The sequence below is a fragment of the Metopolophium dirhodum genome, chromosome 1, assembly GCF_019925205.1.
Source record: "Metopolophium dirhodum isolate CAU chromosome 1, ASM1992520v1, whole genome shotgun sequence".
NCBI classification, from domain to species: Eukaryota; Metazoa; Arthropoda; class Insecta; order Hemiptera; family Aphididae; genus Metopolophium; species Metopolophium dirhodum.
Window position 1 is genome coordinate 21830517 of NC_083560.1, and position 123958 is coordinate 21954474.

The window sequence follows — 123958 nt, forward strand, 5'->3', positions numbered from 1 at the left end:
AAAATAAAAATATTTACAAGCAAATTAAATATTTATGAGTGTTTGAAGTTCATATTTTTACAACACTTTAATTTCATTTCTCATGTGGCGGCTTACTATGGCTCACAATAATATCATCAAATATTCTTCGTAATATGTTATGTATATAGTATATACATAATAAAAACCCTTATTATAAATATAATAATATCATACTGCCCACAAATTAAATTACCTCATTAGAAGCAGACATAGTATTTACTTTCTCGGTATTGGGTACAGGCAGACAGACAGATACCGTAACGTTAAATGCCTAAATGTTTATGATAATATTATATAGATCATTAAACACCGTTCGATTAAATATTGTGTGAACAATATCATATCTATAAACATTTACTATCTTAACGTATGACACGATAACGTCTATACTCCAATTTTAACTAAAAATGTCTAACATTCACCAAAACTCAATTGTAAATGTCAACACTCACCGATAATCGTTGCGAATGTTGACATTCACCAGTGACCGTTGGCAAATTTTTAATATTCATTCAAAATTTTGACATTCACCAAAAACAGCAGTAAATGTCAACATTCACCAAATGTCGTCATTCACCTTAACATATATAGTATATACATAATAAAAACCCTTATTATAAATATAATAATATCATACTGCCCACAAATTAAATGACCTCATTCGAAGCAGACGTAATACTTAATTTCTCGCCAAGTACTCCTTATCGTGGTCAGTGTTGAAAGAGTAAGACTTTGTCTGGGTTAGGTAGGGATCTCACCCTTAAACATCCAGTGCTCGTTATCGTGGTCACCAAAAGGAGAATTTAAACAAGCTCATACAGCAGGTGTCGATAACTACTAACTCGTTTGACAGTTTGGGAATCAGAAACCGAAATATACCTGTTGTATACGTTAAGCCTTTGCCTGGCGAATACGACACATATCATATGCTGACGCTCTTTTTCTTATACAATAATAATATTGTATCATTGAATTCGAATTAAATATTATCCATTACAGTGACCAACTTTTAACCTACTGTACACCAGAGTGACACCCACTTAACCACCTTTTTTATATTACAACCTATATCATATGTATTTATAATATTTGTTTAGTACCTACCTACATACTAATTATTAAAATAAATTAGTAGGTATACATAAGATAGCTCTACAAATATTTACTATACATATATGTATATATTTATGTATTATATTTAAATCGTATAACTAAGTATCATAATTTATAATTATGCATAGCCTTAAACTGATGACATTTACGTGCACATTTGTACATAATATACCTACTCCAAGCTTGGTCCTACGACCTACATACAAAATGGTCGTAAATAACACGTTTCGTGTTTACATTACTAGCGAGATGTATTTTGTATTTATTGACTAAAAAAATTACAAAAAATTAAAAATTATTTAATCGGACATAATATTATTATCAATAGTCATTAAAACTATTTAAAACAAATGGTGATCGCACGCAAGTATTTTCAAATTTTCATAATAATTGTAATATTCTTACAAGGTAGGTACATTGTAAATATTAATATTAAAACTTTTTTAAATCATTTATATTGGTGCTTATATTATAAATATAAAAAAAATATATTTAGTGTGTGTATTGTGTATGTGGTGAGAGAAGATATTGTTCACCAGACCAAACCAAACCGTCACGTCTATCCATGGGACTATAAATATGGAATAAAAACTTTCAAGTTATTTGTAATTTGTACGACGATGTAACGCACAATACTCACTATTAAGTATCAGTTTTTATAATATAACATAGTATAACATAATACAAATTAACATTATTTATTAATTTGCAAATATATGGGTCGTTAATATTATGCAGACAACACTTGCTTATTATTCTCTGATACATTATGGTAATTTGTATATACTGGTATCCGGATATTTCACCGCAATTATTTCACCGCGCGACTATTCACCACCAACATTTCACCGCATTTACAACTCACCGCGTGTACAATTCACAGCGCATACAATTCATCGCAGTTATTTTTTTGATAATGTAAAAATGTAATAAACCAATTTATCAGTCGATGTCTATATATTAAATTACGAAATGGCATTTTTGATATGATGAGCCATTAAGTTTATCTTACTGATACAAATTGATTAAACAAATTGAAACCTTATCCAAAATTCTAAATTTAAAAATAACCAGATACGTTTAACTGTACGATTACACACGTTACTGATTATTGAATTATTGTATCGGCATCGTCCACTACGTATATCGACGTTTACAAGAGTGTTTCATTTTATAATCATGAATAATATATCGTATATTAAAAGTGAACGGGGTAAAGATAAATTAATATTAAAAGGGTATATTTATATACTTGAAAAACAAGGTTTAAATAAATTAATATGGAAGTGTGAAAATTATCAGAAGATAAAATGTAAAGGACGTTTTATGTTTGTAATGACGAAATTATAAAAGAATTTAAACATAATCATGTGCCGGACTGTGCAAAAGTTGAAGTATGCAAAGCAATCAACGAATTAAAAGAAAAATCTATCGAACGACCCGATTTAAGAACACGTGCAGTACTAGGTTCAATTTCGACATCTGTAAGTACACTTATTTAAAATACTTCTTTTATTCAGAATGATGACTGCCCTTAGTTTTGTACCTGTAGCTAATGTTGAACAGGCTTTCAATGATTTGATGGATACTAGTTACTACACAACAAATGAAGAACTTTTAACTCCAATGGTTAATTATTTCGAAGACACGTGGATTGGTCGTATGGACCGTAGGAACAGAAGAAAGCCAGCCTTATTCCCGATCAATTTGTGGAACTGTTATGCTTATTTAGCAGAAAACATTCCAAGAACAAACAATTCTGTCGAAGGTTGGCATAATAGTTTTTCATCCACATTAAATGTAATTCATCCTAGTATTTGGAAGTGTATTGAGGCGTTTAAAAAAGAAGAATCATTAAATAAAATCCATGTTGAACAGTTTATAGCCGGGCATTCAATGGGTGTTAAAATAAAATACAAAGACTTTGCTGAAAGGTTAAAAAATGTGTGTGATGACTATCATAATAGAATAACAGAAGATTATTTAAGAGGCATAGCCCATAATTTTCAGTTAAATGTTTGATTATTTATGTAGATAGTAATTTATTGTAATATTATTTTATTTTTTTTTGACAGTATGTAAATGTATTTGCATAAACTAATTTATAAATTTTAATTAAATGAACAATAATTATACTATTATATTATTATTTACTCATTAATAAATTTTACTATATCCACGACGAATTGTAACCGCGGTGAATTATACATGCGGTGAATTGTAAATACGGTGAAATGTTGACGGTGAATAGTCGCAAGGTGAATTATCACGCGGTGAATTATCCGCGATCCGTATATACTAAAGCATCTACTGGGGTAAGCCAAATTATTTCAAATTCATACATTTTTATGTATTACTTAAGTCTTGTGTCGATACAATTATCTGTTTTTCAAATAAGAACCTTCGCTCTTTTACTGTAAATTATTTAGGGAAAAAATACTGTTGTCAATTCTATAGTATTATACTATTAGATACTCTGTATATAAATAAACCGTATTTTCAATAGAATATTTAAAGAAAATATGTAGATCGTTTAGTTAGAAGTTTATTTAGAGATAATAAAATAGAAAAATTAAATAATTTAAAACCATTTTATTCAAACATTCTGTCGTATACACCGATCACAGGCGTATACAAATAAACGAACAAATTAATTATAATAAGCTAAAACTTATATTAAAACATTGACGTCCAGTGGCGATCAAAGTGGCTTAATACAAAATTCACAAAATCAAAAATGTATAAAATACTTAACACGTGTTCATGAATTATAAATTAATATGAATATAATATATTATACAACAACCAACAAGGAGACCATGTATAAGCTAATATGTTCTCAAATGTGATGGCATATCAAATATTACTGCCCCATAAACATTCACTAAACTTTTCGGCCATGGTTCCAAGATCCAGGTATTGGTTTTAGTGTCATAGATTTCTACGGAATCCAAAAATTCATCAAATCCGCCAATAACATACAACAAACCTTTAAATGTCACAACACCTATATTGAAAATTCAATTTAAATTCAATAAATTCATTAGAAAGATTTTCTTAAAAAATTAATATTTATAGTTACTTGAATTGAATCAAGTAACTCATCTGGACAAGTGCATATCTTCGATAGGAGACAAAACTTTAGTAATTGGTGAATAGGTCTCAACACTTTTAAGATACACTGAACTTCCGAGTTCCTGACAGGCACCACCAATAGCATACATTACACCGTCTAAGACTCCTATAACAGGGGCTCGGCGTTTTATAGACATTTGTGTGACTGGTGTCCACGTGTCAAGGCTGGGATTATAGCATTCAAACCAGGGTCCCCTCTCTCAGTAGACATATTAGATATTAATCACCATTCTTGAATACTCCTGTTAAAAACCTCTGCACCATTTGAATAATCAAAACCAAGTGCACCGTCAATCTATCATTTAATATTATTATAAATATATATACAACAAAAAATTAGTTATAGGTTAAGTAACCTATTGGTATAACTTACAGCATATACACGATCATCTACGACAAACAAATCTAAAATAAGTTTGAAGGACACCATGTCAGTTGATTTCCATTTGAGTGGTTGTGAAGATAAATCAAGCATTTCAATAATTGGTCTTGGATTAAAATATTTATAACCGAGGGCAAAAACTAAATGTTCTTTCAATAAGGCTAGACGACCTCCTTCTCCAAACCTTTCACCCATTTCCATTGCTTTATACAATAGTTTAGTTGATGGTATACTACCTTGTATACCTCTTCCCCTTATCTGATAAATCACAGATGGCAAGAAGAGACTGCAAAAAAAATATAAGAAGATAAAATTATATTAATTATATAATATGAAATCTGAATTCAATAATACAAATACAAATATTCAAATAGCATAATAATAAGAATACTTGACTTGAGTCGTTATGACAAACAATATTGACATATTTTATGTATTTAATGGTTATAAAAAACTATACCTAAATAGTAGATACCAACCTATTCGATAACGGTTTAACCTACAGTCTTATGCAATGTAGCATACTATACACGAGCACCTTATTAAAATATGATAAAATATTCGATTGACTAGTTTAGTTTATGATAGACCACTTCCCCTTATCTGATAAATCACACATGACAAGAGGAAACTGCAAAAAAAAATATAAGAAGATAAAATGATATTAATAAGATAATTTGAAATCTGAATTCAATAATACAAATACAAATATTCCAATAGCATAATAATAAGAATATTTCTGTTATTCTTCTTGATCTAATAATTTGGTATTTAGATATATTTTAGTCGATTAGATAAGCATATTATTATTATATAAAACCTTAAATTTTCTATTTTATATAAAAAAAATTAATATTTGGTAAATTATTAATTGAGATGTATACAAGTAGTTTAAATATTTAATAATCATGTGATTATGTGAAGTAAAATAGACTTATACACTGTACATTACGATAAAATTTCATCAAAATTGTAGATTATAATTTACGAAATTAGAAATAACGTAGTCATTAGATATGTGATCTAGATACTAATTAAAAAAAGTATATGAACTTTTATTAAGCTGAGTTATGTTAGTATTTTTTTTCGTAATAACTCTAAGCTTGTTGATTCAAATTTAATATTTTTTGACCGTGAACTTCTAATTTATCATATAAAGTGGACGTTACACAGATATTTATGGTAACATTTTAAAAATTTACTCTTAGTAAATAACGTTTAGCTAGGTTAGTGTTGGGTGGTGTGGTCATGCCGTAGGTATCGGTAGGAGGTGAGGCGGGGGCTATCAAGCTCGGCCAACATTGCATAGGTGTCGGTGGGGGTGAGGAGGGGGGTTATCAAGCTCAATCAAGCGCGATCAAGCGCGATAAAGTGCAGTATAGGTGGTGAGGGTGGTGAAGCGGGGGGTATCCAGGAGCGGCAATTTCACCCTACTTCTGTACCTATTTGAACTCCTCCTAAACGGCTTGACCGATTTTGATTACATTTGCTTGAAACGGGGTTTCATCGTTTCCGCCAGACCTTTTAATACTCGGGGATAAGGTTTATCGATTCCGCCAGTGCAGGTAGTCTAAAATCAACCTATCGATTCCGCCAGGGAAAAATTAATCTTCCCGAACAAAAATATTAGTTTTATTTTACTTACATTGCTACATTATAGATATTATATGAAATACTTGTATACAAAATATGTATTATCGCTAATCGATGATAATCTAAAATTTTATTTGCTCACTGAAATTATAAGAATCGTTAATCGTCTCCGACAAATGTCAATGATTGGCAGTGTTGGGGAAATTACTTATTTTTGGTAATTAAATTACATTACTAATTCCTTATCAAAATTGTAACTAAATTATTTTTAAGTTACTTCTTTTTTATTTGGTTAAGTTACATTACTTTTGTGTTTAAAAAGTAACTCAATTACAATAGAAGTTACTTTTTTCAAAAATATCACTGGAGCTTAATAATCATGTTGTCAATACAACAATACATAAAGTCAATAGGTAATGGCAATTAACAATATGAAATTATTAACAAATACTCATTTTGCTACACTATTATTATTATAATTTTTTTTTATTGAACTTTAGCCTGGTAAAACTATGGCCATTAGCTGTTGTAGGGGTTTATGAACTGTGGTTGTTAAGAGTAATAGGTGTTGTAACGGTTGTTACGATAGGTATGCAAACACGTGTATGTGTAGCTAGGTTTTTAGTACTACGGATCTGGGTGTTCACCCATCTGGTAACTAGTAGGAGCGAACGTAACTTACTCTCAGTCGTATTGCACAACTGGTAGCAGCCAAACCACACTTTTATTATAATTATCGATACTTCCAACAACGCTGTATGTGCAGACGCCGAAACCGAGGTGAGACGTCCACGACAACAAGACAGAATAAATATAATAATTCCATCATAAAGTAACACTTTATAGTCAAATTGACAGCTATAAAAAAAAATATTATAGTTCAGACAACTTAACCTATAAATTATAATACTTAAAAGTTATATGATATATTTTAATATTTACATACAATATTATCAATACGTTCTAAAAATGTATTAAACCAAAAAAATAACGAGTAATTTAGTCATAGTTACTACAAAAAAGTAATTTAAATTACATATAAATTACTTACAATAAAATGTAATTAAATTACCATCAAATTACTTAAAAAGTAATTTTGTTACAGTAACTTGTAACTTAAGTTAAGTTACTACCCAACACTGATTGGCGATTGCCATAGATAAAAATGCGCTGGATATAAAATAATGAAATGTGAAAATTTTAAGAAAATTTCCTATATAAAACCCTAAAAAAAAACGTTCTCTTAAACCCAAAATATTTAACTTTATTTAATTGGACTTACAATTATTTCATCGGTGTCTGCTATATAGGTACCTACTAACAAAATATAATTTTAAATAACATTAATCATATTCTGTACTTTATTATGTCTACCTACCTACCTACCTACTTATATGGGTATCACCAGATCACCTAATCATTGATTTAAAATTTCAAAAATTATTCTCCTTCAATAATATTGTATAAAATATATTATATTAACTGTCTCATTGGTCTCAGTAGGTATAGTAGTATAATTAAAAATAAAAATAAAAAACACACATCATTGTAAAACCAATAAATTCTTTGCTCCGCTCAAAAATTATAATTACGTATCTATAGTAAAATAAATGTTTAAGCTACACTAACATAATAACATAATGTTACTCACTTACATTTTTTTTATCAATAATTTATCGTTACAATATTATGACGCTTAAACCAGAATTTCAAAAGAATGAATAAACATACACCTGACTTATACCGCTGTTTGTATAAAATATAAACATTATTTGATTGATATTTACAAAGTTTTATACATTTTTATATTATTTAATTTTCACACTTCAACGATATAAATAGAATTTTTTTACACAGTTATTACATTGTAACCTACACGTCACAACGACATATTATTATTTTTATTTTAATTAATTTTTTTTTTCGTAATAGCTATATTATGTTGACATTTTAAGTGTTTTAGAGGTTTTTGAACTTTTGAAGAGTGATACTTAAATTTACGCAGTTTCGCGAAATATTCATTATATACAATATATTTTAAAGGAAATTGATAGCTGTTTGAAAATATAAACATTTTTTGCTTTCAGTTTCAACAGTAATTTACAAAAATAGTTTTCTTTATAAATATGACGTATGACTGTAAAGACCACGATTTTTATATTATTTAGTTTTCTCACTTGAAATGAATACATTTTATTTTTTATTTATACAATTGTTATATAATAATTGGCTTAAATGTAATAATGAAATATTCATAATTTTTTTTATTTATTTATTTTTTGTATTTGTTAATTAAATATTAAGTGTTTTAATGATTTTATAGAACTTTGGAGAAATGATACTGATATTTACACAATTTTACCAACTATTCAATACATACAAATTGTAATTAAACATTTGTTGCATTCAATTTCAACAGTAATTTACAAAAATGATTTTCTTTAAATAAATATATCGTGGATATTATCGTAAAAACAGCTATCAATTTCCTTTAAAATATGTATGTAATGAATAGTTGGTAAAACTGCGTAAATTTAAGTATCACTCATCAAAAGTTCAAAACTCACTAAAACACTTAAAACGTCAACATAATATAGCAATTACGAAAAAAAAAATTAATTAAATAAAAAAATAATATGTCGTTGTTACGTGTAGGTAGGTATACAATGTAATAACTGTGTAAAAAATTCTATTTTTATCGTTGAAGTGTGAAAATTAAATAATATAAAAATGTATAACAGTTTGAAAATATCAATCAAATAATGTTTATATTTTATACAAACAGCTGTAAGTCAGGTGTATGTTAATTAATTCTTTTGAAATTCTGGTTTAAGTGTCAGAATATATAACGATAAATTACTGATAAAAAAAACCAATAATTTTTTAGTTTAAAAAATGATACTTTTGGCACACTAAATTCGTGTTTCATCCCACTGTGCGCCCTTAAGGTATTTTCCATAGTATCACAATAATTTTGTACACCTATAAAACAACGGGATTTATTGAAAATTACTCTGCGTTTGCAGGCGGCTACCGGCTGGCCCACCAATAAATATATTATTTATTTTAGGTCTATCGCGTCAAAAGAGTAGGAGGAAAAAACTTACGTAAATCCAGTGGCGTAGATACAACTTTTTTTTCTGGGGGGGCTTAAAGTATATTTATGATACGAATTAATGGTTAAACTAAACGTCATTTTTATTTTGAATTAGTATTAGTAATTAGTGTATTAGTGTATTACATTAACCGATTTTATAATTGGTTTTCATAAAATAAAAGTGTAACTACTCGGATAATTTCTAAATAAACAATTTATAACCCCCCCCCGCGCAACAAGGCCACTGCGTAAATCATCAATTTTATTCTTCCAGCGAAACAAAACGCAGCACGCGCGTCTTCATCACCGACCCAAATGTTCAATCCGGAAGTAGGTATTCAGATTAATTAATGTCAATTACAAATTAATTTTTGAAAATAGCTCAACAACCAAAATGGAACGAAATAATATGTTAGTAATGGAATCGTTGTTCGTGGCTGTTCGTCTCTGACGATTGTCATTTGCCATAGATCATATTTTGTAACCTAGGTAATCGATGGATAATTTCGCAGTGTTTTCAAAAACTAGAACCATTTTTAAAATATATTTTACATTTTAAAAATTACTAAACAATGAAAGTGTAATACTAGGTAATTATGTAAATAAATATAATAATAATAATTTAAATGTTGAATAAAAATATACATAATAATGTAATTATATACAATTAGAAAATATATAAGATTTATTAATTGTGCTACAAGGAGGCCAAGCCCAGATTAAGCGGGGGCAGGAGGGCCATGGCCCCGGGCCCACAACAGATATCAAACAATAGTAGGCCCCTGGCAGATTGTACAATACCTATTGCGAATTGTTCGGCTGAAAGAGCTTTTTCCAAATTAGCTCGTGAAAAAACAAATATTGAACGAGCAGTTCTCAAGAAAATTTAAATAGTTGTATGGTTTTGTGTTCAGAGAGTGATGTTTTGGACGTAATTAATACAGATGATATAATTAAAAAGTTAGCTTCCCAAAAAGCAAGAAAAAATTATTTATACAAATAACATTTTTATTTTTGTAAAAAAGTAATAGATAAATTTATAATTATATTTTTTTTAGATTTTGAGCGAAGCCATGAATGTATTGATTTTACAATGATGTGTTTTTTTTTAAAAATTTTTTTTGTGTCTGTCATCACCTTTTAGGATTAAAAAATAAACAAGTGGATAATATTTTTATCAAAAGTCAAGACAGTTATATTTTATCAATAAATATTTGTGTGCATAAAAATGTGCATAAAAAAACGCACTTCAACTATTGACTAAATTATATTATTATTTCAATTCTATGCAAGTACGTGTGTGAGATAAAACAATACAAACTATAAAATGTATTTCCGTGAACCATAATAGTCGAATCAACAAAATATTCGAAGTGTCTAGAAAATATTCGATTCTACTCGTTTATTTTCGAATAAATATCGCTGATAAAATACACAGGCACAAATAAAACCAAACAATTGTGTATTGTTTGGTTTTATTCATTGTAAAATAAATACATTCATAGTACCGCTCAGAATCTAATGAAAAATGATGAAGCTAGAAATCAATTTTATTTTTGTCCCGTGTATTTAAAGAAGATTATACTAATTTTTATTAATCTTTAGTCCACAAATAAAAGTTTTTCAGTCTCTATACTTACTTTGAACAGCTCTGGATGATTGAATAACGAGTGGGGGGGGGGGGGCATAGTGATAGAAAACATTACACAACAGCTGATTTATGTTGTATAATAGTTAATGAAGAATGAACTTTTACCTACTTTTTTCAGGGACTAATACATTACTGAACTAGATAGTTTTTTTTAAATTTATATAAAGATTGTCAGTTCAATATTTGTTTTTAAAAAATGCTTATTATTTTTAATAATATAATAGTTTAAATTAAAAATATAAAAACCAAACAAATTTAATTAAAACCCATATTATTAATAAAAAAATAATTTAAAATTTTTTTTTTATAAACTTCAGCAATGTTTATTTTATAAACAATATAATTAGTATTCAATTATTTGTTGTTCAGTATAAGTTTTTACAAGTCCAAATAATATTAGCGTTGATCATATCCTGTCGTATTTTACCTAATTCATTTAAAAGTGTTCTTAGTTTTTGTTCGTCTTGTTGCCGTTCTTCTAATTGGTTAGTTAATATGTTTTGAATACTGAAAAATATTGAAAAATACAATATAATATGGGAAAAATTTTTATTTTTTTATATAGCCTAACCTAACCTACGAGAAGCTCTGTAGAAACCTGCTGGCGTCATAGTGCTTCAAAATGTATGTGATTGCCTATTCAGCCCCTTTATCCTTATCACTTTTATGTACTCGTTAACTAATACAAATAAATTGGCGCAATATTTTACCCATATTGTATTATATTATACACCTAATAATAATTTTAACATATTGTATCATAAATGTAAAAATATTGTTCATACATATTTTATAATATTCTCATACCTAAGTTCTATTTCTTTTGTTATTTTGTATTTGTACATTGTACATAATATTATGACTTGTAATGATGGTGTACACTATTGTAAATATTTAGTAGGTACCTACATTTTTTTTATATTGTTTTAATAATATTTTGTATTAATCTTTATGTCACACATTTCTCACTGTACATATTTTTTAGTTAGTATAATCAATATTTGGTGAGAATTATATAATTATTTTTTCACAACTATCGATATCATTAAAATGTCTACAACTTAAGACCCGTATAACCGTGTAGAACTGTATCAAATTATTGTAAAAACAATAAGCTAACCATCAAGTAATACTCTATGAAATAAACCTTGTTTTAGTAATCCAGTGTCCATAATCCATATAGGCATACACTTGATACAGGTAAATGCTAATGACGTATTACACGTTTTATTATAAACTATGTATATATTTATATATTTTAAATCTAATAACACTATAATATTAAGTACCTTAAGGCTAATTGACTATTGGACATATTTTAAAAATTAGAAAAAAGCTAAGTATTTGTTCTTTTCTACTAATAACTTATCAGTTAATAGTTATCAATGTCTAAAAAAGAAAAATTAAGGGGCTTATACAGGCAACTTACTATAATATGGAGCGTTACAGTGTCCCCTAGCAAATCTAAGAGCTTCCCGTATTCTAATCTTTGGTATTTGTTAGAGGTATCGAGTTATATTTGTTCAAATTTTTTTTTCAGAACACAGACAACTTTTGATCGATAAAATATTAACATAATAAAGACTTAATATAGACCACAAAATGTAATGACTTGATAATAATAACAATCCACAAGACAGTTAATTATTATTCACGTACATTTAGTTATTTAGATTGACATAAACTACAGAAGCAATAAGTAATAACTTAATTATTAAACTAGTCTTATATAATAAATGACAAATTCTACTAATAATTTTAGTAGGTACCCATGTTATAAATGTTTAATTATATAAATGTGCATTGTATAATAACAGTCACTAGTCAGGGTTGGATTTGATTTATATTGTACATTTTGGAAGTATCTTCGATACAAACATCTAAGATACGTATATCTTAGATACAGCTGTATCTTGTATCTTGTTTCTCGATACAATTATAATATGAAGTATCGAGTATCTTGTATCGCAATACACAGTGTCAGCCTGGTACTTACCTAAAGGGCCCCGGATGCATTTATACAGAAGATCCATTAAAAATGTTATTTAAAAAAATTATAAAAAAGTGCTGATAAACAAGTAGTTACAAAATCGGGAATGTTATTACTTCGACGTCTCCTCGACCGAATATTCGTGTTATCAATATGAAAAATGAAACGTTCACTAAACTGCAGAATACACATTAGTACGAAATTCGATTAACTCTAAACGCTCCGTTTATTTCTACAGCAACACGGCTAAACATAGAAAAACAACAACTAAAAATTTATCGGTTCTTGCTATCATGTAAATATTTTAAAAATAGTCATTTTTATTGTTATAATCTGTTTTAAATATAGTTAGTGTAGAGTTTTGGAAAGATTTGTAGCAATTAGTTATAGAACGAAAGAACACTACGAGATTTGTATGTCATACTGACGAATTTTATACTTTATTAACAAAAATAAAAAGACAACGGTTTTTACTGATGATCGGGGTACGAAGTAAAAGTGCGCACGACGGGGGATTTGGAATCTACCGAACGGTATGACAGTCGGTGCAATGTCAGAATACTCCGACTATTGCCCCCATGAACTGCGGCAGATATATGATCAGTGCAATGCCGGATGTAATTGACAGATATAAATACCGTCCGATAGATTCGGGTGTGGAGGTTTCTACCTGAAATGCGCAAGTCTGCCCGGGTGGGTCTTACTACTTAGTCTCTTTGCTACAGATCATATAAAAGACTGGTGCATTGGCGTTGGTCGTGCGGCCTTTTATATGCTGTCTTTCAATGATTATTTCAGCCGGTCTCGTGTTCTGTGACGGACTAGCGAGGTACCGGTGCCGTGTTCTGTGACAGGAACCCGAAACTGCAAAAGTGCAATCGCCGATAGACGCATAAATAATAACTATACAATTAGAAAAGGGCGTACTAATACTAATGATATATAATAAGGTACGATAAGCGTGAGGTGGACGGGAGGGCAGTGGTGTGCGTTATCTTCGCCGCGACTCTGTGTGTGAACAGTTAGGTTTTATAAATCATAGGTATTATTTAAAAAAAATTAATTAATCATTTAAATATATTGGTTCTATTACTTATAATGACTTTTGCCATTTTCGGGGTGAAAGTCTTGATGGCTCGTATATATGTATTACATTGACCAAATTGAAAAAAAAAAATCCATTTTTGTTGGCACTTTTTTAGGATAAAAAAAAGAGCACAGAACATAAAGGAATAGTATGTAGTTTTCAAGAAGTAAGAAACATTGCTGAAAATGTACTTCCATTTTTGCTTCATTGTTTTTTGAACTGAAATATTTATGTTAAAAATGTAGAAAAAAAAGTTTTTAATTGAAAATGTTGTTCTCTTCATTTTTAAAAATCTCAATAATTGTTTCTATCTACTCTTCAGTTGGTAATATAGAAATGTAATAGTACGAATATTCAATATATATTATACCTATACAAAATCAAACTATGACAAATTATTTAATTTATACTAGACATGGTAAGATATATCCTAACTTGTGACGGCAATATACATGCGTTTTACATTATTTATATAGTAAATAGAATAGTGTATAAAATAATTATGTATCTAGTCTAAAAACATAAAAATTAATTCCTAGTAATTTTTTTATTAACATAAATTGGCTATTATTTACATAATTAAAACATTACACGATTTTTGCGTTTATCGTTATTTAGAACAAAAAACGTTATACAAGTTATGCACTTATCGTTTTTTTTTTAAAAAATTGTGTCAATACCCATTAAATTTAAAAATAATAACTAATGTGGGTAGGCAATGGACCAGGTACGGAATATAATATTATAATCAATTCTCAGATTGTTTGCATGAAATAATTAATGTTCTAAGAAACATTTTTAATATGATTAATGAATGTACAATTTGATAGATTTTTGGTCAACATTTGAAGTAAGAAGGTACATAAGTCTACGTGATTATTTATTTTTGATAAAATGATTACATCAAAATCGTTTTTGTCAAATACTAGTATTCCCGTTTTCCGAAAGTTGTATTATTATTATTATTGTTTGTGTATTGACATCGCAACGAGGCGTTATCATCCGGATGACAAGTGCGTATATTCGTCTACGTGTTCCTGCAATATTATTATTATTATTATTTCAATCGTCGCAAGTTCGGAACGAGGTCGATATGTATATAATAATTATTATCGGGATGACACATGCGTATTTCGGCTACGTGTTCCAGCTATAATAATATTATTAGTATTATTATTATTATAATCAACGTACATGGAAAGTTTAAACGTCTCGAACTACGTCCATAGGCGTGCGCACGGGTAGGGTTGATTGGGCTTTAGCCCCAACTGAGATTTTTTTTTTACGTGAATGGATTGGTACCTTATGAAAATATGACTAAAAGGAGGTATAGCCCTTTTAGTTTTTAAACGTTTGTGTTTACCCGAGAGACTATACAGGGTGATTCATTTAAAATTGAACACTCATTATTTCAAAAAGTGTAATTGTTTTTGAAAATATTTTTTTACATAGTTTCAAGTCGTTTACAAAACAACTTTGTTATTAAAAAATTATATTCTTAAATATTTTTTATCCTTCTAATTTTTGATTTTTTAATTTTTTTTAATGACAACATAGTTTTAATTTCGTATTCCAAAGCAGAATATTTTTCTAAGTATTTCGATACATACAAATTTAATTTAATGGGAGTAGCTTATGCGTTATAAGTATTTTTAATTGAAATGAGAGGAGTTGAGTGGTTAGCCCGCGAAATTTATGTCCACTTCTCCGCTCATCTAAACTTTAAATATTTTCATCTCATAAACTAATAGCCGTAAAATCGATTTACCACGAATAATTTTATTACAATAAATAAATATTAATGTTAATTGACAACTTTTAATATTATATATTATATTTTAAACGTTTTTGAATAAATTGTTTTATTAGATTATATTTGGTTAAAATTTTAAATCAATATTGATGAATTGTGTGTGTGTGAAATAATGAAAAGTGATTGTTTACATTTTCCAGTCACCAAAAAAGGGTCACTTAAAAGTTTATAGTGAAAATGTCTAGATATTTTTTTTTCTTGTGTGACCATGACCAGAGGGTGGTTGATCAGATTGAATTTAGTTATACCAGACTCAGAGGTCTGCGTACGCCGATGACTTTATTCGAATGTCAAATAAACAAACTCTAATAACAATAATATAAATCGTGTGAAATGTGCTGAATAGTAGCATTATTCTTTACATAATAGTATGAATATTGTATATCGTATAAGTCATAGGCGCAACTATGGTTAAAATTCTGGGGATGCTCCAGCCCGCCTGACAAAACTATTAAATTAAAATAACCCATAGACGGCGTATTTAAATCAATAAGGAAAATTGTTGGGGAGGCAAAATCATAATCAGGGGGACTATAGGTAATCATTCCATCGAACTGTTGCCTAATCATTATATTATTATAATAATATAGTAAACGGATAGACGGAAAGTTGAAAAATTTCAATAATAATTAAATATAAATATAAGAATAATATAAGTCACTAGGTTAAAATAGTTTTTTTTTGCTAATTCGTTTGAAATTCGTTAATTTATAAATGCATCTCGGCGAGGCGTGGGAGGCCTGAGCTAAGACGGTCAGACAGCGTATGATATTACCAAGTATGTTTGATGATATTATTGTGAATAAAGTAATTTATATATAACCTATTTACGTGGAGCCTTGTTTTAAATTTTCAATCCTTAGCCATAAAAGTTAAACATTTTATACAGTTTTAACTACAAAAGTAGGTAATTAATAAATTATAAATTTGATAAATGTTGTCGAAATTTGAACTTTAAATGCTTATAAAAAAATTGTGCCTATGTATTTTTAATATTTTTCAACTGCTATTAGAACGATATATTATCAGGAGCCTTATATTCAATGTTCACGCTTTTTTACCCAACAAAAAAATTTTTTTTGATATTTATAGAAAAACAAACTAAAAAATTTAAAACCGACAATGTCCGTAAACAGCTCAAAAAAATCAAATTATTTTAAAATTTTATGGTGTATAGAAAATGCTAACATAAACAATCAGTCAAAATTTTATGTCCCTACGGTCATTTATTTTAGAGTTACACCAAAAACCAAAATCGATTTTCTCAAAAACAGATTTTGCGTAAAAATTCCCGTTTTTCCTTAATTTTTCTTTTGTTTTTCTCGTCGCTTTTGAAAACTACTGGGAAATTTTTACTTTTTACTTTAAAGAATTATAAATAATATTCACAATTTAAATTTTATTTAATGACCTAATATTAAATAGAAAAGTACACAAGTGAGTAGTGGACTTTGACATTTTTCTTCATGTTTAACAACTAATTGATCAATATTATTGTCAAGATTATCAATTCTGGACAACTAAAATGGAAATAAATTTACATAAGTATTCAATAGATATTATATAAACTATATCAAAAAAAAATCTTACCATAGTAACAAATTCGCAAATTAAAAATGCTCCAATCGTTATTCCTTCATGATTGTCTTGAATGTTTATGTTGATGACATGAACTAGCTTATTGCCAAAACTTAGAATAGTTTCAAAATCTAAACATATAAATATGATTTTAATTTTTATAATAATGATACAATTGCCAATTTAAAGATACACTCAAGTACTTGATCATATACTCTATCTTCACACGTAATGACTACAGTGAATTGTTCATTGCATTGTTGAAATCTTTCTGGGTGCTGTTTTATTCGGTATATTTCTATCCAGAATATTTAACAAACCATTTAAGGTATAACTAAATACAAAATTGTGTTAAGAAAATAATGACAAGAACGATTAAGAATATAACCTAACCTATCATAGGCTGACCGACCGATTTCGCTCAGAATCGTTTTTATTATACAATGATATATATTTATATCATTGAATTCAAATTTAACACCATCCATAACAGTGACCCACTTGTAACCTACTGTACAGCAGAGCGTCATCCACTTGCCCACCTTTTAGATTCTGAGCGGAGCGATAAATGTATTGATTTTACAATGATTTATTTAATTTTTTTATTTTTGTGTCTGAGGACACCTTTTAGCAAGGCTGGGCAATTTAATAATTTTTTTTAACTCAGTTAAGTTAAGTTAATATGCACCAATAACAAAAAGTTTAAAGTTTAAAGTTAATACACACTTTTTGTTAACTTTTTGTTAAGTTAAAAAAAAGTTAATTTGTTTATACAACGCTTGCGAACTTAATTTTTTTCCAGCCCAAAACTAAATTATAGCATATAGTGTTAATACGTCATACAGTATTTCCATATAAGTTAGAATCAAATGATATACATTTTTAACAATTTACGATACATATTTTTTGACATGAAAACAAAATAGACTGAAATAGTGAAATATTATAAAATTAAAAACAAAATAAATTAACTTAACTTACTTCTAAAAATGAAAAATTAACTCGTTAATTTCACGTTAATTAAGAAAGAAATTTAGTAAGTTAACAGTTAAGTTAATGAAAAGCCAAAAGTAACTTGTTAAGTTAAAAAGTTAAAATTAAATTAACTTTTTAACTTAACTTTAACTTTTTCTAAGTTCTTATATTATTATAATAATATAGTAAACGGATAGACGGAAAGTTGAAAAATTTCAATAATAATTAAATATAAAATATAAGAATAATATAAGTCACTAGGTTAAAATAGTTTTTTTTTGCTAATTCGTTTGAAATTCATTAGTTTTATAATGCATCTCGGCGAGGCGTGGGAGGCCTGAGCTAAGACGGTCAGACAGCGTATGATATTACCAAGTATATTTGATGATATTATTGTGAATAAAGTAATTTATATATAACCTATTTACGTGGAGCCTTGTTTTATATATTCAATCCTTAGCCACAAAATAATTAATAAATTATAAATTTGATAAATGTCAAAATTTGAACTTTAAATGCTTATAAAAAAAAATTGACTGAAGTTCGCGAAGTAAAACACATTTTATTAAATTCAATCAATCCAAATATTCCTTGCCAAGATAGAAATAGAAAACCTTATACGGCATTTCAAAAAGTCGACCGAAATCTATCTCACGACAGTAAAGATTAATACAAGAAAAAATACATTTTCGGATAGATATGAGCTAGGGTCCCCACACAATATTAAATGTAATTAAAAATATTAAAATATAAAGACAATTTGCAAGTGATCTCACAATATGTTATTTATCACGTTGCAAATAATATTACCATAATATATTTCACAACTTCTTAATTTCCTAATATTGTTAAGCAATATTCACAAAGCTAAGTTGTTTGTAAAAAAAAAAAAATGTGTGTGTTCATCACTTTATTTCCTAACGATAGATTTTAATATAATATTTTAGTGTAGGTATATAACGTAATTTTTAACAGTTTGGCATTTTAGCTAAATAAATATAGGTCAATTAGTGAACAACATATTAAATATTAATTCAGCACAATTTCATTCATGGGCATATATTATAATATTATAGTAAGGATATATATATAGCGTATACATTAGCGAATGATATTATAACACACCTAGAGCGTGACTACGACAGTAAATGAACAATGTGTCATAACTATCGTTTTTAAAATTGTAATTTAATATTTAACATTAAAAACATTTAATATTTAATCGGCAATCTTTATACTATATTATAATTAATCATTTCGTTTTAATTTTTATAATTTAATAAATTGTAAAATGTTCGCAATAGTTACAATTGTACTAGCATTAAGCGTGATTATACCAGATACGTTGCAAACAGAAGAGACGATTATCGACAACTACCAAGGACATGGATCGGGTATTTATTATGAACCAAAATATAATAAATAATAAATTGAAATATTGTATGAGATTATATTAGGCTTAAATCATAGCTTATATATACATACATTGATTATAGGTATATACGAGAAAAAATAAATCTTTTTAACTGTTATTATTGTTATTATTATTCGTCAAGTGTAGTGAGAATTATAATATATATAATATATATACATATATATAACAATAAGTAAAAAAAAAAATAATACTAAAAACTATTATCCACCCATCACTTAGTTCTATAGTTACCTACATGAGTACGCGATACCTAGTATGATATTATGAAAGCCCACATTAAATCATATATACATATTCCGTATTACAAACACCTAAACATATTTTATAGTTAACATAACTACATATACATATAAACAATCATATATATATATATAGATACACATCAATAAGTCATCTACATAATACACATATATTACTTACATACCTAGTACCTTACATATTTGATATTCTTATATATTTAAACAGTATTTATGCATGCATACATACATACATACATGCATACATACATACATACATACATATAGACTCGATTATTTCAAATAATAATTCACATAAAATATTTTCGGTGTATAATTTATTCAATACCTGGATTCTTTAACATATATTAATTATTATATATTTACAGTAGATAGGTACATGAAATATATCACAACGTCGCCATGCATACTGATACAACGATATCCAATATACAACAAATAAATGCAAAAACATAGCTGTCTGTGTGTAAATACAGAAATCTTGCTAAAATAAATAAAAATATCAAAATTGCAATAAAATATTTTAGTAAAAAAATGGGGAAAAATACCATAATTTCATTAAATATATGTAACATTATAAAAAATATCATACCCATGTCTAATTACCATCAAAGGCATATATATATATATATATATAGTTTAGTTATTAAATGTATCTAAATGCATGACCATCGCTATAACAAATCATTATTACAAGTCTCAACATCCGAAACATATCGTTGCACTATAATATAATAGTTAATACATACATACATACATACATACATATGCATACATTTGCATACATATTTACTTAAACAACATTCATGCATACATATAGACTCGATTGATTATTTCAAATAATAATTTATATAAAATACTTTCGATATATACATATTTTATTTGATACCTGAATTCTTAAACATAAATTAATTATTATATATTTACAGTAGATACATGAAATATATCACAACGTCGCTGTGCATACTAATACAACAATTAAATGCAATATAATACCTACAAAATCATATTTAAATTCCATGGTTTCGATAATAAAAAACATAATATTATATAGTTATTTTCATCACATATTAACAAAAACAAAATAAAATGTGCTTACGTCGAGCTGTGATAATCTTTCACTTATGATATCATATAGAAAACCATATATAACCTATACTACATGGATGCTTATCACTGATACTTTTCATGTATTATTATTCTATTTGCATACTTTGTAAAATAATCATGAAATCGCTTGTATATTACCATCACAAGCTTGGAAATATCGGTAAATGTAAATTGCGTCCCAAAAAAAAGGTTAGGTTATGTATACGTTAATTGCATCCGACGGAAAATCCGTAAAACTAACCTTTATAATGTTTTTATCGATGATATTTATGATGATATTATCAAGAGTATATTCTCTAGTAGTTCTCTATCTGCAAAATTTTACTGTAGTAATATTTCATACGATGAACACATATTAGTTCACCGATAATCGTTATATATACGAGTGCACGTGGAGATTTTAGAAAATGAATGTGATCAATTTTAATACAATGCTAAGTGAAAAAAATAAAACATTCAAAGTGATTGCTGGTCAAAAGTTTCGTTTTCACAAGTTTTTAATAAATTATGTTGAACGTTGGTGTTGCACCGTCAAAACGTGTAAGTGCTTTGCAAAAGTAAATAGTCTTATTGATACTGAAATTGAGATTTTTAATGAACATAAACATAAGCCATTACCATAAAATATTTTAACTAGACCAAAAATTAGTAACAATTTAAAACGGAAAGCAGTTGATGAAATGTTTATTAGAACATCAAAAATTTTACATTCTGAACTGAAAAATGGTGATATTGAAAATATAACTTCTGGAGATGTTTTATTAATAAAAAGAAATATACATAATGCTCGATATTCAAAGCTACCCAAATTACCAACTAATTCATGAGATTTTCAAAAATATTGAATTTAAGACAATTAAAGGTGAAGACTTTTTGTTAGTGAATAATAATGAAACATATATATTAGGTTTCTCGACAGTTCGTAATTTACAAGCTTTGTGCAGTTTGAACACGATATTTGTAGACGGTACTTTCAAAAGTTGCCCGAAATTATTTTATCAACTCTTCACGATTCATGGTGTGTTAAATAATAATTATATCCCACTTGTTTATTTTTACTGCAATCAAAGTCAACTAATTGTTATACCGATGCATTTCCGCATTTAGTTGAAGAATGTAGAAACAATGACATGCAATTCAATCCATTTCGAATGTATGTCGATTTTGAAAAGGCTATACATACTGCTGCAAATGTTGTCTGGCCTTCTATTCAAGTAAAGTGGTGTAGATTGCACCTAGGACAAAGTTGGCACAGAAAGATTCAACAGTTGGGGCTTAGTACCGATTATAAAAAAAAAAAGAACAGAAATAAGTAATTTTTTAAAACTCTTTTTTGGACTTCCTTTCTTAAATCCACAAGATGTTGAAAACTGTTTTACTGAAGACATTATGCCAATACAACCACAAGATGCTCGAGTATTAGAATTCACAGACTATATATTAGATTCATATATAAAAAATTACGCTGACTTTCCACCAGAAATATGGTCAGAATATTTATCATCGACATTACGCACGACTAACAATTGCGAATCTTTCCATAGAAAATTAAATAGTTCGTTTAATTCTTCTCATCCTAATATTTTTAATTTTATAGATATTTTAAAAAATATACAAATTGATACTTATATAGCGTTACGAAGTTAGGGCTCAAAAAATAGAGTAACAATTGAAAAAGAAGGATATATTAAAAAAAAAATGGAAGAATTAGAAACTAAAAAAATAAATTACTCAAATTGAATTTGTGAGGCAATTGTCATTCAAATTTTTACCTACTTCTATATAGACTTAAATAAGTTATACTAAATAAGTTAATAATTATTAACTGATAAAGGACAAAGTTGGCACAGAAAAATTCAACAGCTTAGTATCGATACAAATATACAATTTTAAATAATAATAAATAAATATAATAATTAATATTAATAAATAATTAATTACCAATATTTTTGACCATACCAACATTTTACACAATTTACAATTTACACATACACAAAAAATACCCGGGACGCAATTTACATATACCCAAAAAATACTCGGGACGCAATTTACATCAATAAGGTACATTGGGACGCAACTTACAGTCACCCGGAAATATATATTTTTTTTTTTTTTTAGTGAAAATTGATAAAAATATCTTAATTTTTGCCAAATCATTATATTAGGTATATTAATGTCGATAAAATCTTAAACAAATATAATTTCTATGTCAAGGACATGTCTAAAATATCGAGTATCTTAATAATTACATATAACTATAGTCTGCAGATCATTCCATCAATCATATCGCATTAGATATATATAAAGTTGTATGACTCATACATTATATTGTGTTAAAACATGTAAACATTTCATAAGTTCGATAAAAATGTGTTCAATTATCATAATCTCACTGAAAAAATAGGTATATATAACTAATACATTAGGTACCTTTAAAAACCGGTATTTTCATAGATACGTTTGCTAAAAGTTATTATTATTTTTAATTAATCATCATAAAAACTGTATTCATAGAGCCTCACTCGTCAGCTATATAATATAGTATACCTATACTCTCATTACAATCTTCACTGATTTTCATCAGTATACCTGTCTCGAAATACACAAATCTATAACACGTCGGTCAAGACCACTATATTTTTATGATTTTCCATCAATGTAACATAGAAATCATATTTATGTCTCCAATTATCGCTAAATACACGAGGGTATTCATGCTGAGACCATACCCGTTCATCTATTTACTTCACAAATAATGTAAAACACATGTATACTACCATCACAAGTTAGGATATATCTTGCCATCTCTAGTAGATATTAAATAATTAGTCATATATATATTCATAATATTTTATTTCTATATTCGATCGTAAATATCAACATACTGATCATAAATATAAGCATATTTATACTCCAACACATATAGGCACTATTCAGATCTGAATAAGACGATACATAAATATTAAAAATCTCGCAAAAATGTATAATTTCAACAGTCGACAATGCTGATATAAATATAGCTTTTATTGTATTCGACTTTACTCTAAATAATTGTGAGGTACACATATTTGTATAATAATATATATTTTCAATGAAAATATATACAAACTTCATATCCGTATTAAAAAATCATATTAGATGGATCCACACGAGAAATACATTATATTTCTGTAGTCTCATAAACATCAGAATATTGATCGTAAATATATACTATTTTCATACTAAATCCATATACAAATATCGTAATTTTAATAAAAACACATATAATTATTATTATTATCATTATAAACCGTTATACATAATTTATTCACTATTTACATTTTTCTATGTTAAATTTTAAACGACGAATCTGAATGCCGAAATAAATGTATCTGTATACATTAGACTTATTTTGTTGGTGAAATGTTTCTTTTTGTTAATATTTTGAATTTTATAAGCTATGTATTAAAATTTAACAATCTAGTAAAAGTAAGTATCTAAATGAACTATCGGTATATGAGTGTATGTGTGTTGGGCTAGAGAAAAATATTGAAAAAATATAGTCACAATTTTTTTTTATAAGCATTTAAAGTTCAAATTTTAACAAAATTTATCAAATTTAAAATGTAATAATTATTTTGTAGTTAGAAATTTATATAATGTTCACCTTTTGTAGCTAAGGATTAAAATTTTAAAACATGGTTCCACGTAAATAGGTTATATATAAATGACTTTATTCACAATAATAACATCAAATATACTTGGTAATATCATAGGCTGACATACTGTACAGCAGAGCGACATCCACTTTCCCACCTTTTTAAATATAAATCTATTCAAAAAATATAAAATTATACTGTTCAATAGGATCGGAGTAATTGTTTTTTCGATAAAAAAAAGTATAGTATACATTATAATTTATGATATAAATCGTATTTGCACAATATGGCATAATATACTATATTGCCATACGGTACGTAAGTTTTTATGAATCTCTTTGTGACAAAACCGTATTAAAACTATAATTGATATCTAGATACTAGATTGTACGAAGAAATGAAAATCAGTAGATACGTTTATCACGGTGTTCGCATATCACGTTATTCGTTATTACTTATTTATTAACCTAGTATTGTATGCCAGTATTTGTAAAAATTAAGTTGTTTTATTTCACAACAGTTTAAAAATGTCCAAAACATGCAACAAGTGTCCTCTGTCCATCATATTAATCAATATATGTACCCATATATAACCTGTATTCAAATTAGTAAACCCGTGTATAAACTATTTTCATCATGTTTATATACCTACTTATTTTTTAGTTTTTTATTACTACTATAAGACCGAAGATTAAAAATGATTTGAAAAAAGGTACCTACCTACAATATAATATAAACATTCAGTGAAATTATCAAGTACCTACAGTCATACGTTTTTTAAATTACAACAAAATAAGAAAATCGGTACACGAGAAATCGAGTGAATATCAAATGTTGTAAGAATATGAATTTCAAACGCTCATAAAAATTAATTTTACTGTCTTGTAGACATTTTTTTTTGATAAAGGTAGACAAACTTATGAATAATCTTGTATTATATTTTCAAATCTTAGATTGAAAAAGAAAAATTTTTATGAATTTTCAACTCAAAATAGTTTGCTAATTTTCGTGATTTTTCCGTATTTTGTCAAGATTTGAACTTTAAATGCTTATAAATAAAAACTGTGACTAAGAATTTTTAATATTTTTCAAATGTCATTGTAACAATATAGTAGGAGTCTTGTATGAAATTTTCAAGCTTTTTTACCCAACAAATAAAATTTTATTGATATTTATAGAAAAAAAAACTAAAAAAAATGGAAACTGAAAATGTCCGTAAACAGCTATAAATAAGTCAAAATATTTGGAAAATATTATGGTGTATAGAAAATTCTAATAGAAACATTCAGTCAAAATTTCATGTATGTATCTACAGTCATTTGTTTCAGAGTTACACCAAAAACCAAAATCGATTTTCTCGAAAACAGATGTTGCGTAAGAATTCCCGTTTTTCATTAATTTTTCTTTTGTTTTACATGTCACATTTTTTAACTATTTTTACTTTTGACCCCCCAAAGTACCAACAAGATTCACTTTCCTACCACAAAAGTTACTGTTGAAGAACATCCGAACATTTTTACTGTCCTAAAAGGTGATGACAGACACTAAAAAAAAACACACATCATTGTAAAACAATACGTTCATCGCTTCGCTCAGAATCTAAAAAAATTATAATTATAAATTTATCTATTACTTATATTAAATATATTTTAAAAATGGTTCTAGTTTTTGAAAACACTGCGAAATTATCCATCGGTTACCTAGGTTACAAAATATGATCTATGGCAAATGACAATCGTCAGAGACGAACAACGATTCCATTACTAACTTATTATTTCGTTCCATTTTGGTCGTTGAGCTATTTTCACAAATGTAATATTAATTAATCTCAATACTTCCGGATTGAACATTTGGGTCGGAGATGAAGACGCGCACGCTGCATTTCCCCAGGTGTCGCTCCGACAAATTGCACAATAATATTATACGCTCTTAAAGGGTACGTTTTTTTCGCCGGAAGAATAAAATTGATGATGGACGCAGTGGCGTAGTTGCGCGGGGGGGGGGGGGGGGTTATAAATTGTTTATAAAGAAATTATCCGAGTATTTACACTTTTATTGTATGAAAACCAATTATAAAATCGGTACATGTAATACACGAATACACTAATTACTAATACTAATTCAAAATAAAAATGACGTTTAGTTTAACCAATAACTCGTATCATAAATATACTTTGAACCCCCCCAGAAAAAAACTATATCTACGCCACTGGATTTACGTAAGTTTTTTCCTCCTACTCTTTTGACGCGATAGACCTAAAATAAATAACATATTTAATGGCGGGCCAGCCGGTAGCCGCCTGCAAACGCAGAGTAATTTTCAATAAATCCCGTTGTTTTATAGGTGTACAAAATTATTGTGATACTATGGAAAATACCTTAAGGGCGCACAGTGGGATGAAACACGAATTTAGTGTGCCAAAAGTACCATTTTTTAAACTAAAAAATTATTGGTTTTTTTTATATACCAACACTCACTACCTAATGCTATTAAATAATACAACAACTTACATATCACTACCGATATATATATATATTCTAATTCATAAATGTGTATGGGAAATACACATGCCTTACCAGTCACCGTCACTACCAACAAAACCCATCCGACTCGAGTAAAATGTTTTGTTTCACGCTTACGTATGAGAACACGCATACGCGTATGCACATTCATATCACTAAATTGACCCACACATATTATATTTTATCACCTCATACCTACTTATAACAGTCATATTTATCACTTGTATAATATTTTTATTTTATTGTGTGTATACACACAGGCATATCACCTCCGCCATATATCATTGCAAGTATAAGTTATAATATCGGAAAAGATCTCGATATACACAATAATTGACGTTACATTTGTAGTACTATGGTAACATCTTTATCAACTAAACATTTATAAATTGTCATATTATTAGCCATTTTCCATACAGGTTCATGCTACAATGAGCATAAATAGGTGGGAACATACATACATTCTTATTCTTGTATCTTTATATACACAATACTATTAGGCTAACCTATCCTGAAAAATATTATAAATACATACTTATATTTTTAATCAATCATACATACGTTGGAATAATATAACAATATTAGAAACTATTATTGACCCATCACTTGGTTCTACAGTTACATAATGAACATGTGAACCATAGTATGATATGCAAACCCACATTAAATCATATACATATTCAACATTACAAACACCTAAACATATTATATAGATTACATACAACCTAACCTTTACAATAGGTATATAAAACATTCATATATATTATATACACATCAATAAGTCACCTACCTATAGGCATATACATATATTACTTACATCCACACATACATATATAATATATTTACATATATATTTACTTAAACAACATTCATGGAACATCGTCGTGCATACTGATTCAATGATAACCAATAAACAGCAATTAAATGCAATATAGTACCTATTCATATATAATTTACTCATTTTTTCGTTAAATACGTAGGTAAAATTTATTTATAAAATATATAATTATGAAATCACATGTTTATTAGTGTATTACCATTACAAGCTTGGAAATATATTTGAAAAAATCATGATTTTTTAGTGAAAATCGGTAAAAATATCATTTCCATATCAAGTTCATTTCTAAGATATTAATAATAACATATAACTAGTTTGCAAATCAATCCATCAATCATATCGAATTAGATATTAAATACAACTCTACACTATAACAGAACATTTCAGTTCTAAATGGTTAACTTACATCTCTCCAATCTACATTCTAATATGATAGTATATCAAGTTTTATGGCTCATACATTATATTATGTTAAAACATGTAAACTTTTCATAAATTCAATTATAATTATCATAATCTCACTGAAAAAATATATATATAACTAATATTTTGTCTTATAAAACCGGTACATGCATAGTTACCTATGCTAAAAGTTATTATTTTTGTTTAAATAGGTATCTTAAAAACTGTATTCTTAGAGCCACAATAAGTCCGGGCGTTATGGGATAAAAACCGTATTGTCATTTCAGAAGTGTATATTGCATAGACAGGTTGCCAACCGCCGGACCTAATCACACGGAAAGCGCGGTCGTTAACCTCGACTTTGAAAAAAATAAAGGCACGCATTGGGTGTGTTATAAAAAAATCAGGAAATCAGTTTTTTATTACGACAGCTACGGAGACCTTCGCCCGCCGCCACAATTAGTGAAGTATTTCAAAGGCTGTGTTATTGAATATAATTATGAACGTCATCAAGCTACAATACTTTCAAATGCTTGAAATTTTTAACCGATAAACAATAATTATATTATTATTAAAAATATATACATATATATCGCATTGTTCAATATAATCCATTTACGGGCGAAGTGAGAAAAATATAATTCATGTACACCTAGGTGCTTAATAATAGCTTTTCTCATGAATGTACCTGGTACCGTGGCAGACGGTTATAACGTCGATTACGATGCGTGCTTGCTGACAAACGTCAAAGCATATTATATTAACTCAGTCGAATACCCGTATGAAGATTTCAACGAAAGTTTCGATAAAAATCTGTTCACCATGTTCTACCGGAATTACGTCGATTTTCAGAAACATTATTAGAGCAATTTAACGCCCAACAGTGCCTTACGAGGGAACAGTATAAAGTGTTGGGCCCATTTATCTGCATAGATTGTTCGCGTCAAAACGATGACGCCAAGACTTCGAGTATCGATTTACGTATTGAGATATAGGTAAATATTGCCATCACTCGCATTAGAATCGGTCACACCTTTCTCACACACTCCTTCCTCATCAGAAAAGATCAACCCCCTATATGCAACACATGCCAAACCCGTATCACCATAAGACACATTTTTGAAGAATGCCCACGAACCAACCCGCACTCTTCTCAACCTACCACCCAACATCAAAGAAGCTCTAAATGAAGAACACACTTTAAAAACTATCGAATTCATCACCAAAGACAACCTTATCAACAAAATATAGTTTTAATATAAATCAAATTGTAAATCTATTTAAACAAATATTGTAATTTTTTAATACTGTAATCTACTTCTCTTTTTTCCTTTTTTTTTTTTGCTTTGTTAAACTAAAACATAAATGTTGGCTAATAACCTTTGTAGTTGAAGCCTGTAAACTTTAAATAAAAAAAAAAAAAAAAAAAAAAAAAAAAATAATATTCACAATTTAAATTTTATTTAATGACCTAATACGTGTAGGTGGGTATACAATGTAATAACTGTGTAAAAAAATCCTATTTATATCGTTGAAGTGTGAAAATTAAATAATATAAAAATGTATAAAAGTTTGTAAATATCAATCAAATAATGTTTATATTTTATACAAACAGCGGTATAAATCAGGTGTATGTTTATTCATTCTTTTGAAATTCTGGTTTAAGCGTCATAATTTTGTAACGATAAATTATTGATAAAAAAAATGTAAGTGAGTAACATTATGTTATTATGTTAGTGTAGCTTAAACATTTATTTTACCATTGGTACGTAATTATAATTTTTGAGCGGAGCAAAGAATTTATTGGTTTTACAATGATGTGTGTTTTTTTGTTTTTATTTTTAATTATACTACTATACCCACTGATTCCACTAAGATAGTTAATATATAATTTATACAATATTATTGTAGGAGAATAATTTTTGAAATTTTAAACCAATGATTAGGTGATCTGGCGATACCCATATAAGAAAGTAGGTAGGTTCCCAGACAGCATTTTGAAATGATAATATTATAATAACATTATAATAAAATTATAATCACGAATAATATTATTACAATGTTAAAATAATATTTTTAGTAAAACATTTGCTGTCTGGGTAGGTTGATATAATAAAGTACAGAATATGATTAATGTAATTTAAAATGATGTTTTGTTAGTAGGTACCTACATAGCAGATACTGATGAAATAATTGTAAGTCCAATTAAATAAAGTTAAATATTTTACCGTGCTAAACACCCCGCCGACGTTGGCCACGCTTGATAACCCTCCCACATCACCTCCTCCCTATACCTACTTCATGACCATCCCACCCCACCCATTCATCGGCGACGTTGGCCACGCTTGATAACCCTCCCACCTCACCTCCTCCCTATACCTACTTCATGACCATCCCACCAATACATCGGCAACGTTGGCCGCGCTTGATAACCCCTCACCTCACCGCCTATCAATACCTACGTCATGACCATCCCACCCAACCCATACCTCGGCTACGTTGGTCGCGCTTGATAACCCCCCGCCTCCTCTCCTACCATTACCTACGGCATGGCCATCCCACCCCATCCATACCTCGATAACGTTGGCCACGCTTGATAACCCCCCCCGACTCACCTCCTCCCTATACCTACGTCATGACCATCCCAGCCCACCCATACCTCGGCAACGTTTGCCACGCTTGATAACCCCACGCCTCACCTCCTACCTATATCTACGTCATTACCAACCCACTCCACCCATACATCGGTAACGTGGGGCATACCGTGCTATCCACCCCACGTCACCTCCTATCTATACCTACGTCATGACCACCTCAATACAATGACCACCATAATGTTTAACTCGGGATTTCAGGTCGGAAACACTTTTATTGTATTAAAACAAACAAAAATAAAACACTTAGCAAAATCAGATCGCCTAGCCCGTACTACGATCGGCGTTTCACACGCACGTCGTAGCTACGTCCTCACTGAATCACTCAGCAACAACGGGGGGCCGTGCCTGCGAGTACGGCGGTGTTATATAGAAAATATTATCGTCGCCTTAGCACATTATTGCTTCGCTGGCCTGACCTATGTAAATAATTTACAATTTGAAATATTCCCATCTATATTACATATATATTAAATAATATTATTTTGACGTCTGTCAACAATATACGACACTAAATATGGTACATATATGCAGTATTCATACATAAATAAGGTACTTTCATATTTTATAGACCACTACACACATCTTACCTTATTTTACAGCTTACATATCAATATAAGACACTTAGTTAAAGAATATACATTATTACATATAGGCACACTCACACATAAAAGGCATACATACATAATACTAAGTCGAATTTACATAGATGCATTAAACACTCTAATAAATCGACCTTGATAAGTATTTTCAAAAGTACGACATCGCTCATCAATTGGTTATACCTACTACTACAAAATTGTTATGTCTAATAATCATCTCGATTGTTAAATTTCTTTGGACGAGACCATAGTACCTAAGCTTAAACACGCATATAGAAAAATATCTCAATTTAAATTTGTAGATCTACATATATTTTATTCAGCCCAGAGGATACCCGACAACATACTAAAAATTATATATTTATGTCACACAATATTATAAATGTATGTAACTAGTAGGTAAACTGACTAAGGAGAATAAAGGATATCGACCCTGAGTGTATTAAACGTCGTCTTCGAGTATAGTTAGACCACTAAATGCAAAAATAAAATCATAGTTCGACTTGACCGTTGATACAGTACATTTCATGTTAGGAATAATACAACAGTTATTTTATTATTTTTGAATTAAACACGTAGTAACGACTACTCTTCACCTGGGCTCTTACCCATTCAGATGTCGTTCTGTTTATATTAACGAGGTCTCGAAGACTCGACCTCGGTGTGTGATATTATAACTAGGGATCAGGGTTACCTTATGTGAAGCAAAGTACTCAATGTAATATATGTATATCTGTTATTAAATATTAATGTATTATTATTATCTACTACAAGTTACAACATCGAAAGTATACTTATAAATTACAGCTCCGGGTTACCGATCAGGCCATGGTGTGTCGTGGGTGTCGATGTCCAAATGTGGGTTGGGCTGGTCGTTCGCAGGTCCTCTTCAGGTCGTTGTCATCCCTCGAGTTCCACTATCGACCGCCGACTATGACTCTTCATTCTTGACCATCCAACTATCAACCGCCAATTATAGACTCTATCGACTACCTCACTGTAGACTTTATCATAACAATCTACCGCCAGGCGTCCTGGTCGGTTATTTACACGATGTGAGCTAAACATCGCGTCAGCATAATATATATATTTCATAAATATATACACATTTGCCATTACTAACACTCAGCATATTAGCCGTGCTCAACGTATGGAGTAATGTACAATGTCGATGACGATAATCGTTACATGTACCCCTTGTCCATTTAAATCTGGACCCCAGATTTGGGAAGTCAAGCAACGGTAGCTGTGTTAGTGGTAGTGTTGTATTTTCTAATTTCACGTTCATTGTTCATCCAGTAGCAAAGAATAACGGTACTCCAACCTCCTCCGACTGTATTTTCTTGCTGGACTGAAACATGAATTTTGTAGGTATACAAACACCAAGGCACCAAGGCATTGGTCATGCGTATATAATAATATTAATAATATATGTTCATTGCATATTATTGCTTGATAACTTCTGGATAGTGAAGTGGATTGTCGTTGGCTCTTCCGTCCTTGAATACCGACACCCGCGGCTGTCTTCACTTACCCCTTTCAGTTTCCTCGAGTTAGTTAGAATTTAAGTATGCAGTATTAAGACATTTTTTTTTTTTATATATATGTATATAAGAAATAGTGTTTAATTTCATACAAATTACATTGAAGATGGTACATGAAATATATTATAAGGTTACAAAAACATTGCAAGTACTATAGTTAGTAAATTTTTTTTTTTATCACTATTATAATAAATGTTCATTTATGTTTTTTTTTTTTGATATAATAATATACATTTAAATATTATACTCAAGTTATAATATACATTTAAATATTATACTCAAGTTATGTCTAGTGTTTTAACTAGTACAAAACCTAATTACATTATTAATTTTATCAAATTTCTCGACAAAAACGGGAATATTTACATGTGTTAGTAAGTTAAATTCACTCCAATATACTCTCATTTTATAAATTAGTTCATAATAAATACCCGATCCATGTCCTTGGTAGTTGTCGATAATCGTCTCTTCTGTTTGCAACGTATCTGGTATTATCACGCTTAATGCTAGAACAATTGTAACTTTTGCGAACATTTTACAATTTATTAAATTATAAAAATTAAAACGAAATGATTAATTATAATATAGTATAAAGATTGCCGATTAAATATTATTAATGTTAAATATTAAATTACAATTTTAAAAACGATAGTTATGACACATTGTTCATTGACTGTCGTAGTCACGCTCTAGGTGTGTTATAATATCATTCGCTAATGTATACGCTATATATATATCCTTACTATAATATTATAATATATGCCCATGAATGAAATTGTGCTGAATTAATATTTATGTTGTTCACTCATTGACCTATATTTATTTAGCTAAAATGCCAAACTGTTAAAAATTACGTTATATACCTACACTAAAATAATAGTATATTAACACACACATTTTTTTTTTTTTCCAAACAACTTAGGTTTGTTAATATTGCTTAACAATATTAGGAAATTAAGTAGTTGTGAAATATGTTATGGTGGTCTCTCGACAGTAATATTATTTGCAACGTGATAAATAACATATTGTGAGATCACTTGCAAATTGTCTTTATATTTTAATATTTTTAATTACATTTAATATTGTGTGGGGACCCTAGCTCATATCTATTTGAAAATGTATTTTTTCTTGTATTAATCTTTACTGTCGTGAGGTAGATTTTGGTCGACTTTTTGAAATGCCGTATAAGGTTTTATATTTCTATCTTGGCAAGGAATATTTGGATTGTTTGAATTTAATAAAATGTGTTTTACTTCGCGAACTTCGGTCAATGGACAATTAGCAGTTTTTTTTAGAATTTTCGTAATTTGGGCATATGATTATTAAATTAAAATTATAAAAATCATCTACTGCTGATACGTCTTCACCGTCAAACCAAATTGGTTTTTCATGTAAATTTAAATCAAGTAAATGGGAAATGGTTTCTGCTGTTACATAAATATTTTCGTGCGCCAGCATTAATGTCAACGCATATATTGCACAAAATCCGTCTCCCGGGACCTCAATCAACTTACTACTACATCTAAAAATTTCATGTAACGTTGGCTGAATTAATATTAAATTTCTCATTTTTTCAATTTTGTTGTCATTATCCGTATCCTTATTTAATGTAGTTTCATCAACCATTTTTTCAATTTTCAATTTAATATTATCTGACGTTCTACGTTTTTGATCGAATTCCAAAACAACTAAACCTTTATCACCTGTTAAAACTATCTGTCTATTAACAAAATTTATTTTGGCTTGATATAATTCTAAAAAGTCTGTACCTATTAAACTAGGTCCAGCTAAGTTCTTAACTACCATGCATTTAATAGGGAATTTAATATTTTCGAACACAACAACTGTATTAATAATACCAAGTAGTTCCAAATCGGAACCGTTTGCCGTAATTAGCTTTACGCAATCGATTGCCTTTGGAGTGATTCCGACTGGTAAATTGTCAGCATTAATTATAGACGCTGTGGCCCCTGTGTCTATTACAAAATTATGTTCTATGTTTTCAATTTTGCCTACTACTTCAAGTCTTTGACCTGGTTCGAATGTTGCCGGAAGCGAGGTCGGATTACACGTCGTTATACATTTTTGTATCGTATTGTCATTATTTTTTTGCTATTCAACAGTTACTGAATTTTTACTTGCGAATTTGTGATGAATGTTATGGTCACTCATGACTGCTACTTTTTTTTCATTGAATAAACTATCTATATTATAATCGTCTATGTCAGTGTTTTTATTAATATCAATTTCATTATGCTTATCGTTAATTTTTAAGTTTTTTAATTGTTTTGGAATTGGAAATAAGGTTTCATCATTTTTATATTTTTTCACAATTATTATTTCCAACAATGTTGTACTAGAAATGTTATTGTTAGAATTTTTTGGTGGCACAGAGGGAGTCTAACCACTCTCTCTTGCCTTAATAGTTTTTTTTGATTATTATGAAAATATGTTTTATTCAAATTACGTGTATCATTATCAGGCACCTGACCGATAGCGTGCTGATTCATCACGTTATTTACGTCTACATTATTTTGAATGATACCATTTGTAGCATGCGATGGATTTTGATAATTTTGGCCTACGTTTTGTTCGTTAAAATTTGCACCTTGATTACTATTATACACATTATTTTTATTTGGAGGGTTATATGTATTTTTTCGATGGAAGTGTTTATTAGGATCTATATATTGATTCGGTCTGATTTCATTATTTGTGTTGTAATTATTATTTGGATAAAAAGTATTGTTTGGGTGATAATTTTGATTATTAACATAATTGTTTGGAATAAATGAACCATTTGCATTATACATTTGATTACTAAAATTGTTGTTTGGATTAAATGAATTATTTGAATTCTGTTTTTGATTACCATAACCATTATTGTTATTATTGCATGGGTCGTAATTGCACATATTATTATTGAATGCATTGTTTGGATTATTTTGAAGATTGTGATATGGGCTAGGACTATTCACATGCATATTATTATTATTAAATTTCTTTTTCTGGTTAAAATTTCTATTACCATTGTTAATATTATTTAATTTAGATTTTAAAAACTCATTTTCTTTCCTAAGAGTGTCAATATCTACAGAACTTATGTTTTGAAAATCTGTGTGCATATTTAAAAACAAGTTGTAACAATTATAAATATAATAATATAACATATTTATATGTTTCATAACACTTAGGTATGTATATAATACGAACTCTACCTTATGTACGATTAACTGCTGATCGATACATTAATATTAAAACCATTTATATTACCAGTCACAGTCACCACCAACGAAACCCTCCCGACTCGTGCAAAACATATTTTTTCACGCTTACATATGAGAAAACGCATGTGTGCTTGCACATCAACAACTTACATATCACTCAAGTAACTGATGCGTAGGTATATTTTATCAGCACATACGTACAGCAGTCATATCACTTGTATAATATTTTTATTTTACCGTGTGCATACACACAGGCATATAACACCACCGCCATATATTATTGTATAAGTTATAATATCGGAAAATTAAGAACTATTAACAATATCTCTCATTTCAGCAGATACTTTATGCGGTTTATTACCTAAATTTAGAAATATACAATAATTAACGTCACATCTGTAGTACCTATTATACCAACATCTTTATCAATTTAACAATTAAAAATGTTCATATTATTAGTCATTTTCCATACAGGCTCATGCTACAATGCGCATATATGTGGGAACATACATACATTCTTGTTATTGTATGTTTATATACACAATACTATCAGGCTAACCTATCCTGAATAATATTACAGATACTTATATTTTTAAACAATCATACATACATTGAAATATTGTATGAGATTACATTAGGCTAAAATCATAGCTTATATATACATACATTGATTATAGGTATATACGAGAAAAAATAAATCTCTTTAACTGTTATTATTGTTAATATTATTCGTTCTAGTGTAGTGAGAGTTATTACATATATATATATATAACAATAAGTAAAAAAAAAATAATACTAAGAACTATTATCGACCCATCACTTAGTTCTATAGTTACCTACATGAATACGCGATACCTAGTATGATATAATGAAAACCCATATTAAATCATATATACATATTCGATATTACAAACACCTAAATATATTTTATGGTTAACATAACTATATATACATATAAACATATATATAGGTACACATCAATAAGTCATCTACATATAGGCATACACATATATTACTCACATAGTAAGCACACACTTGTATACCTATATCCTTACATATTTTATATTCTTATATATTTAAACAGTATTCATGCACGCATACATATAGACTCGATTATTTCAAATAATAATTCACATAAAATATTTTCGGTATATAATTTATTCAATACCTGGATTCTTTAACATATATTAATTATTATATATTTACATTAGATAGGTACATGAAATATATCACAACGTCGCCGTGCATACTGATACAACGATATCCAATATACAACAATTAAATGCAATATAGTACCTGATCATATATTATAATTTACTCATTTTTTCGTTAAATACGTAGGTAGAGATTATGCAGGAACCTAAAAATATACTCAACAATGTGAATATACATTAAAATGTACTGATTTTGATAAAAAAAAAAAAAAAAAAACATAGCTGTCTGTGTGTAAATACAGAAATCTTGCTAAAATAAGTAAAAATATCAAAATTGGAATAAAGCATATTATGGAAACATCCCAATATTTTAGTAAAAAATGGGCAAAAATATCATAATTTCATTAAATAATATGTAATATTATAAAAAATATCATACCCATGTTTAATTACCATCAAAGGCATATACAGTTTGGTTATTAAATGTATCTAAATGCATGACCATCATTATTACAAGTCTAAACATCCGAAACATATCGTTGCACTATAATATAATAGTTAATACATACATACATACATACATACATATGCATACATTTGCATACATATAGACTCGATTGATTATTTCAAATAATAATTTATATAAAATACTTTCGATATATACCTATTTTATTTAATACCTGAATTCTTAAACATATATTAATTATTATATATTTACAGTAGATACATGAAATATATCACAACGTCGCTGTGCATACTAATACTACAATTAAATGCAATATAATACCTACAAAATCATATTTAAATTCCATGGTATTCGATAATAAGAAAGATAATATTATATAGTTATTTTCATCACATATTAGCAAAAACAAAATAAAATGTACCTACTCGCATACGTGCACGACTATATTCCCCCCTCCACCCCTCCACTAGGTTAGGTTAGTTTCCTGTAGGTTAGACTAAAAAAAAAAAACAAAAAAAAAAAAACATCCATTATGACTCTTTACTTCATCCTTCACAGTGTGTAGATGAAGTAATCTTTAATCGTATTAAAGGTCATGATCCATTATGACTCATTACTTCATCGTTCACAGAGTGTAGATGAAGTAATCTTTAATTTTATTTTTGTATTTTTTTTTGTTTTTTTTTTTTTTTCGTTTTTTTTTTTTAGTCTAACCTACAGGAAACTAACCTAACCTAGTGGAGGGGTGGAGGGGGAAATATAGTCGTGAACGTATGCAAGTGATTGTGATTTCTGAATTCGAAACGTACGGATGTTAATTATGAATTGGATGATCTTTAATGTATCTTGAGTTAAACAGTTAACGTATGAAATCATCATGTGTAAGCATTTCGTGAGGGCGCTCGAGGGTGTAGCCTTGTTAAATTAAAGGTCATGATCCATTATGTTTTGATTATATGAATGATTACATAAGTTATGCCTTCAATAGTGGGTGATATTGAGTAGGTAAATTGAAGTATGAAATAAAGTTTGCGCACGCCTATGGTAATAATAATATTAATTTATATTATGTAGCTTTCAAATAATATAGATAATATACTACTGTCTACTGCAATAATACCGAAACAAATCATTCGTATTCATTTATATTTAATATAATATAACTTACCTATATCAATGCTATGGTACAATTTAAAATATATGGCAATTAATTAAATATTAATATGTTGCACATGACGAATCTAACCAGAAATCAGAATATTCCTGGATGAAATTTACAAACCAATGTTTTAAAAGTACATTGGCCGCAATTTACATAAAATATGACTGTGACTTTTTGTTAGGTACTTAGTTTACTGGTTACATATAATATATGACCGTGACTTTTTTTGGGGGACACAATTTACCAACTCCAGCTGTATAAAATTCGAAAACGATAAATTATTGATAAGATTATCGAACGTTTTTGCAATAATAGCCACTAAATCAAATATGTGAAAAAAAGCGTCTTTTACGTTGAACTTTTTTTCCTTTGATTTTCATAAGTTCATGCATAACAAGGAATGCTGCACTTGCAAATTGTAAACGATAACTCATAATTCACAAATAAAATAAATATAAAATAATAACTAAATTTGTAATATTTACGGAGAAAAAAACTATAAGAATTGAAAACTGACAATGTCCGTAAACAGCTCAAAAAGATTCAAATTATTTTCAAAATTGTATTGTTGAATATAAAATGATAAAGGTAAATAAACTTATGAATAATCTTGTATTACATTTTCAAATCTTAGAATTAAAAAGAAAAATTTTTATGAGTACTCATCTCAAAAATGTTTGCTAAATATCGTGATTTGAACTTTGAATGCTTATAAAAATAAAAACTGTGACTAAGGATTTTTAAGAATTTTCAAATGTCATTGTAACATTATAGTATGAGCTTTGTATTAAATTTTCAAGTTTTTAACTCAACAAATAAAGTTTTATTGACACTCTTAGAAAAAAAACTCTAATAAAATTGAAAACTGAAATATTCCTAAACACTTTAAAACAAATCAAAACATTTTGAAAATGTTATTGAGTATAGAAAATTCATATATAAACAACCATTGAAAATATCATGTATATACATTTATTTGTTTTAAAGTTATTTTTTTTTTATTTAATTAATTTAAGCATATTTACAATCTATACAATTTGTACAATAAGTAAATTTGATAACATAGGTAATATTAATGACTTAACTTTTTGTATTGACGAGTTGCTATTTCGTTGACTGTTGGGATTTGGAGATCTTTATGTAATGCGTCGTTAGGTCATATACCATGGGGCTCCAGTTATTTGTCTAAGACATGTAGACTGGAAAGCTTTTATGGGTCTTATATTGGATGGTCTGGCTTGGCCCCCGATTTGTATACCATATGACCAGAGGGGGGTAATTATCGTCTTGTATATTAATATTTTGTTTTTTAAATTCTTTGAAGAAGACAATAATGGACGGAGGAGATGTAGACGTGTGTTTGATTGTTTATAAATATAATATATAAAATGTACTAATGCTATCAATTAAATAAAAAGAAATGTACCTATTTAGGTTTAAAAGCACAGCCACTACATGTTTGCAACATTCAGATGCACCAGCAGGGCAAGAGCACGCAAAGTAGAACATATCTAATTTTTTTGTCAAACCATTAACACCATCGCATATTTTGAGTTGACCATTAACTTCATGTGGCATATCAGAAAGCTGCGATGTTTAAAGCACCAAGCATTTTATACATGCACTCTATGAATTACAATAGCAAAAAAGCAATGAAGCAGATTTTATAATTATATTTCAAAACTTAAGTTTTCTGTAATAATGTTTCCACATAGTATTATTTGATTACTATTAAGGACACATTCGCCTTCTACTAAATTCCTGGAGTTTACAGTACACTTCACAAATACGAATATGTCTTGTAAACTTAATAACATATTGAAAATGTTTAATACTTTAATAGTTTATATACATTTTATTTGATTGGCTTTTGCGATATATTAAATTCTAATAGTAAAGTTAATAATAATAATAATAATTTTATCAATATTTATTTTATATAATATTATATTTATCATGGTATGAAATGTTTTTAATTAATTTCTATTTATGATTATAGAAAAAAAGGTTTCAACGTTCGATCATTTAGAACTGGTGACAAGGTGAAGTTACCTGGAACAGCGCCGGACAAATCAAATATATATTATTTTGGATGTTCTTGTGATGACATTTATAGAATAAAGACACAACATAGTATCCTTTAAAATAAACCAATTTAATAGTATTTTTATTTTTTTTACTTTGTATTACTTTATTTAATAATATAGTAATGTTTACTGAGCTATAACTTAAAGTATTGCAGACTAGGGCTTCAAAACATTATTTATAACGTTCTAACAAAAATAATGAAAAACAATAAACGAAAAACGAAATTAATCTAATATCATTAATCATAATTAATGATTAAAAATAAATAATAAACGTATAATATGTAACATAAAAAAAAATGCAAATAATGTTATTCAAAATAACTTTTGTGCTTTTTTATTGAAAAAAAAAACTTAACATTACGATTGTTTTTAAAGCTTATAGTCTATATAAATATGAATCTTTTAAGTTATAACTATGAACAATCTAATGTTGGCAAACCTATGTTAACAGTAATTGATATTTTTGAAATACTGTATCCCTGTTTGATTTATAAAATATTAGTTTAATTCTGTAATTCAAATTTCAATAAGATACAGAACTGTGAGCATGTGGTTTGGTGTACCTACCTACTAAATATTTATATAACCTTAACATTATTATGCCATTTCAAGTTGTATTATTGTTATAAATATTATTTTTTTAATAATATCTATTATTTCATCTTTCATTTATGTCATGATATTTAAGCAATATTTGACACCCAAACTAACACTAACTTGCCATTTATAGCTACTTACTAAAAGACCCTAGGATGATTGAAAATAACCTATCCTGGACAACAAACTCTACTAATTTGATAGTTCTTCCATCAAAGTATGGTTATCTAATTACCTATATATACTGAAAATAACAATATAATTTAAAAACAAAAAAAATTATACATTAAACGTTCAACAAAAAACAAAAAATTAAAAAAATGTTTTAAAATATAATAATGATTAACGGAAAAAATCAAATAATGTTTGAAAGTACAATAACGATAAACATTAAAATTGTATAACATTTAAATATCCGAAAATGTAAAAACGATTTTAAATTTAAGCCATGGTGCAGACATTTTGATTTAGTTATTTATTTTATTTATTTGACATAGTGATTTTGATTCACAATAATTTGTAATAATTGAATTAATTTCCATAGACAATAATAAGTAATATTAGGAAAAAGTTTAACCAACATTTTGTAGAAATTCAAACTTGACCCTGTGAAATAGTTAAACCTTAAAACTTGTTATTAAATAATCTCCTTTAAATAATATTTTTTATTTATTTTTGCTTTTAAATTATAAATACAGTTAATACTTTATATTATAGGCCAGTAGTTCCCAAACTATTTAACTTAGCGGCGCATTTAATCTTTAAAATACATTTTCACGGCACACAAAGAAATAAATACATATTATTTTTTGACGATACAAATAGGCAAATGGCAGTCAATACCTAGTCATTCAACGTAAATTCAAAACATAAATAATCATAAGCATATTTACTTTACATACATAACTTTTTAACTTAAATTCATATCACTTACACAAGCTACACTTAATAAAACATAAATTACAAGGCACACTTAAAGAATTTCACGGCACTGTGGTTGGGAATCCCTGCAGTATAGGCTATAGTATAAAATTTATAAATTTATGAACTTAAGAAAAAAATTGAAGAAGTTGCTCTGCTGTATAGTAGGTTTTGTTGTTTTATGTGAACCTAGTCATTTTTTAGGCAACTGTAATGTATTTGTTAAAATTTAAATTTGAATTAAATAATAAATCATTGCGTACTATAAACAAAAATTATTTTAATTCAAAATATTTATGATGTTGTTGAATGAAAATGTTTATTAACTGAACTGATTGTTCTTTCGTTGTCAATATTATGAAATAGATTTTTAATATTTATAATTTAAATACAATTAACTTTAAAAGTTTGAGCACAATTTAAAGTTCAAGCCATAAACTAGATTCTTTTAGAAATATACTTAATAAATTTTAAAAAAAATGTTTACTATTAATACCCATTGTACTTCAGTTTAAACTTTAAATCTTCATTTAATAATGTTTTTTTTATCGTAATACATATAAAAAATAATTGTTTATAAATTATTTGAATTTACTTTTTAAAATAATATTATATATAATTTATATGTTTATCATTGTGATATATATAATTTATTAAATATATTATTATTTTGTCAACAAATTCCTAATTGTTCTTGTCATTATTTTCTTAACACAATTTTGTATTTAGTTATACCTAAAATGGTTTGTTAAATATTCTGGATAGAAATATAGCGAATTAAACAGCATCCAGAAATACTTCAACAATGCATTGAGCAATTCACTGTAGTCATTACGTGTGAAGTGAGAGTACATGATCAAGTACTTGAGTGTATGTTAAAATTGGCAATTGTATCATTATTATAAAAATTAAAATCATATTTATATGTTTAGATTTTGAAACTATTCAAAGTTTTGGCAATAAGCTAGTTCATGTCATCAACATAAACATTCAAGACAATCATGAAGAAATAACGATTGGAGCATTTTTAATTTGCAAATTTGTTACTTTGGTAAGACTTTTTTTTTGATATAGTTTATATAATATCTATTGAATATTTATGTAAATTTATTTCCATTTTAGTTGTCCAGAAGTGAAGATCTTGACAATAATATTGATCAATTAGTTGTCAAATATGAAGAAAAATGTCAAAGTCCACTACTCACCTGTGTACTTTTCTATTAAATATTAGGTGATTAAATAAAATTTAAATTGTGAATATTATTTATAATTCTTTCCCTAAGTAATGGCAATAATAAGCAATATTTGAATCGATAGTAATATAGTATATTATGCCATATTGTGCAAATACGATTTATATCATAAATTATAATGTATACTGTACTTTCTTTTATCGAAAAAACAATTACCCCGATCCTATTGAACCGCATAATTTTATATTTTTTAAATAAATTTATATTTAAATAATTTTTATTGGTTTTATTTTTGAATGGAATGTTAAATGTTTTGGTCTTACAAATATGTCTGATTTTAGATTCTGAGCGGAGCGAGGGATCTTTTGGTTTTTCAATAGTGTTTTTACAAATTTCACTTTTACTTACCTATACAAAATAAGGTTAACATAATTAAAACAGATATATATTTATTTATAAATAAATAAAAGTAATAATTTGTAGCCTTTTTTATTAATATTAAATATAAATAATTATCATATGAAAATAAAAATGAACACACCATACATTGACCTGCTATTAGAAACTTTGAAAAAAATAGAACAGTAATATGCTAATAATATGTAGGTACTGTTCTCATTTCAAAAAATTCCTTTTTGTTGGCAAAATTATCTATTATATTTTCTATGTTAATAGTTTGTTTTCTTTCAATATTATTGTATAAAACTATACGTCTATCTTGTCTGTTTGTGTTACGTAAATATTTTTTTATAAGTTGAAGCTTTGAAAATTATTGCTCAGGTGAGGCATATATATTGTTAGTACCTACCGATAAATACATAGGGAAATATAGAATTCAACTCTTCCTTGACAATCTTGATAATAGTATATAGTATCAGCTATATCATGAATTGACATATTTTATAAACGGTTGGTTTGAAATTTGGAAGATAAATAGTTCTCGATTATAATAAGTTGACAAGTGAAGTCAGAACTGTAACCTCTTTATTATATTTAGTAATCGAGTCATAATTATGATGACCTAACAATCGACTCGTCAGCCGTTGATGTTAATATTTCAGGCGTTAATTTAATAATACATATCTAACTCTTAATTGTATTAGTGTCTACAATTATCATCAGTAACTGTTGTAGTAAGCCGGCGATCACTGTTTTCATATTTTTTTCTTTTATCTGCTCCGCTTAGAGTGGCATAATTTATTGTAGAGGGTGTCAGACGTCAGCCGTAGTAGCTCATCTAATATTATTTATTATTCCGGGCAACGGAGAAGTTGAGATAAATTTTTGAACACCACACACCGAATATCAATCAATGAAAACTGTACAGTCATATAGAGACGTTGACGTTGAGTACATTTAACGGGCAACGGAGTGCGCGGGATCGGCTAGTCATTATAATACATTGTGAAGATCGCATTATATTGTTGTACCAACATAATATGCGTTTGTAGGTAATCTAAGTGGCGTGTGCTCGGGATCAAGTCGTATGCGTATACCCTATAAACAAAATATGGACGGTGCATTCCAGTCCGGCCTGCCGTCAATGCACGGGAATCGCGTATAAGAGAAAGGAAGGAGAAAGAACGAAGCGAGAAAAGAGAGAAAGAGAACACAGAGGGGTGCAGTCGTCGACGCGTGAAACTAATGCTACATTTCCCCCGCGTTCTCTCTTCTCTTACACACTACATCGTACCCCAGACCCCTGTCTCTCTAAGCGCCGTCCATTAGTTTATAGGTCTACTATGGTCTTATTACGCTTGGGTTTATGTTTGGGTTACGTCTGGGGCATGATTGCGTATAGGCCCACCCATTGTACACATTATTATCAATTGCTAACTTCACACTCGTAACACCGTCCAGCAGCAGCTGCAGCTGACGCAAAGTTTATAGAAATATTATTATTATTATTATTATTATTATTATTATTATATAAGTGTTGTTGTAGTTGGTGGCAGTAACCGTGCTATACAAACCTTGCATTTAGCGGTCTTCTTATCATGGTTCGTTCGGCGTCCAGTAGTACCAGTACAATATTATATTTTATTCTCGCGACAAAGTAAAATCGACGCCGCCCATCGTCTCGTCCAATCCATAATATTATATAATATATTACATTATTATCTTTAACCGTGATCCAGAGTGTACGATTACAAATTATTGACGGAACTCTGATCGTCCGATGCTCAGAATGTTGTCGTAGTGTAATATAATTTGGAAATTTTATATTTCGCGGCGCGCCATTACCGTTTGGTTTTATCGTGTGGATGGCAATACTATTATCACTGAGTACGGTTTCTATTGTGTACCGTCCGTTTTCGAATCGTTTACCTAACCTAAGTCGGGTTCGGACGAAAAACCACACGACGATTGTTTATTGAACCCGTTGTTTGAACGTGATATTTTCACTCAATTCAGGATCGTTGGCGAATCTAAAATGCCGAAATCGTGTTGCTATATGTTCGTAAGTATTACCCACCCGTATTATATTATTGCGATAACTAATAAGTAATAACGTCATGCTAAATCAACTGGGCATAGGTATTGGACTCAGTGGCGCTGAGGTTCATTACAAATCATGTGGCGGTATTATGCAAGTTTTATTTAGACGCCCACCACATAAATTTGTTTTGTAGACCCACATAATGTATACTATCTTCACCACATACTAATTGTATTTACTAATTATAGCTAGATTATAGACAAGCTAAAACTGTTGACCTCGGGGCTTGGTATTGCTTTTTTAAAACATGTTTTGTTTTAGATTCGGGAGAGTTAAACCATTTATATAACTATATAAGTGTTACGTTCCAACTGACGTCGATATATACATCAACGTAGAAATGAATACTTTATGCACTTGGTTATGTTGTGTGTTTATTTTAACAAAGTACAAAATTACAATAATATAAACTATGGTGGAGAAGTGAGCGGTGTTACAACTCTAATGATATCTAAGACTATGAGTGGTGTTACGATCTGTCTCTAAGTGTCTTGGCTATCTCTAATCGTTAGCTAACCCATTCTGTAACCGTCTGATGAGCTCTTGCCACGGGCTCCTATATATATGATTGTGTCCTTTGGAGTGGGTAGTCGTAGTAGTGGCCAAAATTTTGTCATGAGACAGAGTTGGTTCTCGTACTTGGTATTCTAGTCAACTGGCCTCCTTCCTTACGAATATTGAGACTTTCCCGAGGAGAGACGTGTGACTACACTTTTATAGCTTAATTGTTTTATACTACGCTCTTGCAATGACCTCAGCACAAGCCTCAGCATGTTATAATATACTAATTGCCTTATTAATTATATCGCCAATACTACTAGAAACGTGTGCTACATTGTACATAGATAATAGGTACTTAACATAAGTGTAATGTATATATTTATCAATATTTATCCTTGAATCCAACAAATACCTTATTTGGACCATAAGCATAATACATATTTTAGATGTAATAATAAAATATAAATAAAAATTATTAAATTCTTATTAGAAATTAAATTAATGTTAAAGCTTTTGATAATAAAGTACTTTTTGTCAAAAATTATTGATAGCTCTTTCAGTGTTTGGTTCACAGTCTTCCTCACATGTAAATATCATTAAATTTCCCAACCCGTCTTCTGTCATTATACTCCTTAATTTGGTTTTAACAAGTTTCAACTTCGAGAACGATCGCTCGACACTGCAGCTAGACACCAGTATTGTAACAGCAATTTGTAGCAATGTATAAAGACTTGGAAATACACTTCTTAACTGAAGTACACAAAATAATGGAATTAATTTGTTCATACTTCCTGAGTTTACAATATAAGTTCCATCACTGGTAGATGCTTCATATTCATCGTCACTTTTATCTTGTTCAAAATCATCAAAAAACTCTTCAGATTCATCAGAACCCTGATTGGGAGTTTTATGAATATATTCTGGCAGTGTTACTGTATTTCCAAGTTCTAAATAGTTTTGACAAAAATCCATATTATAGTTTCTAATAAGTGCTTCACGTTCTAAAAATGCTTTAATTCTCCATACAACTCAATAACTTATTTAATAATAATAATAATAAGTTTATTTTGCCAATATAAATTTTCAGTGATAGTACAAAGTAAGAATAAATTATATTGACTCACTTTTAAAAAGTTAAAAGCGTGTGCTAAGAAATGAGTTTCTTATTACATTATAATATATAAACAAAATGACTTAAAAAAATTAATAGAAAATGAGAGAATAAAGTAAAAACAAAAAAAAAAAACTTACAAATCATAACTAAGTATAACATAATCAAACTGGTTAAGCTTAATATAAGATTTTAAAGAGTTAATATTATTGAAGTTAAAAAGATTTAAATTTAATTTCTGACACAACTAAGTACATTTGCAAATAGGACTCTGAGAGGTTACAGTCTTATAGTATTTAATAGAATTAAGATTAGAATAACATTTATTTCTAGTATTATAATTATGTTCTATGGTATTCAAACAATGTCTATATTTATAAACAAGTAAAAGCAAAGATTTATAATATAACATTGTTGAACATTAAAGTCAATGTATAACTGATTTGTTGGATATAGAAACGGCTTAGAGATAATAACTTTTATTAAGCTATTAATGGTTGTATTTAAAGGAGTTAAATAATAATTATAAGCACCAACCCAGAAAGGCAATCCATAATAAACTAAAGATTGAACTAAAGACATATAAATAATTCTCAATTGTTTAATATCTAAATTATATTTTAAACTTTTAAAGTTATAAAATAATGTCCTGATAGTATTTACAATTTATCTACATGATAATTCCATTTTAGTTTTTCATCAAATATTAACTATTATTCAACTATTAAATATTATTTATATCAACTATTAAATATTATTTAAAGTACTTAATAATACTAACAATTCATCAAAATGGCAATTAATACTACTTATATTCATAGCAAATATGGAAAATTGTTTATTGCCTAGATTTAAAGTATTTCAGTCACCAATATTTTGTGTTACAACTGAATTAACCTGATCAATATCAGATATACAAAATTGGATATCATTAATCATTAATTAATGTGGTTAAGTACAATATGACAATTATAATAGAAAAAAAAAACAGAATAAATTAATGTATTTTTGTGGCTATGTCACCTAGTTCTCTAATACGAATTACTTTAGATTGATCATCTTTACGTATTAAGATATCGCCATCATTTGTCCAAACATATTTATAATGATTTTATCTAGCAGCTTCTTTAGTTTTGTATAATAAATGTGTTCTAACCTTAGTTCCATGTTCATTTGTGTAAATTCGCACAGTGCTGGACCAATTAACATTTATTTGGTTGGCATAAAAAGAACGATTTCTTTTACATTTTGTGACGAGATTAGACTTCATATCTTTATTATTTAACCAAACAAGTATTTTTTAAAATTGATTATTTTTATTAGGAATTCTTACAGCTTTTTTTAACCTGAATATTGACATTAAGTTTGATGCCAATTTCCTCACTAATCTTACCACAATCTTCACCATTGGTAGTAGATATTCCAGATATTTCGACCATTTTTTCAAGCGATTTTTGTTCAATATCATCAATTTTTTGTTTTAATTGATTTACTTCGGTTGAGAAGATTTTATTAATATCAGATATTTTTTGGTTCCCTTCTCTTAATTCCTTCATTTCATTAAGTAATTTCGAAATGGTGATATTGAAGTCATCGAATTTATTACCCATAAAATTAATGGAATCAGCTAAACTTTGAAGTGTAATGTTATTCTTATTAGTTGGTATACCTGATTCACAATTCATTTTACAATCAGAGCAAACAAGTCTAGATTTGCTATTTTGCTGAAATGACAATTAATGATGCAGTTAAATGTGACTGATGTGAGAATACGTATAAAATCTATTAGCTCGTATCGAGTGTATTGTAATAATATAATATTATCACGATAATATTAGTTGTTTAATAATAAATTAAAAATAGATGTTTTTGTGTATTATGGTATATTTTATTATTTCTGTTGATAATAAAACTGGTTACACGCAAATCGATACAAACGAGTCTATATATTATTAAATTATATTGACACAATAATCGTAACAAGACCAAAATAAATCACACATATTCATAATTCTTCGGATACCTAATCTACGGATAAAAGTATAAAACTGGGGGGGGGAGCTACAATACCTTCAAAAATATTATTGTCTATGTTTTTTACAATGGGTCTATTTTTACTCTGTAAAGTCTAAGATTACCTCGAAGATTAATTAAAAATGCGTTTTGTCTATTTAGTTGGTTTAGCATGTTGCGCATGGGCCAGAGGGAGGAAACAATCCTAATGTTTAATAAATTAGACTGGTCTCTGTAGACTGTAGTAAGTGTACTCTCAAATGTGCTGTATATATCCCTGTGTGCACGTGTGCAACTTACTAGTTGTAACTTTTGAGTCTTAAGTATATTACACAGTATCCTTACTATTATATTTAAATACAAAATCGAAATTAAGCCTATAGGTACTACCACCCACTTAAAACATGTGTTGCAACCGCAACACATGGACATAGGATTCGGCACCACTAAGTATTGTACTTACATGGGCTACGGTAGATATTAAAGCAATTATCTTAAAAGTATTGTATAATAAACCCCTAGATATACCCCTAGATAATAAACTCTTTATTAATCATTGTTTAACTTGTATCCATAAATCTACCTATTACAATCAATTACACATCACAATATTCCATACCTTCATAAATAACATGTTATTTTTAAAATTGTAAATTCAATGTTAAGTTGTTAGGTACCTAAATAAATTAGTTATGAATAAAAGAATCATTATAACTAGGTGCCATGTTAAATGTTGATGCTGTTTTAATTATTATTATTATTAGTTTATTATGCAGTCACCTAGCAGAAATTTAAACATAGTTATACTGAACCTATAATAAAGCCAAATAATACATTATAGTAGAATCTCGTAATTCATACTTTGCTCGTCTGGACATGCTGTTAATCTGGATTGTAATTATTTATTTTGAATTGGTAATTATACTTATAATATAGATTACAAAATACATATGTATGCATTGTAAATAGATACATTTATATAATAACTAGCTGATCCCGTGCACTTTTTTGCCCGTTAAATGCATCAACTCTATATGACTCAAACTTTGTTCAATTCGTTATTTAGTATTCGGTGTATGGTGCTCAAAATTCATCTTAACTTTTCTGTTGCCCAGGATAAAAATTCTAATTCGCAGCAGTACATTATCAGGTAGGCAATCTACCTGCGGTAGATCGCGGACCCCGCCGTGCTGTTTGTACGTAAGTGTATAATTTAACTCTGAAGTATCAAAGTTATACCAAATTTGTCGCTTTTACTTAATTCCACCTTCGATGAATTAATATAATCAATTTATACAAAATCCTATCCTATCCTAACCATACTAAAATCCGATGAATAAAAAAAACAAATTTAACCCTTTGTAAATTAACCTATCTTCTTCCCAGAGGTCTAATCTACCCACAAACATTAATTTATATATATGTCTAACTATATAAATACAGAGACTATATACAGACTAAACTCTGGAACTACTTATCAGATCTTCTTGTATATTATATTATTCATATTATATTGACTTGTATATTGACAAAAAATAATAATACAAATCAACAAACATGCCCGATTAACCAATAGCAACCTAAAATTTTCTTTCATATACCTAAACCTTTTCTGTGAAATACTCTTTTATTTGAAAAAAAATCAAGAAGATCTGATAAGTAGTTCCAGAGTTCAGCCTGTACAGAGAATTTCATTTCACGTTTTTATAGTTTGATATTATATTATAATTTATATTTAAAAAGTAAAGCAAATGGTTTTTTTTTTTATTATTATTAAAAACCCATGGCAACCATTTATAAACAAAAATTTCCATCTGAAATCTCAAAATTCCCGTTTTAGCACTTCTCGGAGTTGATCCTCTCCTTTTTAAAATTAGCCTATCTTTTGAGTTCGGCCAAATTACACACATTGTAAAAATGTCATCAAGATCGGTCCAGGAGTTTCGGAGTTTATTCCGGACAAAGACGTGACACGGGATTTTTATATATAAGATAAATTTCTTCCTTGTCCTTAGTAAGGTGTTTATGAATAGCATAAGATATTCTGGTACTACTCTGTTATTGCCTCGCTGCAATCAACAAATAATAATTTTGGATGGCTAGAAATCGTACTATAATACTCAAGAAGTAGGTTATTATCATGGTCAAGTTAACCTTAAGTAAAACTTTTTGGACCCTACCTCTGGAGCTGACTCTCAAAACGTGGGGAAAATGTTAGATGTTTCCAAATGGAAGAAACAAACTACTTGGTGCTGCTAAAAATGTAGCAGCCAAAGCTTAATGAACAGGATACTTATTAGATCAAATTTTATCGGACATTTCAGAATTTTAGCCTACATGGTGATACCATAATAATTAATATACCGTAATCGTAAATTAAATAATTCAATTTTTTGATAGGTATTTAATTATAATTTTTTTTATAATTTTTTTGTAATTAATTAAAAACAAATATATTATAATATAAACGTTATATATTAGCGGTATTATGGCAGGGCGATAACAGATCATAACCAAAATTTTAGATAGTGGCACTTAGCCTTTTATCCGAGAAGAATATGCACAGTTGATTGTTTGTTTGGTTTAATCTAGACTTCCAGTTATCAAGGTGAGGCCTAGTCCCACCAAGTGCAGATTAGTATAGGCTAACTTGTTAACAAATTAATAGATGTCAATAATTTTTTCCAAGAATTTAACAAACTGAAAGAGTACATACCTATTTTAAATAAATAAACAAAAAATAATATACCTAAGTAGGTATATTCATGTATAAATGTTGCTATTATTTTTAGTGCTTATTACAAATGAGTATGACATTTATTATAAATAACTAAATAATAAGCAAGGTGTAGGTCTGTACAAATATACATGAAATGATGAAGTAATATTTTAAACTTGCATTACAAATTATTAATTTTTTTATCTCATCTTTAGTTGTATAAAGTTACTTACTTGTTAAACTATAATTTGTTTTTGTTTTTTGATTTTAGGCGGATATTGAATACATTCAACAGGTGATATATGATTTAAGACTAAATGAACTACAGCAAATTTTAGAAGCTGTTAAGCAGAACCAATTTGGTAGCATACAATGTTTACGCAAACGTGTTTTGAGCTTGTTAACTGATCCTGCACTAACAAATATAAATTTGAAACATAAAATCTTACAAGTCTATAACACTAGACCACAACGAAACCAACAACCTCAACAACGACCACAACTTTTACGAGAACCTCGAAACAACCTTCAAATTCATAGCCAATCTTACATACCACCAAGACCAAATCCTACACAACCTTTTGTTGAAATCGTGAGTCCAGATATAAGATTTGAACACTTACCATTCTTTAGAACAGTACAATCATTATTTAAACCTGTTTACTGCCAGACTAAAACTGATTCTGTCGACTTTACTGGGATATTTCATCTAACAGAAAATGTTAGACATAATATTGTTAATTCATGGAATACTGCTAGGCAAGAATATAAAATTCAAATTATTTTAAGATTACTACAAGTTGGACTTAATGAAAATGTTACTGAACGTTTACCTTACAATATCACAGTTTCTGTAAATGATCGTCAATGTAATTTACCTACATTAAACTTCCCAAATATAATGGGCATCGCTCCGTGGCATTGCAATATTCCTATAGATATTACTCAACAAACAGATTTAGGAAATTCTGCAAAGAACACATTAAAAATTACATGGACAAATGAACCACACAAATTTATGGCTGGTGTTTTTGTGGCCCGCAGATTGACTTGGAATGATCTGCTTGAAGAACTTAAAAAAAGACCCAAACGTTCCTCTGATAAAACTAAAGAACTCATTAAAAAATCTATGGAAAGTGAAGCTGATATGGGTGTAGAATCTGTGTTTGCTACTGTTAAGGATCCATTAACTAAATTAAGAATGAAACTTCCTGCTCGAGGTGTAGACTGTATACATTTACAGTGTTTCGATGCAATACAATTTTTACAGATGAATGAACAAAAGGAAAAATGGACATGCCCATTATGTAAAAAAAAAATGAAGTTTGAAAACATTGAAATTGATGAGTATTTTTTTAACATACTTAATAGTCCAGTTTTAAGCGAAGAATGTGAAAGTATTCTTTTATTTAAAGATGGGACATGGACTTATGGAAAAAATAATATAGGATTTTCAAACAATTCTAGAACGAATGATTGTGGATCTACAAACAACATAGAAGTATTTACATTATCAGATTCTGATGATGATAATGATGCAGATAATAGTACAAGTTACGTAGCCAATGTTGATAATGATGAGATTATTCCAAAATCAAAATGTTTTAAATATTCTCCATCAAAAGTAAAAGAATCTGAACATGGTATAGAAAATGAAGACCTAACAAATCCTTCTGAAAGTGACCTAAGTGACGAACGTATTAATGGTGATAGATCACGCCCATTAATAGAATCAACCTCTATGTTAAATAATGTTGACCTTCCAAACATTTCAAACCCAGGGTCCAATAACTGCGTAGCTGGTAGCTCTGGGAGTAGTAGAAATAATAGACATCAAGAAAAAGATAATTCAAGATCGGTTTTATGTGTTATAACATTAGATTAAACTAATGTATTTCAATTCTTACTGATTTTAAATTGTATACAATTTTTTATGTTTTTAACTCGTTTTTAAAAACGTAGTACAACTGGTAATGATTTGTATTTGATCAAAACTTATTAATTATAAATAATTAATACTCTTAATAATGTATATAATAACTACTATTAGATGCCTTATTTACCTTGATTTTAATACAGTTGTTATTGTTGTTAATAAATCATGTTTTCCTATGTATATTTATTTATGCATCATTTAAAATATAAGGGCATTATATTACAGCCTACTACTGAACATGATTGTGGCTGTGGATTGGTAGCTACTGATATTCTTTCTCATCAGAATATAATATGTTTAAATGTTCAACTATTGTTTTCAATAACATTAAAACCGTTCATAGTTATAAGTGCCTATAAAATAACTTAGGTTAAAATGATTTTATTATTAAAACAACATTTTTCTATTTTAATAAAACTCCAAAATCTGAAGTGTTCTTTAAATTCTAAATTGTATGATAACTTGTATTTACAGTATTTTTAATTTTTATATAATTATGTTGCATTCAGGGGCGTCATTTCAGATTTTGAAAGGGATGATTAAATTTGCCGACTTTTTATCATAATACTTTTTAAAAATTGTAAGGGGTTCAAAATTAGTAACATTAAGGATAGTAAAACATTAATTTGTTTACTTATCCGATATGTTACCTATCAATAAGTTTAATGGAATAATAATAAAAATACTTATAATTTAATTATTTGTATATTAATTATACTTAACAGCACTTAAATTAACTTATTTATGAAAACATAAAATTGTATCTTAAATATTAATGCATTAAACTATTAAAGGATATGTTTTATTATTTTTTTATTATTTTATTTATTATTATTTGATATGATTATCAAACATATCAACAGCTTCTTCCAAGTTAACATAACTTGCATACTCTCCTTAGGCAGTTGTACTTCTTAAGAATGATTTAACTCATTTCAAAGAAGAAAAAAAACGCTTATTGGTAGCTGTAGTGACAGGTAAAATGAATAAATTAGTCAACATTTTTAGTGTTTCAGTAAAAGCACTTGGAAGTTCCGACAGAGTTTTAAGTATAAGATAAATATCTGGTTTTTGTATATTCGTACTTTACTTACTTTCTTACGACCAATGAGTATCAACTAAACGTTCCAAGTGAACAATAACATCTAATTTTTTTTATTTTGAACTTCCACAAATAATTCATATTTTGTTTGCCCATTCATCAACAATTTGTATGCTACATACAAATTTCACAGAAGTGTTTCGCGTTTTAACAAATGTCATAAGCCAAAAAGCCAGTGTTTCCTAACATTTTAATAAACCGTGAATGTCTAAAAAAGGATAGTATCTGATTTCTGAGTACAAAATAGTAAATATATATTAAGTATTTACTAATTTTAGCATTTGATCATCGGACAGAGAATTGCCGACTTTTAGGACAATGAAAAAGATATAGTAGTTGGTAAGGTTATAAGGCCTACGGTAAAAGATCGGTTATTAATTGATCAAAGATATAGATATTAGTAGGTGTACCTATAACCGAGCTTAAAATATTATATAAACATTTGTTTGTAAACGAATTAAACTTAATTTTTTATTAGTATAAAGAAACACGGTTTAAAAATGTATATTATACTATTACACTAGTGGTAGGTAGTACTTAAATAGTAAAATATACTTTTTTTTATATTAAGTAGTGCATATATAGGTGTACTATAATATAGTCAGCAACATCAAAGCTCTAGACTGCTTTTTGATGGATTATAATATGTTTCTATACTATTGTAAACAAGATTAATAAGGAATAATAAAGAATTAAACAAAAAGTAGTGCAGTATTTTATTATGTATACTTTAATAGCTAATCAAAAAACAACTAACAACAAGCATAACATTTTTCAGAAACAGGACCGGCTCGAGTGAAAATAGTGAACTAGGCAAAATCAAATTTTTCCGCCCCTAACAATATAATATTATCAGTGTTTTTAAAATACCTCCCTCTTACTAAATTGCTGCTCAAGTGCCGCCCTAAGCATGGGCCTATGTCGTCTACCCCTTGAGCCGGTCCTGCGTATATGGTACAGTAGTTTAAATTTTACAAGAGAAGCATTCAAAATTTTAAAACATTTAAGTTTAATGGTACTTACCCATTTAGATCGTTTTCACCAAAAGTTGTACAAATGCGCAAAAACTACAATATGCGCTATTTGTTTTTCAATAATTACACGTTTTATACACCCATTTGGTTTACATAGACATCAATATGGTTTTACATATTATAAAATTTTGTTTATCTACTTATAAAATAATTTACTTCACATAACGTACGATTTGACCAGTATAATAATTAAATATTACATAAATAATCGGTATTATCATCCAATATAACTTATAAGTGGCAAAACTTAAAAATAGTACATGCATGGCGGATTTTGTAATTTTTCAAATACACATGAAGATCATATTTTTGAATACTTGAGATATTTTGTTGAACTTAAGGATAATACAAATCTTTGTTTTTTTCATATAGGGATCACTCTTTTTCATTTTTAATTATTCAGGAGATATTTCTTATGAGAATTTCGATGTATCTAAATCAAAATTCAGAAGAGTAGGTACTTTTTGAGTTTTATGACTGTGTAGGAACTACAGATAATATTTCTATGGTAATGGTTAAGCGATTTAAAATTATTAGTAATTACTGTTGATTTATCAATACAAATTATTTTTAAAAAGGTGGGTAAGTGGATGTCGCTCTGCTGTACAGTAGGTGAAAAGTGGGTCACTGTAATGGATGGTGTTAAATTTGAATTCAATGATATAATATCATTGTATAAGAAAAACGATTCTGAGCGAAAACGGTCAGTCAGCCTATGATATTACCAAGTAGATATATTTGATGATGTTATTGTGAATAAGGTAATTTATATATAACCTATTTACGTGAAGCCTTGTTTTAAATTTTAGATTCTAAGCTCATAAGTTTGTCTACCTTTATCAAAAAAAAAAATGTCTACAAGTAACTTAAATTAAATTTTTATGAGCGTCTGAAATTTTTATTTTTACAACTTTTGATATTCACTCGAATTTCTTTAGTTTTTTTTTTATATATATATCAATACATTTTATTTATTGGGTAAAAAAGCGTGGAATTCTAATATAAGGCTCCTAATATATCGTTCTAATAGCAGTTGAAAAATATGATTTACTGAGAAATTTTTACTTTTGACCCCCGAATGTACCAGCTAGATTCACTTTCCTATCAGAAAAGTTACTGTTGAAGAAAATCCAAGCACTTTTACTGTCCTAAAAGGTGATGACAGACACAAAAATAAAAAATTTAAAAAAAAACACATCATTATAAAATCAATACATTCATCGCTTCTCTCAGAATTTAAAATGATCAAAGTACAATAAATATTAAATGCTACATCTTATATTACATGTAGCTTATATTTTAGTAAAATCATTTTTAAGGATTATTATCCTTTGAATAATCAGTTTAATAACTCAGAAACTACTCATTAGAATTTCTATTTAGTTATATCAACATTTTCAGTAAAAAGGGGAGGGTCCTCATTTTAAAAACAGAAGTGTGTATTGTCACAGGGCACTCGCCTTAGGTAGTACAAAAATATTAGGAATTTAAAAATGATGGTCTTAAAGTATACTTAAAAATTCTAACAATCAGAATTTGAATAAGTGCACTCTGAAAGGAAAAAATGGGGGCGAGTATGCCTTAAAATCACCCTGTATATTATATGATAAGGATAGGTTATAGTAGAATAACTGAAAACAATTATGAAGTAAAATAGAAAAAGATAAATGGAAAGTTTGATGTACAAAATACACCAGCTTGTATAGTTAGTGGCTATGAACATATTACACGTGTATACTAATTAATTGAAAATTTTTAGGTTTTTATCTGAATATTTCATTTACAAGCATAAGAAAATCTATAGTAAACATTCAAATAAGTGGGTGAAATTTTTAAATCAGTGTAACGATCATTTTTACCTATATTTTATAGTTTAAATATTCACTCAAAATTATTTTTTTAAAGAATTATAAATTTAAATTATTGAATGATGTAAAATGTTTTGAATAAATAAATATGAATTTTACAATAGTAAAACTATTAAAAATACCTATAGTAGATTTTTACAATTTAATAAAAATGTTCATGTTTGTGCATAGAGTCTTAAATTAAAAGATATCAAATTTATACTAAAGCGAACGATCTTATATATACAAAAAAAAATGTTCGTTTTTCAGAAGCTGAAGTCTTGCGTTTAGTTGATTATATGGTTAAATTTTAAATTATATTATAATGAAAAATATCAATATTTATCAGTAATATAAAATTGGTTTAGCTGAATGAACCATCAATATTTATGTTGGTTGAATATTTCATTGACGTGATCCCATTCACTGCTACGGATAGTTTGCATTCTACATGCTTATTGCTAACAGATTTTGTTTATATTCATCAACAAGAGCTTTATGATCGGCTACAGTATCAAAAACAGGTTATAGAATCTATACTTACAGGGGAAAGTAAATAAAAATATTAAGCTTTACAACAGTATTATAAACTATTACAATATTTAATGTTGCAGTACAAAATATAAATGATAGATACTCTTGCTATTATTAGGTTGGAACTAATAGACACAGAGTTTGACAAAATAACTACAGCAGCAGCAGTTGTTGTTACAGCTTTTTTCATATTGAATTCAACTGATAAAACAAATGAAGAGTTATGTTTGTATCTATCTAATGTATGTGAAAAATCATTTGACTATCTGTTAACAATTTCAACTATTCTAATTTCTATCATAAATTCAATTTGCATTCAATGATAATTTAAGTATATTTATTCAATTTTTTTGTAATTAGTATCTAAATCATAACAAAAACTAAACTTTTAATTGCCTAATTTCATAAATGAATGGCTTGTACTTTTTTTTTTATAAAAACTAATATTTTGAATTCTTGACATTTTGTAATTTGTTTGATTATACAATACAAAAAATAGTAAAAAGAATATTATTTTTATTTTGTAAAAATTAATATTTTGAATTTTTTACAATTTGTAATTTGTTTGATTACAATGTTACATAATATACAGGTAGGACAGGTAGATAGTATATGTTAATATTATATCAAAAAAATATTTTTTAGGTATATCTTATAGTTTTATATTAAATTATTAATTACCATATATTAATTATACTTTTTATGCTTGAATAATTTAAAGACCATTTAGAAAACTACTAAATAAATATGCAAGTGGTCCAATGTTTATACTTAAATAGTGTAATTTTAATTTGTTATTATAGTGACATCAGACTTCTGATATAAATTAAAATTGATTTGTCATGTAAAAAATTATCATGAAAAAATGTTTTCATTAAAATAATTAAAGCCGTGGTCACACGATGATAGAAAAATGCTTTTGTAGATTTAATGATAGTAATTATCGTAGAGTTCATACAGTGACAGTACACTGTGCAAAAGCAACTATATCGAGCAATTCTATCGCGGTTTACTTTCATTGTGAATCTGCAGCTTAATATAATTATTATCATGGTCACACAAGTCTTGTTCTCTGAGTATTATTATAGTTTATTTATTAATTGTATTAAATGTGAATTTTCAAAAATTAAATGTACACAATACAAAATTATTTAACTTATGAAACAAAAATAAAAACAGTGGTATTCAAATTAATATGGGTTCTCGTATAGTATTTCTTCGTTGGAAATCGTTTTTTTAGAATAACACAAACCCAGTTTATTTATTATTTTTTCCGTGGCAACCAGAACCTACAAATATAAATAAGTATAATTTAATAATAAATATATAATACCTACATATTATATTAAATGTTAATTAGTAAATAGAGTGCAAATAAAATGTTTCATATTGTATTAAATTATACAAGTTATTAATATTATTTTAAGTACTTTTACACACTTTTTACAGTATTAACTAATAACAATTAATTTAATTAATACATGTATTTATAACCAATATTGTCAATTTATTAAAAACTTGGTTTGGCATTAAATTAAATTATTAATTTGTAGTTTTTAATGGCATGAATCATTTTTTAGAAATATTTTTAGGAATCAAAAATAATATATAAAAATAAAGAAGTAAATATAACAATTATTGAAATAAAAAATAAAATTAGAATTCTTGTTTTAGGTATTATCTGAACTTGAAGACATAATCCTTTATTTTTGTTGTAAAAATTTCAACAAACTTAAATAAATAAAATAAAAGAAGATTTCAAAAAGATACCAAAAATACAAATATAACTGTAATATGGTCTAAAGATGAAAAATGTATCAAAATAAATATTCACACAAAATATGCAAGTAATTTCTATCAAACTGCAAAAAGTACCTACTAACTATGAAAAAAAATGTAATTGAATAAAAATTTGCCCTATTAAAGTATCCATAAATATCACACATAATACATATACTTACTTCATCAAGTTGTTCCTTTGACAAAGCAGCTGACATACAAAAACGAATTCTTCCTTCAAGTAATGGAGTAGCTGGAAAACCAACACCAACCGTAGCTATATTAAATTTATTGAACTCTCTAACTGTTGCACTGAAAGAAATAAGAATAATAGGACAGTTCTTTATAAAAAATATTAATATTATAGGTACTTACCCAACTTTAGATATCATATACACCAACATAGGAATAACAGGAGAGTTGTCATTGCCATATACTACACAACCCAAGGCCTTAAGTTTCCTTCTGAAATATTTGACATTACTTGCTAGTTGGATAATTCGTTTTCTACCCTCTTCTCCGTGTTTTCTTCCCATTATCATCGACATAGATGTTATGATTGCTTGAGCTACAGGAGGTGCCATAGATGTGGCGTAACATGAAGCATGACTATTTACTCTTAAATAGTCAATTAAATCCTTTAATAGCCAACAGGACAATAATTAAAAGTTAATTTGAACATAAAACATTGTTATATTTTTTAATGAAAATTATATTTTATATATACTTTGCTGCCAGCTATATACCCTCCAGCTGAACCAAATGATTTACTAAATGTGCCCATTAATATATCAACATCTTTTGCACTGCAGTTATAATAATCGAATATACCTCGGCCATTTGGTCCTAAGGCTCCAATACTATGAGCTTCATCAACATATAAATACACCTAAAATGTTTTGTTTCTTCTAATTATTGCAAATAACAATGTAATATTATAATATGGTTATCCATAATCAAGATAATTGATAAATACTTTGTATTTTTTTTTAATAGCAATTATATCTGGAAGGTTTGTAATTGATCCTTCCATGCTAAAAATGCCTTCAGTTACAATAAATATTTTTTCCCAAGGTTTTTGGGTTTTCGGTCGACCAGAAACAATATTTTGTCGTATTAACTGTTCTAAATGTATTATATCTAAAAAATAGGTAAATTATAATATGGTTATTGGCTATAAATAGATTTTAAGAAGATTTAAATAAAGTATAAATCTTGAAATGTATAAAGATTTTGTCATGTTTTGTATTTTAAAACTTAGAACTGTTAAAGTCATGCTTAAATAGAAACCAAATCAAAATATACGTTTTGATCTAATATATTAAATAAAATATTTTGATATTTAAATTAGGTACTTAAATTATTTGTTTTATAAATATTTAATAAACCATTACCATTATGCTTATATACTACAGATGTGGCTCCTGACAGTCGTATCCCCAAAATAATAGACGCATGATTATATTCATCACTTAGTACTAAGCATTCAGAATTTATGATGGAAGGTAAATTCAGAGAATTAGTGGCAAATCCCATACCAAATACTATAGCATCCTCAACACCTAAGAATGCAGCTGTTAGTTGTTCGAGCTCTAAATGAATATTGTTGGTTCCAAGTTCCTGACGTGAACTACTGACTGCCCAACCATATTTCTTTATTATGTCTTTCGTATCATCTGCACACGGACCTTCACTTTGAGCAAACCCTAAATAATTATATGAACCTAAATTGAGAAGAGTAGATTTTGAGTCCAGAAGCCTGCAATATGTTTAAATTTGTATTATTTAAATTAAACAATAATAGTCATAAATAATAATAAAATATTCTTACTCAAATGACCAACGACTGTCATGAGTTACCCTATTTATGATATCAATCTTAGCACCTGGTACACCACAAACTACTCGATTAAAACAGTCTTTAACACGCCGAAATACATACCTCAAATATATGCTATCAAATTTATTGTACAGTGGTGGATATCCCTAAATGTATTATAGATTAGTAATGAGTCTAATGATCAATCACTAATGACTATAAAATATGTAAATTCATTAATTTTATACCTTGCGATTTTTTTCAGTAGCTACTTTGGGAGTAAAAACGATATGATTTATCAATCCAATAAAAATCAAAAAATAAAATCCCAAACACGCCATAACTGATGTATATAAAGGCCTTTTTTCATATGATTCTTCCACATTATCAAGAATATCATGAGTTATTTTCTGAAATAAAAAAATAATTATACTACTAAAAATAGTGGATTACATATTATTATAAAATAATGAGTTATAATAGCTAAGAACGTATACATTTTAATTTTTTCAAAAACATTCAATATAATTGAATATATATATCATTATAAATTCTCACAAATCAAATAATTTGGGCTGTTTTACAATTTAATTTTTCTTGAAACTTGTAAGTTTTACAAGTACGCTTTTACGCTTTCCTAATTTATTTAAATTATTGTATTTTAAAAGGTTAAAACCAGAGTTAAAATAATTTTAAAATTATACACAAACTTAACAAAGACTTGTATTACCTTTTCTATCGATCCTTTTAACTTCGGGTCATCTAAGTATGATTTATTTACTGAGGCCATTATGTTTTACCGCTGAACTTTAATCTAATAGTTTTTGAAATTTATCTAAAAAAAAAAAATTATTAAAAATTTAATATAAGTTCGTAGTCAGTACACACTATATATATACTAGTACACTACAAATTATTTTGTATACTATAATATAGATTTATAGATTCTTATCCTTACCGTCTTAAATAATTTTTATATGAAGTGTTTATAATTTTAGTTTAACCTGTGCTTCCAACAATCAAAAATTTGGCCGCAAATAGTTATCAAAAACAGATATGCCAAACAGGCCATCGTCAGTCTGACCGTTTAGGCAACCTTAGATCAAATACAATGGATGGAGCCATTGCCTGTAGATTACATACAACATCAATGATGTACGTGTTAGCGACGAGTCGCCGCCATTCGCGGGCCGCTACTGCGCATGCGCCCTTAAATAGTCGCAACCAAGCGCATATGCAGATCAGGTATCGTAGTTTTTCCTTCCCAACACTGGTCTATAAAGGTGGCTTACATGTTTTCGTCCAAAATCGACCTTTTGGTTTTCGCCCAAATGACCTTTTTTACCCGAACACAAAAAAGAGTGATTTGGTTTTCGCCCAAAGAAATATTATTCATAGTAAACGAAAAATTACTTTGGTTACCACTATATTTTTTTTTATTGAAAATGTGTATATGTCTACCTACATAATATTTAATAAACATAAGTTAATAAATTTATAAAATCTTAAAAAAAATAACATAATAATAAAAATCAAATTATTCATTGAAGTTATGGCAGATATAGATTAGTCATACTAATCTATGTAAATAATATATATAAAAACACAAAAAAGCGATTTTAAATGATTTATTTAAGTGTAAAACATATAAAAAAAATAGTATAATATTAAAAATCCAATTATTTGTCAAAGTTAGGGCACATAGATTTTATAAATTCATAACGTGTGAGCCGACTAGATTTGTATTTCGTAATTTCTTATATTCTTATATCTTTCGAAATTTTCAAAAAATGTACAATGTTAATTTTACATCAATTTGTCAAAATGAACATCTTGTTTTGATCATCAATCATAACACAAATTACATTGGGTAATGGAATTATGTTTAAAAATGGTCTATGTACACAGTTTAACTGTAATAAGAAATAATTTCAGTTAGTATTAATACAAATTACGAGTATAGCTAAACATATCATTTTATATGCTCTAATCAGATAGGTACTCAATAGTCATAAAAGGTGAGGTATACTGAATGATACCAAAAATATTTTTTTTATACATGCTAAATAGTCCAGTCAAATTAGAGGAATAAATGGGTTCAGCTTGGAAAAATTCCCATCTAGCTCAATTTTGGTAAACACCTTTATGACATCGTTTAAACATCATGTAAAAAGTCGTCATCGATACCATGCGCGCATTGACGCATTAAAGATAATTCGATGTCAAAGGTCACGAAATTGATCTTTATTTGAATATATCGCTTTTAATAAGTTGTGCAAAAAAAAAAGTCCTGGATAAAAATTGTAGAGGAAGTAATTATATACAAAAATATCATATGACATTTTCACCTAAAAGTTATTGTTTTTGCATTATAAGGCCAACAAAGTGTACACTTTTAATTAAAAACGATTTTTTCGATAAAAACAAGTACCTAGCCTTTTCATTGATATCTCGCTTTATACTAGTTGTACAAAATAATGTCTCAAACAAAAATTGTAGAAGACAAAATTATCTACAAGATGGTTAGGTATTTATATTATATATACCTACATATCAATATATATATCCAATCACACAAATTTTTACGTAAACCATACAAAATTACGATAATATATTATATTAGATATATATGTTACGTGCAAAGTGGAATACCGGGCAATGTAAACCACAATATTTTTTATCAACCTACAAATGTTATTTTTTATTTTCATTATAAATTATAAATGTATTATTACTTATTTATAATAATTTATAGTGTTGTTCTTTTTATAATTTAAAAAAATTTTTTTAATTTTTATCTATTTATAATATTTTTTAAAAAACAATGATTATTAATTTTATTATCATATTACGAATATTTTAAAACAATTATAATAATAATAATTGATATACAATATTGATGGAATGAAAAAAAAATTAACCAATATCATCATTATGCGATTTTTAAAATAAATTAAATGCAATGCAATTTTACAATAAACTATGAAATTTTTGAACACGGTGTACGAGTAAACCTATTAACTATAAACTTATTTTTGTTACCTATCATACTGCCTATTTAAGAATCATAGTTATTCCATATGGATATGCCCATATCGGATGATAAAAGTAGTAGCTATCTTAATAAAATCAGTTAAATTTGTTAATTTGTTTTGTTATTCCATCAAAATATTCTTAATATTATGATATAATATGAAATGAATTAATAAACATTGTTTTTTTTTTAAAAAAAAAGGTGGGTAAGTGGATGTCGCTCTGTTGTACAGTAGATTACAAGTGGGTCACTGTAATGGATGGTGTTAAATTTGAATTCAATGATATAATATCATTGTATAAGTAAAACGATTCTGAGCGAAAACGGTCAGTCAGCCTATGATATTACCAAGTATATTTGATGATATAATTGTGAAAAAAATAATTTATGTATAACCTATTTTTGTTTTAAATTTTCAATCCTTAGCTATAAAAGTTGAACATTTTATAAATTTTCAACTACAAAATAATTATTAAATTTTAAATTTGATAAATTTTGTCAACATTTGAACTTTAAATGCTTAAAAAAAAAAATTGTGACTATGTATTTTTAATATTTTTCAACTGCTATTGTAACATTGTATCAGGAGCCTTTATAATTATTTTATACATTTTATCGTGTATTAAAAATGCTAATACAAACATTCAGTAAAATTTTCATGTATCTACAGTTATTCATTTTTGAATAACAATAAAATAAGAAAATCGTTACATGAGAAATACGAGTGAATATCAAATGTTGTAAAAATATGAATTTCAAATGCTCATAAAAATTTAATTTGATTTTCTTATAGAGATTTTTTTTTTTGATAAAGGTAGACCAACTTTTGAATAATTTTGTATTAAAATTTCTAATCTTAGATTAAAAAAAAAAGAAATTTTTATGAATTCTCAACTCAAAATAATTTGCTAATTTTCGTGATTTTTCCGTATTTTGTCAAGATTTGAACTTTAAATGCTTATTATATAAAAAAAACTGTGACTAAGGATTTTTAATGTTTTTCAAATGTCATTGTAACAATATAGAGGTGTCTTGTATTAAATTTTCAATCGTTTTTAGCGAAAAAATAAAGTTTTATTGACATTCATAGAAAAAAAAAGGTGGATAAGTGGATGTCGCTCTGCTGTACAGTAGGTTACAAGAGGGTCACTGTATTGGATGGTGTTAAATTTGAATTCAATTATATAATATCATTGTATAAGAAAAACGATTCAGAGCGAAAACGGTCAGTCAGCTTATGATATTACCAATTATATTTGATGATATTATTGTGAATAAAGTAATTTATATATAACCTATTTACGTGGAGCCTTGATTTAAATTTTCAATCCTTAGCCATAAAAGTTAAACATTTTATACATTTTTAACTACAAAATAATTATTAAATTTTAAATTTGATAAATGTTGTCAAAATTTGAAATTTAAATGCTTATAAAAAAAATTGTGCCTATGTATTTTAATATTTTAAACTGCTATTAGAACGGTATATCAGGATCTTTATATTAAATTTTCATGGTTTATTTACCCAACAAATAAAATTTTATTGATATATATAAAAAAAAACTAAAAAAATTGAAAACTGACAATGTCCGTAAACAGCTCTCAAAGAGTCAAAATATTTTCAAAGTTTTATGGTGTATAGAGAATGCTAATATAAACATTTAGTGAAATTTTCAAGTATCTACAGTCATTCGTTTTTTAATTACAATAACATAAGAAAATTGTTACATGAGAAATCGAGTGAATATCAAATGTTGTAAAAATATAAATTTCAGACGCTCATAAAAATTTAATTTAAGTTTCTGGTAGACATTTTTTTTTTGATAAAGGTAGACAAACTTATGGACAATCTTGTATTAAATTTTCAAATCTAAGATTTAAAAAAAAATTTTTTATGAATTCTCAACTCAAAATAATTTGCTAATTTTTGTGATTTTTCCGTATTTTGTCAAAATTTGAACTTTAAATGCTTATAAATGAAAACTGTGATTAAGGATTTTTAATTTTTTTTCATCAAACAATTACCTAGGAGCCTCCTATTAAATTTTCAAGCTTTTTTACTCAACAGATAAAATTTTATTGATATTTATAGAAAAAAAAAACTAAAAAAATTGAAAACTGACAATGTCCGTAAACAGCTCAAAAAGAGTCAAAATATTTTCAAAATGTTATGGTGTATAGGAAATGCAATTATAAACATTCAGTCAAAATTTCATGTCCCTACGGTCATATTTTGTTTTAGAGTTACACCAAAAACCAAAATCGATTTTCTCAAAAACAGATTTTGCGTAAAAATTCCCGTTTTTCCTTAATTTTTTTTTGTTTTTCACGTCACTTTTGAAAACTACTGGGAAATTTTTACTTCTACCCAAAGTACCAATTAGATTCACTTTCCTATCAGAAAAGTTACTGTTGAAGAAAATCCAAGCACTTTTACTGTCCTAAAAGGTGATGACAGACACAAAAATAAAAAAAAAAAACACACATCATTGTAAAATCAATGCATTCATCGCTTCGCTCAGAATCTAATAATATTTAAAACAATATTATGAATTAAATGCAAACAATATCTATTACGTTTAATCGTATGCCATCGTACATTCGTACCTCACGATTCGACATATACCTTTTCATTTACACGATTTCGCACAAAACTAATTTGCGACGTTGCCGATTGTATTATAAAAATGATTTTAAACATAAAATATTAGATATTAATATTACATAATATAAGTCATTTAAGATTATAACGTTATTTTGGTTTTCCCAAAATACCAGCTTATCTGAATAGTCTACAGTGTATTACATATATGTTTTATCTGGACTCATCAGTTACCTGTTCAATACCCGTTCGTACGTATATAATATTGATATCGCATTTTTGTGTTTTAAATATTGCTATTTTAATTATTATTCAATTTTTATCACAAGTTGGTCCTCGATATCAAGGAAAAAAAATTGTAATCAACTACTAATATTCACTAATTTGACTATTTTTCTATAACAATTTTTTTTAATTATCAATTGTTTTATTTAATATTATTATTATAATTATTTTTCCTCATAACTGGCAACGTAGCAACAATTTTGATGTGGAATCGTGCTAAATTTGGGTTAAATAAATAAAATCTTATGTATAACGAAAATGTGAGGAATTGGGTAGGTAATAAGGTATATTGTGCGGAATCGTATGCCGTATAAGTAGGCGTGGCGGCTAAATTGAATTTAAGATATAATGGGTCATGTAGTTTGGAGTGTAGACTTCACATGAGCCACGAGGGCAAAGTGCAATAGCATATAGGTTTCAGCTCGAGTTACTAACAAAATGTTATGGTGTATAGGAAATGCAATTATAAACATTCAGTCAAAATTTCATGTCCCTACGGTCATTTGTATTAGAGTTACACCAAAAACCAAAATCAATTTTCTCGAAAACAGATTTTGCGTAAAACTTCCCGTTTTTCCTTAATTGTTCTTTTGTTTTTCACGTCGCTTTTGAAAACTACTGGGAAATTTTTACTTTTGACCCCCCAAAGTACCAACTAGATTCACTTTCCTATCAGAAAAGTTACTGTTGAAGAAAATCCAAGCACTTTTCTGTCCTAAAAGGTGATGACAGACACAAAAATAAAAAAAAAAATTTAAAAAAAAACACACATCATTGTAAAATCAATACCTACATTCATCGCTTCGCTCAGAATCTAAAACTAATAAAATTGGAATCTTAAAATGTCCCTAAACCGTTCAAGACAAATCAAAATATTTTGAAAATTTTATCGTGTACCTATAGAAAATGCAAATGTAAGCAACCAGTGAAAATTTCATGTATCTACGGTTATTTGTTTTAAAGTTACACCAAAAACCAAAGTCGATTTTGTGAAAAATCGATTTTGCGTAAGAATTCCTGTTTTTCTATAAATTGTATGTTATTTTTCACGGCGCTTTTGACAATTATTGGGAATTTTAACCTCTCCAATGCACCAACAATATTTACTTTCCCATCGAACCAGATACTGAAGTTGGAAATCTAATAATTATTTCGACTACTCATCGTGTACACGGACACAAAAAATAAATAAATAAAAAAAATACACATTATTGTAAAATCAATACATTTATCGTTCCACTTAGAATCTAAAATGATTTGGGAAGCAACTGCGATTCGGTGTTTTCAATTTTGGTTTGCTGCGAACCTCCGGCGCGCCGTCTTATTATTATAACTACAGGTCGATTTATGGCGACGGATATTTAGCGATTCTGATTACTATATTATTACTTACTTTTTTCGACGGAATTCGTCGATAACTCAATCGGATATACCGCCACCGTTGGTTTCAGGAGTATGGAGGCATAGATAACAATGTTAATAGTCCGTGTGTGGAGGTACCGACGCTCGCCACAGGAGTATTGATAACGTTATCAACTTGCGTATGTTTATTAACTGCTTATTGATTGTGTTGTTTTTTTTGCAGTTTAAGTGTTTCGTCGGTGTTGTTGTAATAGAATTTAAACAAACCATTATAATTTATAACAATCACTGCAGACCACACAAAATGTACCGAGTTCGTGACCGTGTCTTTCAGCTATGTCGTGAAGACGACAATGACGAAGACGATACCCCCGTTTTCGTTAGATGGATACGGGAAATGGCAGAAGAGTTTGACAATCTGGACGACCGCGATTTTACAACGAGGTACAGATACACCAAATCAACGGTTTTGTCGAATATGGAGAAGATGGAGGAAAGCCTTGAGTATGAAACAAACAGGTCGGTAAAATTCTTGTCAGCATGTACCTACGCGTAACAACATGTAGGTACAAGTTATTAAGAGTATTTAATATTTTACGAATCACTAGAGGTTTAGCTACAATGAGATTTCAACAAAAGTACGAAGCAATATTATATTATTGAAGAGTATAATTGTAACTTGCCTGTAAGGCTCCTAAAGCATGACCATTTTGTTTCTTTTCTACAGTAATTGATGGATATCACTGATCAATCAGCTACTGTGCTGTTTTCGGTTATAAGCAAACCGGATGTTTCCAAACCACTGCTGGAGATCTGTGTGGCTTCAGTTCCTCTACAGTAAATAGGATTGTGCTCAAAGTAAGCTGTGCTATTGCTTCACTACGTAGTTAATATATTTATTTTCCTGTAACACCAGAGGAGATAAGACTGACCCAGTTACATTTTTCCCGAAAAGCCAAGTTTCCAAAATTCGTTGGTGCCATTGACTGTACTTATGTCAAGTTGTGGCAATCACCAGGTAAACCATTAACACTTATCTCTAATTAGTAATTTCTCTACTAGTACCAATTGGTACACAAGTAGACACATTCAGTGGCACGTCAAACTCAAATATTATTGTCGTAGGCAAACACATTTTTTCCAACACCCATCTCACCTACACATCATTTATGCTTAAAAAAATCACATTATTTTAACTACATTCATAATTAATAGTGCTGCACCTTAAAAACCGTATTTTTAGAGACGATCAATGTTGACATTTTTAATTTTTTGTTTTTAAAAACACTATCTCTATAACACCCTTTATCAATGTTTTAAAAATCTTAAATTTCAAGTTTTTGGCAAATCCAAAATATATATTTCATGTAACTTGTTACAAGAAACCAACTAATATCAATAGTTTATACTTTATAGTCCAAAATCTTACCGTTTCTACGAAAACAACTAGTAAGCGACATTTTCATAATTTTTTATTGTTATTTGCGTTTTTTCAAGCTCTTATGGTGAAAGGAACATATTTCCTCTGATGTTAAATGTATCTTAGTGGTATTCTGTAGTGAGATCAGTTCATTTTCTATTAAATTTTCTCATTATCTTTCTATTCAAAAACTATTAAAAGTACTACTGTACTTGTCAGTGGCATGGCAAAGTGAAATATTTTATCGGGCAATTCATTTTTTGAATAACCTACGACCCCTTAATTCTTACGCAGTACCCACTACCCATGACCCATATGCCATACTATATACAACAAAAAAGTACCTATCAATTTATTTTGAATGCTATAATTGAAGTATTAATTACTATGTAGTCCACCGTACACTTAGTAATTAATATTAAGTTCATGTAAAAGTAACTAAAAAATAAATTTAATACTTATCATAAACAACTTTGTAAACTTAATATATTAGTTTCTAACTGTAATAGTTATACAAAAATAACAATATAAAAAAATGAAAATATTTACATGAATTATGAATAGTATTTATATAAAATTGCTTTTTTTTATTATTAGATATAACAAATATTTTTTAAACATCAAAGCTTTTTTTAATATAGTTGATTTGTTTGCTAACGTATCGATAACTTCTTGAATATTAATTTTGTGGGAAAGATCTTTTTCACAAAATAGAAGCAGTAAACCTTCCAATCTACCTTGACCAATAGTTGAACGTAAACGGGTCTTAACGAGTAAAACTTTTGAAAAGGAACGTTCACTGGAAACTGAAGTAGCTGGTATTGTGCATAGTGAATGTAAGCAATATATAAGTTAGGAAATGCTGAGGCTAACTTAAATGAGTTCAAAAGTTCAAATATTTGTGTGGGAGATACCATTTTTTTTTTGAACTGTTATGTACTATGTCTTCGTCATCCATTTCGCTATTTATTATAGAATCATCTTCGTCATTTGTGTTCTCACTAGTTATGACATCTTCATCATGTAACTGTTCTGGACATTTACCTTATTGTAATTTCTGAAAACTCATAGCAAAATTTCTATATTCCATTCCAATTGAATTTTTATCTATTTCAGGAATCCAAGTTTTAAGGGAATCAAAGGTATCTTTTGGCACTACATCTCCATTGCTTACTTTCATTAATCTCTTGTATGATAAAAATGATAAATCTTTCATAATATTTCTAGCATCTTTAAACCGTACTGTTAAAGAAACTTTAATTTTGTCGATACATAAAAAATAAACATTTGTTCTAAAGTAGTCCACTGGACTTTGTGATTTCATCAGAATTATTCTCATCGTCCATTCTTTTTCGTTTCCTTTGCCTAATTTTAGGAAATTCAATTTCATCAAGTTCATTTTTAACTGAAAACTCTTGATTCTTGTAAAATAGTATCAACTGACTCTTGTGTCCTCAATTTTGATAATCTTTGATCAGCAATATCGACCATTGTTAATGCTTGAATGTAATCATTTGATAGGGTTTGTAAACTTTCAGTAGAAAAAGAGCAAGAAGGTATGTCATCTAGCACATTCTGTAAGGCTTCAATAGTATCTAATGCTATGGTATCCTTGCCTGATATATTGAAATTGAATATGAAGAAATAATTAATATATTTTAATAAATAATCATACAAATATTTAGATTTTAAATAAATATGTTTGGATAATGTAGTTGAGTATATAAAAATTAATAGGTAGGTAAACATAATTGATATTTGATACATATTATTATAAAATGTTATTACTATTATTATATTGTAAGTTGTAACAATGTAATATAATATATAAACATATTATACAAGATACAACCATAAAACATTAAATACAAAAATAAATACTGATGAAAGATTTTTCGGTCAGTGCTGGTTTTTTTGTCAAATTATCTTTAGATCCACTAACGATAAAAATTGTTGAACAGAAACATTTGATACACAATTCTTTCTCTTCTTGCATGAACGCAAATGTAAATCACGATTATGTTTGTTCATTAATAAAATATTTTTACCACAGTGACATACACCTCTTTCAGATATACTTAATAAATATAATAGACAGTTATTATGAAAAAAAATTTTTAGTTATGTACTATTTACTATTTAGTTTTCACTGCTATAATTTTAGACTATGCCACTATGTTTACAACAAAACTTTAGTAGGTAAAATACTACAGTCTACGTCGTCTACGAGACTACGACGGTCGATAATGAGGACAATAGTACAATACAATCATTATCATCGTTCATTGGTAACGAACAGCTGAAACCTGAATATTTCCGAGTTTATCATTCTAAAAATAGATTATATCGCAATAATATAATATTCTCAAAATGCCTATGCCGGATGCCCTCATAGTCACTAGCATAATACTATAATTTCTTATTTTAATTTATTGTTTATTCGTAGAATGTACACTGTAGTATAATGTGTAATTAATAATATGTAGGTATACTATTAGATAGCTTTTCTTAGCATAATTATAACTATCGAAGTTATTATTCTTATTAAATAACAAATTAATTCAGATGATGTAGTCAGGTAGTCTTGTATAATAATATTTCTTACTAAATCCAGTACCCACCCCTTAAAAATGTTCGGGCATCTGCCCTTCAAAATCACGGTCAACACACCACTGGTACTTGTTATAATAAGATGTTTTATAAATTAATGATTTTTCTGGATTTCAGGTGGAGATACCGCTGAGTGATTTCGGAATAGGAAGTTATTCCTTGAATATTCAGGTGATATGCAACGCTAATCTGAAGATCATGGTTATTGTAGCGTGATATGATGGAAGTACTCATGACTCCAAAATATTTTGAGAGTCTAAAAGAAGAGCTTTGTTTTAGCAAGGAGTATATACGGGGATGCAGTACTATCTGCTAGTTATATGATGACTCCTCTTCAATATTGCCTAACACCAGCAGAATAGCTGTACAATGAGTCAAATTAGAACCAGAAATGTCATTGAAAGGTTTTTTGGCGTTTGGTTACGTCGTTTTCCTGTGATGACTTCGGGTTTAAGAGTGAAACTAATGCAAGTTTTCCCTATAGTTACTGCAACATTAGGGTTAAATAACATTGCCTTAAGATCTGGAGGAAAAGTCTCCAGTGGCTTTGAAATAACACTATCAGTTCTATGGGAAGAATTACTAGCCTAGGACGATATCCTATTTAATTATATTCAAACCAAAGGGTAACGCAGCTAAATAGTGGGCGACATCATGTGGGTCAAATTCATCTGAGTTGTGTGAAGTACGTATTATATTAAACTTAAAAGCGCTTAATCATAATTTATTAACATAATTAAGTCATGTTAAATCTTTTGTTGGTTTCTTCAGAACATAGAAATTAAATATAAATATTATAATATAGTTAAATTGTATTTTATATCATATGCATATTTCAATAGATCCATTTTAAAGAAGGACAATTCGAACAAAATCATCTGGATGGTGTAAAAAACTCAAACCAACATTATTCGATATATCAAAACCACCTCGCTTGTTGGAAACCGAAAGGAAGAGCTATGTCGAAACTGTATTTTATCTTAAAGTGGTTTGTCGGAAAAATAATGCATCGGAAAGTATTTTGTCAGAATTGTATTTTGTCTCCACCGAAAGAAAATCTTAGTATATGGTATATATCATTATTAAAACAAATTTATTATAGGTAAAAAATATGCTTAGTTACCTAAATTATATATAAAAAATTATTATTAATACTATTAATAGTAATTTTAAACCATTTTATCTATTCAATTTATTTATAAGGTACCTACATTCTTTAATCTTATTTATTATAAGTAAATATACGCAGTTATTCAAATTTAAAATAAATATAATTGTATGTATCTGTAACTATACATTTTAATAGCTGATAATAATTTTTTTTAACCCTAATAATTCTAAATAATATACTAAATTAAACGTTGATAACAGGTAATTGAGTCCAAAGATTCTGAATTGGCTCATTTTCACTCAATATTGCTACAATAAAAGCAAGAAATGTTTTTAATCTAACAAGAAAACAATAATTTGAAAAGAAGACTTCAGGTATGAACAGTGTTGGGTAAGTTACTTTTTAAAAGTAACTAAGTTACGTTACTAGTTACAAAATAAAATAGGTAACTAGATTACTTGTTAGTTACTCAAGTACAAAAGTAATGCGCAATGTTACATTTTTTACTCAAAAGTAACTAGCTAGTTACAATGACATTATTCTTATGTTATTAGCAGTAATCCGTACACGACCGTCTGTCTGTATGTCGATGTACATATTTTATCAGATATGATCTAAAAATAAATAAAATAATAAACTAGATTAGTTGCTGTCTTATGGACTGTAATCGATGATTATAACTAGTTAAGTTAAAAATAATATTAAAACAAAATCGTTTATTTATATAATTATATTAGATTATACTGGGAACATGTTGTAATTACATAAAACCTACTTAAATTATTAATATAATTCAATTTTCAGATGTGGATACGAGGGAAAGGGCTGTCGTGAAGTAGCACCACAATATATCCCTCCTCCCAAAAAAAAAAAATAAATTTATAATGTAACCCATTCTTCTGCTAAGTTACTTCTAAATAATGAACGTAGTTACCCTTGTATTATCCAAATATAATAATAATGAAGTTACTTAACGTTACTGAAAAGTGTAACTATGTTACAGTTAGGGGTAACGCACGTTACGTTACTACCCAACACTGAGTATGAACACAACTAAATGTACGGACTTGTAGTTTGGTATCATTGAATTTAATTTCAATTTTATGTTTTGCAGGTAGATAATAACCAGTGTTACAATATAACAGGCAATCATTTTTCAAAACTATTGAAGGAAAAATATAAATTGTTATCATTACAATAAGAAAAGAAATTATTGGAAACAAAATTACAAACGGTCCATGAAGCTTTGGGTGAGATTATGTACAATTGAAAAACAATGACAGTTTTGTAAAGTATTTGAGTAAAAAAAATAGATATAGTTACATATAAATAATGTATGTAAGTACTACATTTTTATTGGATGTATTTTTTATATATTATTGTTAACAGCTTTTATTTTTTATTTTTTTGTAAATTAATTGATATATTTAGGCTTAATTTGGATTCACATGTATAAAATAATAATTACTAATTTTTCAAATTTATTTTACTTTTGTGATTTTATACCTTTACTATTTTATAAATTTAAAATTTGTTTCTTTTTAGTTACAATATAAAAAAACATTTTATTAATGCAACAAAAATTCTTACTATTTACAATATCACATATAATTTTATTTTAAACTAGTTTATTTATTATTAATTTATCATATCAATTTCATAATAATAATTATAAAATAATAACAGTGTCTTACTATAAAACAATAGAAATTAACAGTTTTAATAAATACAAATAACTAAACAAATATTATATAAAGTATATTAAGCAAATATAACTAGTGAACGAAAATTTGCTATGTCGTACGTGTGTAATAAGGAGACAACACATACAAGTACTTACTGTAAGTAAGATTTAATTATGTATTTAAGCCCAGAATTTAAATTAACACTTCTTTACCAATAATTCTCACATTTTACATGTAGCTTATTAAAATTACATAAACCAACATGCATCAGTATTTAAAATAAATATTTTAACTATAATTTATAAGACTTACTATTGGATCCAGTAACGAAAATTGCTCACTCAGAAGCTAATTCTCACTGATAGTTACATTACTTTCTATCAACTAAAATACAAAAAAAATTAAAATTAAATTAAACATAACTTAAAATTAAACTTACTTTAGCCTGTGACAACCTTTATTCAGTCAAAGAAACATTTTTTTTTTTAACATTATCACTGCTACAATTGCCTATGGTCTGTAAAATAAATAAAAACTTCAAAATTATAGCATTTAAATTAATTAATTATATAAAATAGATTAAAATTACTACTATTTTTAATAATAATATATTTGTATACATAAATTATGTAACAAAGCATATTTTTCCTTATAATAAATTAGTTTTAATAATGAATAATGATATACCTTATACAAAGATTTTCTTTCGGTTTCCAACAAGCGAGGTGGATTTAGTATAGCAAATAATGTTGGGATAGCATTTGGTTTGGGGTTTTGACACCATCCAGACAATGTTGTTTGGATTGTCCTTCTTCAAAATGGATCTATTGGAATATGCATAAGATATAAAATTATATTTTACTTTTTTATGATATTTATATCTAATGTCTATGTTCTGAAGAAACAGAAAAAAAATATTAACATGACTAAATAGTATTAATAAGTTATGATTAAGCACTCTTAAGTTTAGTTTAATACTCATTTCATAATTTGTAGGCTGCCATTTGTCAGGGCAACAAGTTTTTAACCATGTTTTTCTTCTTTTAGGGTCTCTTGGAAACCGAAAAAGACGAAAACCTTTGCTACGTGTATTTGAACATTTTACAGCTGTACAACCGCCCATTTCTTGGAGAATTTTATAGTTCAATTCACATGATATTTAAAAATATATATATATTTTAGAGTTAAGACCATATGTCCATAATATCCATTATTCACTATTCAGTTTTAATGCAAAAGTTAAAATAAAAACGTATTCGCAAAAATAAGCAATTTCCGTTTATGACGTTCAGCTGAATCTGTTATCTGTATGTATTAATTGTTGCAAAATGGCGGACGATTATACCCACATTAATAGTGCCTTACAAATTTTTGATCTGGATAAATTTAATAGTTGATATCTACCTTTTTTATATTTTAACTCAACACTAAAGAATAATGTACATTTGAATATCCCATTGCATTTTACATTTTGAATCAAAGTTAATAAATTACAATGTATGATGAAAAATCTTTCTATGTAAATAAAAATTTAAAATAATTAAGTTATTTTACAATATGATAAACAACTAATAGAATAATAAAATCAGAAAATGTATGTTAACAACTTTGTATGTAAATTGTAAATTTATATTTAACAATAAAAATACTCTTATGTTACTTAGCATGTGTAAGTGTATAATTATGTTATGTAATAGTCTTTCAAAATATACATTTTTTAAACCAAAAAACAAATCTTACAGTAAAGTTCATCATAGATTTATATCTATTACAGTATAATTATTATCGTAAAGAAATCACTCAGCTGAACGTTTAATAAAACCATACAGCTTGTGCATAATAAGAATGATTTTCTTTTTTAAGACTTAAAGTATCATCTGAGTGTCGAATACTAATATTTAATTTGGGTAATAGATCTCTAATACTTACACTTTTACTTTTAAAAGAGCATTTTATTTCTATTAATTTTATTGGCACATTTTCATTATTTACTATCACTCGGGTGTATAACCCAACCAAGTGGTTTTTGAATTAATTACTAAACAACATTCCTCAATTTTTTGATTTAAGCAGCTAGCATATAAATCTCTAGCAGTATTTTCGTACTCAATTCCATGTTTAATAAATTTGTTTGTGAACGACTTTGGCCATAAATATTTATTGGCAGCATCCGTTGAAAGTTTAGAATAATAAAAATCCTTACAGCAATTTCCCATGTCCATAACTTTGTAGTTTTTCAAGATGTCCATTAATGGATGTGAAGATAATATTAAATTAATAGATTGTACATTCTTATTTTGGTTTAAATAGGTGAATTAGTTGGTAAATGTCGGCCAAATGTATGGAAAGCCAATGCTGACGTTGCTTCACAAGAAATAAACCCCAACCTTCAAAATTGAAAAGACGAAATTTTTTGTTTTCACTTAAATGTACAATTATTTAGTATTATAAATAAGAGTAAACTTATAAATACTTAATTTAATCTATAAAAATATTAAAAAAAACTTGTGGGGCTATGGATAAAACTGGGATGGGGGCTAATTCTCCCCCCAAGTTCCCTCTAATTGTGCCTATGTTTATAGTCAATAAGTACAATGTAACTAGGTTAAACTATTGATGATATATATAGGATGTGAAGACAGAAAAGAGGTTCAGGTGTTTTTGACTCGAAAACCATTGAACAATGTTGTTAATAAAAGTCTAAAACAACATTAACTAATCGGTTATTTGTGTACTTCTGAATTTATCTACAATAAAGATTAATAAACACAATTATGGTTTAAAATTATAACTAATAAAGGTTAACCATAATTACTCTCTCTCCATCAATATCAACGTTCATTTCGCTAGTGTTTATATAACAACAGTCAAACTTATCCACAGGTAATGGTTTGTACTGATTTAATGTCGGCTGCCTTAATTTTAACCATAGAAATTTTATATCAGCTGATTCAAAAGCAGCAATTGGAGCTCTAAAATTATAATTAAAGCACAATTATTAAATAGATTTTTAATCAAATTGAATGTTATAAAAATCATTTAAATAATTATTTACCTGTTCAATACAGACAGCACATGCTAGTATCGTAGCTCTTATAAGTGAATCATTAAAGGCCCATCAAGGGGCCTCGCTACAGCTATTGTTTGAGGGGCAACATTTAGGCAATTTTGTATGTCGTCCTAACCATCCGTGATATTAAAATATGCATAGTTGTAAATGATTATTAGTGTGAGCAGTGACGTAATTACGGTGGTGCATGATGGTGAACTTGCACCACCTGCTGGTATTATGTAGCAGGTGCAAAGAATAAAGATATGAATTTTTACATACCTATTAAAAAACAATACTATTTCATTGATTTGTCAAATTTTGTATAAAAGATCATTACTGAACAAAAAATAAAATAACCTTATCTATATAATAACTTAATTATTAATAATCCCTAAATATGTTAAAAATATACAGATTTTGATATTTCTATATATATAATTGTATATAAAACAATACCTAGTGCACGTGAGAAAAACGATTTGCTTTATATACATTGCTCGACTTGAGGATGGACGAAGGAGAACGGAGTACCCCTACTAATTTTTCAGAAATTTTAGCGTACCTACACCTACTATTATTTTTAAGGGTAACGCATTTCTAACGCAACCTAACCATCACAATTTAATAACCATGGATCTATAAATTAGTTACTATAAACTAATATAATTACTAAACTATTAATTAATTACTTTGATTATCCTTTTGAGTTTGATATTATTTATTATAATAATATAATAGGTTCCCACTTCAGTAATTACCTACGTCTTATATTAAAGGGATCGGTGGCAGACAGTTTTTAAGGAGTACAAATTAGGCAATTTTCAAAATGCACGCATGCGGGTCTTGTAAATGTGTGCGTAGTAAGTGATCATTAGTGTGTGTGACTGTGTGCAAAAGAAATAGCGGAGGGTTCTCGCACATGCATGTACAAGTCACCCTCGGCTCATTTGTACGTTTTTTGTTCCTACCAATCAATCTAATAATGTGATCATTTATGATTTATAATTTAAATTCCGAATAATCAATATTTGAAATTCCGAAATTTTGAAATATTCAAACTAAATGTATAGTAGTTGGGGGTGTTAAATTTAGAAAATTGGACTGACTGATCTTAAGTTGACATAGTAACAAGTTTAAATCAGTTTTAAAAATTATTATTGCAAAAGGTACTTAGGTCGATCAGTATAATGGAATAAAGATTGGTATGTTTTGGCAAAAATAACTGTCCGCCACCGATCCCCTTAACTTAACTTCTTTTAGATTCTGAGCGAAGCGATGAATGTATTGATTCTACAATGATGTGTGTTTTTTTTTTTATTTTTTATTTTTTTATTTATTTTTTTTTTTTGTGTCTGTCATCACCTTTTAGGACAGTAAAAGTGCTTGGATTTTCTTCAATAGTAACTTTTCTGATAGGAAAGTGAATCTAGTTGGTACTTTGGGGGGTCAAAAGTAAAAATTTCCCAGTAGTTTTCACAAGCGACGTGAAAAACAAAAGAAAAATTAAGGAAAAACGGGAATTTTTACGCAAAATCTGTTTTCGAGAAAATCGATTTTGGTTTTTGGTGTAACTCTAAAACAAATGACCGTAGGGACATGAAATTTTGACTGAATGTTTATATTAGCATTTTCTATACACCATAAAATTTACAAAATATTTTGACTCTTTTTGAGCTGTTTACGGCCATTGTCAGTTTTCAATTTTTTTAGTTTTTTTTTCTATAAATATCAATAAATTTTTATTTGTTGGGTAAAAAAGCGTGAAAATTTAATTTAAGGCTCCTGATATATCGTTCTAATAGCAGTTGAAAAATATTAAAAATACATAGGCACAATTTTTTTTTATAAGCATTTGAAGTTCAAATTTTGACAACATTTATCAAATTTATAGTTTATTAATTATTTTGTAGTTAAAAATTTATAAATTTTGGGATTAAGGATTGAAAATTTAAAACAAGGCTCCACGTAAATAGGTTATATATAAATTACTTTATTCACAATAATATCATCAAATATACTTGGTAAAATCATAGGCTGACTGACCGTTTTCGCTCAGAATCGTTTTTCTTATACAATGATATTATATCATTGAATTCAAATTTAACACCATCCATTACAGTGACCCACTTGTAACCTACCGTACAGCAGAGCGACATCCACTTATACACCTTTTTTTCAATTGATTATTTATAAATATTTTTTTCTGATTTAAAGAGGGGTAATAGAGGAGGTATGGGGATATAGCCCTCACGGATCAATAACATTTAACAAGTGATGGAGTCACTCTTTTTTAAAAGTAAACGGAGTCCCTCTACTTTATATTTTCAAAACAAGCACTGTAATTAAATATGTCTTAATTTGTCTTTATTGGACCAATAACAGTGTTGCACCTGCTGAAATTTAAATGGAGTCACGCCAATGAGTGTGATTGAAATTCAATTTGGGTTATCGTAGGTGCGTGCAAATGCCAATAACCCGATAACAATATATCATTCACTATACGAATTTTACGACAACTTACTTATTGTTTTGACCAACATTAAAGCTAGCTTACGTTGTCTGATTTTAGTTCAGAAAAAATATTTGAATTCAGCAGAAAAATGTCTGTAGATCGTACGAAACCCTTTCCGTTTTTAATACGAATTTTAATTTTGTTTATGATTTGAAAAAACTGATATTTTCAAGTAAATCAACTTTAAAACAAAGTTACAGTTCACAATAATATAAGATTTTATTTTTACAAAGCGTTCGGTACGATCTGTAGACAATTTTCTGCAGAGCTTAAATTTTTTTTCAGAATCAAAATCGGACAACTTAAACTGACTTTTTTCCCCCTATGAGCTTCGATTTACTGAGAGTACACTGTGTTTGAAATTAGGATATCAAACAAAAGGGAAAATACACAGTTAAAGATCGGCAAACTGAAGGCCAATGCGCCAAGGTCATAGTATCAATGACGCCTAGGCCAATTGTAGATAAAAAATTTATAAATATTATGTACCTGTCACCCCTCAAATGGCGCCCCTGAACTATCTAGCCCAGGCGGATATTTCGACAGTTGACAGTCGAAGTCTAGTGTCAGTGTCGCCATGTTAACGGGCCTAACATATAAAGAGTCCAAATTTCTTATCCATTACTATTGTGATTTGTGGCGAATGGCGGCCCGCCATCACATCATTTTATCCTTGACGGCACCTGCACTGTATAGTGTAAGGCGTCGGCCACTCCGCTCTCTGCCGCCGTCATGCGACCGTGTGCGTCGTCCTACCATTACAGGTCGACCACTCTTTTGTTCCGACGACTCTCCGACTCCCGTCACAATCATTTGAGTCAATACAAGTCCATTACACCTGACCAAAATGGCTCCTAAACGAAATAAACAATCAAAGATTTTCAAGCAGCGGCAAAACGAATTGAGACGAGTACGTACCTATACTGCAGTTTATAATATACCTAGTGTACCTACAAGGACGAGCGAACTGTTATCGTTGTCTCACCGTTACATGATAAACTACGTTTTAAAACACAATAATTAATTGATCATTGTGTAGTTAGAAATTGTGTCTAATTTGCTCTAATGTACTTCTTATTTATTTTAACCGTTTTTCCGTCCTCATTTTATAGAAATCGAATCCGTACAGAGACAGCCAGACGATACACCTACACCAACAGATCAATAGGAAATACAATATGAACCTCAAGGATAGCATTCAGGGCATGGTAAATCAGATCCTTAGTAACGAAGATTATGACCAACCTACAGTGGCCCCAAACTCAACATCGGACACGATGGTTGGAACATCGACACACTTACATTTCAACTCAAACGCAATGGAGGAATTTTTCCAAATTGACTCACCAGGAAACGTTTTGGACAATGTGATTCCCAGTAAAGACTCGAGTGCCAGCATGGATAACGATGCAAGACCCAGTAAAATTGATTTAGTCAACCAAAAGACGTCCTCTTAAAGTATCTTATTATCTATATTTCAGTTAAGCTAGTTTCTTAAAAATGTTTATGACCAAATAAATCAAAATTATAAACCTTTTATAATAGTAGTTTTATTTTGTTTGTACATACAGTCTATGAAGATATTTTTTTAAATATCTAGATAAAGATAAAAGATACATAATAATTTAATTATCTAGATAAAGATAAAAAAAACCAACATTTATTATCCAGATAAAAAAAAGATACATTTTTTTTTAATATGTACCTATCTACCTATTTATTGCAAACCTAAGGTGAATAAAGTATATTAGATAATTCATAATATTACGTAGCACATCTTAATTTCATACCAGTTGTAAATTATGTAAATTTATAAGTCAATTAAATGAATTTCAAAAAATATGTTTTTTAAATTGAATAAAGGGCAATTTTCAAAACACCATAAAATTTGATTTCAAAAAACAAAACTTCAAAATTATTTCGACTTGAAATTTTCTTTATACCTACATATATTATGTTTTTTAATAATTCATTATTGTTTTACCTAATGAACACAATTAAAATAAATTAAATTAAAAATACATATCAATTTTGTATTGTTTCTTTTCAATAGAAATAAATAATAATAATGATATTTACATAAATATTTAAATAATTTATACAAATATTTAGTATTTAAAAATCCGGTAACAATATTTAATAACTAATAAGGGATAGGAAATTATTAAATAAATACATAGGAGGCTAGAGCCGCATTAATAAAATATAGATGTAATCATGTAGATGTTATTGCAATGCTAAAATGAGTATTGTGGGTATTTTACTTTACACTAGGTAATATTATTATTATACTTATTATTAATAATTAATCAATAATAATATTATTTATTTGGTGATCGTTTCAAATTTTAATTGCAGAATGCGGGTATTCTGTTGACGGTTAACGAATACGAGGCTGATACGTAGACACGTTGTTAACCCAAAGCGTTTATTAGTTTATTACTAAGAACATTTAAAAAATGAACTTGGTATATCTAATAATTTAAGAATGAAAAATATATAATATTGGTATATTTATAAATTATAAATTATAATACTAATACATATTATAAGTAATAGTTAAAATAATAATTTTTACCTATTATGTTTAAATATAAATTTACTATTTTGTAATCAGAAAATATAAAATATCAATTAACATTTATTATAATTTACAATAGAAATATTTAAAAATTAAATTTTATCTAGATGTTTTAATTATTCATCTTAGATAATAGCTTAGATAACATGTTTCCCATTTATCTGTATAAAATAGGTAAAAGATAAAAATATACACAGTGGCGGACTGAACTTCAATTTTAAATGACGCATTTTCATAATTAAGTACTTACCACCACCACCACCATCCTATTTTTACTTATAACAAAGTTATGATGTAAATAAAATGTGATCAAAAGAGCCAAGAGGTCAGAATTTAACATGTCATTTTGCGCCACAGTCACGGGGTGGCACCAGCCCCTTTGAAAAGTTAACGCAACTGCGTCAAAATTGAGCGATTCGGCTCGCCACTGAATAAACCTATCACATGATAAAACACAACACTGTGTATAAGTCAGTTTTACGACAGCGCGTCAGGGATCTCGGGTTCTACAAATGGGGTGCACGTTTAATGGTGCTCGCTATGGCATTGATTTAAGGAGAATCATTTAAGCAATTTCTAATATCGTCGTCGACACCTGAGATCTATGTGTTAGTTGTAAATGATTATTAGTGTGTGTGGCGTCCATGCGGGTCAATTGTATAATAGGCACGGAGGGCTCTTGCACACACTCGCACGAACATGTCAGTATGTAATATTGTGGTCATGAAAAAATATTTATTTTTCATTCAAACATAATATTATGTTTAATAATAACAATAAATCGTAACGATTACCTCGATTTGTATTCTGACAAATTCTGACAATGTGTTTAATTTAATATCCAAGATAATGGATGAATATTTTTTTGCCTTTTTACTTATAAAAGTCTTATTGTTTTTTTCGATTTGAAAAGTATTAATTTTCATATAGATGATTATTCATTAATGAAGAACGCACCAATAATAACGTCAGTGGACGTAGAAAGATAATTCTCTATGTACAAAAATATTTTAAGTCCAAACCGTCGAAGTTTTTCACAGAAAAATGTATGTAAATATATAATGTTAGATAATTTTTTTTTTTTAATAAACTTGCAAAATTTGACATACATTTTTGCCTTTTTACATTGTATTGCTTTGTTTATTGTTTATATTGGCTTCAAATCCGAGCCCTAGTTATTATTTATTATAATATAGCAACATTTTTAACATATATTTACAGTAGGTAACTTATTAAAATATATATATTATGTATTATATAATATGTATTTTATTATACAAAATAATAACTATTGACAATAGTAAAGAATTTATAAAACTAAACTAATGAATATTGAATAGAGCAAGGATTTTTATGCACTAAAAAGTGTCAAAATATGCCATATAATACGTAGTAGAAATATGAAACAAATAGGCACTGAGAATTTTTTTTTAAAAATAAAATGACTTGTTCATTTCTCGTGAGCACTATAGACAAAAAAATATTTTAAGATTTTAAAATTAATGTCAATGGACAATGCAAGGTACATCAATCCACCCTGGGACAATAGTTATCCAGTATGACAGTTTAAAGATAAAACTGATAAACCTACAACTTACACCTTCTAATATCTTTTTTAAACGCCTAAAACTAAGACCTTTTTTGTATAAACACTATAAATACTGAATAGTGAATACATTAATACTGTTAATATTGTTAGTAATTACTTGTAAATTACACAATAATAATGTCTGGGACTTAAGGCTCTAAATAAAATGATTTTATGCCTTAAAAATTCCGAATAATAAACAAAAAAATGCATTTTTTTATTTTAAAACAATTTCGTTATAAATTCTAATATAATTTTGGTATACCTACATAAATTCCTACCTTTTACCAAATGATAGCAAACAAGTTTTACAGACAGAACTGATCACAGAACAATTATTTCCATATACAAAGGTAGAAACGTGATTATTTTTATTTATAGAAGTTTAGATCATATTATATTTATTTTATTTACCTGTACCTTCATAGTTATACCTAGTTTGTTCAATTTATGTCAAAATCGTGCAAAATCAAGCAAAAATATTAATAATAATACACATTTTTACTAACTTAAGACGCTCGGTGTCAATGTAATTTTGTACTCAAAAATACGATCTACGGGAATAATCGTCCTGTTTTGTAGAATCAACTAAATTTGATAATTTTTTTTAACCAATAGAGGGTAATATTCTACGGTTCGTATCGAAGTCCGCTTTTCAATGTTTTAATCTCAAACATTACAATGTTGTCAGTGTATCAGGACATTAAATTGAATCTACTATAGACATTTTAACAGAAAAAAAGAAATATAAACTTTATATTATTATGAATAATACATTTAATTTAATTGTTTACTTAATTGTCTTTGAAAACTATTATAAGTCATTTACCTCATTTAATTTATAATAATAAATTAATATAATGTTATATATTATGATCTATGAAATTTAACGAACAGGGGGTTGGTAAATACATTGTATACACAATTTACTTGTATTTATTTTTTTATTCATATACATGAAAAAGCGTATAAAATGGCACAGAATGTAGGAACCTATGAGAAATGCAATTGTGAAAACTAAGAACACTATTACATTAAATACTTCTGAAATTATCTGTCCAACATATCAGACAAACGGGAAACCAATAAGTAATTTTCCTCTGTGTGTTAATAATTGATCAGACACTCATTTGTAATGATATTAGTAATGATGTTTTGTCAATATTTGAACTTTAGATGCTTATAAAAAAAAATTGTGACTATGGATTTTTAATTTTTTTCATCTGTCTTTAAAACAATATAATAGGAGCATTCTATTAAATTTTTAAGTGTTTTTAACCAACAAATAAAATTTTAAATATAAAATATACGGTTTTTAATTTTGTTAAGCATTATACGTTTTGAACATTATTTATGGATCACGAGTATAAATCATACTTTATGAATTATGAGGTATTATTGTAAAGGACAAAGGTATCATATAGACAACTTACAAACAGACAATATAGTGAATACTTCTTTAATATGCTATCTACCATAAATATTTTTCTCTACCATAATTCTATATTTCTATGTTGGGTTAATATGCTATCTACAAATGAAAATAGTCGCTTTTTTCACCAAACGAGTGGTAGTTACTGGTAGAGTACTGAATAATGGTGGGTGTGGGGGGCATAGCCCCCCACGTTTTTTTTGCAATGATTAAGGTGTGTACCCATAACTTTTTTTAGGACTACAACACTGCTCAGAGGTGTCAAGGGAGCTTACTCCTTAGCACCATGAATTTACATGCTAGCTCCCCTAATCTCGTAATCATCTTAAGATATCTTTTCAACATCGTGGGGTGAATTGTCCTTAAAAATGAAACTATTTAAAATAAATATGTCGAGAAATAAGTGTCCTCTACAATAAAATTACATATTTCTAGTATAATACTGTAAAATCATAGTGAAACTTCCAATTAAGAAAATGTACTGTTCAAACAAATATTTTTAAGAATTAAATGTATTTAATTCTATTTTATGAAATTCTCCACAGTACAAATTTTTTTTTGTTGCTCATGTGACCACGATATTTTGTATTTTAACTTATAAGTATCACTGTACATAGGTACTACATATATAACTTAAAAAAAACCTAATTTGATTTGCTTACATTTTTGTAATTATAGCTGTAAATTTAATGCAGTAAGAAACCTTAAAAAAAATGATTAAAAAATCTCATTAATTTCACTTTAAAATGCACTATGCCTACGTAATATATCCTAAAAAATGAATTTAAAATTCAAAATATATAATGTATAAATCAGTGGTGCCATTTGAGTTTTTTTTAAAAGGGGTGCAAAAATTTAAGAAGGCCAATTTTTATTTATCATTGAACCACTTTTTCTCCATAATAGTAAATACATAGGACCTATATCTTTTGTGTGTAAGACGCCCATACATACCTATAAATTGTATAATTGTATTATACCTACTAACGAAAAATATAGCATTGTCTGGAAAGTTGGAAACAGCTTTGGTTATGCATATCAATATAATCCATATATATATATAATTATACAAATAAAAATAAAAAAAAAAATATAAAAAAAATATGCATTACATAGTTTACCTCCATACATAATAATATATTATACCTACATTTATATTTGATATGCATCATAGTATTCATAATAAATAATATATTTTAATTTTACGCATAGGTCATCGCCCATCGGCACAATTGTACATTTTAAGCCAGGTAATTAGAAAAAAATAGGAGTGCCAAGGTACGTTCTGCACGCTCCACAATCATAACATTATGAGGAATGTCTTATTACATTTTCAAGTTTCTTGACCGACATTTTGTATCGAAAATAGTTTAATTAACTAATAAAACACAAAATGTTTTTATGTCTATAAATAGCTATAATTTAAAAAATGTTGTTACACAGTTTGGAAAATAATTGTATTAAATAAAGTGCGGTATTTTTGTTAAGTATTTTTCAATACAAAATATGATTTGATATGATATGAAACAAAATATGAATTAGATTGAAGATAAAAAATGAAAAATGTTACATTTTTTAATTTTTAAGTACATAATATTATTTATTTTTTTACTATATATTGACCAAATGAAACATAAAAGTGGCCTTCCTGAAAAAAAATTTAAATGACAATAGCAAGTTTATTTGTATTGTAATTTATATTACCACACAACTTTTTTGCACTTTTCATGAGGTGTACTTACACAACTTCATGAAATAGCTGTTCATTGAATAATAAGTATAATATTATACATTAAGGCCACCATACACATTTTCACAGTGGTGCGATATAAATTGTTGATAGATAGGTACACACTATTTTGTCATTAATGATTAATGTAATTCATTGATTTTTATGATTATAGTAGGAAATTGGCGATTGTATTTATATTTATAGGTTATTAATAGGGTACCTTATTGCATACTTTATGGCAAATACCAATAATTCGTGGCAACTTCACGACTACACATCTACACCAAACAATGAATGCCACTAATCCGTGGATTTATCTCGTCTTAAACTCCGTTGAAGTGCAGATAGTTAACAAAGTCATTAGGTCGGGTTTGACCAAATATAGGTCTAAAAATTATATCCAATCATAATAACTGTTCGATTGTCTCTCACCAATTATAGCAATCCTATTATTTAACTAAAAAAAAATGTTTTTTTGATGAGCCAACAAATCCACGTGTGAACCTCTGTTTAAGATTTGAAAATCATTTTTTTTGAAATATTGTTTCTTAGTGCATCCCTATAATATATTCATGGTAGTACGAAGGTACCCTGAGAATTTTCAATTTCATGCTAACATAGTTTTAGCTGTATATTGTTTTTAAATCAGTCAGTAGGACTCCTAAGGACTAACCTAACCCATAATGTGTTTAATTTTTTTGATTTTCTATGGTAGGTACCTACTTTTAATTTGGTATTGTTAATCGAATATTGAAAATGTATAATTTAATTTCTTTTCGCTGTCATATTTCAACAACCTGTCGTAGTTAATTTAAGTAGGTAGTTATTATTAAAATACTATAGTACGTGCAGAGCGATGTCGACCCAAACCACAAAAATCAAAAATGTATTGCGTTTTATTTGAAAATATGTCACAGAATTATATTTTATTCCAATGCCAAACTGGTCCAACCCTCAAAAATAATTAATTTTCCATTTGTTGTAAAATTGCCATTTGTTTTCATCGGCCACCCAATATTATAATAGAAATCCTTCGTCCTCGAATGTTTCAACGTCTCCTGTTCCCCCTTCCACCATTTCTCCATCTTCAATTTCTCCGTATTCGATAATTCTTTTTTCGTCGTCTTCGTCTTCGTCGTTGTCGTCATCGTCGTCGTCGTCGTAGGACAAAACGTCCGTCACCGTCGGGCTCACGGCCGTATCCGACGGTGGCATTGCAGGTACAATATCGTAAAACGACATACCTGGTGGACGAACGTTTTGAGCGAACTTAAACAGTTCACAAAAGGCCAATTGGCGAACGACCTCGAACCGGCCCAGCACGTCCCGCTGGAATGCGGCCATCAGGCACCCGTTCACCCGGTCCCACCTAGGCAGGGCTGTCAAGTTCCACAGCTGGTACGAGTGGTACCACAGCGGCACATCATTTCCTGCCCTGCGGTACACAGCGTCCATGCACTTGGCGAATACGTACTCATCCCGGTGGCGTCGGCACGCGTCCGCGTCCGACATGACCGCCGTCGGTGACGACGACAGCGACGGTCTGCTATCGGGTGCAGAGCCGTCACCGTCGCCGTCGCCGCAGCTTCCCGCGAGCTGCGCACTGCCCCACAGGAACCCGACGAACTGGTAACCACTCAGGCACCAGTTACCCAAGTTACCGCCGTACTCGCTGCTCGACGGGTACAACTGATAGGATCGTATCACGTAGTCCACGAGGTCCAAGTACCTGCCAAACGACCGAAATGTATGACGCTGCCGACTTCAGCTGAATAACGTTTTCCTCGATCACTTTTCACTTCATTCAAATGAGTTTTTATTTTTTTTTATCGGACAGTGACAAACACGATCGACTCAACCGACCATTATTTAAGATTTATTTGTGTTAGGTACATTGCTAGCCTATTGCAGAGGAATTATTCTGATTTTTAAAAAATACCAATCAGAATAGGTACAGGCACTTATATTTACTATATTTAGGGATTTTCATCGGAATCAAAATTATTAATCGTTATTATTCACTTGTCAAAGATTACGGTCACCACGAACGGTTCGTCTGCCCACGTCAAGTGGTGTAGCTTGAACAGCGACACCAGGAAAGCGCAGAACGATAGTTCGTGAGCTGGTCCGTAGGCCATCGTGACCGGGTCGCCGAAACTTCGTTCTAGGTACGCTGGAAGCATGACGTCCCGGTATTCGGCACGGCCACGACCGCCGTACGTCCGGTCAAGTAGGCAACGGCCGTCGGCCCGCAGCTGGCTGTGGAAATGACAGAAACGCTCTGCAGCCGCCTCCGGGAGGTCGTCTTGACCAGCGGGCTCGCACTGTTTTATCGCCCACTTGCCGACCGTCCGCAACACCGCCATCGCCCTGTCCACGTTGTCGTCAACCGGACGCGGACGCGGGTGACGACGCCGCCTAGCAGTCGCCGCCGCCGGGTACCGCTTGGCCACATCGTTCATGTGCCGGACGAATACCGAAAGGTCAGCCCGCGCTTCGCTCCGCTCCCAGTCGAACATGTCCCGTGGTTCGCGCACCCGCTGGCCGACCACCTCTACCGGAAGACTGGCACCGGCTACCGGAACCGGAAACTCGACTGCGTCAGCGTAATCTTCGGCGTCCGCGTCGTCAGCGTAGTCTTCAGCGTCTTCGGTGTCGTCTGCATCGTCCTCGAAGGTTTGCATGACCGCGGGTTATTAGTTTTGTGTAAATAATAATAATAATATTCTACTAGTATAAGAGATTGTAAAACGAAAATCAGAGATTAAATAAAAAGCTCGACCTAAGTTTGACTATTATAATACTATTCTACAATCACTAGGTATTTTTTTTTATTTACAGTACCTAATATTACACGGCAGTTGTTATAATAACCTGTTTTATATACAGGGTGATTCATTAAGTGTAAAACACTCATTATCTCAAAAATTATTAATGTTTTTGAAAATATTTTTTTACATAGTTTCAAGTTGTTAAAAAACAACGTTTATGTTAAAAAATCATATTAATACTATTCTACAACCACTAGGTATTGTTTTTATTTACAGTACCTAATATTACACGGCAGTTGTTATAATAACCTGTTTTATTTGTTTTTATTATAGTTGTATTATAGTTAAATTATTTATTTTAAAACTCCAATAATAATGAGTGTTCTGTATCAGACTTATGTAATAATATTATAGAACTAGGATATTTCGATAGGTATATACAGGGTGATTTATTAAGCGTAAAACACTTATTATCTCATAAAGTATTAATGTTTTTGAAAATATTTTTTTACATAGTTTCAAGTTGTTAAAAAAACAATGTTTTTATTAAAAAATCATATTTTTAAATATTTTTTATCCTTATATTTTTTTTAAGTTTTTTACTTTTTTGAATGACAACATAGAGTTTTAATTTCATTTTCCAAAGCAGAATATTTTTCTAAGTATTTTGATACATAAAAATTGAATTTAGGACAAGTAGTTTATGAGTTTAAAGTTAAAATACTTGTCATCTACTCCGTTTGTCTAAACTTTAAATACTTATAACTTATAAACTACTCGTTCTAAATTCGATTTTATGTATCAAAATACTTAGCAAAATATTCTGCTTTGAATCGAGTGTTAAATTTTGTTAAAATAACCAAACAGCATATTGTATTACAATATTTACAACTATAGTTTGTTGTGAATTTGAAATGCGGTTTCATCATCGTTGTTAATTTATTAGTACTTGTGTACTTCAATACAATTGTATGCAATTAATAGTCGGAGCCAAGGCGTTTTTAGTACATGCAAAAGCATGTGCTTCGGGAAAAACTCTCACGCCCTGTAAAATAGTATGATGTTGTTAGTTCGTTTTTATTAATAAAGAAGAGAAAATTGATTAATGTACAATATTTGCATATTTAAAGCACTATTTAAAGTATAATGAAAATTTGGGGTTCGATATGACCGGTATACTTGTACAGTTGAATGGCAAACCAAGGAAACAATCAAAACCAAATTTGTATATTTTTCTATTATGTCATATTTTACTAAACACAAAAGTTCAAATTTTCTAATTACCATTACGAATTTAATTCAATAATTCAACGTGAGTACGTGACCAAGTGCCTTGGTTAGATAATATACTCGTACTTATATCGTTAAATTAATAAATAATATGTAAATAAATGAAATACATACCACATAAAGCAAAACAATTGTAAAAAAGTATAATAAAATATATAAAAAATTTTTTTTTACAGGCGAGGCCCTTTTTAATATTTAATATTAATATTTTAATATGTATTGAGAGTAAATTATAAAAGTAATTAAGTATATATAAAAATTGAATAGAAAAACAGTTAAAACTAAAATATATGACGGTCCACATTGTACCTTAATGCATATTAGCGAAACTTTGCTGTTTAACAGTCCTTCAACAATGAATCGAATACCAGCGGTGTTTGTCTTCAATCAACCAACGAAAAAGGCCAAGCAGATTTTCTACTGGTGAGTAAATATAGGTAGTAATCACGAGGTGGGAAGGAAGTTTTTAATACACAACTAGCAAAACGTAAAAACTTATTCTGAATTCATTCAACTTGCCTTACGTCACTAGCAGTATTAGGACCCCCAACGATAGATCCATATCAAAAAATGGGACGGACAAGGCGCAATTATTTTATATATATAAAATTGAAAAGGTCTATCGTTATTGAAGAGACATACATGCAGACCAACAAAACAGTAACTACATTTACCCAACACGGAAAAACTACATCCTAAACATAGTAGAATAACATAATAACATAATTAAAAAAAGTGGGTAAGTGGGTGTCGCTCTGCTGTACATTGGGTCATTGTGATGGTGTTATATTGAAATTTATTGATATAATATTATTGTACAAGGAAAACGATTCTGAGCGTTAGCCTATGATATTACTTAGTATATTTTGATGATATTATTGTGAATAAATTAATTTGTATATAACCTATTTACGTGGAAACTTGTTTTAAATTTTAGCTATAAAACTTGAACATTTTATAAATTTTTAACTACAAGATCATTTTTTTAATTTTAAATTTAAAATGTTATCAAAAATCGAACTTTGCTTATAAAAAAATGCTTATAAATATGCTTATAAAAAAAAATTGTGCCTATGTATTTTTAATATTTTTTAACTAATGTTGTTACAATATATTAGAAACCTTGTATTCATTTCTTTCGCTTTTTGACCTAATAAATAAAATTTGATTGACATTAATAGAAAAAAAAACTAAACAATTTAAAATTTAAAATGTTTTTAAACAGCTCGAAAACAGTCAAAATATTTTGAAAATTTTACTAACCATCGGAATTGATAAATTAAATATATGATATAAATTTCAAGTGCCTACAGTTACCTATTGGTTTTTAAATAACAACAAAATAAGAAAATCGCTACTTGAAAAATTGAGTGAATATCCAATGTTGTAAAAATTTGAACTTCGTATGCTTATAAAAATGTAATTTTACTTTCTATAGGAATTTTTTTTTTTTTTTGATAAAGGTAGACAAACTTATATGGAATCTTAAATTTAAAAAGAAACATTTTTATGAATTTCTAACTCAAAATAATTTGCAATTCGTGATTTTTACGTATTTCGTTAAGATCTAGACTTTAAATATGATTAAAAAAATTGTGATTATATAATTTTAATATTTTTCATCTGCCATTGTAAAAATATATTAGATGTCTTGTATTAAATTTTCAAGTTTTTTGACATTACGAATACAATTTTATTGACAACTTAAATTATAATTATGTAAATCTTGTAATGTTATATTTTGTAATATTTAATGAAAATTAAATGAGAACCTCTTTTATTTTTATTTTTTGAGCTAACTAATAACCCGATAACGCTGGTCGTACGTTAATTGCATTTGATTATGTACATAAATGATGTAACTAGTTCGTTCGGCGGATAATCGATAGTACACTGTATAGGTATAATACCAGTGTTCGACTTGGGGTTATGGAGTTTCCAAACTAATTTTTTAGAAATTTTAGCGTATTCCTACAATTATTTTTAAAGAGAACACACTAGACGCTTCATCATTCTGCATTTTGTTATCGAAATGTGCAAGACACCATCATAATTTGTAGTATTTATGGATTGTTACATAACCACGGATCTATAAATTACAATACTCATGTAAAATTATATTAACTTGTATTATTTTTTTTTTAAATTGATTATTTATAAATATGTTTTTTTGTTTTTTTGTTGTTTGATGAAACTTCAACGGCAATTAAAAACCGTTTTAATTCAACATCTCAGGGTTCATTAAAAGACATTTCATATATTTCAATAAATCGGTTGCTAAAAATTAAAAAAGATCCATCATTACTACCAAAAGATGTTTTTAAGGTATTTTGTACAATATATAACAAACATATACAATTTGAAGTTTTAAGAAGTGAGTATATTCAATTCTCTAAACTTTTTTTTTCAATTTGACGTTGCCATGCATTCCAATTTAAATTTTCTTCATGAAGATATTGAATTAAAAAAAGATGGTAGTGCCTAAGATAATGAATCAAGCAATGATGAAGAACTGAGCCAATTTGTAGACAAAAACAAAATAGTGAACAATTTAGAAAGTATACTCAATATATTTTAAGTTTGCCATACTTCTAGATTAGGAAGCATATTTCCAACATTGTACTTAGCTTTACAAATAGCTTGTACATTGCCTGTATCCAGTACTAGTCCCAAAAGAACATTTTCAAAATTAAAAATTCTCAAAAACCGTTTACGTACAACTATTTCTCAAGATCGTTTGGAAGATTTAATGATTATAACATGTGAATTAGATGTTCAAATAAACAATGAAGATGTCACTAATATATTTGCAAGTTTGAGTTCTACATTATCAAAAAATCTAACTTAAACTTTTAAATAAATAAAAAAAGAAACACTAATGTAGTAATGTTATAATAAGATTGTATAATTAAATTAAAATGTATATTATACAAAATATATAAAATTATTCATAATCTAACCTATACTGCTAAAATAGTAACATTTATTTATTATTTATGCTTCAATATGAAAGCATAAATGTTTAAATGTATAAAGTAAAGTTGTGTTAGCAAGGTATTAAAATTATAAAAATATAAAATAATGTTTCCATAGTATAATTGTCTACCTATTTACTATTATAATTTATTTAAAAGGGTAATAACAAATGACCTAACCTAATTTTTAGTTTGTTAATTAAGTTTGATGGAATTTTATTTTTTAAATTAATATGTTATATACTTATATGTCTTAACTTCTTTTATATTTTTAAACTTTGTCTCATCGGTTTAAAGGATTTTATATTTTTAAAACTGATGAATTTATTGAATGAATTTACATTGTGAATATAGCTAACTTTCATTCACCACAGTGAGAATACTACTTGCTGCTGCTTTATTATGTTTTATCAGTAATATTATGTATGTATAGTACATTGTTGTTAATGTTATATTAAAATAATTTCATTAATACGTATATAGTTATATGTTATATTTTGTTAAAATGTATTAACTATTGGTTATTGGTCCATTGGGTGTGTGGGTGGTAGGTTCTAAACTAAGATGATATTTTGAACCACCATTTTTGAAGGACCTCGGGCCTCGGCGCCACTGCTTAAGGCAGCTCTACAATTATAATACCTAATAATAATAAGAATAAGAATAAAAATTATATAGTTTATAACAGAATAAATTCCAATTATATTTTGAATGTAAGATAGGTAGTTAGTTGAGTATTAATAAGCTATGGTAATAATTGGAAATAAATAAATAAATAAATAGATTAAAATTATTTCAATGTATGTTTGTTTTATTTGTGCATGTTTGAATATAATGTAATGTATTTTGTATTTTGTATTGTATGTTGAATATAATAACCCAGATGATAAATTATATGTCAAAGTACCTACTTTTATATAAAAAAATAACATAATTGTGCATCGTAATTACTATGTTATGATAGTGATAATTATTGTTGTGTAACATCTTTTAAGGTTATCAGTCACAAAATAAACTATGAACCTTGTGCATTGCAGAATATTATAAATACTGACAACACAACAGCATAGCAAGATTTATCCCACTTTGATGTGTATTATATTTCATTATAAATTAAGTTGTTAAAACTGAAATTAATTATACAAATTGAAATTTAATAATAATATGGTTTTCACCACACAATGTCGCACTGATTTTATAAGCCTTATAAGTACACTTGAATAGTGCAACAGATACTTTCTTTACACGCCGGGCACTCGTTCATATCTGCACCGCATTTGAAGCAGGCATAAACATGTCTACAGGGTATAAATACCGCTGCCATTTCTTCTTTATGGCATACTTTGCAAAGCATTGGGTCTGCTTGTACATCCAAACACTGTGATGAACTGCATGGTAACTGTTCGACATCTTTAACTTTTTCTTCATCCATTGATAAGTGTACTCTCATTAGCATACACAATGGCTGTCTACACATAGCACAATGTGTGAGTGTTAAAGCGCATTGAATGCAGGCGACAATATGGCCGCAAGGGATACAAGCGACTTTCATTTCTTCTTTATAGCAAATCTTGCACAGCATAGAATCTGGCATTGTATTGGGATCTTGCTTTTGACAAAACAGTAAGTTTTCCACAGATGTTATTTTGATTTGACCTATGTTGGAAATGTTTGACTGATCAAGTTTTCTATTCAATCAAAACAAAAAAAAACAATAAATATAAAAATCAAAATTCAAATATTAAATTAGTTACAAGCAACGAAAATTAATTTTACGAATATGATCCAAAAAATTTGATTGCATTAAAATCTTTAAAGGAGCACACAACACAAAAAAAAATTAATTTGAAAGAATGTTTAATTCTAAGAATAATGTATAGGTTTTACGTTTCTACTCTCATTATTCAATAAGTTATGAGCAATTGAAAAAAAACTTACAATATTTCAGCAAACATTTCATTTTTTTAACTATAATAATATTGGAATTTGTAATCACTACTCGGTTCTCGTAAATTATTGACTATTTCAGTATTTAAAAATATTCTTATTATTATATTATTTATCTAGATAAATTACCACAGATAACCATTACATTTATCTAGATGAGATAATTAGATGATTTAATTATTTTTTATCTAGGTAAGATAATTAAATAAACAATTTTATCTAGATAATTCCCAACACTGATCATGACGCGCCGTTTAACAAAAAATATCACTTTAAAGTATTATTAATATTTAAAAAACTAAACTTATATTGAACTATATTAGACTGATACTTTTATCGTCTTAAACACACAAAATCATACATTTATACGTATAAAAATAAAATGTTTAGATTGGTAAATCGTTGTGTGAAGCGAGGAACTTTTACACGTATAAAATAAACAATTACGATGAGCCGGGCCCAATGATGTCACGCACGCGGCTATTCTACATTTCTTAAAGTAATAATTTTTTTTTACATCGGATTTTCACCAAATCATTTAATATAACATTTTTTTATGTGTTATATGCTCCTTTAACTAATTAACTTAAGTTGTACACATAATATGCAATTCAAGGTGTAATACCTAGGTGTATAACGTTGACAGACAACGTGAATTCTGATTAAAATAAATTTAAAAATACGAAATTTATATTTTAATAAATAAAAATATAAATGTCGGAATATAATATAATCATACATTTTAATGACTTAAATTAAATATTTAACTGGATTCAAATTTCTAGTTTTCAGATTTATTGAACAAACAATATTGAAAATGCATTGAAATCAAAAAATGCTTTTCCTATACCGTGATTTCCTGTTTTTATCTAACACACGCGAGACATAGTATTTTAGACGTGTTTTTGGACAAACATACCAATTGATATAATGAAGCGATAAGAATTCTAAAAATAAATTTGAATTCGTCGTCACGTCTACTTGAAATTGACTTTCCCACATTTTTTAAATTATCCCCTAAATTCCTAAAAATGTCATATTAAAAAAATATTTAAAAACTGTCGTATTTAAATTTTTGGCGAAGTCAAAATCAAAAAATCAAAAATGTGGGAAAGTCGATTTCAAGTAGACTTGACGACAAATTCAAATCTGTTTTTTAAATTCTTATCGCTTCATAAAGTCAATTGGAGTTTGTCGATTGCGTCCCAGATGCAGGTAAACGATTTTTTGCCCACCTTTTCCGTGTTCCGATTGCGTTCTATTGTATAGTAGCCAGTAGGTAAACAGGTATAGTAGGTATGTGACACATAAATTGACATATTAAATCTAATATTTTTGTCATATATATGGTGTGCAGGTATATTTAAACACGAATTGGTTTTTACTTGATGATTTTACGAACATTTTATCTTTAGGCTGGTATACTTTTATCGATTTACGATCACGTAGCGATTTAGTACGACAAGTGCCTTAGAGTCGAGAGATACCTACTTTAAAGTTTATTGTTTATATTGAAAATTCAAAATGAATACTCAAAATATTAGTCAAAGTATAAGTGAAAAAAATAAAGAAATCAAATTTATTGATAAGTTTAAGTATCGTTTTCACAAAATGTTGGCCAATGATGTCGAGCGTTGAAGTTGCACAAATAAAAAATGCAAATGTTATTTTAAGAGAAGTGGATAACTATTGTTAGAAAATGAAAGTTAACTAACTAATCATTGTCACGAGCCGGATTCCTCTGAACTATTAAAAAGACAAAATATTCGAAATAATTTAAAACGTAAAGCAACAGAAGATATAACTTTAAGGCCGGCAACGTTGATATATAGTCAAATAAACAGAGACGGTAAGCAGAATAGTAATTTTTAATTCTAATATAAAATTAATTATTTAGCAAATATAGTATACAGGGCGTAACAAAAAGATCTGACAGATGAAACAACTTTTGTTCTAAAAAATATTTTAAAATTATTAATTTATTTAATTAATTTATATTAATAATGAAAATATTTATCTAAGTCAAGTAGTTTATTTTTCGAGTAAATTAATTTAGAACGATTTGTTTTTTTTTAAGGAGTCGATGATTTGACAACTGATGATATTTCATGTATACGCAGAGGAATTTATATGGCCAGAAGAAAGATATTACCAACTCTACCAAAAAATATACAAGAAGTACATGAAACAATCGAATTGTTAAACATAACAACTATTCAAGGTGAACCATTTGTACTAATTAATGATAGAATAAATAATATCATCATGTTTTTGTGTACTAGTAACTTACAAGCATTAAACTTAGTCAAAGAAATATTCGTAGACGGTACATTCCGTTGTAGTACAAAATATTACTTACAGTTATTTACTATTCATGGTATGTTGAATGAATATTATATTCCTCTTGCTTTTTTTTTACTCAAAAGTAAAGAATGTAACGCTTATGAAAATGCATTTAGAGGCTTAATTAACAAATGTTCCAAAATTGATTTAAATTTTAATCCTGAAGTAATTCACGTTGATTTTGAATCTTCTATTCATAAAGCAGCTAATATAGTTTGGCCATTAATAAAAATATAAGGATGTCATTTTCATTTGGGCCAATCATGGTGGCGTAAGATCCAAGAACTTGGATTGACCTCAGAGTACAATAATAAATCCAGTGAAGTAGGATCATTTTTAAAATATATTTTTGGATTGCCTTATCTAAATCCTGATATGATAGGGGAATTCTATGCTTATGAGTTATCTTCCATTCAGCCTTTAAATGAAAATCTCAGAAAATTTACTGATTATTTAATTGATTACTATATTGATTCAAATTCACATTTTCTGCCTGAAATGTGGGCTGAAATGAGCAGCAGTATGCAGCGTACTACTAATGCTTGCGAAAGCTTTCATTCGAAATTTAACTCTTTTTTCTACACATCGCATCCCAATATTCATCAATTTCTAAATATTTTAAAACAATGTCAAACAGATACATACATAAAAATAACGTCAAGCCATAATTTAATACCTGTTAAACACATAGCAAAGTATTTGAAAAAACAGGAATTTATTGATAAACAAATAAACAATTTAAATAATAAAATTATAACTCCTTTACAGTAGCTTAAAACTATTTCACTTAAAAATCCTTTTTTTAAATGACGTATTCACTAACTAGAAATCTATTATTTAAATTATTTATTCCTACATATTTGGACTTAATTTTATTGGTTTTTGTATTATTATTATTTTATAACACTGATTAGAAATGTATTATTTAAATTATTTAATAATCAAAAAATAATTACTAGTTATGACTATTCGTTTTCCAATATATCAATCTTAAAACTACGAATGTATTCAATAGTCATTACTAAAATCATATTAAAATATTGAGTAATTTAGTAAAAAAAAAGGACACAATCGGAACATAAAAAGGTAAGCAAAAATAATTTTACCTATCCGACTTGTGGACGCAATCGACATACTGAAAAGGTATAAAAGGTTAAAACGGGACGCAATCGGATGATGCCCAAGTCAATTGGTATGTTTGGTAAAGAACCCGTCTAGAACCCTATGTCGCGCGTGTGTTCGACAAAAACAGAAAGTCACGGTATCGAGTTCCCTTAGATAATTAGACTGATTATTCAATAAACATACTTTTTTGTCGAATTTACTTTCATATTATTTTCAGTGATAGACGTATCCTTATGTTCAGCAATCCATTTGCGTAACTCCTATAAGATAATTTTAAGGTTAATTTTCAATATTGCATCCACAGTGATTGACAAAACTTTTAAATTACCGTTGCGTTTAATTTTGTGCTTTCAACACCATATGCTTCGTCAACAAAGTTTTTCCCTTTATTCAACAACACATAATTACAAGTTTTTGACCATTTGGCATGTTCTGTCCATGGTTCATCGTTATCTTTCCAGTCAATAAGACCTTGACCACAGTAATAACATGACATATAGTCATTTGTACCAGTGCCTAAACAAATTAAAACGACATTAATATGAGAAATTAACTAGTATAGTAAAATATTATCATATTACCTTGATAATACAATCCCGCTTCACATAGAGTTTGAATATTCTGTTTTAATGGTATCAAACAATTTTCAAAGGATTCCAAGCGTGCTTCTAAGGTGGCAAAATCTTTGTGCATAGGTTCTTTAATTTTTTGCAGAATACCAACAGATTCTAAAACATCTTGTAACTTGGGTGACTCAATGTTAGAACGGACATCAGCAGGACCCGACGCATAAATACCACACACATCATAACCAGCTAAAAATACAATTAAAATAATCAGGTTTTTTAAGCAATATGCAGTAGGTAGTACTGAATACTGATGTAATACATTTTTTTTATCTATATATTTATATTTTTAAAAAGAATTGAATGTCCTTGACGTTTACATTATTATTATTAAAATAAAAACTAATCAATCCATTTTATATTTATTAATAATTTACTTATAGATTTAATATATAATTTATACATTAATTTCACTAACCATATTATTTTCCTTTTTAAATGTTTTATGAAGTTTTCTTTGTAATATTTGATTCATCCTAATCAAGCCCTAAAGTCTAGATTCTTTTAGATCCAAATCCGTAAATGAAACTATGTATTCCAAAGAATTAATTAATTAACCAGGACACAAATCTAGTACCTGCTGCAATATCTATAATATGGATATACTTATCATCTGACTACTTTAATGTGAAATAAGAAGCAACATTCAGATGGAATTGTCCTTATTTGTTTCATTAACTGATAATTATAACATCAAAGATTTGTTAGCTCATGACCTATCATTAGGTATACCGAAATCATACAAAGTACTCCAATTTTAACATGCTTAACATTCAATAATTAGATATTTCATGTTTTTCGTGAATAAAGCAGTATAGAGTAAAACTCATATAAGCATTAGGCAACAAGTTTAAGTAGGTGTCTTATTTTATTATAAAATAAAAGTATTAAGAGTTGATCCTAATATCCTAATAGCATTCTAGCTTACAACAGCATTGCAACTTTTTGCAATTAACTAGATATTATCACTCAATGAATTGAGTAGTTCTCTCTTTTATATGATTGTTGTACAGTTAAATTTATATAATTAAATACACAAAATATTGATCTTAAAACTAACTTAAATTTCATATCAGATTACAAAAGTATTAAATTTTGGTATTTTATAATTACCAGAAGAGTCATTAAAAAATGCACAATGTGGAGACCGTTTTTTATGTTCACCAACTGGATCTTCACCATGTTTCCAATAATCGAGTTCTAAAGAACAAAACATACATCTAACACGATCTTGTGGGCCAATGTAATAAAATCCAGCTTTGGCCATTTGGGTAGGGGTTATAAATTGTAATATCCATTCTCCAGCAAATGTTTTTAAGCGATTTTCGTATATGCTCAAATCCCAAGAAGGTATTTCCTCAACAGACGTTGGTCTAGATATTGGCTGAAGTGGATTATCAAAAACAGATTCATTTATAGGATATGAAGTATTCAAAATGATTGGATATCCGTTTGACCGAATGATATTTTTCTCAATTTTTAAAGTAGTTGCTAACGTCTGTGATACAGGTTTATCATTAGGGGGTGTAGCCATCTGTAAAGAAAAACATAAATATAAATTAGTGTCTACATTTAAAAAATAAATAAATAAATGTACTTCATAAAAATATACTATTTGTTATACTACATAATGATTATTTTAATATTTATGAACTGAACATTACTAAATATAGGAGATAATGATTTATGGAAAAACTGGTTGTACAGTGTGTTTCAGAACCTAGGCATTGTTTCTATGGTGATGGCAGAGTGGGCAGAGTTATGTACTCTGTATAAACCACAAGACTATTCTGAAAATGTAATTGTAATGTATAAATCTAATATTGCACCAATGGCTTATGAATAATAATAATTTAAAGTATAGACTGGAGGGTTTGAAGGGAATATAAAGTGACTTGATCTATTTTTAGTTAACACTTCAAACACTCCATCAATCCAAACTTAAAAAATGTATATTCATAATTAATAAATATTTTGTCTAATATTAAATTAATTGCACATCAAAATGTCCTTGAGAATTTGAAATCAATAGTCTGGTTGCAAATTAAAAATGTAAACATTGCTTTACCAAATAACAATTAGAATGATGTTATTTAATGCTATATGAAAAACAAATACATAAGGTTTTTAGTTGTTTTCAAAGATAAACATTTAAATTACAAATATTCCATGAAATATTGACTGATTATTGATTAAAAAATCACTCAAATTATGCAACAAAAACATTGGAATAAAACAGCAATAATAATATTAAAGAAGAATACAATGGAGTTAATAATGTTTGATTAAAATATAAGCTGTCACTAAAGGAAAAATTAAAAGAACTACCTAAGTTTAATTTTTAAATTTCACACAGTTTATAAGTAAATAATATATAAGTTAATATATAATAAATAATATGTTTGTAACTTATAAAATATAATAAACTAAAAAGTATAACCATTGATTTTTTAATAGCCTATTATCAATGCAGGTCATATAAATGACATGGCTATAAAATGTAAATAATATTAGTAAACAATCGTATATACAGGGTGATTCACCAAGTTCTTATTTGAACTTATTAACTAGCTCATAATTGAATTTAAAATTGTCTCTCCGCAGGACACTCATTTAGTATAAAAAATCTCAACAAATTGAAAATATTTTCTTCAAGTAGGCATATTTAAAAATGCTAAAAGTCAGATTTTGAAAAACAACTGCATTATTGAAAAAAAACAATGTGCATGATTGCTGAATCACCTTATATATTATATTTTGTTTCTGTATTTGTTCATTAATACGACCTCATGATCTTTATCAATGCTCATCACAAGTGGGTAGTAGGGAGATCATGTGATCTATTTATCTATGTTTATATCACTATATACATGATACTACCCCATTATCCAAGAGGAGACACAGTGGGGTGGGACCCACTTGGAAACCAGATGACGCAATAGGACGACTGTACTGGAAACAGGTGATCGCGTAGAACACAATTTTTTTGAAATTTTCTATGAACCGAACCGATGACTGTGAGTCGTTATCAATTATTTAAAAATAAAATAAAAATGAATATTGTACGGGAATAAAGGATAAATATAAGAAATGTCAAGCTTGCTCAGTTAAAAAGTAAACAACATAATGTCAAACAATAACTTTTATTTACCTATTTTACTAAACAAAAACTGTTTGAACTTAAAATAATAAGGCCAACTAATAAAAATGAATGTGTAATTTTAATTATAAACAAATTAATTAATCACTATAAAATTACCATATATGATATTATACATAATTGTAATTTGTTATTTGTTTTTGGTTTACATTTTTTGGTAGGTAGGTTTTGTCTATGCCTATGCTTAAACCTATGCCTATTTCGTTTATAACTAAAATATTACGATGCATTGATGCTTTATCCAGTAAAACATTTCATATTGTAAAGACCTTCAGAGCGTATAACCATAGAATACTAGTATTATATTATTATTGTTATTGTACTAGTATTATAGTATTCTATGGTATAACTATCAGAACCACAGACAGTAGCATAATAACAAGTAACAACAACAATAGAAACAAGTCGCTGGCCTTAGCTGATAAGAACATTAATCAATATTGTTTTTTTTTGTCTAGACAGACAAACCAAGTTTTAGCGTCCGTCGCGGCGTCGCCTAAAACCCATTAGCCTAATGAGCAGAAACAGGAAAACATACCTACAACCAATCACACAATAATTATATTATAATGGCATTGTCGACGAGACATCGTCACGAGCACAAACAAGGCCGTCAATAATCGTGTGGATACGACATTACGGCAAACAATCGACAATAGCCCAATAATATAGGTAAATAGGTAACGGGTCGGAAACGAGCTCTTTGCCCATGTTCAATTGAGTATCGACAACTAAGAGGACGCCACACCCGCATATATTGTCTCCGTTTTACAAACATGTAACATACCAAATTTACGCTCATAATTACGTTTTATGCCGTTAACTTAAAAATTAGAGTGACCTATTATGAAACTTGATGGTAAGAACATTATCTGTGTTTTGTTGAAAGTTTTTTTTTACGATAATTCAGTTTTTAAGTGACTTATGAGCATTTTTGATTTACATTTATTATACACGCGTTTGTAAGACAGAGACAACACATGCGGGTACGACGTGGCGTTCTCTTATAATACACATCATAATATATTATTGTTATTATCATCATAGTACAAGGAATAAGAAGACAGTATCCTCAATGATAAGACTGCGCTTATTTTTTCGAGAGCAATGTATAATATTTATAATAAATGCAACCAACAATAAAAACAGGGTGACGTCACGTGTATACATTTAATTTTATGCAATGAAGCATAGGCAATGTACATTCGCGACCTAGGATGAAAACATGGTTCGTGTTGAGCATACCTCTTATTTCTTATCCTATGGATATCATATTATTATATATTCTAGAAGGGCCAATGTCATATTTTGACAATGTTCAGGAATTTAAAATATTAAATTGGCCAATTTTTAAAATTTACGTAAAAATCTTAAATTTTATGTTGGAACTCTAAAAATTCTGTTACTTAATTAAATTTGTTTTTATGACTCTCATTTTATTTTTTATGTATAAATATGTACGTTTTACTTTGACATGGGCGCCCCAGAAAAAATAATAAAATTACTTTGGTTTGATATTGGCATTGGTCAAAAACTAAAATTTAAAATAAACAATTTTTAATTATTAAAGAACTTGATTTTTTTATGAAAACCTTATCATAATATTCAATTTAGCATAATGTTAGTAACTTCTACATTTAATAACTTTATTAATTGATTTCAAAATGGCCAATGGCATGGCAATAGATAATATGTGGCTAATGTCGACATAGGGCTATAATAAATCGATTATTATCAAATAGGCCAACGTCAAATCTAAATTTGTCATAAATCATAAGAGATATTGATCCTTAACACAAGTGACATAGGCAAATTTAAATGACATTGGTCAAATAATCTCAATTTTGCCTAAATGTGACATTCATCCTTCTTGAACCAAGCCATATATATATGTCACATATGAGTATGTTATATTTTTTTGGCAAATAAGATTGGTCGTAATATTATTGATATTATGTAGCTGTGAACGTGAAAATACGACAAAAACAAATATATATATATGTGCTATAAATAATAATTTGCACTATAATGCTACAAATATGCATCAAATATATATTTAATAGGTAAAAACGTTGAAATGTGCAAAAAATGCAAAATAAAATTCGTGTTATTTTAATAAGAATGATCTAAATCGGAGACAGTTCTTATCAGATTTCAAAAAGCTTATTCCAATACGTATTTGCATTTGCATATAAACCAGGTCCCTAATTTTATTATAATACACATCATAATATTATATATCATAACAAAAAGACAGTATCCCCCACGATAAGACTGCGCTTTTTTTTTGAAAGGCAAAGTAAAAATCATATATGCAACCAACAATAAAAACAGAGCGACGTCACACGTATACATTTAATCATATGCAAATAAATGCAGCATGAACAAGGCGATGCACATGCGTGAACTAGGACGAAAACACGGTTTATGTTGAGCATACATTTTATTTCTTATAGTATGGATGTCATATACTTATTATATTTATAATATTATATTATAGCACAAGATAAAAGATCCATGACTATTCTGATAGGTGTAACGGAAACGTAAAAACATCCGTTTCCGGTATTTACTCAAGGCATGCGTCGCATCGAAAACCATGAACCAGAACGCGTATGATTTGGCAAATTCCATGGTGCGGGCAAAGTGAACTGTCTACCGCCTCTCACCCGCGCCCTGCCCACACGATAACTGTAGCTCTTGACCTAACCTAACCCAATTATTAAAACACCGGCGAATTGTGGGGGCCCACCGGTTTTGTCGAGGACGGCAAGGTGGCGGAAACAGTTGTCCACATGGCCATGATAGAGTGATGACCAGATGGGACGCCTTTTACGGCGGTCACGCAATATCCCTAACAACTTATAGACTACCTATTATGGTTACGTAAATGGGTGGTGCCAACCGTTTTTCGCGCGGCAAAACGACGAGGAAAACAGTAGGCACCTAGCCGATCGATGTCGTCCCGATAAACGAAAGAGACGGAATGGCGGAAACAGCGGGAAACAGCTACAGGTACCAGGTAGGCCTAATCGGAAAGAAATTACGATACTTAAAGGTGTGAAATAAATTGCGAAAATTATAATACCTATGATTAGTAAAAAATTTAAGAAATATACTCGTGTCGGGAAATTCTTAAAAATAATATAATATTTTGAATTTTTCCAAAACAATTGAAATCAAATTAAGAATTTTTATTTTTCTCACTAAAAAAAAAATTATTTTATTTTTTATTATACCTGTAGCACTGGTGACTACAAATTATATGTATAAAAAAAAGATTTAAAAATATTGATTTGAACAAGAGATAGTTCATCTGTAAGGCCTTCCCGGTACATCCTGTATACTATCGTTCATAAACATGCGGAAGATATAATAAAAAAAAGAAAAAATAAAGAAAACACCATACTACCTTGTGTGCTGCGTTTTTCCTGACTCGTGATGTCGAAAATACAGCGTGTTGAAACAAGTGTGACGGTGGACGAGGAGGAGCGACGTAAAATATGTGTCTCGGACGTTTTTCCCTCGGATTTGAAACGTCGATACGTCACTGATCCAAGACGGTTTAGGTAGCAGCTGTCGTTTTCGGCACGGATGTTGTTATGTCACTGGGAACAGAATGAAGGCAGGACGGACCGACTCGAGCGGACCGAAAAAATCGAATGACGATAAACGATGAAGCCGAGAACTGCCTCCTCTGCAGCGCTGCCGGTCGCGTTTCACGACCACCGCCCACTACTCTACGGCGACGGAACAATAAAACGTCGAAAACTCATAATTCCTAGGATGGCGGGGTACGCTGCGCGGGGTCGGCTCTTTATTACCATATCAGGTATTTCACGCGTGCCCCGCCCTCTTAGGCGACAGTGTTCAAGGTCACCGATCGCCGCCCGACTCAGCCAACACTTGCAGTGTTGTACCACTTGTACCCGTGCTACGGAGTGTCGTCGGCGAGTCGTGACTAGGCCACTGGGTAATGCGGAGACCGTGCGCACGCGCGCGCGTCGGTCGAACCGCATTCCACAAGACCACGTCGTGACAAAAAAGATAATATTTGGTCATGGAAATAATAAAATATCGTTGACAACATTCTGATGTTCGGGTACACCATTCGACCTACGCGTCTTTCTTTGTCCTTTGAACGCGCTATCGCTAAACGTCAAATGGCGCCACAGTGCACAGCGCCACACCCGCATGACGTGTTTTTAACAGTTTTTTTTTCTTACACGACATGGACAAAACGCGTTTACGCTCCCGAGTAAATATCTCTCAATTTCGATAAAAAAATACCTACATACTTTAAAATAAAAATGTGACAATATTTCAAAGAGCAAGACCATGGGTTTTTTCCATTAGTGTGACACACGATTTATCGTTAAATAAATAAGGACCGTTTCATCGTCTTTAAAAAACGAGCTGTTCTCACAATTCAATTTTATAATAGATGTTTTTACTTTAAAACCAAAACTGAGCTAGTTCTACAAAGACGGAGACAATACGTCATACGGGCGTGGCGTCGTCTTGATACATTATGGGATGATAACAATAATATTCGTTTCGACGGCCGCGCAAGGATGACGACAAAATAATGCTTAAGACTGTAATAACGTTAATATCGTTGTATTACAATAATATTATAATAATATATTATAATCAGCTTATCACTAGCCCAAAATATCTGCGACGAGCATAGATAATAAAGAAATTATTCCTTATTATCTATGATAAGTTATATAAAATAATTGTTCGCCGTTCTCGGCCGAGGATCGCTGGCCCCTATTTACTGGCTCCTCGTGTACGTAGGATCCGGCGCAGTTTCCAATTTCCGAAAATAATTAAAATAATAACTAACGAAAATACCACAACAAATACGTGATATCATGCGCAATGAATTTCCATACGAAAAACAACAAAATAATAAAAAAAACACGGGCTTATAATATTGTGCTGATGTGTTTACTGTTTCTGTAAGCGCAACTTAAATTAGGTTAGAGCATAGATAATATAAGAATTATATAGAATATTATATTATAATCTTACATTATCTATGGGTTAAAGTCGTACTCAAAACTCAAAACAAAATAATCATAATAGAGATAACCACATAATATTATTCTAATGATTTACCCCCAGAAATCGTTCGACGATCTTAACTCGTCCCAGTGGAACGAATCGTTTCGGAACGGTGCGTCACTGAAAATAGCAAATTATACCGCCAACTTTACGCATGATCTGTTATCGTTGTCATAACATAATATTTTGTAAATATTACCGAATAGGACTTTGCAGTTGGCGGAGTTTTGGACAATATTTTGGTAGGTATATTTTCTAAGCATTCAAATCATCTAAGACGTCAAACACTCAACGGTGGTGTCATTCGGAAATCGGAAAACAAAACCAAACGGCTTCCCAGCAACTTTGGTACTTCACCGGAAACAGTAAATTCCATAGTTATACAGAAGTCTACTATACTATTTCATTATGTCTATGGTAAATACCGAGTTTCCGTGTGGTAGGTACACAATTTATATATTAATAAGAACGTTATAATTTGATATTATTGTTGTTTGTTGTCTTTTTAGAACAATTTATGACGGACGCGGAAACAAATTGTCAAATAGATGTTTAGATAAGTCTTATAATGACCGTGGGAATGTTTGGCGCTGAAGTTATATTTGCTTTTGTTTTAACTACAGTGCTCCTCAACCGTTATAGCAATTGGAAAACTCAAAATATTGTTGTTACAACAGCTGTGCACATTTCTTGGTGTTTTTCCCTTTTAATTATCTTCGTTCTTCCCATCGATATATCTTTGGTAAGTTCTTAGATTATTTCAAACACAACATTTCATAGTGTTATACCTACATTAAAATTATAAAATATTCATTTAATTTTGATTTCTATACCTTATTAAAAATATTAAACCAATAAAAATATATATTTATATACAGTATTTGTATAGGTAATTAGCATTCACATATTCAATACCTACATAACTATAATTTACATTCTAGTCAGCTTATCGTAAATGTGTTCAAGATGGGCCTAACGATAATACTACAATTTCTATTCATGTTTCATTAACCTGTGAGAAGCCCTGGAGTTCTGTGCCAGGTTCTACGTTACCAATCATGTGGAGAGTTGTTTATTGGACTTCTCAATTACTAGCTTGGTATGTAGTCGTGTATCATATAATTCGCATCACTGAAAGAATAGTGACACAAATCAAAATATTGGGAAATCGGCTTTTAATGTTTCATTATGTCATTGTAAATAAGATTTTTAATTAATTTTTCTTTTATGAATCTTACATTAGTGTTAATATAATATACCAAATAAATATTGCATTGTTTACTTTTATGTGTTTAAAATGATAATTCAAGTACCATTTCACCTTTGTTTTATTGAAAATCTGATTTCAGTTTGACTTGTGTCATTATTTCTCTTTGGAAAAATTATTATTTTTGATTTATGCCACGTAAAATAAAATAAAATTTGTAATTTATTGCAATACTAACTTAAGCAATTATTGTTTTTTAGCAAAACTAAAATTAAATTAGGGAAGCATCACCCATTACAAATAATATTATTGAAGTATAATACTTCTACTTTATATAGGGTTTTTTATAGCATTTCAATTGTTTGATATAAATTTAATACTAAGAAAACATACACACAGTAAACTGTTATTAACACTTATATCAATTTTGTAATAAGTTAATTAATTTAAACAGCTTAACTACTTAAAAAAATTTAAAGAGCAGTTGTTCTATACCTAGTTTGTTTATGTTAGATAAAGAAAACAGTTGATGTTACACTGATTTTCTCTATATAATTATAACAAGATAAAAATTATAAGTATTACTCCAAAATACGTTATCTGTATCAAAGTATCTTAAATAAACTCTTTCTTACTGATAGTCACTGTGATTCTATTTATTTTTTTACTATTAATTTTGATACAATTAATGTTTTTTATAATTATATTTGCAATATGTTTAATGTATAATTTATGTAGTTTTAAAAAAAAAAATGTTTAGGTTTATTATGCCAGTTATGAAACACTATGTGGAGTCTGGAGAATTTACAGTGAAGAACAAATTGAAAAATGCTATTAAAAGCAAAACTCTTTATTATAGTAAATTATTGTTAATTGTTATAATATTTATAACTTACGCTGCTCTTACCCCAGGAGTGTATTTGGATTGGTAAGTATATATTCTTTGTACAGATGTCAGATGTCAGATTCTTTGGAACAATAAATAACAACAGAATTATATAAATTACAAAAATAATTACAAAGTATAAGATTTAAATATACGGTTATGAAGATATTTTACTTTAATGATAAATAATTTACGTTTATTTTAAGAAAAATAAATTTTTTTTTAAATTATGGTAATTTAATAACAAAATTATGATTCTAAATGCTATGCAAACAGTTAGTTATTACTTATTAAACTAATGGCTTGTTAGTATATCTGTTAGCATATTAATTTCATCAACGATTGAATCCCAACAATTTTTTTTAAAACTTAATTTAAATACTAATAAGGATAATTTACACTCAGTTAAACTTAAGCTATTTCAATATTTTATAAATATTTATTTTTGTTATTTAAGTTATTATTAATATAAAAATATTATTATTTTTAATTTATTTTAGGCAAACATTAAAAGCTACTGCATCATCTGCTAGCAATACATATGGATTGTTTCAATTAATATTATTGTTAGGTATTGCATTAGTGGATATTCCAAGAGAATTATGGCGGTCTAGTCAAATTGATTATACATTGAGAAAAGTATACTTTAAACTGTCAAAACTTTATACTGAAATGTTAGAATCCGAAGTAGATTTAGAACATGTTCTTGAAGTACTTATTTCCTAAATATATTAAACTGTTTTATTTAAAATACTTTTATACAACCAAAAACTAACTAAAATTTGGAATTCTTACAATAGTCAATAAAATTAGTTAGTATCAGTATGAGTCCAAATGATGCGTTGCATGATTATTTTCAAATAATTTTGGAAAAAGTTCCTATGGATCAACGAGGTTTTTTGAAAAATGAGCAGTCTAAATATCATACAACACCTCCTTCGATTGATATGCTAACTCAACTACATGAACAAGTAATACAACAAATAAATATTATATTTAAAAAAACTTATAATAGTGAGCTTAAAATAAGTTTTGTTATGTTGGAAAATAAAAAAATTAATATTATTTGTGGGTACTTGAAACTTTTAAAGACTTTTTTAAATAGAAGGTTTTTGCCAATAATTCATTCAACCTACTGTATTTCAAATGCAAAAATAAATTATTTTAATATCAATAATATCACACAATATACTTAGTAATATAGGTACGTAATATTGCTCAGAATAATTTTTCGTGTACAATAGTTTTATATCATTGAATTAAAATTTACCACATCCAGTACATTGACCCATATTATACCCACATTATACCTAATGTACAGCGGAGCGGTACCCATTTGTGCACTTTTTTTATAACATATTAGTTAATTACATTTGAGTAAAATATTCAAGAAGAAATTGTATTGAGTGTATATTGTATTAATTGTATTAATTGCATTCATGAATATGGTTACTTATAAATTATATGAGATATCAATGAAGCACCTTCAGCAGACACTACACCCACATGTGTTGTCTCCGTCTTACAAATGTACAACATAGCCAAAACTGTTTTGCTCGGGTTAGAACCACTCAGGCTGTAGTGATGGTAGTTTATATACGATATAGTTAAGAAAATTTTCTGTGAAATGTCGTTTTTAATTTTTTTGTTTTCATTTTATCTACGAAAAAAGTTCATATTTTTCAATATCCATTATTTTTCAAACTTGAATAACTTTTTTATTTCTGATATTGAAAAATAAAACAACATTTCACAGGCAAAGTTCTCTTATATATATGGTGAAAACTTTGTTACTTAAATATTATGACTGTTGCCTTTTCGGGTTTTTTCCACGCAAAATAATAAACTTTGCTATGTTTTACATTTGTAAGGCTGAGACAAAACATGGAGGTATAGCGTGGTCTTAAGTAGGTTATACAACATTGCTATTAGGTATCAAATTAATGTACCTAACTATTTTGTAATCAGGTTTAAATTAAATAATTTTGTTGTTATTAAAACAATTTTAATAATAATATATTAACATTCTAGAATTTATATTAGTATAAATTGTTATAGTTGATTATTGCCGTGGCTACGTATCATCGTACAAAGACACAGAGCAGTTTAATGATAGAAAAAGCTATTTTCTTAGAAGACATTAGTTCAAACATGACATCTAAGGAACAAAAGTTAGAAAAAAATTTCAATAAACCTTCAAAATTGAATAGTTATGCAGCTACATTTGGTGAGTTAAATCAGTTTAAATTGGTTGTTAATTAATATTTATTAAATAATTTTATATTTCTTATTTTTTTCTCATTATAACATTTATTTTTAAATTTCTCTTTGTATTATAATTATTTTATATCAAAAGTTATTTAACTGTTGGTAATTGAATACTAATAAATTATAATTTATAATTATTATAATCAAATCCATATTTGACGTGTAGAAATCCAAAACGAACTATTGCAAAAATTTGCAAAATCAAGTTAGATATCGATTCTTATAGAAAAAAAATTAAAATATCGATTGGCATTGTCGTTATAGATCAAAACGTACTATTTCCTGGTCAAATCTACGATTTAAAATGATTGGTTAATCCAAAACAACCCTTTCCCATGCATCAAAATGATATTTAGAAAATCAAAAAAACTTTTTCTAGTTTTACGCCAAAACCTACTTTTGCCCATATTAAAAGAATAGGCTCCAATCATTAACTGTACCAAAATGAACTATTTCCAAAGCATAATAAGGAAGTAAAAAAGTTAATCCAAAACGTACTAAAATTTAATTTTAAAAATTTTAAGTAAGTTTTAAATTAAATTAAAAATATAACTCTAGAATGTTTAACACATTTGAATCGTTTTAAATATAAATAATATATTATTAAATAATTTAAAAAAAAACATAATCTCAAAATATTTTGTCTGTTTAAAAATGTTTTGTTTTTATTGGAAATGTTAAGATACAGAAAATCGCTTCTCCTGAAAAATCAGTATTTTGGCAATATTACGTTTTGGATTTCCACCCCTCATTTAGTTATGTATATTTTATACATAACCTTAAATTTATGAATTTGTAGAATGGTATTGGTGGTGTCGTTTACACCCTATGATGCTACAAGTTTTATCAGTGATTACTGGTGTGCTGTCAGTTGTTATTGTCTGGTCTGAAATTACATTTTTCAAGAAGCAACCTGTGCTCTCTATTTTTGCTCTAATGGTCAATGTGGCAAAACAAAACAATAATTATGTTATGATACAGGTAAAGCATAAAAAACTTTTCTTTGAAATTGTGTGTAAATGTTGATTTTTATTTTCCACCAAATTGTTTTAACAGGTATTATCTACATTGTCCATCGCTTATTTGGCATATTGTACGTATTCAACAATATTTAAAATAAAATTCTTTAACATATACTTCCTAGCACCAAATCATCAAACAACTGAAAGTAGCTTAATTTTTTTTGGATTGTAAGTATTTTTCTGGTTCAATTTATTTATTTGAATTGGAATCATTAGGTATTACTATTGTAGGTTGTTAAGCCGTCTAACATCACCAATGTGTTTAAATTTCCTTGGGCTTATTCACATGGATAATCATCTGATAAAGTGTCATAGTCTTGAAACTGATTATACCCAAGTAAAAATTTGATATTTAATTTGGGTATAGATTAAAATAGTAAAAGATTATTGTGTGAATAATTACCAAATAATCATGCCATAGGTATTGTAAAACAAGTGAAAATACTTAACTAGCTAAATGGTAGTAATTCCTTAATACTGATTGGACTGTCTACATTAATAACAGTGTTTTATTGTTTAAAAACATAGTATATTTACAAAAATGTATTAAATTAAAGAAAAATTCCTTTATTTGCACTATTTACACTTACATGGTCATTCTACAATTGTTTATATTATCATTTAAATTCTTTTATTTTTTTTTGCTACTCATAAATAAGATTTTTTTCTATTCTTATTATTTTTTTGCCACCTAAGGTTTTTTACGCTTACAATTTTTCATTTACTGTTTTTGATAGATACCAATAATTTGAAACTTTTATTTACCTTATTTGAGTTCTTTTTGTTTAAGATAATGGGACATATGGATATTATTACAATAATCTCCATTGATGGCTTCAATGTATACTTTCCAACCCTCATACTGGCCGTATGTTTAGCAACTTATTTTAACGTTGGAGCAAAAATATTGTCCATATTAGGATTTCCTCAGTACTTAGAAGACGATGATTTGGTGATCGATTACATTCTAGAAGGGCATTTGATAGTTGTTCGAGGTAGATTGTATAATATTGTACATTTTTACTAAAAGCTATTAGTTGATGTTTAAACTATTTATTTTCAATTTAGAAATAGAAAGGCGTAAACGTAAAATGTGTAGTATCAAAATATGTTGTAATTATTGAGAATGTTCTCAAATATAAATGAATATGTTGAAGAAAGTATGTATAACAATACTATATACTACTATAATATAAAATGTACAATGTTCATGATCAATAATGAATTATTAGGAATTCCACCATCTCAGAAAGACTCCATGAAATCATGCTTGTTGTATAATGCTAAACCCATTGATCAATCTTTTCATAGTTACAGTACGAATCATACTCCTGAAATAGAAATGCAGCTGTGAGTACAAGGCTTAACAGCACGTGGGTGCCACCATTGAATATATTTATAATTTTAGGTAAAATAAATTATTTTATGTTTCCCTTAATAGCATAAATATTCTAAATTTTATTTTTTTGTATGTTGAATTTTAATGTATCAAGATCAAATACAATTTTTATTGTAAATTAATTATTATTTTTCTTTTGATAACAATTTGTAACCAATTTTAATATTGACTATGTACATTTTACTATTAAATTAAATTGAAATATCCATTAAAAAATAATGTGTTTTTACAATGTATGGTTTTCACGAATTAGTACATATATCTAAGGTATACTAACCTTAATTCTTAATGGTTTTTTAATTGTGTCTGAGGTTAATGAGTTTTTTTTTTATCTAAAACTAAAATAATAATACTTGAATACTTTATTGATACTTAAAATAAATAAGAACTACCAGGGAGTTCATTATAAATGAGCTCTTGTCTAAATGTAAATATGAAAGGATAGAAAATTTATAAATTTATAGTTCATTTAGTAAATAATTTAATTTAATTTAATTATTATCTTTAGTATTAAATTTATCAAAGTTTTAATATGACTTTAAGGTTTTACTTAGATAATCTAAGCACACACTGAACAATTATTTTGAATAATTGTGTACTTGTAGTTCAAGCATTGTGTTAATGAATAATTTCAATATCAATGAAGGATAATAACTAATAACACATTGCAACATACTGATCTAGGTTAGAATATCAATAATTACTAGAGATGTTCTGGGTAGAAAATCTGGTATTAAACCGGGTAACGAGTATTGGCCAAATAAAAATTTTAACACTTTCCAAGTATCGAGTATAGGTTGATGTGCAGAGCTGTAGACTGTAAAGTGATTACTGATAACTTATAACTGAGAATATTTGTATAGGAATAATTTATACTTTATAATGCGTTTTGATTGCAGATTGTTATTATATAATTTATATATAAACATTAAACAGTAAACACGAGATTTATTTTTGTGATTCATAGAAGAAAAACATGATTTGTTTATAATCAACTGGCTATTGTAAATTGGTTCAGTTATTCCAATATGTACCAAAATAAATTATAATTTATTACCTAAAAGTTTTAGATTTTTTCCCTATTAATTTATTATAGGTATGCATGTATTTATAAATAGATTATCAGCGTTTGCCATTGGATATGAGTCGAGTAAACATGTAGTAATTCGTCGGGTACCAAGTAAGGGCCAAGTATTAAATATGATATCGAGTACCCGGCCATCGAGTAATTTCCGGGTACCCGGAACATCTCTAATAATTATATCTAGAGATAGTAACAATATTATATCGGCTTACGCACTGTGTCTTGGAGGTGAATGATATGAGTCTATGACACTATATGGCCCATCTTTGGAAAGTGGCTTATACAGCCGTTATTTAATTGAATGATCAAATATATTGTATGAGGCGCTACACCAGCATGTGTCTTAAAAATGTAAAACATAGCAAAAACTGTATTGGCGTGTGAAAGAACAGAGAAGGTTACAGTCATAACTTACTAAGAAACAACATATTCACCACAGCTTAAGCATTTTATCATTTTATCATTTTATTATTATTGTAATAAGACAAAGGTTGTTTTTTTTAGAAGTAACTTCTTAAATTAACGAGTTAAATAGTTGTAATAGACAATAGCAATAGTTTATTTAAATCAAAATCCATATTAATAATAATATAATATACATAATTGTTATGATAGAAAAAACATGTTTTGTATATCTCTTTTAAAACTGTTTGTGCTAAAAAGAGAGAGTTAAATCATGGAAAAACATAAGACAATAAAAAATATGTTTATAAGTTCACAAACTAAAAAATATCTATTAATAATTAAAGAAATACATCAAAAATTTATAAATAAACAAAGTTGCTTCAATAAAAAAAAAATTATTTTATCAAATAGTTATATAATGAAAAAAAATTTACAAGCTGTTTAAAATATTTAAATGACTTAAACTTTTATCAATTTCCATATTTTTATACCCATATTAATTTTGTTTTTAAACTATCGACTATTACAAATATTAAATTTATTTTTCAGAAATAGTACCATTCTTAAGTTTAATTTTATTAAATAACTTGGTTGTTATTGATTTTTTCCGGCACTATGTCCTTAATTAATGTCCATGTTTTTTGGAATTGTTTTTTTAGTTTTTTGAAATTTGCTTACATACAATAACTGTTTAGCTTTACAAATAATCGTTATTAGAATGTTTATACACAGTATATTTTTTCTTAATGATGAAATTAAAAAATGGTTTTTTTTAATAGTTTGGATAGTTTTTTTTTTATTTTTTATTGAAACTACAATACCACTTGTTATCAAGTGTATAAATTTTTTTTTTTTTTTTATTCAATTCTAAAATTACTTATTAATCATCTATAGATGCCTATTGTACTATCATCCATTTTATGTGTTTTTGTTAAAATTTAAATCTGCATGGATTTTATTACTGAGTGGATGCGACATAATATATTTAAATTTACCTAATAATATATCTTCTTATATTCATAGGTATTAATTTTCACATAATAATAAATATTTTATGATTATATTCAAATATTTTTTTTATCAACTTGAGAAGGAGTCTGGCAACTATCATATTTTTTGTTGAAACAACTACATATTATTATTTCAACAGGCTGGAGCAACGCGTACACCGACATGTTGTGTCCAACAGATCAATTGAACTTAATATTTGTTTCTCTTCCTCACTGAAATATGTTAATAAAATTAATAGATAATATTATCAAAGTATAAACAATAACAACTATAATAAACACAAATACATGTATGATAGACTTAACTATTACAATATTTTACAATTCACAAGGAATATAATTTTCTTAAACAATACACATTCTTAAAAAAAATTATTTATAAACTTGTTTTCCGAAATGTATTAAATAAATTGTATTTTAGCAGTTGAAATTAAGGTAAGGGTAGAAGTTATATATTTATAAATGTACTATAATACTCTAGATAACATCTATTATGTTATAATTTAGTAAAAAAAATATTAGTATCTAGAGTGTTTTTACGCTAAAAGAATACCATATTACCATAATACTATACAATAATCACGTTCATAACATCTTTAAGGTTTTATCTTGATTATCATTTTCAGAAATGTAAAAATATATGATTATTAATTATCTACGAATACCTACATGTTTTTTTTTTATTATTTTATTTAATTCATTTAGAATATTTACCATTCTATTCTTTTTATCTTATGAATAATAACTAAAATATGTATCTAGATAAGTAGATTAAATGATCATGTATGTAATAATTTTTCAATTTTTTCTAACTCTTAGATCAATAAACGTTGTAACGTTGGCGCACTATAGCATTGTTTTGATATTCAATTTGAATGGATTAATAGAACGTTGCATCTTAGGAATAATCTTAAGAAAAGTTTTGTTTAGACAATGCTTTATTCCACATTTTTCAAAACATTATTCTATGGTTGATGACAAAATATTATATATCTTTTTACTTGGAGAAAAATCAGAAAACTGCACTTCAGAGTATAATTAATACTCAATTATTCAAAACATTAAAACCAATACACTATACTCAATTTTCATAATATAGTTAATTAAGTGGAAGGTACCTTGTTTTGGACGATGTTAAAAATTTCGGAAGCCGCATAGTTTTTTGTTTCTCTTAATATTCTACACAAAGCTGTAAATGCTTCAGGCCCTCGTCCCTGAATTACTTCGTACAGTTTTGTTTTTTTAATGTATTCTTCCTGATCTTCCTACAAAAATAATTAGTATTAATTAATCATGTATAATAATACTCATATGTGTGAAACAAGAATTAAATTAAATTAAAATTTCTTACCAAAATATAATTTTTCATCCATTCATTAATTATGGTAGCTTCTAATAGTTTGTTAACAATATTTTCTAAGTCAGACGTAACCGATATTAAATCCAACATATAGCTGTTAATCAATTTTCTATGATATTGTTCCATTTTCCATCAAATGTTGTTCAGCAAATTCAATAAAGGTATATATACTCAAAATTAAGTAGTATACTAAAGTATTGTTCTCGGTAAGTAATTTTTAATGACACTATACAAAAAATAAAATATGTTCATTGTTAGTTACTAATTAGGTACTTAAGTCTAATGTTTAATATAAATATAGCAATCATAATAAAGCAATTATAATAATTTTAATAGCTACCTGTTAACACCTGTGGATCGCTGTCTGTCCGTATCCAAATACTTTAAATATTTTTTAAATGACCATACGTGAGTCATATGCAAGACGAAAAAAACGTACTAAATTGAGTATCATGGTCATCATGGTCTTGGATAATAAAGTTATTATCTATAATCCTGGTTGACGATCGCAATACTAAGCGGGGAAACAATTTGTACACCAGATCAGTGTTGACGTAATATAAAATACTTATACTTCCTTTTGGAATATTATAGTTACCTACATTAATAGTCTGTATCATATACTATTAAATTTGAATTTCTTCCAACTCCATAAATAATATTTATATAACCTTTTGGTTTTATTTAATAAAATATGTACTATTTGATTCTGGATCTAAATGTATAACAAAATAGAGTAATACGCAATAAATATATTATAAAGTGTGGATGGCTGCACTGATTGGGGGTAGGTAGTACCTTAGTTGCGTCTGATGAGACCGTATCGTGCCTCTCGTCCAATGAGATTGTACACCAAAAATGATGTAAAAATTCCGATTTAGCGATTTTAAAGTATTTGTCATGGTGTAATATAACATTATTATACTGGAATTCCATCGCCACGAGAAGTGGTTGTCCCCCCCCACCCCCCACCTCACAACTAGAAGGGTGGACAGAGAATGGTTTGAAAATGTTTCTTTTCCTTTTCTTAAAATCGTCCGTGGCTCTGCGTGCTGGTGTGCATCGAGGGCGGGCCAAGGGGTTTTGTTTTCGGCCGTCGGCCATTGTTAGTTCTTGTCTGTGCACCTGATACATCCGTCCTGAACCTCGTTTACCACGATATTGTGAACATCCTTTTGTTATTGCAATATAATTTTACATCATTAAATTGTTTATCGCCGGTATCACGACTAAATAAATTTCAGTCATGGCCGCGGGTACAATATGATGGTCAAATTTGCATCTGTCGCCTTATATAGTATTTGCGATTCAACGTGTTTCACGTACTACGTTATGAGGCGAAGCAGTAATTTCAAGCCATAGGGTGTTCCCCGACAGCATTCGGTATTTCAAGTCTTCGTTCACAGTGGTCGACATATATTTGCACCAAAGCCATGCCAAGGGTGGTGGCAAATTCGGCAAACGCCCTATAGCAGGGCACCAAATGTTTAAATATGCTGACTTGGGTAGTATTCCGAATACAGTATTCGGAATACTTTTTAAATACTTTTTTTTAAAAGTACCTATTCATTACGGTATTTTGAATACTTTTCAATACTTAAATCTTGGGAAAAGTTAGTTCAGTTTAACCGAGCCTGGTTCTTCACAAAAGTGCTGTTTTTTTTTTAAACAAAGACAAACGAGCAAAATCTATTGAAAAAAACAATATTAGTTTTGAAAAATATTGAGGAATTGAAAAATTATACGTAGGTATTTAAAAGTTGCACAATGGCCATCAATGAACACTTAAAAAAGATTTACGGATTCTAAAATATTATATTATTATCGATTTTTTATTAATTTTTTAGGTACCTTATAA

The 123958-nt window shown here is 28.3% G+C and overlaps 5 protein-coding genes, 1 long non-coding RNA gene and 3 pseudogenes across 6 annotated transcripts; 5 read left to right on the top strand and 4 right to left on the bottom strand.

The window, feature by feature from the left end:
* Positions 1–17285: 17285 nt before the first annotated feature.
* On the bottom strand, positions 17286–41025 carry LOC132934261 (RNA polymerase II subunit A C-terminal domain phosphatase SSU72-like; annotated as a pseudogene).
* A 216-nt stretch (positions 41026–41241) lies between these two features.
* Positions 41242–44279, top strand: LOC132934272 (RNA polymerase II subunit A C-terminal domain phosphatase SSU72-like; annotated as a pseudogene).
* Positions 44280–46283: 2004 nt separating this feature from the next.
* On the top strand, positions 46284–55645 carry LOC132936964 (E3 SUMO-protein ligase PIAS3-like). Its single transcript, XM_061003778.1, has 2 exons — positions 46284–46709; positions 53364–55645. Exons 1-2 carry the CDS (start codon positions 46683–46685, stop codon positions 54975–54977), a joined length of 1641 nt encoding a protein of 546 aa, XP_060859761.1. The 5' UTR covers positions 46284–46682; the 3' UTR covers positions 54978–55645.
* Positions 55646–58807: 3162 nt separating this feature from the next.
* Positions 58808–59868, top strand: LOC132934282 (uncharacterized; annotated as a pseudogene).
* An 867-nt stretch (positions 59869–60735) lies between these two features.
* Positions 60736–63933, bottom strand: LOC132936660 (serine palmitoyltransferase 2-like). Its single transcript, XM_061003423.1, has 9 exons — positions 63874–63933; positions 63392–63553; positions 63156–63310; positions 62719–63083; positions 62301–62464; positions 62052–62213; positions 61700–61962; positions 61507–61636; positions 60736–60834 (listed from the first exon to the last, which is right to left on the bottom strand). The coding sequence occupies exons 1-9, from the start codon at positions 63931–63933 to the stop codon at positions 60736–60738; spliced, it is 1560 nt and encodes a 519-aa protein (XP_060859406.1).
* Positions 63934–74579: 10646 nt separating this feature from the next.
* LOC132936881 (uncharacterized) lies at positions 74580–78697 on the top strand. The gene is made up of 5 exons (XR_009663553.1): positions 74580–75141; positions 75299–75525; positions 75828–75957; positions 76682–76817; positions 78300–78697. It is a non-coding gene; the product is annotated as an uncharacterized LOC132936881 (long non-coding RNA).
* Positions 78698–91166: 12469 nt separating this feature from the next.
* LOC132934409 (serine/threonine-protein phosphatase 2A activator-like) lies at positions 91167–92833 on the bottom strand. The gene is made up of 2 exons (XM_061000717.1): positions 92172–92833; positions 91167–91878 (listed from the first exon to the last, which is right to left on the bottom strand). The coding sequence occupies exons 1-2, from the start codon at positions 92831–92833 to the stop codon at positions 91167–91169; spliced, it is 1374 nt and encodes a 457-aa protein (XP_060856700.1).
* A 5258-nt stretch (positions 92834–98091) lies between these two features.
* Positions 98092–109894, bottom strand: LOC132936885 (death-associated inhibitor of apoptosis 1-like). Its single transcript, XM_061003669.1, has 6 exons — positions 109799–109894; positions 104340–104760; positions 103182–103415; positions 102929–103116; positions 102784–102860; positions 98092–98873 (listed from the first exon to the last, which is right to left on the bottom strand). Exons 2-6 carry the CDS (start codon positions 104758–104760, stop codon positions 98390–98392), a joined length of 1404 nt encoding a protein of 467 aa, XP_060859652.1. The 5' UTR covers positions 109799–109894; the 3' UTR covers positions 98092–98389.
* A 1791-nt stretch (positions 109895–111685) lies between these two features.
* Positions 111686–118243, top strand: LOC132936707 (LMBR1 domain-containing protein 2 homolog; the record flags this gene model as incomplete). The annotated part of the gene is given in 15 exon segments (XM_061003468.1): positions 111686–111876; positions 111969–112201; positions 112401–112558; positions 113427–113594; positions 114053–114263; positions 114353–114523; positions 115611–115779; positions 116620–116801; positions 116877–117010; positions 117074–117179; positions 117633–117837; positions 117911–117961; positions 117964–118002; positions 118075–118188; positions 118191–118243. Coding segments are annotated over 14 exon segments (1935 nt in total), but the record flags the coding sequence as incomplete, so codon positions are not given.
* Between the last annotated feature and the right edge of the window lie 5715 nt (positions 118244–123958).

What these genes read in the sequence shown, in the direction of transcription:
- LOC132934409 (XM_061000717.1), bottom strand. Translation starts at nt 92,833, where the DNA reads ATGCAAACCTTCGAGGACGATGCAGACGACACCGAAGACGCTGAAGAC. An exon ending in GTGACCGTAATCTTTGACAA is followed by an intron (nt 91,879 to 92,171) that starts GTGAATAATAAC and finishes GTCGTTTGGCAG; the next exon opens with GTACTTGGACCTCGTGGACT.
- LOC132936660 (XM_061003423.1), bottom strand. Translation starts at nt 63,933, where the DNA reads ATGGCCTCAGTAAATAAATCATACTTAGATGACCCGAAGTTAAAAGGA. An exon ending in GGTATATAGCTGGCAGCAAA is followed by an intron (nt 61,963 to 62,051) that starts GTATATATAAAA and finishes TGGCTATTAAAG; the next exon opens with GATTTAATTGACTATTTAAG. An exon ending in TATATGATATCTAAAGTTGG is followed by an intron (nt 61,637 to 61,699) that starts GTAAGTACCTAT and finishes TATTTCTTTCAG; the next exon opens with TGCAACAGTTAGAGAGTTCA.
- LOC132936964 (XM_061003778.1), top strand. Translation starts at nt 46,683, where the DNA reads ATGCCGAAATCGTGTTGCTATATGTTC. An exon ending in AATCGTGTTGCTATATGTTC is followed by an intron (nt 46,710 to 53,363) that starts GTAAGTATTACC and finishes TTTTGATTTTAG; the next exon opens with GCGGATATTGAATACATTCA.
- LOC132936885 (XM_061003669.1), bottom strand. Translation starts at nt 104,760, where the DNA reads ATGGCTACACCCCCTAATGATAAACCTGTATCACAGACGTTAGCAACT. An exon ending in ATTTTTTAATGACTCTTCTG is followed by an intron (nt 103,416 to 104,339) that starts GTAATTATAAAA and finishes TTGTATTTTTAG; the next exon opens with CTGGTTATGATGTGTGTGGT. An exon ending in AAAGTAAATTCGACAAAAAA is followed by an intron (nt 98,874 to 102,783) that starts GTATGTTTATTG and finishes TTGATTGAATAG; the next exon opens with AAAACTTGATCAGTCAAACA.